General features: G+C 39.7%; 2 protein-coding genes and 2 pseudogenes across 12 annotated transcripts; 3 read left to right on the forward strand and 1 right to left on the reverse strand.

Moving 5' to 3' along the window:
- Positions 1 to 3,481: 3,481 nt before the first annotated feature.
- Positions 3,482 to 68,690, forward strand: PCNX4 (pecanex 4). 11 transcript variants are annotated; one of them, XR_011488332.1, is made up of 13 exons: positions 3,482 to 3,571; positions 14,195 to 14,938; positions 20,358 to 20,537; positions 20,635 to 21,149; positions 21,381 to 21,481; positions 21,595 to 21,717; positions 24,034 to 24,394; positions 27,125 to 27,228; positions 30,165 to 31,198; positions 31,538 to 31,724; positions 38,920 to 38,998; positions 53,702 to 53,844; positions 65,144 to 68,690. XR_011488332.1 is itself a non-coding variant. In XM_070469433.1 (13 exons), the coding sequence occupies exons 2-12, from the start codon at positions 14,250 to 14,252 to the stop codon at positions 39,839 to 39,841; spliced, it is 3,426 nt and encodes a 1,141-aa protein (XP_070325534.1). In that variant the 5' UTR covers positions 3,482 to 3,571; positions 14,195 to 14,249; the 3' UTR covers positions 39,842 to 39,868; positions 45,140 to 45,218. The 11 variants fall into 11 exon arrangements, 9 of the variants coding, with proteins under 9 accessions (XP_070325534.1, XP_070325535.1, XP_070325532.1 ...); XR_011488331.1 differs by lacking the exon at positions 65,144 to 68,690 and adding an exon at positions 60,887 to 60,976; XM_070469433.1 differs by lacking the exons at positions 53,702 to 53,844; positions 65,144 to 68,690 and adding exons at positions 39,789 to 39,868; positions 45,140 to 45,218.
- LOC139035654 (NADH dehydrogenase [ubiquinone] 1 beta subcomplex subunit 2, mitochondrial pseudogene) lies at positions 40,434 to 45,024 on the forward strand (annotated as a pseudogene).
- Positions 46,248 to 49,037, forward strand: LOC110130735 (mediator of RNA polymerase II transcription subunit 4 pseudogene; annotated as a pseudogene).
- Positions 48,961 to 68,847, reverse strand: DHRS7 (dehydrogenase/reductase 7). The gene is made up of 7 exons (XM_020882905.2): positions 68,684 to 68,847; positions 60,918 to 61,070; positions 59,078 to 59,184; positions 58,367 to 58,606; positions 55,907 to 56,029; positions 54,270 to 54,485; positions 48,961 to 49,157 (listed from the first exon to the last, which is right to left on the reverse strand). The coding sequence occupies exons 1-7, from the start codon at positions 68,814 to 68,816 to the stop codon at positions 49,110 to 49,112; spliced, it is 1,020 nt and encodes a 339-aa protein (XP_020738564.1). The 5' UTR covers positions 68,817 to 68,847; the 3' UTR covers positions 48,961 to 49,109.
- Between the last annotated feature and the right edge of the window lie 75,332 nt (positions 68,848 to 144,179).

The following is a 144,179-nucleotide window of genomic DNA, read 5'->3' on the forward strand; positions in this document are numbered from 1 at the left end:
TGGTTTTCCCTCTTTCTTCAGTTTAAGTCTGAATTTGGCAATAAGGAGTTCATGATCTGAGCCACAGTCAGCTCTGGGTTCAAGGTAGGTAGTAAATTAAATAACAAGTTTTGTTTATATAGATTTCTCTGCCTGTCTCTAGTGATAAGGATGTGTTTCTACTTTCTAGTACAGGGAGCGTACCTTTCACATGGGAGCTTTAGTTCCTGGTTTCAGGGACACTGAGAGGAGGTTCAAAGGTCCCTCTGGCACCCACCACTCCTTTAGTAACTTTAATTCAAAATAATCAATATGACTCTGAGGCATATTTTGAGGCAGCCTGCCCAAGGTCCAAGTAGTTTTAACTCAGGTTTCTGGATCCCAGAGCATCTACTCTTTACCACTCTATACTGACTTCCTAGGAGTAGCTGATGTGCTTCAAATATGCTTAATGTGGTACTGTTACCCATGATGACTGAGGTTATATCTTCCCCAAAGGATTGGAAAAGATTAGGGATGAACCTAATACACACTTTCTCTTCACAACAAACTAGGAAAAGTTCTATTTGCAAATTATATCCTTGAAAGCAAGTATGTATGTATGTTATTGAAATGGGAATCCGAGTTCTTGCCCTCAGATCTGAAGAATGGAATCCACAAACACTCACAGTAGCAAGTGAATAGGATTTTTTAAAGAGAAAGAAAGTACAAAGCTCTCAGCATAGACACTGAGAGGGGGTAGAGTCCCCCACAAGGCCAGACTTAACAGTAGTTTTTACATCCTTCCTTAAATCATTTTATTTCCAACCAATCAATTTAAAGGTCAAGATACTTAACAACTTTGTGACTTCTCTTTATCCTTCAATGGAAAAACAATGGAAACAGTGACAGACTTTATTTTGGGGGGCTCCAAAATCACTGCAGATGGTGACTGCAGCCATGAAATTAAAAGATGTTTACTTCTTGGAAGAAAAGTTATGACTAACCTAGGCAGCATATTAAAAAACAGAGACATTACTTTATCTACAAAGGTCCTATAGTCAAAGCTATGGTTTTTCCAGTAGTCATGTATGGATATATAAGTTGGACCATAAAGAAAGCTGAGCGCCAAAGAACTGATGCTTTTGAGCTGTGGTGTTGGAGAAGACTCTTGAGAGTCCCTTGGACTGCAAGGAGATCCAACCAGTCAGTCCTAAAGGAAATCAGTCCTGAATAATCATTGGAAGGGCTGATGCTGAAGCTGCAACTCCAATACTGTGGCCACCTGATGAGAAGAACTGACTCATTGGAAAAGACCCTGATGCTGGGAAAGATTTAAGGCAGGAGGGGAAAGATACAACAGAGGATGAGATGGTTGATGACATCACCGACTCAATGGACAAGAGTTTGAGCAAGCTCTGGAAGTTTGTGAGAGACCGGGAAGCCTGGTGTGCTGCAATCCACAGAGTGGCAAAGAGTCATACAGGACTGAGAAACTGAACTGATCCTTGGATTAAGTCACCACTCTTTTTCATGCCCCCTGGCCATTTTACAATGGACCAGATGTATGGGTTTAAGATTAATAATCACCAGTTGTCTTTCCCTCAGGCATATGTAAGAGAAGTTAATTACTGCCCTCCCCTGTGACTTAGCTAGTAAAGAATCGGCCTGCAATGGTTCCGATCCCTGGGTTGGGAAGGTTCCCTGGAGAAGGGAACTGGCTACCCACTGCAGTATTCTGGCCTGGAGAATTCCATGGAGGGTATAGTCCATGGGGTCGCAAAGAGTCCAACAGGACTGCGTGGCTTTCACTTTCACTTTCCCTGGATCTTGATCAGACCAAGGACACATTCCAGAAATTCAGGGCAATGGAGGGGATGTTTACTGATAAAAAGTCCAGAGGTCTCAGAGTTCTCCACTGACTGCCTAGAAATTTCTACCTCATTATCACTGTCGATGGTGCAAAGGGTTTTCTTCCACATGCTTTCAATAAACTTCACTTTCCTCTGGATAGATTTGTATCTTCTTTTTTAATTAGCCTTGGCTTTCTTTTCAGCTCAGTTCAGTCGCTCAGTCCTGTCCGACTTTGCCACTCCATGGACTGTAGCACGCCAGGCTTCCCCATCCATCACCAACTCCTGAGCTTGTTCAAACTCATGTCCGTGGAGTTGGTGATGCCACCCAAACATCTCGTCTTCTGTCCTCTCCTCCTCCTGCCTTCAATCTTTCCCAGCATCAGGGTGTTTTCCAATGAGTCAGGAGGCTTTCTTTTAATTAACACCAAAAGGTTTCCCCCATTATGGTCCGAAATCCTAAGTACTTAAGAACTAAGCCATTACTTTCAGTAAAACCAGGAAAGAAATAAAAAAGGATGCATTCATAGTTCTGAGATAAGGAGATCCAAACAGACAGTCCTTAAGCCAATCAGGAGTCTCTGTGTATGCAAAACTGATTATCAGTGCGGGCGGGGGAGGAAGGAGAGGAGACACGGCTACCTAGATACCTACATATTGGCTTTAAGTTCACCTCTAAATCCTTAAGAGACCAATTTAAAGCGCTCTTAACTTGCAACTTGGAAGGTGTCCAAAACTTAGGGAAGCAATGAAACTTGGTGGAACATGTAGGCAGTCGTGATAGGCAGGCATGTTTTAACTTTCAAACTACCAAAACTGGGGACTTCAAGGCCACCTGTAAAGACTCCCGGACCAAAAATTACTGCCACTAATAATAGTCCGCCATTATTTAAAAAATAGCTTTTTTAAAAAAGATGGAAGACGGTAACTTTGACTAACTTTATTAAGAGATACCTTGGTGGCATGTTTCACTTATGGGTATTTTGGTTCCTAGTATTTAAAATGCAGTCACAAATCCACTCTTGGGGGGGAAATGCAATAAAGGGGCAACAGCGAACACGTATATGTATGAAAAAACGCATTTATTACCGTCGGTGTATTGGGTGGCGACGGCCAAAGTGCAGCTGTGGTTAACGTAGGTCGCGGGACCCTGAGCGGTTGGAGTCTCATTACACTCAAACTCGTCAGTCAGATCACAGCGCTACAAGCTCTCAAAATGGCGCCGGCTCTCAAAATCTCTCTACTCTCCGGAGGAACATCGCGTCACCAGGGCAACGACGCTCTTGCGTAGAGGCGCGACGCGGGTGAAAGTTCAGGGCTAGAGCGCGGATCCGCCACCGCCGCTTCTGGGCCTTAGGCGAGGCCCAAGCCCACGCAAGTCTCACAGTCCCAGGTCACGCGAGCGTTGGCCCAGCCCTGGAGCGATCCGAGCGCGCCTCTCCCCGCACTCGGCCTTGCCTGGTCACGCTGAGGCCCAGACGTAACCTCAGGGCGAGGGGCGGGACTAGCCTAGCGCGCGGCCCGCCCCCGAGGTCAGTTCTGCGCCCTGAGGCGCCTGCTGGAGTTGATGTTAGCCATGGAAACGAGGTGCCGGTCGCGATGCCACCGCGGTGAGCTGGTTGCCGTGGCCGCCACAGTTCCTCTGCCTCGGCGTTCGGACCGCAGGCAGCCTTTCGGCGGGAGCGCGCACCCTGAGTATACCTGCAAAAGTGCCGTCACCGGGATGCTTTCGCTTCGCCTCTTCCCTCAGGTGACTACAGGTACGTTAGATCCCTGATACCCACCTGGGCACTACTTGGCCGCCTTAATTCCCAGGCCTGTGCAGAGTGATTTAAGACATGCGATGAGCTCTGTCTCTAAAGTTCATCAGTCTGGTGTGCTTTTAACTTTATTTCGTAAGGCTTCTTTAGACTGTTGAATTTTAGTTATTTTATTTCTAAGAGACACTTGCGAAAGGGAAAATGGCCCCTTAAGTCTTGGTTTAGGAGTGGGCTTGTTATCCAAACAAAGATTATGAACTATGGCCCTTACTACTGTATCAGTTTTCTCCTTTTCTCCACCTTTGCCCTAAATCAGTCAAATCATGGACTCCTGAACAGGAACAACTGTTTCCCCACCGATCTGCACTCTCTCTCCACAATCCTGTGTTTATTAAGGACCAGCATTTACTTCAGTGAAGTCTACTCCACCAGAAGTTGCCAATCAGGCCTCTGAATTGCTTTTTTCTCTTATTCAGATGTATAATCTTAGATGGATTTTTTTCTCATTCCCGCCGTTAGGGCAGACCCCATCCTTTATATTATTGGATGTCTACCATCACCCATGCCAAATCTCCGCATCTTTATCATAGCATCCAAAGCCAGTTCAGATGTTGCCATTTTAGTCGTTTAATTGTTTGGACACCTGACCATCACTTTATTTAATTTCCGAATTAAAGAACTGCCTACTAGTTATTAGCTGCCACAGAAAGTACCAGGTGGGGGACCTTTTCTGTTTCTTTTTCTTTTGTGAGAACTTTATTGAGATTAAAATTCAACATTCCATACAATTCAAATTTAAAACATTTTCATCACGCCCCCAAAAGCTCTGTATCCTTTAGCAGCCATTCTCCCTGCCCTCCAATCTTCACTGTTCCCACCAGCCCTAGGCAAACCCTAATCTGTTTTCTCTCCTTATAGATTCGATCATCCTGGACGTTTCATATAAATGGAATTGTACAGTATGTGGCCTTTTGTGATTGGCTTCTTCCACTTAGCATTCTGTTTTCAGGGTTCATTCATGTTGTATTAATAGCGTGCATCAGTATTTCACTGTTGTTTGTAGTCTATTAATATTCCAGTGTATGGATATATCTGGAGAAGGAAATGGCAACCCACTCCAGTGTTCTTGCCTGGAGAATCCCATGGACAGAGGAGCCTGGCAGCCTGCAGTCCATGGGGTCGCAGGGAGTTGGACATGACTGAAGCGACTGGGCATGCACCTATGGATATATCACGTTTTATTTCATCTGTTGATGGCCATTTATGTTGTTTCCATTTGGGGTAATTAATAATATTTCTTCTATGAATGTTCATGTACAAATACTTGTGTAGACTAATGTTTTCGTTTCTCATGGGTAAGTACCTGGGAATGAAACTGCTAGGTCGTATGTTGTGTTTGTGTGTGTTAGTCACTCAGTTGTGTCCGACTCATTGAGACCTCATGGACTGTGGCCTGCCAGGCTTCTCTGTCCATGGAATTCTCCAGGCAAGAATACTGGAGTGGAATATGATAACTCTATGTTTAGCCTTTTAAGGAACTGCCAGACTGTTTCCAAAGCAGCTGCACCATATTACATTATCACTTGAGGGTTCTGATTTCTCTATAACTTTGGCAGTACTTGTTATTGTCTGTTTTTTAGATAGCCAGTTAAGTGGATTTGAAGATATCCCATTGTGGTTTTGGTTTGCACTTCCACAATGAGTAATGTTGTTGAACATCATTTCGTATGCTTATGTTGGCCATTTGTGTATTATCTTTGGAGAAATGTCTATTCAGATCTTTTGCCTAGTTTTAAATTATTTGTATTTTTATTAAGTTGTAAGACATTTTTCTATATTGTCATTACAAGTCCCATAATGAATATATAATTTGCAGAAATTTTCTCCCATTCTGTGAATGGTTTTTGCATTTTTTCCATTACCTTTTACTTTTTATTTTATTTTACTTTTTTTTTATAGGGTTATAGTTGGTTTATACTGCTGTGTCAATTTCTGCTGTATAGCAGAGTGCATCTTCCATACATATACATATGCCTCCTCTTTTTTGGATTTCCTTCCCATTTAGGTCACCACAGAGCACAGAGCAGAGTTCCCTGTGTCATACAGTAGGTTCTCATTTGTTACCTACTTTATATATAGTAGTGTATATATATGAATCACAGTCTCCCAATTCATCCTACCCCCACCCCTGCCGCCTTTTCACTTTCTTGATGGTGAGAACCATTTCTTTTAGACACCTTCCCCTCTTGTGTGTGTTTGTCTTATCAAGTAGTCCTACCTGCCATTGCCATGCTGGCTTAGGTAACAAAAGCTTCCTGTTTTGACATTTGTTGATTTCTCTCAGGCCCACCCTTCTCTGAAAACCCCTTTTCCAAATTTGTCCTTCTGTTTCTCAATTCACACACAAAAACCCCCAAAACTTCCATTTCATATGTCAGTAGCTTGGTGTGATTGAAAAAACTCGTAGATATGGGCCATTTTGTTTCTTTTCCTAACATGAAGTGTTTTTTTTTTTTTTTTTTGAAGGATAATTGCTTTCCAGAATTTTGTTGTTTTCTGTCAAACCTCAACATGAATCAGCCATGGGTATACATATATCCCCTCCCTTTTCAACTTCCCTCCCATCTCCCTCCCCATTAAATTCTAAGACATTTTTTTGTCTTACAGCTCCCTCCCTCCCCCTCACCAGGTTGATACAGAGCCCCTGAGCCCCTGTTTGAGTTTCCTGAGCCATACAGCAAATTCCCGTTGGTTGTCTATTTTACATATGGTAAAGTAAGTTTCCATGTTACTCTTTCCATACATCTCACCCTCTCCTCATGTCCATAAGTCTATTCTCTATGTCTGTTTCTCCATTGTTGCCCTGTAAATAAATTCTTCAGAACCATTTTTCTATATGCTGTATATGTGTGTTAGAATACAATATTTATCTTTCTCTTTCTGACTCACTTCACTCTGTATAATAGGTTCTAGGTTCATCCACCTCATCAGAATTGACTCAAATGTGTTCCTTTTTATGGCTGAGTAATATTCCATTGTGTGTTTGTACCACAACTTCTTCATCCATTCATCTGTCAATAGGCATCTAGGTTGCTTCCATGTTCTAGCTGTTGTAAATAGTGCTGCAGTGAACAATGGGATACATATTACATGTTTCTTTTTCAGTTTTGGTTTCTTCAGATTATATGCCTAAAAGTGGGATTGCTGGGTCATATGGTGATTTTATTCCTAGTTTTTAAGGAATCTCCATGCTGTCTTCCATAGTTGCTGTATCAGTTTATATTCCAACCAACAGTGCAAGAGCATTCCCTTTTCTCCACACCCTCTCTAGCATTTATTGTTTGTAGACTTTTTGATGATGGCCATTCTGACTGGTGTGAGATGATATCTCATTGTGGTTTTGATTTGCTTTTCTCTAATAATGAGTGATGCTGAGCATCTTTTCATGTGTTTGTTAGCCATCTGTATGTCTTCTTTGGAGAAATGTCTATTTAGGTCTTTTTCCCACTTATTGATTGGCTTGTTTGCTTTTCTGGTGTTGACTTATATGAGCTTCTTGTATATTTTGGAAATTAATCCTTTGTCAGTTGTTTCATTTGCTATTATTTTATCCCATTCCAAGGGTTGTCTTTTCACCTTGCTTATAGTTTCCTTTGCTGTGCAAAAGCCTTTTATGTTTAATCAGGTCCCACTTGTTTACTTTTGTTTTTATTTCCATTACTTTAGGAGGTGGGTCATAGAGAATCTTGCTTTGATTTATGTCATCAAGTGTTCTGCCTATGTTTTCCTCTTAAGAGTTTTATAGTTTCTGGCCTTACATTTAGGTCATTAATCCATTTTGAGTTTATGTTTGTGTATGGTGTTAGGAAGTGTTCTAATTTCATTCTTTTACATGTAGCTGTCCGGTTTTTCCAGCACCATTTACTTAAGAGGCTGTCTTCACCCCATTGTATCTTCTTGCCTCCTTTGTCAAAAATAAGGTACCCATGAGTGTATATGTTTATTTCTGGGCTTTCTATCTTGTTCCATTTGTCTATATTTCTGTTTTTGTGCCAGTACTATACTGTCTTGATGACTGTAGCTTTGTAGTATAATCTGAAGTCAGGAAGGTGGATTCCTCAAGCTGCATTCTTCTTTCTCAAGACTTCTTTGGCTATTTGGGGTCTTTTGTGTTTCCATATGAATTGTGATATTTTTTGTTCTAGTTCTGTGAAAAATAACATTGGTAATTTGATAGGGATCGCATTGACTCTGTAGATTGAGTTTGGTAGTATAGTCATTTTCATAAAATTGATTTTTTGTACCCAGGAACATGAAATACCTCTCCATCTGTTTATGTTGTCTTTGGTTTCTTTCATTAGTGTCTTATAATTTTCTGTGTACAGTTCTTCCTAACATGAAGTTTTTTGTTTTCCGAATTAGTAAAGGTGATTATGCTTAGAAAAGTAGAACTTCTGTATATTTCCTTTCATATTTTAAAAATAATTTATTTATTTTGGCTGTGAGGGGGTCTTTCTTGCTGCCCAGGCTTTTCTCTAGTTGCAGAGAGCTCAGGCAGCTCTCAAATTGTGCACAGGCTTCTCATTGCAGTGACTTCTCTTGTTGTGGAGCACAAGCTCTAGGGTGCCCAGGTTTTAGTAGTTGCCACATATGGGCTTAGTAGTTGCGGCTTCTGGGCTTTGGAGCACAGGCCGAATAGTTGAGGCATACAGGTTTAGTTGCTTCGCAGCATATGGGATCTTTCCAGACCAGATTTGAACCTTTGTCTCCTTCACTGGCAGGTGGATTCTTCATTACTGAGTCACTAGGGAAGCCCCTCCTTTCAAATTTCAAAAAAAATACTTTTTTGGAACGTGGATGTGCACATTCTGTTCATTACTGACAAAGTTTGTGTTGGCGTTTTTAAATACAGTAGGAATTTCTTCTTCTTGACAAATTTAACTTTGCTTAATAATTTTAACTTGTAAACTAACTTTCTGTTCCTTGCTTACTCTGTGTTCTTGATAATGAAAATTAAAATAATTCCAGAGTTGCTTTTAACAGTAACAATTATTTGGGAGGAAAATTATCTCTCTTCTACTTGGTTGTAAACTCCTTTGAGTCAGAGGCAGTCTTTCTACCATCACCTAACACATTGTAGATCATCAAAAGTTATTCCAATGTTTACATTTGTGGAAAGTACTAATTTATCATTTAACTGTTTCTCTGTGAAAGGAAGAATTTAGTCTGTTTTAACAACTATTAAAATGTAATGGTTAATCCTTGCAGCATCTTCTAACAGTGCTTCAAGAGCAAGTTAACATAGTGGAGGGAAAGGGTTGTAACATAAGTCACAGTTGATATCCTTCATATATAAAAAGTTTTTTAAAATAAGAAAAGTGAATACTTCAGTAGAAAAGAGGCCAAGGACATGAGGCAATTACAAAAAATAAATGACATTTATCTACACACACAACACTTATACATATATGTAATGGATATTCTCAGAGAGATAGAGCATATTCATAAAATAATGATAGGACTCTATAAAAAAGCAACATTTAGGGATGAAAAAGTGCTTTTAGAAGTTAAAAATAGGAGAGCAAAGATTTACTGAAACTTGATGTTCCTCAAAGTACAATAAAACTTTAGTAGAGGTACAGTGCACAAGTGCTCCTTGGATATCACCTCATACCTGTTAGGATAGCTGTTAGAAAAAAAAGATAGCAAGTGTTGGGGGATGTGGAGAAATTGGAACCTTCCCACTGTTAGTGGGAATACAAAATAGCACATTGCACAAAAGTAGTACAGTGCTACTGAAAACATTATGAAGAGTCCTCAAAAAATTAAAAATGGACCTGCCATGTGATTGAGCAGTTCCATTTCTGGGTGTGTATCCAAATGAATTGAAAGCAGGGTCTTTCAATATATTTGTACTTTCATGTACTGAAGCATTATTCATAATAGCCAAAAAGCGGAGGCAAACCAAGTGTCCCATCATCTGAGGAATGGATAAAGAGCATATGGTATGTACATAAAATGGAGTATTGATAAGCCCTCAAAAAGAAATCCTGCCAGATGTGACAACATGGATGAGCCTTGAAGACATGATAAATTAAATAAGCAAATCACAGAAAGGCAAATACTACATGATGCCACTTACATAAGGTATCTAAAATCATCAAAGTCCTAGAAACAGGGAGTAGAATGATGTGCCAGGCACTTGGGGGAGGAATAAATGGAAAGTTACTATTTAGCAAGTTTTAGTTACACAAGATGAATAAGTTCTAGAAACTTACTGTACAGCATTATGTTGCTAGTTAGCAATGCTGCATTGTACACTTAAAAATCTGAGAGGGTAGATCTTATGTTAGTATCTTTTTCATTGAAAAAATTCTAATCTAATAGAAAATAAATGTGTGGATTCAGTGAATGAAACCAACAATAAAAACAGTATGCTAGATTTTTTTTTAAAGTAACCTTTGCTTACCAAAATCAGGCAATTGCTAAAACTTATTTCTAGGAATTCTTTTTGCCAAATATAGAGAACTATAAATTCAGAATAATCCCCCCAAACTGCCACTTTTTGTTGTCTCTTTCTTTGTTTTAAGGGATTTCCAGGCTGATATCTTGCATGATTATGGAAGTAAAGATTTTGGAAATTAAGTACTTCCATCTGTATCATTGCCAAATTGATCTGTGTTTCCTATTGGATAACGGGTAAAAAATGCACTCAGATTCCAAATAAAGCAACCTATTTATGGTTGTTTTGTCAGCCTGCTTTCACAGTAGCATATGAAGAAAGCCTACGGCTTAAATCATTGTTGTGGCAACCATCTTTATTCCTTAACTTCTTTTTTCACAGCTTTTACATTTTTTTCCCGAAGCCTTGAGCCATTATTCATTTTAACATGTTGTAAGTAGCAGCCATATAAATACATCAGTCTGTCTTTAACAGTCTCTCAGAATGTGCCAAATTTTCATTCAGGGAGTTAGTTTGAATCTGATTTTATTTTTCATGCTAATAATCCAGATTAGGATTTAGAAAATCTGTCTATATAAATGTAACTGTCGTTTCATACAAAGAAGATGTTTTTAAAGTATTCCAGGATCTGTAATAAAGTAAAAGCCAAACAGTACTAATTTATCATAACTTTTGCCTAAATGAATTTACAGCATTTGTCATGTAATCCTCTTTTATCCTTACAGTATGAGAAAAAAACAACCTGATGTACTTGCTGCCTATGAAATTTCTATTTATTTATTTTTTTTGTGTACCTTCATTCATGACATTCTCCTTTAAATGCTATATCTTTTTTTAACTCCCCAGGCTAAATATTTAAGGTTCCAACTGAAGCCCAGGCCAGTATTTCTGAAAACAGTGTTTTCATAAAACACTGCGCACATGATCTGTTATTAGATTTCGAGGGGAAAATAGGTTCCAAGGTCAAATAAGTTTGGAAAATTTAAATGATATATTTTAAGCAGATTTGAAATGGTGTTTTGTTTTGTTTTGTTTTTAACTTGATGTCTCAGAATCTTTGGTCTGCTTATATCCATTGTGACTCTTCAAGATGACAGTCTGGTATATAGTTTCTCAAACTTCTTTAACCATAGATATCTGTTTAAGAAATATTCTGTAGGGCAAATAGTCCTGTATCTTTCAGCCTTTCTTTTTATATATCCCTTTAAAATAAATCACCATCCCAGTGTCCTCCCCTATGCTTCTAAGTCTTCTTGAGGGAACTTGTACTCTTCATACTTTTTGGTCTGTCCTCACTTCAACATCACTCCTACCTTATTTTGTCTCTTGTGCCTGCTGTTCTTCCTCCATTTTTCTCTCTCAGTAAGAACTAACTCCTCTTTCCTGATAATGAAGGAGATTAAAATTGAACTTCTGATATGTTAAAATTGAATTAAAATTGAACTTCTGATATGTTAAAATTCTCTGGCCATTCCCTTCTCCATGGAAGGAAACCCAGCCATATTTCCTCCTCAGGCTCATTCTGCTCCAATATTACTGGGATACTATACTGCTTTAGGCAAGATCTTCTCTGAGCTGGTAGTACTGTCACTAGATGCCATTATTTAGTCCATAAGAGAAGTAAATGAAGATACTTTGCAAACACTTAAAAACCGGAAATAAAGAGTTTATGGGTTTACTATTTTGAATGAGGCAGGATATGCTGGAAGAAGTTTTCAGAAACAATAAAAAACATCCAACTTCCCTTTCGAACAGCAATATTTAATTTTCTTCAACTTTAATCATCTTAGTTAAGCTACGCCATTAATGTAGTACATGCCTTTCTGTGCCAGAGTATTTTACTAAATATTAAAGAGAATCAGAAGTATCTCAAGATTTGGCCCTTACCCACAAATAATTTATTAGTAGAGAAAAAAAAATTTGAAAAGATAACATGTAAAGAGGTGAATAATACAAGAAATGCCCCCAGTTGATACATGTTACAAGATGAGTATATTATAAATAAGCAATGTTTTGCGTATACAGAGAGGAGAGAGGCACAGTTTGGTCTAAGTGCTCTGCAGAATTTCTGAAAGGATTAGACAGAATCTTGAAAGTTGACTAAGATTACTATGAAAGGTAGGGGAAGATAACCTGCGCAAAGGAGAGGGTATGAGCATGGCCACTTAGAGGCCACAGGATGTGTTTGCAGAGCATGGGTTGAGAGTCCTACAGGATATTTGCTAATTTGAAGAGGTGTCAAAATGTTATATGTGAAATACAAACGAAGCCTAGTGTTTGTATACTTACACATGTGGAATAACCCTGTATACCTGAAAGTATGCATACTTTTTTTTTCTAATACAAATGGGAACATCAATGTGTTTATTTTACTTTGCAATATATTGTAGGCATCTTTCCAAGTTTCTAAATCAACAGTATATCTACTTTAGACTATTCCACTCTTTGGAATATAATAACAGAATATTAAATCAAATGGGCAAGAACATTTAAACTAAATTTACAGAAGACTCAAAAGTACTAAAAGGTAATTGAATATGGGCAGTAACATGCAGCTAGATAATCTAATTTATAAGGTATTTTCAATTTCTGGCTTCCTTCCCCAGCAAGTCATCTCACATTGTTCTTGACTTGCCTTAGTGGAAAAGGAGGGGTCAGCTTTTAAATGCCCAAGCCAGTCACCCAAGCTCGTTTTCCTATCTGAGAGCATCATCCATAGGTAATTGAAATTAGAATCTTTACCCACCTACCCGTGCTTCTACTGAGCAAGCATATCAGAACACAGTACACTGACATCAGTATATAGGAGATACGCTCATTCAGAGGAAAAGGAGGCAATCTTCATTTTCTGAGGTTAAACTATCAACCAGTAAGATTCCATCTGGCCCTCCGGTTCGTGAGTACCTGCAGGGCTGTGATGTGATTAAAAGCTATGACTTTCAGTGCAGAACTAAGACCAGTAGCTGGAAGATATAAAATGATAAGTGTTTATAAGATAAAGAACTTACCAACTTCCCAAGATGTGCTATAAGGTAGTAATTCTTAATGGTGACCCAAAAGCTTTCTCCAGGGCTGATACTGGTCGGGTAGGAGTAACTTTCAGAAAGAATCTCTTAAACTGATGGGAAGAAAAGTTACTTTAAGATGGCTTTAAGTTTTTTGTGTGTGGTAAAATACATAGAACATAAAATTTACCATCTTTACCATTTCTAAGTGTACAGTTCAGTGGTACTCAGTACGTTCACATTGTTGTGCCATGAATTGGGTCATGAAGTGGTTTGCATGTGGTAACCTAGTTAATAATAAGCATGTAATCTGACTCTTAAGAGTCTTTGGTTTCCAGTTGTTCTTCCTACTACATGTTGAGTTGCCAATGGCTTTTTATTGAAATGCTACTATTTTAGTAGAATTTGAGTTTTTAAATTAGCAGAAAACCTAAATTTACTGTAATTGTTAGGAGATGTGACTACTAACACTTAGTATCTCTCTTTTCCACCTCTGTTTCCATTTCAGTTCAAGGGAATTACAGAGAATATCCTTATTTTATAGAGCAGAGGTTGACAAACTGTGGCCCACAGGCTCATCTGGCCCACAGCCTGTTTGGGTAAAGACTGTAAAGTTATATTGAAACATGACTACTAATATCTACTTATGTATATATTATCTATGGTTGCTTTTCTGCAACAACAGCCTGGTTGAGTCGCTGAAACAGAGATCATATGGTCCACAAAGCCTAAAATCTTTACTATTTGACCCTATTATAGAAAAACTTTGCTCACCCTTGTAATAGAAAAGTTTAAAAGAACAAACAACAGAAACACTCAGGGAAATGATCAGTTAAACCACTAGCAGATTTGAGTTGAGAGTACTGGCTTTTTGAACTTTCCTTTGACCTTAGAATCTGAAAATGTGAGTTACTCAAGAAATTCTGAGTTTGTCTAAGTTCTGTTTAAATTAATAGTGAACTTTTTTTTTCATATTCACTTAAAAAGCACTTGGCAACTATTTGTTTTGTGCCAAGTATGTGTCAGGCAATGGAAATGAGGTAAAGTGAAGATACAAATCCTGCCCTAAGGAACTAACTAATGGAAATATGGATTTTTTTTCCCTCATGTTTTAAGTATGACGTTTTCAAATAGTGATTTTTTTCTTTTTCTTAGTGACTGCTGTGTTACAGAAAAGAAAGTGACTTTCAGAATAATCTGAGTGAGAAGGATGAGTCCAGATGTGCCTCTGCTGAACGATTACAAACAGGACTTCTTCCTGAAGCGCTTTCCACAGACTGTTCTTGGAGGCCCTCGACTCAAATTGGGCTATTGTGCCCCTCCTTACATATATGTTAATCAGATTGTCCTTTTTTTGATGCCATGGGTTTTAGGTGGAATAGGAACACTTTTGTACCAATTAGGCATCCTGGAAGACTATTACGCAGCAGCACTTTCAGGTGGACTAATGCTTTTCACCGCATTTGTCATCCAGTTCACAAGTTCATATGCCAGAAACAAATCGGTAACGGTGGAGAGAATGCTGACCACAGACATCTTAGCAGAGGAAGATGAGCATGAGTTTACAGATTGTGCTGGTGCTGAGACCATCAAATTTCTAATTCCTGGCAAAAAACATACAGCCAACGTAGTTTTTCATTCTGTTCTTGCTGGATTACTGTGTGGTCTTGGAACATGGTATTTGCTCCCGAATAGAATAACCCTGCTATATGGCAGTGTAGGAGGCACTGTTGTGCTCTTTGTCTTTGGATGGATGACGCTGTGTATAGGAGAATATTCATTAATTGTAAACACACCTACAGAGTCTGCAACTTTCCAAACCCAGGATGCTTATGAAATCACTCCTCTTATGAGACCTGTTTATATTTTTTTCTTTGTTTCTGTAGATCTTGCACACAGGTAATAAACTGTCAAATACTTTATAACGTTCTTTATTTTTAAGCAATCTCCTTAGTATTAAAAAAAAAAAGAATATGAATTAAGTCACCAAACCATTGAGTGATGTTGTATTTTTTTTTGATAAGTTTTGATAATTAATCTCATAGGACTAATCTTTGTTAAACATTCATTCTAAAGCAGTAATTAAATCTTATTGAAGAGTAAGAAGAAAATCCTTTATAAGTAAAATTTCATTCCTGTGTTTTACTTTAAATAAGAAGCCATGAATCTGTAACATAGCCTGGCTAAAACCTGTGAAAAGAGACAGAACTTTCCTGTGAGGGGAAAACAGAAATTTAAAATTGATACTGATAAATATTATACATAGATTGAGTGGATTTAAGGTGGATAGAATAACTTACTTAATTTTGTTGTAGTAACTATAGAAAATAATTGATTGTTTAAAATCAATTTACTGTAGAAGAAACAGAAAATAGCAATTTTAAACACAATTATTTGACCTCTTTTGCTTGCCTTTTCTAAATCTGATATTTCTTTCTATAGTTTGCAGTTTTCTCTTTCACCAGTAGAAATGTAGAGGCACCTCTTAGGGCATCACTTCATGTTTGTGCCCCTCCATTCATATGTTGGAGAAGGAAATGGCAACTGACTCCAGTATTCTTGTCTGGAAAATGCTATGGACAGAGGAGCCTTGTGGGCTACAGTTCATGGGGTCGCAGAGTCAGACACAACTGAGTGACTGAGCACATTCCTCTGTTAAATCCCTAACCCCCATTGTGGTGGTATGTGGAGATGGAGTCTTTGGGAGCTGATTAGGACAATAAGGGTGGGGCCCTAGTGGGATGGGATTAGTACCCTTATAGGAAGAGACACCAGAGTCTGATTTCTCTCTTTAACATATGAAGGTAAAGGGAGAAGGCAGCTGCCTGCAAACCAGAAAGAGTTTTCACCATACCTTGATCATGGTGGCAATCTGATCTCAGACTTTCAGATCTGTGAGAAATAAATTTCAGTTGTTTAAACCACTCAGACTATAGTATTTCTTAGGAGCTGGCTAAGATTTTGATACCAAGAAGCTGGGGTGAAAGTGAAAGTGTTAGTTGCTCAGTCATGTCCGACTCTTTGTGATCTCATGGGCTGTAGCCTGACAGACTCCTCTGTCCGTGGAATTCTCCAGGCAAGAATACTGGAGTGAATTGTCATTTCCTTCTCCAGGGACCTTTCCGACCCAGGGATTGAACCCGGGTTCCCTGCAATGTGGGCAGATTCTTTACCATCTGAGCCACCAGGGATTCTTTTAGAAAATGGGGTACTCCCGTCACAAATACCTAAAAGTATAGAAGCAGCTTTGGAACTGGGTAATGGGTAGAGGCTGGAAGAGTTTTGAAGTGAGTGCTAGGAATATGGACGTTAGAGGCAATTCTGGTGAGCTCTTAAGACAGAAGTGAGAACAGGTTATTGGAAACTAGAGGAAAGGGCAATCCTTGTTAGAAAGTCGCGAAGAACTTATAAAGTGGTAAATAACTTAACCATTTTCTGAAGTTTTGTGGAAGGTAGAACTTGAGCGTAATAAATTAGGACATATAGCCGAGGAGATTTCTAAGCAAAGTGTTGAATGAACAGCTTGATTTCTCTTGACTGCTTATAGTAAAATACAAAGGAGAGAGATGAATTGAAGTAGGAATTGCTCAGCAAAATGGAACCAGAGGTTGAAGATTTACAAAACTGTCAGTCTATCCATATTGCAAAAAATGAGAAAGCATATTCTGAAGGGAACACCAAAGGTGTGGCCGGACTGTCACTCATTGAATTTAATGAGTTTCTGGAATTATATAAGTAGAAACACTTATAGTTTGAAATAAAGATGTAATGAATGAAGGCTGTTCAGCTTCTTAAATTTGACAGGACAGGGATATTAGAGTTATTTGGCTGTGAACATGTGTTTATCTTTAAGAAGAGAGAATAGTGACCTCAAAAGTGATTCTGAGATTATCAGGCTTCAGCAGGCTAGAAGGTCTCTGCTGAAAGCGTTGGGTCTGGTACTGCTCTGTAGAGCTATGGTGTGTAGGACCCACGCCTAGGGCTCTTTGGGTCACATGCCACTCTGGGGACCTGGAGAGCAGAGTATGAAACCAAGGAGGATTATTTTCCAGCGTTTAAATCTAATGAAATTTGCCTTGCCAGATGTTGGACTTCTTTGGGACCTAACACCCCTTCTTTCTTTCCTGTTTCTCCCTTTTGGATGGGAATGTCCATCTTTTGCCTGTCCCACCACTCGGTTTTGGAAGCACATGACTTGTCTGGTTTCATAGGTTCACAGCTGGAGAGGATTTTGCCTCAGGATAAGTCATACCTCAGGTCTTACCTGGGTATGATGTAGATGATATTTATATATATAACTTTGGACTTTAGAGTTGATGCTGGAATGAGTTAAGAATTTTGTGGCTGTCGGGAAGGAATGAATGTATTTTTCAGATGAGAAGAACATGAATTTGGGAGTCTATGGTGGAATGTTATGGACTAAATGTATATGTCTCTTCAAAACTCAAATGTTGAAGCCCTAACCCCCACAGTGTAGTGATTTTTTGTGAGGGTCTTTGGGAGGTAATTAGGTCGTTGGGGTAGCCCTAGTCCCTAATGGAATTGGTGCCCCTGTGGAGACACTAGAGAGTTTCATCTCTCTCCACCACCTGAAGATGCAGTGAGAAATTGGCTTCCTGCAAGCCAGAGAGAGAGTTCTCATTAGAACCCAATCATAATGGCATTCTGATCTCAGACTGTGATAAATACATTTCTATTGTTTGAGCTACCTTGTCTTAGGATACTATGTTATGTACCAGAACTGTGAGAAATAAGTTTCTATTGTTTGAGCCATCTAGTCTATCCTGCTTTGTTATGGTAGTCTAAAAGAAAACAAGGCATTTAAAAATGTGTAGCCACTTTGTGTACTGAAACTGATTTTTAGATGTCTGATGTTCCTTAGCTCTTAATCTTTTCTAATTGTGATACATTTATGGACCAGAGGACACTATAACACCTTTGTAGTTATTCAGCTAATCAGATATGTAAAGAGAGAATCTATGGAAATTCTGTTGAAATTGATTTCTTAGTACCACTAGAATTTCTAACTATAAAACATGTTAAATGCTTGATTTTGAGAAGTTAACAAAATCAAGTTTAAATGTATGTTTATACATTTGACCCTTTTTGAAAGATTTAAGTTTATAAGATTATTATTTTCAGAATGTAAATTATTGAGTTACTTTCTCACTGTAGATGAAATAACTGCAGATAAATATGAAATGTGTATTCAAATTTGGAGAGTTGTCAGATATGTCAAGTTGTATCTTAATTTCCTTTCAGAGAATATTAAAGTTTAAGAGATAAGCCATACAGTGTAGTAAATTTCTCTTTCTTCATCCTTTATTCTACCTAGTATAGTTGTATATTAATAATTTTTAAATGATTTTTTGTGTACATTTTTATTAAAGACAAGTGTTAAACCTATAATTCTTAATTCATAGACTCAGGAACGTTATGAATGAATGATGCATATTTATATCATCTTATTTACTGTGTATTAAGAACATCTTTTTCTAGGTATGTGGATTGTGAATGAGTGTACAGAACTTGAAATATTTTTATGGTCGTTAGAAAAACAGGTTTTTTCTTGCAGGCTTGGATTTCTTTTTTTTTTTTTTTTTGCTCTAGAAAATTCCTGTACGTTATCAGAAACTTTAAGATTTAAACATTTTTCTGTATAAAAGAACCACAGTAATCAATCATCTGTTTGATTATCCTGAATCATACACATAGGAAAGTAATCACAATGTTTGGTTACTTCAATTATGTGTTCTTATTTATTTGTGATATATTTATACTTTTCTATACTATTGCTTGTTGTTTACTTTAAGGACAAAAACAGATTGGAAGGGCAGGAATAGAACTTAGGTAAATATTTCCTGAGTATACATTATTTTTACACAAATTATCCTTTCTTTGAATATGTTAGCAAGGGAACTGTTGTATTTTTGAAAAAAAGAACAAAAATAGCTGTACAAATCTACACATTTTCCTTGACCTTCTACAGCATATTGTGTGTAGTTTGATTTTCTTTTTTGTTACTGGAGTGTTTTCTTCTCAGAATGAAATGAATTTTATTTTAAAACTACACTACAGCAAGTATTATCCTCTAATGTAGCATCACATTGTTAATTAATTGTGTTCATTAATTCTCTCTGCTTATAAAAGTTTGAAGGACATACATTATGAAGCAGAGTATATTAGCTTGCATCATCCTGGTATCAGTGTGAGGAAGCACATTTATACCATTATTATATTCGTAGTTGCTATGCATTTGCTTCTGGGCTGTTAATTTACACTAAAGTGGATAATTACTGAAGTTGCCTTTCTGCTTGACTTTGATTCCTAGCAGCTCAGATATTCAAGTACAATTACTGTGCTATAAGTTTTGAGATTTAATTTTCTTTTCTGAAAATTGTCTTTGGAACTCTGTAAGTACTACAGCATTGTTGGTTTCCAAGCAAGGTGTTTGGTTAACCTTATTCCAAAAACTTAGCAACATATAGAAAATGTTTATTCTTCTGTGCTGTAAAGTTTTTATCAAATTATTTGAAGCAATTTGATGATGTTTAACTGGTAAGTGCTGTACCAAAAACCAGTTTCTCCACTTAAGATAGAAGACTTCACTCATTAATGAGATTGTGCTGTACAAGTTTCTGTTCCCAAATCTGTACCACTGTTTATTCAAAATAGAAATAGTATATGCTGGTTAGGTTCCCAGGCTAAACCACAGAGATGTGTTCATAACCTCAGGTTGCTGACCTCTGATATTGAATGTACTGACTTGAAATTCTAGGACCTGGGAACAATACAGTACAGGAGAGAGTAGGAGGAAAAGAAGAGCTTTCTCTTGTTGCTAGCTGCTAATTTATGAACCCTAGGAAGTCTTTGGCTTTTCTAGAGTTGCCTGCAATTTTAAATTAAAAAATTTTAAACTTTATAAAACTGGAATTAGTGGAATTGTAACCAATGTAATTGGAGCCATGTTTAAACATTTAAGGGAGAGGTGTTTTTGCCATGGGCTTAGTTTCATTTTACAAATCCCTAAACTCAGTTTTATTTAGTTGATTACTTAGTCCTTCTTTTCACACTTGAATACATCTATCTTCTAAGTACTACACTTGTATACAATTGACTGCTTGCTGGTATAGGAGGAGGACAGTGATCACAGTTTTGTGTTTTTGATCTTTTGCAGTTTGGGACTAGGACCTTTTTTTAAATGTATTTCTTGTTTCAGGGTGGAGGTGGGGTGTACAGAAAAATGTATATATTTTGTTTTTCCTGGAAAGATCTATTTATTGTTTTGTATGATTTAAATACTTTCTTTTTATTGTAGGTTTATGGTAAATATACCAGCTCTAGAACAGATGAACCAGATTTTACACATCTTGTTTATATTTTTACCCTTTTTCTGGGCACTCGGGACCCTACCCCCACCTGATGCACTTTTCTTATGGGCAGTGGAGCAGGTTTTAGAGTTCGGCCTTGGAGGCTCATCTATGTCAACTCACCTACGGTAATTATTTTTAGTATTAAAGTGATAGTGTAATTTATTCTCAAGGAACATTTTTTTTCTTTTCAAGCAGATCTTTTTTTCTTCCCCCCCTCTGCAGGTTGTTAATAATGTTCATCATTTCTGCTGGAACAGCTGTAGCATCTTATTTCATTCCCAGCACTGTTGGTGTGGTTCTTTTCATGACTGGACTTGGGTTCTTACTGAGTCTTAACCTAAGTGAGATGGTTCTTGTCTTCAAACACGGTGTGACCAGACACAGAGTTGGAACCAAATCTAATGCTTTATCCAGTGGTTCAGAAATCCTGTTTACTTGGAGGGAATACCTTTTCTACAGCATTGTATTAGTCTTGGCCCTCTTAGAAACTGGTTTGTTGCATCACTTTGCTAGTTTCTCACAGATTTCCAAAAACAGTCCTCAGGCTGTTGTTGGCTATACTTTGATGATATTATTTATAATACTGTGGATACTTAAAGAAATTCAAAGTGTCTATATCTTTGGAATTTTCCGGAACCCTTTCTATCCAAAGGATGTGCAAACTGTGACTTTATTCCTAGAGAAGCAGACAAAGCTTATGAAGATTGGTGTTGTCAGACGGATTTTAATAAATCTAGGTAGGCAGATAAAACATAATAAACTTGCATTATATCTAGGAAATATATAAAAATATTACAAAATTCCTGTCATTTGTATAATGTTATATTGCTGTAGATATTATGTTATGTTTTGGTTTGTTTGCTTATTCTTTCTTAATTGCTTGAATGTGCTCATAAAAATACAGGCCAAAATTAAATATGATAAAAGATTATTTTGCCTTCATTAAATTTATCTCTTTTTTGTCTTAGTGTCACCTTTTGCTATGATAGCATTTCTTTCATTGGACAGTTCCTTACAAAGGCTTCACTCTGTATCTGTCTCCATTGGATTCACAAGAGCTTTTAGAATGGTAATACTAATATGCACTTAATAGTATGTTCCTGTTCCCAAATTATGATTTTGTTTAGCAGCTTACTTAAATGACCAGATTCTGCCTAGTAATGGTTAATTTGTGTGCTGCAGGTGTGGCAGAATACAGAGACTGCTTTATTGGAGACAGTCATTGTAGCAGCAGTACACTTGCTGAGCTCCAGTGCAGACATGTGGTGGAGCAGAAGCCTGGACACAGGCATCAAACTCTTACTGGTGAATATGTTTTTTTAATATCTTGAATGAGATGTATTTCATATACCATAAAATCATTCACTTAAAAGTCTGAAGTTCTGTGGTATATACTCAGAACTTTGCAGCCATCACCACAATCTAATTTTAGATCATTTTCAACATCCCAGAAAGAAACCTCATACACATTAATAGTCATTTCCATTCCACTCTCCATCCATTCTACTACTCCAGCCCCAGAAACTATTAATCTACTTTCTGTCTCCAAGGACTTTACAGTTCTGGACATTTCACATGATCAAAATTATCTAGTATGTTGTCTTTTGCATTTGGCAAAAGACACCAACAGTTGTCTTACTTTTTCATTATAGGATTTTCATGAATGTGAACTCTCTTTTTGTGATTTTAATAGTGCATTTCTCTGAATGCTAATGGTTTATCTTTATGTATATTTATTGGCCATTTATGTATGTTTTTGAAGGAAATGCCTATTCAAATTCTTTGCCCATTTTTACCCAGGTTATTTGCCTTTTTACTGTTAAGTTTAATAAGAGTTCTTCATATATTCTGCATAAGTTTCTTGACAGATATATGATCAGAAAAAATTTTCTCCCATCCCCTAGGTTTTCTTAAGCTTACTTGATAATGTCCTTTGAAGCAAAAAAGTTAATTTTTATGAAGTTCTGTTTATTTCTTTTGTTGCTTGTATTCTCTGGTGTCATATCTAATAAACACTGCTTTCAAGATCACAAAGATTTACTGTGTCTTCTAGTTCTTAACACTTGATTCTGTGATCTACTTGGAATTAATTTTTGTATATGTTATGAGGTAAATTTCCAAATCCATTCTTTTGTATATGGATGTACAGTAGTTTCAGTATCATTTATTCAAAAAGCTATTTTTCCCTTTTCTTGACACCTTGTCGAAAGTCAAGCAACAAATATAAGGGTTCATTTCTGGACACTCATTCTCTTTTCCATTCGTCTATATATCTGTCCTTATGCCAGTACAACACTGTCTTGATTACAATACTAGCTTTGTAGTAGTTTTAAAATTGGGAACTGTGAATCTTATGACTTTGTTGTTTTTTTTTCAAGATTGTTTGACTATATTAATAATTCTAAAATGTTTATAGTATTCAGTTTGTATCTTAATATATTTTGTATTATGTAGTATTTTGTAGTATTGAAGCTATCAGCTTTTCTCTTTGGGAAGCTTTTAAATTACTAATTCAGTTTCTCTACTTGTTATATGTGTATTCAGATTTTCTGTTTCTTCTTGAATCAGTTTTGGTAATTTATGTCTTTTTCTTAGAAGTTGTCAGTTTCATATAAGTGACCTAATTTGTTGGCATGCAGTTTTTCATAATAGTCTTTTATAATTCTTTATGTTTTTTTCTGTAAGGTTGCTGGTAATGTTATCTGTTTCTTTCCTGATTTTAGTAATTTACATCTTCTATGTATTTTTCTTGGTTAGTCTGGCTAAAGGTTTGTCAGTTTTGTTGATCTCAAAAAAAAAAAAAAAGCTTTTGGTTTCACTGATTTTATCTATTATTTTTCTATCCTCTATTAACTTCTACTCTAATCTTTATTATTTCTTTACCTCTGCTTACTTGAGATTTAGTTGCTCTTTGTTCTGTAGTTTCCTAAAATGGAAGATTAGGTTACTGGTTTAAGATACTTCTGTTCTTTTAATATATACAGTTGTAACTATAAATTTCTCTCTGAGGATTGTTTTTGCTGTGTCACAAGTTTTGATTTGTGTTTCATTCATCTGAAAATGTTTTCTTATTTATCTTGTGATTTTTCCTTTGACCTGTTGGTTATTTAGGAATATGTCTTTTAATTTCCACATTTCATTCTGTTGTTGATTTAATTCAGTTTTGATTGAAGAACATACTTTTCATGATTGTATAAATATATTTAAAATGATTTCAGTCAGTTGAGATTTGTCTTATGGCATGATGTATAGTTAAGATTAAGATTTCTTAATCTGTAAAGTATTCTCTAAAATAAGGATAAATCAAGTATAGTTGCTTAGCTATTACTTCTAGTTCTTATGACTTAACAAGCATGTAACGCAGAGCTTAATCAACATAAGACATAGCACTCTGTCATTTCTCTTTAGTACTTCTTGTTTTTAAGAGAGCCTAAACTTTTAAAAACATAGTCTCATTTGCTAATTGTGGGAATCGAGAAAATTATAACAGAGAATCTTACATAAGGGCAATGTCCTCAAAAATCTTGGGGCAATGATAAAATTACATTGTTTTTCTTTTTTGATCTTGAAAATTCATGAAAAGTATTTAAGAATAAAAAAGTCATTTTTATGTCTCTCCAGGTTGGTATCATGCGTGATCGTCTCATTCAGTTCATCGCTAAATTGCAGTTTGCTGTGACTGTGCTTGTGGCATCATGGACAGAGAAAAAACGTAGAAAATCAACCACCACTTTGGGTGTACTCAACATTGTCTTCTCTCCATTCGTGTTGGTCGTCATAGTTTTTTCTACACTACTCTCTTCTCCCTTACTCCCCCTCTTTACCCTTCCTTTGTTCTTGGTGGGGTTTCCTCGACCTGTTCAGAGTTGGCCAGGAGTGGTGGGCACCACAGCCTGTGTGTGTGCAGATACAGTGTACTATTGCCAGATGGTCCCAGGTTTAATCACTGCGCTGCAGTCTGCAATGGCAGCTGGGAGTTTAGGTAAGTGAATGGGTTGTGTATACAACATCCTCACTAATATATTTGAAGTATAGGAAAATGAACACACAGAAAAACAGTGTTTTGATCCAGCTATTATACAGATTCTAATACTTTGATGTGCAGGGAGACAGACTAAATATGAAGAAGTATATCTTCTTGTTTTGAGGTAAATAAAGTCGTAAAAATACTGAGTGAAAATTGCATTAACACCTTAATTTTGACAATTTTTAAGAAACATTTTCTTGATTCAAATTGGGTTATAGTCCCACCATGAAGCATGAAAACACCTTATTTTCCAAAATTTTCATGAATTTATGATGAGTTCTTGTCAGGTAGAAGTAACAGCTTAAGCCCATAGAGTGAAAACCAGTATTATATATCAAAGTGAAGAACTTAAAGAAGTATGCTTGTGTCTTACTAGTTATTATCTACCAGCTTCAGCAATCTGACAAGGCTGGAGGCAAGGGAACATAAAAGCTTTGGTCTGTGATCCATAGCCTTCCAAAATGAAGTGCTGTCTGAATATTAGCTAGATTTTTTATGAGAATGGACTAATATTATAGTCATAATTTTGTGATAGCTTTCTAATTTCATCATACATTATGTAAGTTCAACTATTTTATATTTCTAAAGGTTGGCTTTAGAGAAGGTACAAACTGATGACAATAGTTCGTTGTCTTCTGCTGTATACTTTAGCCCCATATTTGGTTTAGATATGGCCAGTGACTTCCTAGCACACTGACTCCACTGGCAGAGAATAGTGATTTAAAATTGGAATTTTAATGTTTATTTGGATTGAGTTTTTAAATTATCTATTAAGTGAGATAATTTAGTAAAAACTTTTTGTAATGCAGATTTTTCATGAGTAGTCATTTTCCTTTCTTATAGAAAATATTCTATACTTTTAATACTTTTATCCAGTTCCAATTAATTTTTATTATTTAGTGCAGTGCCACTTTTTAAAATACCTGTAAGGTTAAACTCACATCTGAAATAATAAATACCTTATTATCAAATCAGTTACATTCATCCAGTGTGTTTTAAGTATTTCTTGGAGAAAAAGCAAACAAACAACAGTGAGGTAACATTTCACACACATCTGATTGGCAAAATGTAAAAAAAAAATCTGATATTAACAAGTGTTAGGTAGGGAATGGAAATAGGAACTCTCAAACCTTGCTGGAAGGGACTGTGTCAATTCATACAGCCACCTTGAAGAGTAAATTTAATAGTCTGTAGTAATGATGTACATATCTCATGACCTAAGGATTCCAGTTTTAGATTTTATGGTCCAGTGATTCCAGTTCTAGAGAAACTCTTGCATATGTGTTTTGGGGGTCCCAGGTTTAATGATTTTTTAGGACACATGGGACTCAGCATACAGTTGTGCTCATAGCTAAGATTTAATATAGCAAAAGCATGCTAAACAAATACAGCAAAGGAAACTCACATGGGGTGAAAAGACTGGGTGAAAGCTTACAGGCATGCTCTCCCAGGGGGGTTACACAGAACATGTTTAATTTCCCAGCAACTTCTTGTGACAGTATGTGTGGTATGTTGACTACTGGAAGCTTATTTGAGACTCAGTGCCTAAACCTTATATTGAGGGCTGGTCATGTAGGCCCCTCTGCCTACCACATGCCAAAATTCCAGCCTCCCAAAAGGAAAGCAAGTATTCAGTAAAAACTGTATTCTTTGCACAAACAGTTTAGGCGCAAAGAGAGACTGTTTATCAGTTAGGGTAATGAAATACAAGTTTCCAGCCAAGGGCCAACTTTGTAAGCAGACATTTTATGGGATAGCAGTACAAACAGATTTGCACAAAGTAACTTATACAGCATTATTTATAATAGTGAAAAATTGGAAAACGTGAAGTGTTTATTAATAGGGAAATGAACATTTAAATTTAGCTACATTCATACAGCCAGTCCATCCTAAAGGAGATCAGTCCTGGGTGTTCATTGGAAGGACTGATGCTGAAGCTGAAACTCCAGAACTTTGGCCACCTGATGCAAAGAGTTGACTCATTGGAAAAGACCATGATGCTGGGAGGGATTGGGGGCAGGAGGAGAAGGGGACAACAGATGATGAGATGGTTGGATGGCATCACCGACTCGATGAACATGTGTTTGAGTAGACTCCGGGAGTTTGTGATGGACAGGGAGGCCTGTTGTGCTGTGATTCATGGGGTCACAAAGAGTCGGACACGACTGAGTGACTGAACTGAAGTGAACTAATACAATGAATTCTCAGTGCAGTTACAGTGAATGAGCTTTGTAGTCAATAAAATATCTCAGAGATAAAACGTTAAGAGAAAAACTAAGTTTTAAGAGTATTTGTATTATAGTCTGGTAGGTAGCATTTTATGTAAGTTTTTAACAGCACAAATCATTTTTATAGGCATGTATATAAAAATGTCCAAAATATATTTGTTTCCCTAATATATTTAGCATGTATTTAGAATTTTATGTAATAGGTTCTCATTTGTTGTTATGGAAAATATATTCTTAAATTCTTATTATCACCTATAGTTTTCTTTTCCAACTGTTCCTGTAAAAAGCTTAATTTCTCCTGATACGCAATGGATAGTCGTTTGTATTTGTGACATAAAAAGAGGATAGAAAGAGTTATGAATTAGTTCCAAGTGTTTTATTGATTTTTTTAAGATTCACATGGCAAAATAAAATAAGCTTGGACAATTACTTACTTTTTTTTTCTAATTTGTTTTAGGTCTCCTCTTACCTGGGTCTCATTACTTGGGCCGTTTTCAGGATCGTTTAATATGGATAATGATTCTAGAATGTGGCTATACTTATTGCTGTGTTAACATTAAGGTCATTGTGCATTTGAAATCTCTCTTGTACAAGTTAAAATTTTGTTAAGCACACATCAGAGACTTAATAGCTCACTTTGAAAGAGTATCTTTTAATTACTTGTGAAAACACCTAGGATTTTTAAAGTATATTTCAATATGCACATATTGATAGACTAGTGTTGACTTTATGATAGAGCATAATAACAAAGTACACTTGCCCCTTTTTTATCTTTTTATCCTTATCTGGTTGAGCATCTCAAAAAGGTGACTGAGTAATATTTTCTTCACTCCTATATCATGTAAGCATTCTCAACTTAATAAAAACCTTCTTTTGACCCCACTTCCCTTACCTGCTAACACTCTTGTTTTTCTCCTTTCAGAGCAAAATGCTTTATTAGAATTGCTTATCATCATGTCTCCAATTTTCATTTCTCCCATTTTATCTTCAACTTACCCTAGTTTTTGACCCTTTCTATTATGCTACTGAAAAACCATTAATGTCAAGGTCTCCAATGACTGACGATTGCTTAATCCAATGATCAGTTCTTACACCTGGTCTTATTTGACCTGTCAGAAGCATTTGACACAGTTGATCTCTTCACTTATTTCACGGATTAATCCTTGAGAGTCTGCTCAGATGGTTCCTTCTCTCTGCCTTAACCTCTTAATATCAGACTGGCCCAGTTCTTGCTGGCAACTTCATCCTTCTGGTAGCTCAGCTCAAAAACATTTGGGCTTTAGTCTAGTGATATTTGATTCCTTGTTTACTTCTATACCCCACATCCAATCCAGTAAGAAATCTTATTGGCTCTACCTTTGTCATCCTGTATCCCACCACTTCTCACCACCCTGCCCTCAGCCCCTTTCATCCTTTTTATGGGTAACTGCAATTGCTTCCTAATTGGTCTCTGCTTCTACTTCTGATCCCACAACTAGCCTATTACTACCCAGAATGATCTTTAAAATCTAAGTCAGATCATGCCACTTCTCTACTCAAAATTCTACAGAGGATTTCTTCTTTTGTTCAGAGTAAAAGCCAAGGCCGTAAATGGTCAAGCTCCCAGTTTTCTGTTTTGTCTCATCTGCTGCTTTAACTGTTTCACTCCACTCCAGCATACTGGCTGTTCCTTCTGCTGGAACAGCCTTCTTTTCAGGTAACCACACAGCTAACTCTCTCACCAGCTTTAAGGCTTTGCTCAAATGTCACCTCAGTAAGGTCTACTATGACTATTCTATTTAAAATTGCATACCCACTCCCATCCTGACTGTACTTCCAATCCTCCTGGCTTGCTTTACTTTTTCTCTGTTTTTATAGCTCTTATATCTTCTAACAAACTATGTAATTTACTTATAATTTTATTGCTGATTACCTGTGTCCCCCCACTTTTCTAATATAAAAGTCACAAGAGCAAGTATCTTTGTTTTTATTTAGAGACTATAATCCTAACCCCCTGGAACAGTGCCTGGCACATAGTAGACCCTTACTAAGTATTTGTTGCATGAATAGTGAATGAATGAATTTTTTTGTCTTAGTGCAGATTGGATAAAATTTTTATGATAAGAAAGCTGTTCCTTTAGTCCAGTGGTTCTCACAATCCAGTTCTTCAGATTAGTAATTTTAACATCTCCTGGGAATTTATTAGAAATGAGATTTTGAGGCCTCAACCCAGACCTACTGAGTCAGAAACTCTGGGGCAGTGTCCAGCAGTCTGTTTTAACAAGCCTCCCAGTGTTTCTGACTCACCTAAAGTTTGAGAACTAGTGTTCTAGTCTAACATGTACAAGTAGAAGAAGGCAAAAAATCATGCAAAATATGAAGGATATTTTCATTGCTTAATTTAGTTCTATTTTTTAAATGGTATGGTTTTAAAATACCTAATAATGCAGGTCCTTTTATAATCTTTTGTGCTCTGTGTAACACTTTAAAAATTTGACAAATCACTTTCATTACTTATTTTAATCCTCACAGTCCTATATGCCAGAGCTATTTTTCTTTGAAAGAGAAGCAAAAGGAATCTTAGAGGGTTAGTGACCTACTCAGGATTGTGTACTAGGATCTGAGCAGAGCCATTGTTTAAAAGCAGTTTCTAATGTCACATTCCATGTTCTTTCCCTGGATCACAGTACAACCTAACAGCATTGCCTTTTATTAAAAACACTGGTAGTTTTGAGAAAATGTATGAATAAGTAAGCAATAATTACAATGATAATAATAGTAAACAGTGAGCTGATGTATCCTTTTCAGGTGATTCATTTTAGGGAAGTAATCAAAATGTGCTTAAAATTTATATAGGAATATATTCAAAGTATTCATTCTTTCAGTATATATTTGTTGCATACCTACTGTGTGTCAGACACTGCTTTAGGCACTGAGGATATAGGAGTAACTGAAAGAGAGCTGATTGATGGAGTTTATATTGTAGTTGGAGGAGGTAGAAAATAATCAAATACATAAACCTATATTATTATTTTTGTGTTATTATAATTTTTAAAAACTTGAACAGGTTACTGGTTAAGTAAATTATGACATGTATACAGTAGAATAATGCTAGTATATAAAGTAGAATGGAAAGGATACAAAATTATGTGCATACTGTATATTTCCAATTTTACTCCTTCCCAAATTTTTATAATTTAAAAAAGTTTTTAATAAGTGTGATTTAATCTTGACCTACAGTCTTAAAATTATGATCATACTCATTAAAATTGTTCGGCCAATTTCTATTGGAATTTCTATAATGTCTTTAAAAATGCAGCATTATTTTTCATTTCCATATCCAACATAAAAATGTATCATTAAATTTGAATTAAGATTTGCTCCCAGGTTAAATAATTTTTGTTTCATTTCACATATTTTTATTATGAGAATGCAATCCATGAACAGTTACAAAACTGGTTACTTTTCTTTTTGTAATAAGTGATCATAAGCTCAAGTACTTTTAATTTCCTCTTTAGGGGTTAGAATTGCAAGAGACATCCTGTCACACTGCTGAAGCTCGAAGAGTTGATGAAGTTTTTGAAAGTGCCTTTGAACAAGAAGAATATGTAAAATTATGTTCCATTAATGAACACTTTGGAAATGTTTTGACACCCTGTACTGTTTTACCTGTGAAACTCTATTCTGATGCCAGGAATGTCCTGTCTGGCATAATTGATTCTCATGATAACTTAAAAGAATTTAAAGGTGATCTTGTTAAAGTACTTCTGTGGATACTTGTTCAGTACTGTTCTAGAAGGTCTGGCATGCTGGAGAATGCTCACAAAACTGAAAATAAAGGGAAATCATCTCTAATAATCCTGCCTGCTTTGAATACTGAACCACAAACTGAATCCCCAGAAGACACAGACAGTTTAAATTCAGAAAATTTGGATGACTGGTCTGATGATGTTTTTGATGAAGAGCCAACTATCAAAAAAGGAAAAGATGAAAAAGATCAGTTGAAAGTATTGCCAGGTATAAATTTGCCTATTCCCGGATCAGTAGAATCACAGGACATTGGTAGTCATTCTACAAACACAGTTACTGAAGAGAGTCTTTACCAAGCAGTTGCACTTGGATACCCTGCCATTGACAAAGGAAAACAAGAAGCCATGGCATATATCCCTCTCATGGAGTTCAGTTGTTCTCATTCTCACTTATTAAGCTTACCTGAAGAGTGGATGTCTAACTGTTTACCTAAGTCCAAAGTGAAAGAGATGAGTTCATTATTTCCAGAAGACTGGTACCAGTTTATTTTAAGGCAGTTGGAATGTTTTCCTTCAAAAGAAAATGCCTCAAATGTGGAAGAAATTGCAAAGGACAGAGTTCTGAAAGACTTGTATGTTCATACAGTAATGACTTGTTACTTTAGTTTGTTTGGGGTAGACAATATGATTCCTAGTCCTGGTCATATATTGAGAGTTTACAGTGGTGTTTTGCCTTGGTCTCTTGCCTTGGATTGGCTCACAGAAAAACCAGACCTGTTCCAACTAGCCCTAAAAGCTTTCAGGTAATTTATTTTGATTACATACAAGTTTTAATATTGGCAGGAAAATGTTGATTTAAAAAAAAAAAAAACTTAGAAGGAGATGCTCTTCCATTTTTAATTTTAAAAAATGATCACTTTCCTAAAATTGAAAAAATTCTTGGTATGTACTATGATTATATCTGGAATACACTTAAATTTGTACTCCTTTTTTTATGTGGAGTATCTATTTTATATGGCTTTCTGGATTTTTTTCTTTTAACCCTTATCATTTCTCTTTTTCTCTGAAATATGTATGATTTTAATTTAATGTCTTAAAAATATTGATCGAACTTAAAATTCATTATTTCTCCATTTTTAAAGGTACACTCTGAAACTAATGATCGATAAAGCAAGCTTAGGTCCAGTAGAAGACTTTAAAGAGTTGATTAACTGCCTTGAAGAATATGAAAGTGACTGGTACATTGGTTTGGTATCTGATGAAAAGTGGAAGGAAGCAGTTTTACAAGAAAAACCATACTTGTTTTCTCTGGGATATGATCCTAATATGGTAAGATTAAAAATGTGTTCCTAAACATTTTTTTATATAAACCTTAAAGAATAGAAATCAGTTATAAAGTATTTAACCTCAGTAATAGAGATAACATTCTAGGTATAAATATATCAATTATATTGGGACTTCCCTGGTGGTCCAGTGGTTAAACCTGCATGATTCCAATGCAGACAACACAGGTTTGACTCTGGTTGGGGAACTAAAATCCCACATGCCACACAGTACAGCCAAAAATTTAAAAAGTAAATAATGAACAGCCTAGAAGAAAGGGCAGATTCTTAGAAAGGTACAGTCTCCCAAGACTGAACCAGAAATACAAACTATGAACTGAGATTGAAACTGTGATTTTAAAATGCCCAAGAAACAAAAGTCCAAGACCGGATAGCTTCACAGGTAAATTCTGTCAAACATGTAGAGAAGAGGTCACACCTCTGCATCTAAAACTCTTCCAGAAAATTGCAGAGGAAAGAACACTGCTAAGCTCATTCTATGAAACCACCACCTGATACCAAAACCAGACAAAGATACCATAAAAGAAAACAGACCAGAATAAAAACTCTAGATTCCTGGTTGGTGACCTTGTCAATGCACTGGAAGGATAAGACACCCTGACTCCATAGGGATAGGGCTCGGAAGCTCTGCAGAACCTCCCAGGCCTCACCCAGAAGTACAAGTGTCTTCAACAAGATTCTCCCTCTTCCAGTGATTAATGACTAGGATACCTTAACAGGGAGGAACCTCCACAATAAAGAGGAACCACAAACTTCCAGCATACAGAAAGGCCACCCCAAACACAGCAACCTAAAGATGAAAAGGCAGAGAAATATTCAGCAGGTAAAGGAACATGATAAAATCCCACCAAACCAAATAAAAGAGGCAGAGATAGGGAGTCTAACTGAAAAAGAATTTCAGAATAATGATAGGAAAAAGATCCAAAATTTTGAAAACAAAATGGAGTTACAGATAAATAGTCTGGAGACAAGGATTGAGAAGATGCAAGAAAAGTTTAACAAGAACCTAGAAGAAATAAAAAATAGTTGATCAATAATGAATACAGTAACTGAGATCAAAAGCACTCTGGAGGGAACCAACAGTAGAATAACTGAGGCAGAAGATAGGATAAGTGAGGTGGAAGATAGAATGGTGGAAATAAATGAAGCAGAGAGGAAAAAAGAAAAAAAAAGTGAGGACAACTTCAGAGACCTCTGGGACAATATTAAACACCCCAACATTCAAATCATAGGAATCCCAGAAGAAGACAAAAAAGCCATGAGAAAATACTTGAGGAGAGAATAGTTGAAAATGTCCCTAAAATGGGGAAGGAAATAACCACCCAAGTCCAAGAAACCCAGAGAGTCCCAAACAGGATAAACCTAAGGCAGAACACCCCAAGACACATATTAATCAGATTAATGAAGATCAAACACAACAAATATTAAAAGCAGCAAGGGAAAAACAACAACCCGCAAGGGGACCACCATAAGGATAACAGCTGATCGTTCAATAGAAACTCTTCAAGCCTGAAGGGAATGGCAGGACATACTTAAAGTGATGAAAGAGAAAAACCTACAACCCAGATTACTGTACCCAGCAAGGATATCATTCAAATATGAAGGAGAAATCAAAAGCTTTACAGACAAGCAAAAGCTCAGAGAATTCAGCACCACCAAACCAGCTCTTCAACAAATGCTAACGATCTTCTCTAGACAGGAAACACAGAAAAGGTTTATAAACTCGAAACCAAGACAACAAAGTAAATGACAACAGGATCATACTTTCAATAATTACCTCAAATGTAAATGGGTTGAATGCACCAATTAAAAGACAAAGTCTGGCTGAATGGATACAAAAACAAGACCCCTTATATATGCTGTCTACAAGAGACCTACCTCGAACCTAGGGATACATACAGACTGAAATGAAGGGCTGGAAAAAGATATCTCATGCAAATGGAGACCAAAAGAAAGCAGCAGTAGCAATACTCATATCAGATAAAATAGACTTTGAAATAAAGGCCGTGAAAAGAGTCAAAGAAGGACACTACATAATGATCAAAAGATCAATCCCAGAAGAAGATATAACAATTATAAATATATATGCACCCAACATAGAGCACTGCAGTATGTAAGGCAAATGCTAACAAACATGAACAGGAAAATTAACAGTAACACAATAATAGTGGGAGACTTTAATACCGCACTCACACCTATGGATAGATCAACTAAACAGAAAATTAGCAAGGAAACACAAACTTTAAATGATACAGTGGACTGACCAGTTAGACCTAATTGATACCTATAGGACATTTCACCCTAAAACAATGAATTTCACCTTTTTTCCCAAGTGCACACGGAACCTTCTCCAGGATAGATCACATCCTGGGCCATAAATCTAGTCTTGGTAAATTCAAAAAAATTGAAACCATCTCATACATCTTTTCTGATCACAATGCAGTAAGATTAGATGTCAGCTACAGGAAAAAGAAAACTATTAAAAATACAAACATATAGAGGCTAAACACACTTCTGAATAACCAACAAATCAAAGAAGAAACCAAAAAAGAAATCAAAATATGCATATAAATGAATGAAAATGTAAACACAACAACCCAAAACCTATAGGATTCAGTAAAAGCAGTGCTAAGGGGAATGTTCATAGCAGTACAAGCCCACCTCAAGAAACAGGCAAGCAATCAAATAGATAACCTAACTCTACACCTAAAGCAACTAGAAAAGGAAGAAATGAAGAACCCCAGGGTTAGTAGAAGGAAAGAAATCACAAAAATTAGGGCAGAAATAAATGCAAAAGAAACAAAAGGGACCATAGCAAAAATCAACAAAGCTAAAAGCTTGTTCTTTGAGAAGATAAATAGACCGTTAGCCAGACTTGTCAAGAAACAAAGGGAGAAGAATCAAATTAACAAAATTAGAAATGAAAATAGAGAAATCACAACAGACAACACAGAAATACAAAGGATCTTAAGAGACTACTATCAGCAACTATATGCCAATAAAATGGACAACTTGGAAGAAATGGACAAATTCTTAGAAAAGTATAACTTTCCAAAACTGAACCAGGAAGAAATAGAAAATCTTAACAGACCCATCACAAGCATGGAAATTGAAACAGTAATCAGAAATCTTCCAACAAACAAAAGCCCAGGACCAGATGACTTCACAGCTGAATTTTACCAAAAATTTAGAGAAGAGCTAACACATATCTTACTCAAATTCTTCCAGCAAATTGCAGAGGAATGTAAACTTCCAAATTCATTCTGTGAGGCCACCATCACCCTAATGCCAAAACCAGACAAAGATGCCACAAAGAAAGAAAAAACTACAGGCCAATATCACTGATGAACATAGATGCAAAAATCCTTAACAAAATTCTAGCAAACAGAATCCAACAGCATATTAAAAAGATCATACACCATGACCAAGTGGGCTTTATCCCAGGGATGCAAGGATTCTTCAATGTTCACAAATCAATCAATGTGATACACCACATTAACAAAAGATAAAAACCATATGATTATCTCAATAGATGCAGAAAAAGCCTTTGACAAAATTCAACATACATTTATGATTTAAAAAAACCCTCCAGGAAGCAGGCATGGAAGGAACATACCTCAACATAATAGAAGCCATATATGATAAACCCACAGCAAATATTATCCTCAATGGTGAAAAATTGAAAGCTTTTTCCCCTAAAGTCAGGAGCAAGACAAGGATGCCCACTCTCACCACTATTATTCAACATAGTTGTGGAAGTTCTGGCCACAGCAATCAGAGAAGAAAAAGAAAAGGAAACCAGATTGGAAAAGAAGAAGGAAGAAGTAAAACTGTCACTGTTTGCAGATGACATGATCCTCTACATAGAAAACCCTAAAGACTCCACCAGAAAATTACTAGAGCTAATCAATGAATACAGTAAAGTTGCAGGATATAAAATTAACACACAGAAATCCCTTGCATTCCTATACACTAACTATGAGAAAACAGAGAAATTAAGGAAGCAATTCCATTCACCATTGCAATGAAAAGAATAAAATACTTAGGAATAAATCTATCTAAAGAAACAAAAGACCTATATATATAAAACTATAAAACACTGATGAAAGAAATCAAAGATGACACAAATAGATGGAGAAACATACCATGTTCATGAATCAAAAGAATCAATATAGTGAAAATGAGTATACTACCCAAAGCAATCTATAGATTCAATGCAATCCCTATCAAGCTGCCAACAGGATTTTTCAGAGAATTAGAACAAATAATTTCACAATTTCTATGGAATTACAAAAAACCTGAAATAGCCAAAGCAATCTTGAGCATGAAGAATGGAACTGGAGGGATCAATCTGCCTGACTTCAGACTATTACTACAAAGCTGCAGTCATCAAGACAGTATGGTACTGGCACAAAGACAGAAACATAGATCAGTGGAACAAAATAGAAAGCCCAGAGATAAATCCATGCACCTATGGACACCTTATCTTTGACAAAGGAGATGAGAATATACAATGGAGAAAAGACAATCTCTGTAACAAGTGGTGCTGGGAAAACTGGTCAACCACTTGTAAAAGAATGAAACTAGAACACTTTCTAACACCATACACAAAAATAAAATGGATTAAAGATCTAAACGTAAGACCAGAAACTATAAAACTCCTAGAGGAAAACATAGGCAAAACACTCTCTGACATAAATCACAGCAGGATTCTATATGACCCACCTCCCAGAGTAATGGAAATAAAAGCAAAAATAAGTAAATGGAACTAATTAAACTTAAAAACTTCTGCACAACAAAGGAAACTATAAGCAAGGTGAAAAGACAGCCTTCAGAATGGAAGAAAATAATAGCAAATGAAGCAACTGACAAGGAATTAATCTCAAAAATATACAAGCAACTCCTGCAGCTCAATTCCAGAAAAATAAGCGACCCAATCAAAAAATGGGCTGAAGAACTAAACAGATATTTCTCCAAAGGAGACACACAGATGGCTAACAAACACATGAAAACATGCTAAACATCAATCATTATCAGAGAAATGCAAATCAAAACCACAGTGAGGTATCATCTCACGCCGGACAGAATGGCTGCTGTCAAAAAGTCTACAAACAATAAATGCTGGAGAGGGTGCAGAGAAAAAGAACCCTCTTACATTGTTGGTGGGAATGCAAACTAGAACAGCCACTATGGAGAACAGTGCGGAGATTCCTTAAAAAAATGGAAATAGAACTGCCATACGACCCAGAAATCCCACTGCTGGGCACACACAGTGAGGAAACCAGCATTGAAAGAGACCTATGTACCCCAATGTTCATCACAGCACTGTTTACAATAGCCAGGACATGGAAGCAACCTAGATGTCCATCAGCAGATGAATGGATAAGAAAGTTGTAGTACCAAAAAAGAAAACGGTACATATACACAATGGAATATTACTCAACTATTAAAAAGAATGCATTTGAATCAGTTCTAATGAGGTGGATGAAACTGGAGCCTATTAAACAGAACAAACTAAGAAAGAAAAACACCAATACAGTATATTAACGCATACATGTGGAATTTAGAAAGATGGTAACGATGACCCTATATGCGAGATACAGATGTAAAGAACAGACTGTTGGACTCTGTGGGAGAAGGCAAGGGTGGGATGATTTGAGAGACTAGCATTGAAACATGTATATTATTATATGTGAGATAGATCGCCAGTCCAGCTTCGATGCATGAGGCAGGGTGCTCAGGGCTGGTGCATTGGGATGACCCTCAGAGATGGGATGGGGAAGGAGGTGTGAGGGAGGGTCAGGATGGGAACACAGGTACACCCATGGCTGATTCATGTGAATGTATGGCAAAAACCACCACAATATTGTAAAGTACTTAGCCTCCAAATAAATTAATTAAAAAAAACAGGCCAGTATCAATGATGAATATAGATGTACAATTTTTCATTGAAATATTAGCCCACTTATCCCAGCAATACATTTAGAAGATCATATACCATAATCAAGTGGGGTTTTTCTGAGTAATGCAAGGATTCTTTAATATCCACAAAAAATAAATGTGATACACCACAGTAACAAATTAAAATATATGATCATCTCAATAAATGCAGAAAAGGCTTTTGACAAAATTCACCATCCATTTATGATAAATAAAATACTTTCCAGAAGGTAGGGGTATAGAGGGAACATACCTCAACATAATAAAGGTCACATATTGACACCTACAGCTAACATTATACTCATGGTATCAAGGAACATGAAAAATGTTCAGTATTGCCAGTTATTAGAGAAACACAAATCAAAACTACGGTGAAATATCACCTCAAACCAGTCAAAATAGCTAATATAAAAAAAACCCACAAACAATAAATGCTGGAGAGAGTGTGGAGAGTTCAAGGAACCCTCTTATACGGTTGGTGGGGAGGTAAATAGGTACAGCCACTATGGAGAGCAATACAAAATTTCCCTAAAAAGCTAAAAATAGTTACCATATGATCCAACAGTCCCACTCCTGGACATATATCTGAAAGAAGACAAAAACTCTAATCAAGAAGATCCATGCACCCTAGTGTTCATAACAGCACTGTTTACTAATAGCCAAGACATGGAAGCAACCTAAATATCCATTGACGGCTGAATGGGTAAAGATGTACACACACACACACACACACACACACGAATACTACTCAGCCATTAGTTGTTGCTTGTGACTGGGGGGATTAGGGATAGGAGGGTGATAGCTAAAGAGTACAGAGTTTCTTTTTGAGGTGCTGAAAATACCCCAAAATTGTGGAGATAGTTATACATATCTGAATATACTAAAAAGCCATTAAATTATTTGGAATATGAAATATACCTCAATAATTGGATGATTGTTCACTGACTAATATTTATGACTTACATTTTGCTGAGGCCAGATGGAGTGAGGGAATAGAGAAGAAAGAAAGAAGAAGTGAGTACAGTGTCTGTCAGGAAATTTTCTTATTTCACGCTTAGTCGGAGAGCAACCAAATAGAAGTGATTCTTGATTTTGAAGACAAGCAACTTATGTACATTTTGATATATTACTTTCTGTTTAAGTTTGCTTAGCTACAGTGGAGTTTTTCTCTAAGTTTATAAATAAAGGCCTGAATATAATCTCTCTTTTTCTTTCCCTCCAACCTCCTTTCTTCTTTACAGGGAGTTTACACTGGGAGAGTACTTACCCTTCAAGAATTATTGATCCATGTTGGGAAGTTAAATGCTGAAGCTGTTAGAGGTCAGTGGGCCAATCTTTCATGGGAATTGCTTTATGCCACAAACGATGATGAGGAACGTTATAGTATACAAGCTCATCCACTACTTTTAAGAAACCTTACAGTACAAGCAGCTGATCCTCCCCTGGGATATCCAATTTATTCTTCAAAACCTCTCCATATACATTTGGTGTAGAGGGCATTTTGACTTGTAAATGTATTGTGAGCAAATGAGATGTGTTTATTTTTTCATTCTAGAAAAGTTAACATTGTGATTCCTTATAACTTCACTGGATTTACCTCTCTCCTCCCACAAGTCAGATGCCTGAGAAAAGCTAAGCTCTATAAAGTTGATTTTCTTAGATATCCTAATGGTATAAAACAACAACTTTATGTATAATATAAAAGTTAGAATTAGCTGGCCAATATTTGTGCCCTATGGATTGTGGTAGGCTTTGGTAAATATAAAACACTTGTATAAGATTATAAAATGAATTTTTTAATGCTTTCTTTAATGTGTGATAAGTGATTTTCCTTAGAGAAGTCAACAACTATGTAAATTTTACATGCTTAAAAGATATACATATCAATGTTTTTTAAGTAATAATGGATCCTACTGAAGGTTGCAAAATGTATATATATTTATTTGAAATATAATTAAATTTTATAGTATTTTCAAACTTTCTGCTGTTTAACATTTAACATCCTCTGAATGTTTTCATATAATCTATTCAGTTTCTTTTCATATACTTCAATTCAGAAAGCTTAAAAACTTTTAATAAAATCTCTTCCAAAATAAATTTTTTTCCCCAGATAGCCTTTTGATATATTTAAAAGGAAAAGGGTTCATCCCATTCATCATGTGAATACTCAGCAGGATTAGCAACATTAAGGTAATCTGATTATGACTGTTAGAGTCCAGTCTGTAGATCTGGCTCATTGTGCATTTCTTTTCCACTGAATATACTGATTCTGAAGAATGACTTGCCCAATAGGACTACCAGTTACTATTGTCTTAAGTTGTTTGAACTCAAGCCAAAAAAGATAGGAAACAAATTTTCATAATGTGATCAGGGTTTTATTTTCATTCTTCTGCTGCTTAGGAACTTTTTACAGGAACTTATAAGGAGGATAAATAATGAATCTGCATCATTTGAGAGGAGTTTTCTCCACACCTTACTTTGTTTTCATCTATGTTGTTGTTGTTGTTCAGTCTCTCAGTTGTGTTCAACTCTTTGTGACCCCATGGACTGCAGCATACCAGGCTTCCCTGTCCTTTACAATCTCCCAGAACTTGCTCAAACTCATGTCCATTGAGCTGGTGATGCCATCCAACCATCTCATTCTGTCATCCCCTCTCCTCCTGCCTTCAGTCTTTCCCAGCATCAGGGTCTTTTCTCATGAGTCGGCTTCTTCTCCAGCTGCTGTGGCGGTGCGACCTGGGCAACGGCCGGTCTAATGATGGCTGGCATGTCGGCTCTGAAGCGACTGTCACCTTTCGCTCACATTGATGGCCACCTCTTAAGAGGCCGCTGCCCATGGGTGGCTGAACCCTGTGGCATCCGTTGGGCTGGCGGAGGTGCACACATCGAGCCCCGGTACAGACAGTTCCCACAGCTGACCAGATCCCAGGTGATCCAGGCCGAGTTCTTCAGTGCGACCATGTGGTTCTGGATTCTCTGGCGCTTCTGACACGACCTCAGATGCTGTGCTGGGTCACTTTCCTTATCCCGACCCTTCCCAGTGGCCAGATGAGGAATTGGGTATCCCTCCAGATGATGGAGACTGAAAACAGAGGCTCAGCTCTTGCCAAATGGGTGCACCCCATGTTTCTTGTTATGTTTTGCATTTGTCTGTAAATTTGACTTTGCACCTATGAAGGTTCTGAAGAAACAGTGCATTTTATAATAGCATAAAGAATAACACATCAAAAAAAAAAAAAAAGCGTCTTCTCCAACACCACAGTTCAAAAGCATCAATTCTTTGGCACTCAGCCTTCTTTATGGTCCAACTCACAGTAGCTTTCACTATATGGACCTTTGTTGACAAAGTAATGTCTCTGCTTTTTAATATGCCATCATATTTTTAATGTTAGTCATAGCTTTTCTTCCAAGGAGCAAGCGTTTCTTAATTTCATGGCTGCAGTCACCATCTACAGTGATTTTGGAGCCCACAAAAATGAAGTCTCTCACTGTTTCAGTTGTTTCCCCATCTATTTGCCATGAAGTGGTGGGACTGGATGCCATGATCTTAGTTTTCTGAATGTTGAGTTTTAAGCCAACTTTTTCCCTGTCATCTTTCACCTTCATCAAGAGGCTGTTTAGTTCCTTTTTGCTTTCTGCCATAAGAGTGGTGTCATCTGTATATCTGAGATTATTGATATTTCTCCTGGCAATCTAGATTCCAGCTGTGCTTCATCCAGCCCAGCATTTTGCATGATGTACTCTGCATGTAAGTTGAATAAGCAGGGTGACAATATACAGTCTTGATGTATTCCTTTCCCAATTTGGAACCAGTCCATTGTTCCCTGTCTGGATTCTAGCTCTTGATTCTTGACCTGTATACAGATTTCTCAGGATGCAAGTAAGGCAGTCTGGTATTCCCATCTCTTTCAGAATTTTCCACAGTTTGTTGAGATCCACACAGTCAAAGGCTTTAGTATAATCAAAGATGCAGATGTTTTTCTGAAATTCTCTTGCTTTTTCTATAATCCAATGGATGTGGCAATTTGATCTCTGGTTCCTCTGCCATTTCTAAATGCAGCTTGAACATCAGGAAGTTCTTGGTTCATGTACTGTTGAAGCTTAGCTTGGAGAACTTTGAGCATTACTTTGCTAGTGTGTGAAATGAATGCAATTGTACAGGAGTTTGAACATTCTTTAGCATTGCCTTTCTTTGAGATTGGAATGAAAACTGACCTTTTCCAGTCCTGTGGCCGCTGCTGAGCTTTCCAAATTTGCTGGCATATTCAGTGCAGCACTTTCATAGTATCATCTTTTAGGATTTGAAATAGCTCAGCTGGAATTCCATCATCTCTACTAGCTTTGTTTGTAGTGATGCTTCCTAAGGCCCACTTGACTTTGCATTCCAGAATGTCTGGCTCTAGGTGACTGATCACACTATTGTGGTTATCTGGGTCATTAAATTATCTTTTGCATAGTTCATCTGTGTATTCTTGCCACCTCTTCTTACTATCTTCTGCTTCTATTAGGTCCATACCGTTTCTGTCCTTTATTGTGCCTTTATTCTACCTTTACTATTTTCATCTATAGAACCCTTTATTTAGTCTGTAGTAGCCTCCTGGGTTGGTAGTACAATAATACATTCTCTATAGTAATGACTGAAATTATTTTAAATGTACCAATTAGGTTTTTATTACTATTATTCCTTTATTATGTGGAACAGTTCAGTACAGCAATGTTGAAGGATACTTTTTTGGACTAATTTCAGTTAATGAATTCACGAGATTTGTGTGTTAGTCATTTTGGGGGAAGCAATATAGTATAATTATTAAAATGGGATTTGGTGTTACATCTGAGTTTGGATCTCAGGCTTATGATTTATGTAATTGAGATGTATTAGCTGGAAATATATATATATACACACACATATAGACAGAGAAGTTTGGCGGGCTACTTTCCATGGAGTCGCAAGAGTTGAACACGACTTAGTAACTAAACAGCAACAGTACATACATACACAGACACATATATATTATGTATATATCTTTTTTGTCACCGACGGAAATTTTCTCATATCATTCAGTTCAGTTCAGTTCAGTCGCTCAGTCGTGTCCGACTCTGCGCGCTAATTATCCGTTTTAGTGATTATATAACTTTAATAGATATAAATAACAGAGTATTAGACTATCCCTCAAATAATGGGCATTTTAAGTTGTTTAAAGATTTACACTATTATAATAGTGCCATGCCATGCTTTCCCTTTGCCATGGATTCTTCTCAGACTGCCTCAATGTCTTGCCATTCATTCATGGCCAAGTTTTCTCATCTTTATTCACTTGTCAAAATGTTCCTGTTTGGATTCCATTTCTACTGTTGCCCCAAAATAAAGTTTTTATTAAAGTCATTATTTACTTGTATATTATCAAACCAACTACAGTTGACCCTTGAACAACGTAGATTTGAACTGTGCAGGTTCACTTGTACGTGGATTTTTTTCATTAGTAAATGCTAAGCTACTACGCGGTCTGAAATTGTTTCCATGGAAACATAGGGCCTACTATAGATTATATACAGATTAAAACCCCAGCACTGTTCAAGGGTCCACTACAGTGACTTTTATATTCCTGTCTTATTTGGCAACCCACTCCAGTATTCTTGCCTGGAAAATCCCACGGACAGAGGATCCTGGTAGGCTACAGTCCATGGGGTCGCAAAGAGTCAGACACGACTGAGCAACTTCACTTTCTTAAGCAGCACTTGACACTTTTGACAACTGCTTGAGTCACCTTTTTTTTCTTTTGAACTTCCCTAATACCACATGATCTTCATTTTCTTCTTGTCTCCCTAACTACTCCTCAGTTGCCTTTACCGCTTTTCCTTTTCTGCCTGACCTCTGAATTTTGGAATTTCTTAATAAGTGGTTCAGGCCACCTCTTCTTACTCTACATTTCATCATAGACAATCGCATTCACTCCCAAAACCTTACATATCATCAATAAATTAATGATGTTCAAATACATGTACTTAACCTCTCTTAGCACTGCACCTGTATATGTAACCATTGATCTCCATCTGATACAATCAAAATAGCTTGACCTTATTGAACTTGCCCTAAAACCAGCTTCTCTGACTTCCACTTTTAGTAGTACACATGTAATTCACATCAGACATCTCACAGAGAACTAGGGAAGCTGTGCAAAAGATTTTAAAATCTGTGTCAAAAGTATCAGTGAGTCAAGAAGACAGTGAAGGATTATATCACCAAGACCCAAGGCAGAATGAAACTTCGAGACCTGAGCTCAGCATTTGAGCTGCTTTTCTTCTAGGAACATTGGTCGATTCAGGAGGAGGTGGCTGGGAAGACAACTAACACTTTTGGCAGACTTCCTACTAAGTTAAAGTGTTAAAGATTGAGTCTATCTAGGGCTCTCCAAAGAAGGAGGGTAAAAAAAAATTGATCAATTTTGAATCTTTTCAATCTTTTCGAGGGGCTTCCCTGGTAACTCACCTGTTAAAGAATCTGCCTGCAATGCAGGAGACCCTGGTTCGATTCAGGATCGGGAAGATCTCCTAGAGAAGGAAATGGCAGCCCACTCCAGTATTCTTGCCTGGAAAATCCCAAAGTGGGATTTTCCAAGGCTCCCAAGAGGAGCCTGGTGGGCTGCAGTCCATGGGGTCGCAAAGAGTCAGACACAACTGAACAACTAAGCCCAAATCTTTTCAAAATTGGATTAAGGTGATCCTAGATTTGTAGTGTACCTAACTGCTACCCTGAGAAAATATTAATCTTCTCTGGACTTTTTAATTATTTTTATAATTTTTCATATTTATGTTGGAAAATCTAAAACACCTGAGGAGATAAGACAACATGATCAAAATCCAGGAAAAGCAAGACAATAGGAACAAACCCACAGGGGTTTATAATTAGAGGTTTGTACCTCTGAATCCCCTTCACCTATTTTGCCCCCACCCATCAGTCTCCTGTTTCTTGTCCATGGCTATGTGTCTGGGTTTTTTTTTGTTTTGTTTTTTAGATTACACATTTAAGTGAGATTATGTGGTATTTTTCTTTGTCTGACACATTTCACTCAGCATAATACCCCTCTAGATCCATCCATGTTGTCTCAAGTGGCTAGATTTTTTTTAATGGCTGAGTTATTGCATTGTATCAATATCTATATACCACATTTTCTTTATCCATCAATGGACACAGGTTGCTGCTGAAATTCTCCATTTTGTGTTTCAAAATCTTCAAATATACCAAACATAATTTCCCAGCCTGTGTCTAATCCCATTATCTGGGATCCCCTGTGGGCAAAATGAGCACTATCTTCTATGTACATAAATTTAAGTGTATCTAAACAGAATTGTGTTCTAGTTTATCATTTGCTTTCTTTACTCATCACTATGCTCTAGGATAGATAGGGAAACAGTGGAAACAGTGTCAGACTTTATTTTTTTGGGTTCCAAAAATCACTGCAGATGGTGATTGCAGCCATGAAATTAAAAGACGCCTACTCCTTGGAAGGAAAGTTACGACCAACCTAGACCGCATATTAGAAAGCAGAGACATTACTGTGCCAACAAAGGAAGGTCCATCTAGTCAAGGCTATGGTTTTTCCAGTGGACACGTATGGATGTGAGAGTTGGACTGTGAAGAGAGCTGAGCACCAAAGAATTGATGCTTTTGAACTGTGGTGTTGGAGAAGACTCCTAAGAGTCCCTTGGGCTGCAAGGACATCCAGCCAGTCCATCCTAAAGGAGATCAGTCCTGGGTATTCATTGGACTGATGCTGAAGCTGAAACTTTAGTACTTTGGCCTCTTGATGCAAAGAACTGACTCATTGGAAAAGACCCTGATGCTGGGAGGGATTGGGGGCAGGAGCAGAAGGGGACTACAGAGGATCAAATGGCTGGATGGCATCACCAACTCGATGGACATGAGTTTGGGTAAACTCCAGGAGGTGGTGATGGACAGGGAGGCCTGGCGTGCTGCGATTCATGGGGTCCCAAAGAGTCAGACACGACTGAGCAACTGAACTGAACTGATGCTCTAAGCTGTTGCCATGTGTGCATTTATTCCATTGCTTTTACTTGCTTTATGTTGTACCCCATGCTGTACCCCATGGTGTCACTCTACCCTTTACACCTTCCACATTTCCCAAGGGAAGCCACCAGGGTGGCCTCCAGCCTCTCCAACAACTATTCCAGTTAATTTTATGCGTACTAATCAAGATTGCCGAGAGAAATATCAATAACCTTAGATATGCAGATGACACCACCCTTATGACAGAAAGTGAAGAACTAAAGAGCCTCTTGATGAAAGTGAAAGAGAAGAGTGAAAAATTTGGCTTAAAGCTCAACATTCGGAAAACTAAGATCATGGCATCTGGTCCCATCACTTCATGGCAAATAGATGGGAAAACAATTGAAACAGTGACAGACTTTACATTCTTGGGCTCCAAAATCACTGCAGATGGTGACTGCAGCCATGAAATTAAAAAACGCTTGCTCCTTGGAAGAAAAGCTATGACCAACCTAGTGGTGGTGGTGGTGAAGTCACTAAGTCGTGTCCTACTCTTGCAAACCCATGGATTGTAGCCTGCCAGGCTCCTCTGTCCTTGGGATTCTCCAGGCAAGAATATTGGAGTGGGCTGCTATTTCCTTCTCCAGGGGATCTTCCCATCCCAGGGATTGGGTCTCCTGCATTGCAGGCAGATTCTTTACCAACCTAGACAGCATATTAAAAAGCAGAGACATGGCCAGTGCACAGCTGTGCGCACGCTGGTCTGTAGGCAGCATGGTGGTGGCGTCGAGCGGCGAGAGGGAGAAGGAGCAGCCAGGCGGCGGCTTAGGAGCTGCCGGCGGTAACAGCATGCAAGAGCGGCTGCTGTCAGCTCTGAAAGATCTGGAGGTCTTGCCGAGAGAACTTATAGAAATGCTGGCAATTTCAAGAAACCAAAAGTTGCTACAGTCTGGAGAGGAGAACCAGGTCCTGGAGTTGTTAATTCACAGAGATGGGGAATTTCAGGAACTAATGAAATTGGCACTTAATCAGGGAAAAATCCATCATGAAATGCAAGTTTTAGAAAAAGAAATAGAAAAGAGAGACAGTGATATTCAGCAACTACAAAAACAGCTACAGGAAGCAGAACAGATACTGGCAACAGCTGTTTACCAAGCAAAATAAAAACTCAAGTCAATAGAAAAAGCAAGAAAAGGTGCTATTTCCTCTGAAGAAATAATTAAGTATGCACATAGGATTAGTGCAAGTAATGCTGTGTGTGCCCCACTGACCTGGGTCCCAGGGGACCCACAGAGACCATACCCAACTGATTTGGAGATGAGAAGTGGATTACTGGATCAGTGTGAACAATCTTTCCACTAATGGAGTAAATGGTCATCTCCCAGGGGACGCACTTGGCAGCGGGCAGACTGCCAGATGGCAGTATCCCTGGCAGTAAAATGACATGGCGATGAACATGTTGCCACCAAACCACAGTCATGACTTTCTGTTGGAACCTCCAGGGCACAACAAAGAAAACGAGGACGATGTAGAGGTTATGTCAACGGACTCCTCAAGCAGCGGCAGTTACTCTGATTAGAAACCGTAAGACGAAAAGCATACAGAATTGAGTACTATAGAAATCTGTTTCTTAAATGGCGAATGTGGAAAGCTAGCCAGGTGATGTTGGCTGTAGAATTGTTCTGCCCATTAAAAATCATAGTGGATTTTTTTTTAAAGCCAAAAATTAGGTGTCAGTTCTAAACCACTAGGTTAATACTTAAAGAAAAATCACACTTTACTGTTGTGGTAAAGCTTTTTCAGTTCAATGCTGTCTTACCTTGTTCTGTTCCAATTGTGTTGGACTTGTGCATAGTACTGAAAATAAGATTTGAGGAAAATGACCCATGTACATATCATTAGTAGGCCTCCTGCACTTATTTAGAAAAGCATAAACAAGAGCAGCGGGATCACTCAGTGTGCATTATATAACAGAAACCCTCATCTGAAAGTAAAGGCTATTACTTTTTGTCATAGGAAGAGGAGAAATCATCTCAATTTATACTCTTTGTAATTATTGTATTTTTTGTAAATAAACTTATTTTTGTTTGTAAAAAAAATAAAAAAAAAAATAAAAAGCAGAGACATTACTTTGCCAACAAAGGTCCAACTAGTCAAAGCTATGGTTTTTCCAGTAGTCATGTATGGATGTGAGAGTTGGACCGTAAAGAAACCTGGGTGCCGAAGAATTGATGCTTTTGAAGTGTGGTATTGGAGAAGACTCTTGAGAGTCCCTTGGACTGCAAGGCGATCCAACCAGTCCATCCTAAAGGAAATCAGTCCTGAATATTCACTGGAAAGACTGATGGCTCCAGTACTTTGGCCACCTGATGCGAAGAACTGACTAATTGGAAAAGACCCTGATGCTGGGAAAGATTGAAGGCAGGAGGAGAAGGCGTGACAGGATGAAATCGTTGGATGGCATCACCAACTTGATGGACATGAGTTTGAACAAGCTCCAGGAATTGGTGATGGACAGGAAAGCCTGGCATGCTGCAGTTTGTGGGGTCGCAAAGAGTCAGACATGACTGAGTGAGTGAACTGAACTGAACCTTGTCTATAACTAAAATGTGAACCACTTATCAATGAGAACCATGTTTTTCTTCCCCTGTTCTCCCTTGATAGTAAATAGTCAAGGAACATTTGTTGGTTTTCTCTTGTAGCCTATGCATGTTTTCTACTGTAAGACACTAAAGGTTAAAGTAAAATTGACAATAATAACTAAAGTAAGAAGTCACCAATGGAATCTTCCTGAGCTGAGTTTAACCCAGGCTTTACCCATTACTAGCTCTGTGACCTTGGGAAAGTAACATCTACTTGCTTTGGGCATTTCTTTCTTCATCTACAAAGGTGGATAATACCACCTACCTTAGAGGGCTGTTATGAGGAATAAGTTAATTAACTAATTACAAACCACCTCAGTACAGCAAATGACATATAACAGGTTTTTAAAAATAATGGCTGCTATGAGTCCTACCTATGGCGTCAATTCCAGTCATATGTACCTGTGAACTCTTCCAAGAGAATGTAAGCACCTTGGAGGCAGGACCGTTTCAGACACTTCTTTGTATCTGCCCGCTGTCCAGTACTCTGCTTCATGTAATAGCCCGTGCATTTATGGTAAATGGATTACTGTAATTCTTTGGTTAGCATTGTGCTAACCTAAATTTTAAGCATATATACTAGAGTACCTTACCCAGGAATGTAATAGGTATTAACATAATTATGGCAAGACTCCTGTCATTCTTGTTATTTATTACATATTGAAAAGAAAGTTATATCTATTAAGAAATAAAATGACAAATTATTCTTCAATGTGTAAGAAGATCGCTGTTTTTTGTGTTTTCCATTTCTCTTTCCAGTGGCTTGAAAAATGCAAGTACTCCTTCAGTCATGTTTTTTTTTCACACTTCTAAAATAAGAGGAATCTGCATCCTATAACAGAATAACAGAAACATGAATCAGTTTCTTCTACCCCAGTTTTTGACAATTAATTCCTTCTGTTTTGAGAAGCTAAATCATTATGATTCACTGTTGAGAATCCTTATAAATCCTTGGAAAAATACTTAAATAGGAATAAAAATCATAGCCAAAATTGTAGAGCTAAACAAAATAGCTCTAAGGAGCTTAGCAACATTATTTCCCTGTCATTTGTTAACATCTGAGTATGCCATTTCATAAATGCTGAAATTTCTATTATTCTTCTGATCAGCATGTCATACCTACACTGGCTTGCTTTAATAAATACAAAGAGTCTTTAGAATTAAAATACTTGAAAGATAACTCCAAAATCATTTGTGAACTTTTAGTATATTGCTTAAAGAGTAAAACAAGGCAATTCAGTAATTTCTAAGAGGTGACATTTCATTTGGGGAGATACCCATTTACCACTTTCAAGAATTTACACTAAATAAGACAAAACCAAATTATAACATAAAATTCAATGATGTTATTGTTTTTGATGCCTAAAATTAATAACAATACATCAAAACAAAGTTCCAGACATACTGTTCCTAGCCTAAAGAACAGAAACAAATTCTTGCCTAGAGAACCTCATGGACAGTATGAAAAGACAAAAAGACAGGACACCAGAAAATGGGCCCCCTAAGGTCAGAGGGTGTCCAATATACTACTGAGGAAGAGCAAAGGGCAATTACTACTAGCTCCGTAAAGAATTAAGTGGCTGGACTATGGAAAACAGTGTGGAGATTCCTTAAAAAACTGGAAATAGAACTGCCATATGACCCAACAATCCCACTCCTGGGCATACCCACCGAGGAAACCAGAACTGAAAGAGACACGTGTACCCCAATGTTCATCGCAGCACTGTTTATAATAACCAGGACATGAAAGCAACCTAGATGTCCATCAGCAGACGAATGGATAAGAAAGCTATGGTACATATACACAGTGGAATATTGCTCAGTTACTAAAAAGAATACATTTGAATCAGTTCTAATGAGATGGATGAAACTGGAGCCCATTATACAGAGTGAAGTAAGCCAGAAAGATAAACACCAATACAGTATACTAATGCATATATATGGAATTTAGAAAGATGGTAATGATAACCCTATATACAGGACAGAAAAAGACACCAATATATAGAACAGACTTTTGGACTCTGTGGGAGAAGGCGAGGGTGGGATGATCTGAGAGAAGAGCATTGAAACATGTATATTATCAATTGTGAAACAGATCGCCAGTCCAGGTTTGATGCATGAGACAAGTGCTCAGGGCTGGTGCACTGGGATGACCCAGAGGGATGGGATGGGGAGGGAGGAGGGAGGGGGGGTTCAGGATGAGGAACACATGTAAATCCATGGCTGATTCATGTCAATGTATGGCAAAAACCACTACAACACTGTAAAGTAATTAGCCTCCAACTAATAAAAATAAAGGAAAAAAAAAAGAATTAAGTGGCTGGGCCAAAGCGGAAACAACATTCAGTTGTGGATGTGTCTGGTGGTGAAAGTAAAGTCTAATGCTGTAAAGAACAATATTGCATAGGAACCTGGAATGTTAGATCCATGAATCAAGGTAAATTGAATGTGGTCAAGCAGGAGATAAATGACAGAATGATCTTGGTTCATTTGGCGATGCCAAAGAATATTCAAACTACTGTACAACTGTGCTCATTTCATGTGCCAGCAAGGGTATGCTGAAAATCCTTCAAGCTAGGCTTCAGCAGTACACAAACCAAGAACTTCCAGATGTACAAGCTGGGTTTCCAAGAGGCAGAGGAACCAGAGGTCAAATTGCCAACATCTGTTGGATCACTCAGAAAGCAAGGGAATTCCAGAAAAAAACATCTATTTCTGCTTCACTGACTACACTAAAGCCTTTGTGTGGATCACAGCAAACTGCAGAAAATTCTTTAAGAGACCACCTTACCTGTCTCCTGAGAAACCTGAATATGGGTCAAGAAGAAACAGTTAGAACTAGATGTTGAACAATTGGTTCCAAATTGGGAAAGGAGTACAACACGGCTATATATTGTCACCCTGCTTATTTAACATCTATGCAAAGTACATCATGCAAAATGCTGGGATGGATGAATCACCAGCTGAAATCAAGACTGCTGGGAGAAATATCAACAACCTCAGATCTGCAGATGATACCACTCTAATAGCAGAAAATAAAAAGGAACTAAAGAGCCTCTTGGTAAAGGTGAAAGAGAAGAGTGAAGAAGCTGGCTTAAAACTCAACATTCAAAGAACTAAGATCATGGGATCTGGTTCCATCACTTCATGGAAGGGGAATAGAAGTGGAAGCACTGACAGAGTTTCTTTTCTTGGGCTCCAAAATCACTGTGGATAGTGACTGCAGTCATGCAATTAAGAGACTTGCTCCTTGGAAGGAAAGCTATGACGAACCTAGACGTATTAAAAAGCAGAGACATCACTTTGCCAACAAAGGTCTGCATAATCAAAGTCATAGTTTTTCCAGTAGTCATGTATGGATTTGAGAGGTGGATCATGAAGAAGGCTGAGCACCAAAGAATTGATGCTTTCAAATTGTGCTGGAGAGGACTTTCAAGAGTCCTGTGGACTGCAAGGAGATCAATCCAATCAATCCTAACGGAAAGCAACCCTTAATATTCATTGGGAGGACTGATGTTAAGGCTGCAGTTCCAATACTTTGGCCACCTGATGAGAAGAGCTGACTCACTGGGAAAGACCCTGATGCTGGGAAATATTGAAGGCAAAAGGAAAAAGGGGCAACAGATGATGAGATGGTTAGAGAGCACCACCGACTCAATGAACATGGATATGAGCAAACTCCAGGAGACAGTGAAGGACAGAAGAGCTTGGGGTGCTATAATCCATGAGATTGTAGAGTCAGACACAACTTAGTGACTGAATAACAACAACAACATTTAGTTTTGGAATAATAGTGGCATTCTCTTAACTGAGATTCTTACAAACAAATTTCAATAAGGAGATGAATATACACAATACAAAATAACAGGGAGGAAAGAGCAATGAGGAGAGAAGTAAAAAAAAGTGAACAACTTCTTAAAGTTTCTAGGGTTTTGTGTAAAGAATAAGATATATCTCAAAATGATTTGGGGAAATGAAAGGATGCCTAGTTTATCATAAAGTGATAAAGCAGTCAGACCACCTAATAAGCAATAATTCAAATATGTTGGTAGGAAGAGAGAAGTCATGATTTTTAGCAAATGTTAGATGTAATGCAATGCCTATATTTACACTGCTGTTGTTTAGTTGCTAAGTCGTGTCCGACATTTTTGCTACCCATGGTGTATAGCACATCAGGCTCCTCTGTCCCTGGGATTTCCCAGGCAAGGATACTGGAGTGGGTTGCCGTTCCCTTCTCCAGGGGATCTTCCTGACCCAGGTATTGAACTTGCATCTCCCGAGTTGGCAGGTGGATTCTTTACTGAGGCACTAGGGAAGCCCAAGATTTATGTTAAGTATTCTGTTGATATTCTGTAAACAAAACAAACTAACCTTCTTATGAACAACTGCTATAATGGGACTGAAACTCTAGCCTCTAGTCTTTCTTTCCCCTCTGAAACAGTGATTTCTATAATGCATTCTCCCTCTGCCATATTATTTAATTCTTTAATCTTTACTGTCTGTTTGCTAAATATCCTCCTGCCATCAAAACAAAAGCAGTAACAGCTAATACTTAATGACTGTAACACACCATGGTATGTTTTAAGAGTGTTCCACATACTAACTCATTTAATCCCCATAACAATCCTATGACTAGGTGCTACTATCAACAGTAATCTTCATTTTGTAGATGGTTCGGTTCAGTTCAGTTCACTCAGTTGTGTCCAACTCTTCACAACCCCATGGACTGCAGCACACCAGGCTTCCCTGTCTATCACCAATTCCCGGAGCTTGCTCAAACTCAGGTCCATCAAGTCGGTGATGCCATCCAACCATCTCATCCTCTGTCATCCCCTTCTCCTCCTGCCTTCAATCTTTCCCAGCATCAGGGTCTTTTCCAATGAGTCGGTTCTTCTTATCAGGTGGCCAAAGTATTGTAGATGGGGAGGTTGAGATATAGAGAAATAACTTGCCTGGGGCTGTAGGATGAGTATGAGGTATAGCTAGGATTTCAGCCTAGGTAGCCCAGCACCTTGTTCCATGCTTTTAACCAGAATGTTGGTTCACCTCTTTAGTAAGGTGAACTTACTTTCCCCCTCAACTCTTATCTATCACTGGGCACAATGCCACTTTATCTGCTGTCCTCTAAATTTCAGACTCTGATGCAATATTTGATGAAGCTCTACCTTTAGAACCACCCCCACAGTACCAAGTTCCAACATTATGAAATTACTTATAAATGTTTTGACCCACACAAACTGGTTAGTATAAAATGAATAGCCCTCTTTGTGATTTCTCAAGTTCTAAACATGTTAGTGCATATTGAAAGTTTTAGAACCTTTAAGTCTCTTTAGGTATTTTGGTTGGTATTTCGTTTTTTGTTTCATTTTTCACCAGTTCATTTAACATTCCTCACTTTTCTGGAAAAATGAGTGCTGAAGGAATAAGTTATCAGCAAGTTTTCCTAAACATGGACATAGGCACATTTCAGATGTGCAAACCAACCTTCTGGAACAAAGTTAAAGGAACCAGTACTACAGGTGAGTGCTTTGACAGAGGGCTGACGTGCACCTAGTCCTGGGGAGAAATGGGATGGGAGGCCAGGTATCAACCCAAGGAGGTGACACTTACAGAATGTAGAGACTCGTAGGATGGGTTGGAGTTTGTGGGGAGACATGGTGGAGAAAAAGCATTTTGGCACATACACTGGCCAAAGAGCAACGTAGAAGAAAAAAATGGCAATCTTTGATTTGATTTTTACCTTGTAGAAAGCTTTCTCCAAGACCAGTAGTAATTTACAGTAAACTGACAGATATGCATTGGGGATGGGAAACTTTATATATCTTTTGTATTTATTAATATATCATGAGATTGGCAGACAGTAAGAAAAGTTTTTAAGCATTGGAAAATTTCATGCTTTCCTACAAGACTGATATGAATTCAGAAATGTATAAATTGGACTTACCACACCACTCTTGAAGTTCTCAATCCTTCTCTTTGCTGCTTTGTTGGTTAACCACCAGGCCAAGGTTGGCATATATTGCCACAAATAGAACATTAGCAAAAAAGGGTGATCAGCAATCCAAACTTCCTTCAAATCATTGGCCATGGTGACTAACATCAGCCGCACACAACGACTGGTTGCCATCTTGTAGGACTCATCTGCAGTGCTGCCTGTAGTCTAAGAAAATTTTGAAAAATTCATGAGTGATGACTATTTATCTAGGGTATCTCAGAGAACTTTTAGTAGACATCCAGTTGAGTGATTCCTTTACTGTGGCCTCATGCCCCTCAGGAGTCCACATAGGCACTAAGGGGTGCCTGTAAGCTATTTGTGGGCTTCCCAGGAGGCACAGGGCTCTCCTGCCATTGAAAGAGATGCGGGTTTGATCCCTAGGTCTGATCCCTAGGTCTGGAAGATACCCTAAAGGAGGAAATGACAACCCACTTCAGTAATCTTGCCTGGAAAATTCCATGAACAGAGGAGCCTAGTGAGCTGCAGTCCATGGGGTCGCAGAGTCAGACCTGATTAAACATGCACACATAAGCTATATATTTCAGAAAACCTAATAGAACTCATATACTTAACCAGATAAGTGTGCCGGCTAACTAAAAGATAACAGTTATTCACTTTTAGTTAGAATTGTACCATCTTAAAGAACTTAATGATAAGTCTATGTCATTTTAATAATTTTAAACAAATTATTAATACATACATTTAGCAAATGAAGTTCTATAAAACATGGAGTCCATGAGGATGAAATAGAGAAAGAAGATAAAAGTGGTTTCTTGATATTGAAAAAATTTGGAACTACTACTCTAGTTAACCCATTACTGTTTTACAAATAAACTGAAGCCCAGAAAGGCAGTAACTTTTATCTGTGCTCACACAGACCATTTGGTAGTAACCAGTTCTATATTCCAGGTCCCCTGATTCCTGTAACATTGTGCTTATTCTATTTTACTATAGTGCCTCCATAGAAAATGCAAAATATAAATTGTATAGATAAACATTTACATGGATACATATAGATTTATATCTCAGTAGAAATATTAGTGGAGAAGAAGGAAAATTTCATGGTCTTTAGAGAGTTTTTTGTATTATGGAGTGATACTGGATTCTTCATGAGACATTTATTGTTCATTTGATAGATTAATTACGTGTAATCTATGAGCTGAGGAAAGCACAAGCCTGGGTGAGGTCAACCTAAAACTACTACATCTCAACAAGGGGGGTTTTGCTAAGTTCCTTCACCATAATCCCTTTTAAAATCCCAGTAAGATTTAATTTACTAAAATTCAGCCACACAGAACTTTGAACATTACTATGATTTGTGAATTGATTAAAACTGGGTTTTAAAAATATTGATAGCCCACATAATAGTGGATCACTTATAAGCAGTATCTTAGTAATTTCTTTAGCTGTTACTAAAGCTGGATGCCAAAGCACTATCAGCTAACCATAACAACTTTCCTAATGTTGAGTTAAGTTATGTAAATAATTCATAAGGGATTCTAACATGAAAACCCTGAGGCATAGTGATGTAAGGCCAGGGTATGACTACTAAAGCATTCAAATTATTCACCAACTAGAAATTTTACCTTTGTGACTTCTTCAGTTAGGGCATTTTTCACAATATTTGATTGCACAGGTCCCGGGCAAATGTTAGAAATTGTTATACCTGGGTAGGTGGTAAGTTCAGTTCGGAGGGTATTAAAAAATCCCTAAAAGACAAAAACAAAAAACAAATAAATACAGACACATATATCATGTTTACTAATAGTACAAAATTACTTTTCTTCAACTTTTTATGAAGGACAATAGCAGCACATTATCAAAATGTGTTCTGAAAAATGCCCGAGTAAAGGACAGGGAATGTAATTACACAAGATGAGGCATTTTTAAAGATAAGACCGCAGGCAATCTAGAACAGGCATTCGTAACTCTTTTCAGGTATGAGTGGTTCATCCCCCTGATGGCACTGGTTTAGCTTGTGCCATCAGTGATTTTGCACTGAATAAGTGAGAGACTACCCTTTAAGAGTCTGATACCCAGTTGCCAGCTCCCCACTCCAAAAGGGTTGCATGTTCACAGAGCATCATTGAGGCTGGACTTCTTTTGATGATCCCTAAAAATGGCCTAAAGTACAGATGATAGGGCAACAGGAAGCAAGTTGGAATTAGTACTTAAGGGAAACTATCATAGAGGAACAGTTCCATTTTTTCAGTTACTATCTGAAGAGGCTATTAGTTTCAGCAAAAATTTTTATTTTAGGTGTAGTAAGAGTACATGGCTAGTTAAAAATGTAATATGATTACTTACTCAATGATTTTTGTAAAAACAAGGTAGACCCTCCAGACTTAAAAGATACTGCCCATTTATAAACCAAATAGGAAGTAAACATCTACTTCTCCTCATCTCTTCTCCTAAATCAGGAAATATTCCAAGACTACATTGTGATAAACTGAGTTAACTTTGAAAAGCCTAAGCAGCCAACATAGGTACATTCATTTATGATCCAATAACATTAAACAGTTACCAACCTTTAATGCTGATGCCTAACAAACACAAGGCCTTTGAAGGTTTGTGCTGTCCAAGACTAATACAGTGCCTGACTCAAATGGACAGGAAAAAAGGCTTTGTAAATGAATGAATGAACTTTAACCTTCTGCCCCTCTATAGCAAAAGAGGGGAGAGGACACCATGAAAGCCAATACTCCAGACACTAAAACTCCTCCTTGCTTGAAATCACATCTAGTATAGTGTGTGAACTTTTCAACAAGTAAGTTCACTCTCTAGCTTGCTGAGTATCAGGGAAGGAAATGTGCCCTTCAAAAAGAGACTCCTGGTTTCAGTGTTCGGCTACTGGTATAACTAGATCTTAACTTGACACATGGTATCAGACAATCAAATCCAGTACAAAACAGTTTGGAGGGCAGGCCAGACAGCTTCTACTGTGTTTGATTGAAAGCATCCTGCATGTCTTTTGGGATACTGGGTACCAAACAGATGGGGTGGCCACCTTCCCTTGTGTGCCTGCCTGAGAGTTGCCCAACTGCCCTGCTGGAAGTAACTGACACCCTATTACCAAATATGAGGAAATCATCAGTGCAGTATTTCATTTCATCACTCTCTGCAATTGTCTGCTCTTCACAGCAGAAAGAGGATCCTATGGAACCAAAGCTTCAAATTTTCATGAAACTGATGACCATTCAACTGTTGCATCTTATTATTCCAACAGTGAAACATTCTATGTAAACTGACCTTCAACAGCATTAATTATATATCACATGTCTCTATTAATCATTTTCCTCCTATTGGCCTTACAACTTAATTTGCTCCATGTTATGGTGTATATAGTTACAGTTTCTTCTTATCCATTCTTAAGCCAACATTAAAAATTTATTCATTTCTAGTACTCATATTTCATAAGTTACACAAGCCAAATTAAACTTTCTCCTAGACTCTGCCTCAACTAGATTTTCTTCTTCTAATGAAGTCATAGTAAACAGAGTCAAGGCTAGACCCAGTAGGGATTTGACGCGTAGGGCTAATTCACCCAGTGGGAAGTTTCTATTTCTGATAGGCATGTACATTTAGAAATTCAGGTAAAATAAACACCAACAACAAAGGGGAAGGAAACAAAGTCACAGAAATGAGGACAAGTAAATGCATGTAGAATCCTGAAATGTGTGTAGAAAAAACAGGGGTAGACCCCAAATTTGCCATGAAGATGCGGTAGAAATAAGGACAAGGTAAAGGGTGACATGTCAACTAGACTAAACAAGTTTGTAAGGGCAGGGATCATATAATCTTTATATTCCCAGGATATGTTGCAGTGTATGACACAGTGTAGGTACTCATTGGATGTTTGCAGAATTAGGAAGAGGCATGTGAGGCTCAAGTCTTTTTAGCATCTTCTGGGTAAGTCTTCTACTCAAGATCTTCTTGGGTCTCTCTGTCTCCAAACATCACTACCTAGTCCCAGTGATCTCTTACAATAAATGTTCCATACACACGTTCAGGTCAGTTCTATCAGAGGTGAGTTTTAACAGCCTTACCCGAAGAGCATGTTTGCTGGCACAGTATCCAGTAGAAAGGGGTGCAGCTATAATTCCCACAATGCTATTCACAGTAACAATTTTTCCTTGCTTCCTCTCAATCATGTGAGGCAGAACACACTTTGTCAAGGACACCGTCCCTAAGTAGTTAAGCTCTATTAGCTCCTTGAAGACATCCAGGCTGGTGTCCACACACAAAGCACGCTGGGATACTCCACTATTGTTGACCAGAATGTCGATCTAAGTAAAGAAAATCAGAAAGGGGGTACTTTAGGGATGACTTAGATGGATTGTTGGAATTCCTAGGGATGGTTAGTTAATATTGTTAACTTGATAAATCAATGGAACAGGACAGTATATTTCCAGAGGTCAGCAACAGAAAAGATAAAAGCAAAATTCACCTATGGAATTAAATTCCCACCTTAAGTGGCTTTTTATGGAAAATAATGTAACAGAAATAATAGGCACAGTGAATCTTTAGCTTCTTTTGTTCTACATGGAGGAGTTAATTTATTAAGGTAGGAAAAGTTCCAATTATTAATACATAAAGCCACAGATTCAGAGATTAAGAGACCCGGCTGGGCCCTTGAGCTGAAGTGAGATGCTTCATGAACCCATTAGCCTACAGCCCTTTGAATGATAGCACCACAGATAGGAATCTCTTTTGCAGCTACTTCAAAGCAAGATTCATGCACTCAAAATGCTACTTACTCTGCCAAACTCCTGGAGAACTGCTTTGGTAGCCATTTCATGAGAACTTCTGTTAGTCAGGTCAAGGGGCAAAATGAGTATATCTTTTTCTTTCAAATTACCATTCTCTAAATAAAGACACTTAAAATTATATGGCAGTCATGTGCTAATCACATTACATTTAACATTCACCCTACAACCACACTTAGCAATGAACTCATTTCTGGGTGAAGCCCTGTGGATGAGGTTCTCTTTAAGGACCAAGAAGCGGATTGACAGGGATATGGGCAACATCTTATCGAACAAAAAGCTGGCTGGGTACACAGGAAACAGAATTCCTCTCTTCTACTTAAATATATACAGCCTAACATTGGACCAGGCTTCCCTGACAGCTCAGTTGGTATTTCTGTACATCTGTTATAGGATAGGTCACTGCTTGATTTTTAAACACAATTTTTAAAAATTTATGCTAAAAATCAGTGAGAATTTGGGTCTTCCAGTCCTGTGACACAGAAAAGCTTCCTTTCAGAGGCTAAGGATTCCAGGAGGTGAATAAGGAAAAGGACATAATCCTGAAATTCCCAACCAAGAAACACGTTGGGCTGTAACGGCCCTCTCTATTTCTGTTATCAAAAGAACAGTTCAAACTAATTTCCTTGAATTCTAGCCCCGAAATACAACAAAGTTGTGTTTTGATAAGAAAAACAAGTAAGTAGAGAAGAGGTGAAATTGCTTTATGGGCACAGGATTAAATTATGAAATATTAACTTTTTAAAAAGCAATAGAAAAGTCTGCACCCATGATATGACAGATAAAAGGAAAATAATCTTACTCAAGCTAAGAAACACTGTTATGGTTCATTTCTTCCCATGCAAGTCTCAACAGCAGAGGAGCAACTGTCAAAAAAAGTGGCCCAGTGCAAAAACACAAGAGGCCTTTAAGAGCAATATCATGAAAGAGGGCTTGTGGCCTTAGCAGCTAACTCCATATCTGGGTGATTAGTTCCATCACCAAAGTGAAAGAAAGATTTGTAAAGAATGACAAGTAGATGACAAAACAAAACAAAACAAAACAACAACAACGATCTTCTGGAAAATTCAAAATTATTTCAGTATAGATATTAAATTTCCTATGAGAAATAATAACTGTATTACTTGAGACTGCTTTTACTGTGAACTACACCAAAACCCAAACAGATAAACAAAAACACCATTGTCCTGTATATATGAAAAATATTATATCAAGTTGCACTTCTCAAACTTAATTCTACTCTGGGATTTCCCTGGTGGTCCAGGGGTTAAGACTCCACACTTCCATTGCAGGAGCACTGGTTCAATCCCTGGTCAGGGAACTAAGATCCCACATGCTGCACAGCATGGCTGGAAAAAAAATTTAATTCCACTCCTGTTTTTTTGTCCTTTACAACAAAAAATCTTATATTATTTCATATGACTTTAAAATCGGATATTTTAACAAAATATCAATTAAATTTCTATAGTAACGTATATGTATGTCATTCATAAGAACCAAATTGTTCCTTGTCTAAGATAAAAATGTAAGACATTTATGTGGTTACTAAAAATCCAAACCAGCATTTGAGAGAACTGATGATCAATCCCTAATGCTAAGAATTAGTGTAAAAAAAAAAAAAGGTAGAAAGGTGGCAGAAAAAGAAGAAAAAGGTCAGGCCAGCTAACTAAGAAGTGACAAAAGGAAAAGGAGTTGGATCAAAGCATTCAGCATTTGGAACCAGAGTCTACTGCCCATGAAAATCCCCCACTTCCCCCTAAAATTCCCAAGTTTTGACTCTGGGCTCTGATTTACTTCTAGGAAGCACTGCTGCGATTTCAGATTTACTCACCAAGGCACTTTCTTTTCACCCTTTCCAACTCATGTACTCTTCTGGCTGACAGCACGAGAGAAACTCCTAGTTTGGACAGCTGGTAAGCCAGTTCCTCTCCAATCCCACTGGATGCTCCAGTCACCCACACCACCATATCAGTCAGCTCCCATTCTATTGAAAAGCAGGTCGGGATTGAGGGAGAAAATAAGCTATGGGTTACATCCATAAATCAAAGATTGACCAAAGGAAAAAAATAGTTTTAAACAATATCATTGAATATGAAGACATAATGTGTGGAACTTAAAATTTTAAGTATCCTATGTTTACAGCCCTGATTGTGGTGATGATCTCACAGGTGTATACTTACCCCAGACTCATCCAGTTGTGTGCACTAAATATGGACGGTTTCTTATATGACAATCATACCTCAATAAAGTGGTTTAAAAATTTTTTTAATTAAATATCTTAAGGAAACACTTCCTACCTAGTGTTAGAAATCATATTAGTAACAGTTTATTACTAACTGTATTATTTTGTGTATTCTAGACTCTTTGAGAGTTTTCTAGACTTTACTTCAAGGTAAGCCTTACAACTCCATGGTCTGACTCTAAGGCTCTATTTATCTGAATATTTGATCATGAAAAGTAAGAGTAAGTAGATAGAAGGTACCTGGACTCATTTTCTCACCTTCCTTATTCATAAATGAGGGCTTCAGATAAGATAATCACTAATAGTTCCATCCAGTTTTCTATCCCATTATTCTAATTTCTCACATTGGTGGTATTGATGATAAATCTGAGTATACCAAGTTCTACTCTATGGTATGGTAGAATCATCCTGAATTTTTAAAGTCATGTTTGCCCCACTTGTCAATCATAATCTGATGCCAGCACCTAAAGGTCATTTCATAAAAGAGCTTTCCAAATGCCTGAGCCTTCATCTTAGAAGAATCTAGTAGTTCACCCAAGATGAAATACATATGAGAGCGAGATGAAATGTTATACTCTGCTTGCCAGGTATCACCTTGTTAAATATTGTAAAAATGTAAAATAAAGCACTGACAAGTGGTTTATTCTCCAACGAAAAGCTTCCTTGTACTGCAGCACACAATAGCCACTGTCCATCTGAATCCATCAAGTCAGGGTAGTGCAATGCTCCTGTGTACCTTATTAAAATGTGTTATTTGTCAAAAATCAGGAACAAGGTATTATTTAAGATACACATTGCTGATTTTGGATCAGAAAAGTTAAAATCAGGAAGCCAGTTTACTATTTTAGTCAAATAATTCTGAAGTGTAAGTGTTGGTGAATCAGTATGTGCTCTGGTTGCACTTTAGCTCCCAGGGTTCAAGTACTGTGTCACACACAGCTGTGAAATGCTCCCACGTGGAAACTCAGTGCCTTCATTTCCCAAAAGTGGAAAATTGAATTAATAATAAAACCTCGTTCATAGAATTGTTGAGAGAGATGAGTTAAAACATGTAAAGCGCTCAGAACAGTGACTGACACACGTGTGAGCGTGTGGACTAAGTAGCTTCAGTCATGTCCAACTCTGCCATCCATGGACTGTAGCCCGCCAGGCTCCTCTGTCTGTGGGATTTTCAAGATAAGAATACTGGGATGGGTTGCCATGCCCTCCTCCAGGGGACTCAGTGCTTAATAAAATGTCAACTCTAATTGTTGCAAAATTGTTTAACAAAATGGATTTTGGCAGCAAAACACTGAATGTTCTAATTTCTCCAGCCAGGGGAAATGGGATTACTAACTTCAACGGCTTAACATTTTTCCATTGCTTCCTATGTGCTTAAACATATTACCTTATTAAAATCTTCACAAGAACGTTATGAAATAGGAATGATCTCAGTTTTACAAGAAAGGAAACTGAGGTTTACAGAGATTAATTTACACCACTAGACTGTAAATTTCCTTGAGGCTGGGACCCTGTCTCCTTTATTCATCACTATGTCCTCAGAGCCTGGCACAGAAGCTCGCTTAGAGAAAGGACTCCACAAGTCATTGTTGAATAAACACCCAAGAATCCTGGCAGAGCTAGGATATTTGTCGAGGTATGTCTGACCTCTAGCCTAAGCTGCCACATTTTAATATGATCAATATTGTAGACCCAACTATCTTAGCCATTCGAGAAAATATCTTCAGGAAAGTGATTTCATGTAAATATCTAAACAAAGGACAGAAACATCCCAAGTACTATGTCTGGGTTACAGTGCTTTCCTATCATCTATTGCACTATGTTTTTTGGCTTCCGAGATTTCAGTTCCCTGACCAGAAATTGAACCCAGGTCACGGCAGTCAAAACTCCAAGTCCTAACCACTAGACCACCAGGGAACTCCTAAATCTAATGCACTTTTATGGAAAGGCTCAACTGAGCAACCTTGCAAATTTGGGGGGAAATTGTTGTTCAGTAGCTAAGTTAAGTTATCTCTGACTCTTTGCAACCCCATGGACTGCAGCACACCAAGTGTCCCTGTCCGTAACTATCTCACTGAGTTTGCTCAAACTCATGTCCGTTGAGTCAGTGATGCCATCCAACCATCTCATCCTCTGTCACCCCCTCTCCTCTTGCCGTCAATCTTTCCCAGCTTCAGGGTCTTTTCCAACGAGTTGGCTCTTTGCATCAGGTGGCCAAAAATATTGGAACTTCAACATCAGTCTTTCCAGTGACTATTCAGCGTTGATTTTCTTCAGGATTGACTTGTTTGATCTCCTACTCATTGTTCCAAAGTTCTGCAGTATACAAGACTCCAAGGTGAATATAATTTGTAACTGTTTACTAGCTAGCGTAGCAGTAACAAGGATTTCATTTTTGCATGCACGCATGCATGCTCAGTCACTTCAGTCATGTCTGACTCTTTGTGACTCTATGGACCACAGCCCACCAGGCTCCTCTGTCTATGGGATTCTCCAGGCAAGAATACTGGAGTGAGTTGCCATGCCCTCCTTCACAGAATCTTCCCAACCGAGGGACTGAACCTGAGTCTACCACACTGCAGGCAGACTCTTTATCCACTGAACCATCTGGGAAGCCCTCTTCATTTGTATACCAGTATGCAAATATTAATAAAACAATGAAAACTATCAGGCTCACATTTACCTTAGTACATCTGCAGTTTTGATACCCTTCCTCCCACTCTGGAGAAGAAAACTTTTTAACTTAGCACCAATTATTTACAATTCTGCAGGAACTTCCCTGGCAGTCCAGGGGTTCAGACTTCACCTTCCAATGCAGAGGGGTGTGGATTTGATCCCTGGTCAGGAAGCAATGTTCCCACATGCCTCCAGGCCAGAAAAAAACAAAAAAATAAAACAAAGCAATATTTGCAACAAAATCGATAAAGACTTTAAAAAAATAATAAAATAAATAAATAAAATGTCAAAAAAAAAAAAAAACCAATTCAACAGAATCTGGCATACATCATGGACTCCCCTAAAGAGTCTCTGAAAGCAGATTCTCAGAGTTGAAAGGAAACTTAAGAGTTCAACCCCCAACCCAGGTTAAAAATTCTCCCCTCAAGCTGTTGACCATTTAATTCCCTCACAGGATGAGTATCTAGTTACCTCTGAGGCACCGGCTCATTTGGGAGGGGTAAGTCTGATCATTCAAGATGGGTTTCCCGGGTGGCTCAGGGTAAAGAATCCACCTGTGATGCAGAAGACACAGGAGACCCATGTCCTATCCCTGGGTTGGGGAGATCCTCTGGAGGAGGGTATGACCACCCACTCCAGCATTCTTGCCTGGAAAATCCCACGGACAGAGGAGCCTGGCAGGCTACAGTCCATAGGGTCACAGAGTCAGGCATGACTGAAGCAACTGAGCGCTGAGCATGGTCATTCAGGGCTTCAGGAATTTTCTTATACGGATACCTTTAACTTCTACAGACCAGCAGCAGCTGGCGGCAGGTCTGCCTTGTGGTGTCAGGAAGGATAAATCAGGCCTGTCTGGCACACGACAGTGTCTCATCTGTCTGAAGACGGCTGCTGTGTCCTCTCTAAGTCCTTTCGTCTCTTGTTTCTCTAAGGCTAAATAAACGCCCCCAATTTCCGCTACTTGCCCTCAGATGACATGGCATCTGGTTTCCTCACCCTTCTCTTCACACCCTCTGTACAAGCTCCAACTGGCCAATGTTCTATTGAAAGGAGCTGGCCAGGGCAGGATACAGGATTCCCAGGGGTCTGAACAGCTCCAAGTGGCGTGATTTGACTAAACCACTTCCCATGTCTTTCAGACGGGACATGCCGTGAAGACCCAGACAGTGGCTGGCTCAGTCACTGCTGCGTCCCCAGTGCCCAGCACAGAGGCCAACACAAGCAGATATTCAGAAAACATCTTTTGTTGTTTGCAGTCTGTTGCATAACACATGAAACAGCTCCACAAGGTTGCCTAATCTTTTCTGGCACTGCACAGCTGACTCTCACTGAGGTCACTGTCAAATAGGGGCTGTTTTCCTCACATATGTTCTGCTGTTGAGACTTTTCCTACTCTGGACTGGTGCCATGGATTTTTCTGGATCTATGTGCAGTACCTAAAAGTAGTCACTCTGTAATTTTACCATGTGAGATACATGCTTAGAGACACAGAAGGTATCGCTAGACGGATACATAAAATGCAGGAAATGGTGGTTGCCTCCAAAGAGGCACACTGGCGAGACAAGGGTGAGAGACAAGGGTGAGACAGAGCTTTACTTGTCACCATGTGTCCTTTTATATTTTTAAAAGTTGCCTTATGTGAGTATATTGTCAACTTTTTTAAGTGACACTTCATGGCAAATAGATTATTTTCTTGGGCTCCAAAATCACTGTGGACGGTGACTACAGCCATGAAATTAAGATGTTTGCTCCTTGGAAGAAAAGCTCTGACAAACCTAGACAGCATATTAAAAAGCAGAGACATTACTTTGCCAGTTGAGGTCCACAGAGTCAAAGCTATGTTTTTCCCAGTAGTCATGCTTGGGTGTGAGAGCTGGACCATAAAGAAGGCTGAGTGCTATAGAATTAATGCTTTCGAACTGTGGTGCTGCAGAAGACTCTTGAGAGTCCCTTGGACTGCAAAGAGACCAAACCAGTCAATCCTACAGGATATCAACCCTGAATATTCATTGGAAGAACTGATGCTGAAGCTGAAGCTCCAATACTTTGGCCACCTGATGCGAAGAGCTGATTCATTGGAAAAGACCCTGATGCTGGGAAAGATTGAGGGCAAGAGGAGAAGGGGGTGACAGAAGATGAGATGGTTGGATGGATCACTGATTCAATGGACATGAATTTAAGCAAACCCAGGGAAACAGTGAAAGGCAGGGAAGCCTAGCGTGCTGCAGTCCAGGGGTTGTAGAGAGTTGGACATGACTTTGCAGCTGAACAACAACAACATAAAGATGAAAAAAAGGATAATTTTTTTTAAACCTTAATAGAGTCTGCCCATCTTTCCAATTTGAGCTGTTTATGGAACTTGAATCTATCTTCATGTTCCTTTAAGTCTTTTTCACTATCGCCCTCACCTCCCTTCCAACTCTCTCACTCCCTAATCCTCCCCTGCCAAGTCTTTTTAGTCATTTTTCCTAATAACGTCCCTATAACAATTTCACAAATATACTGCATATCTGTTTATGTATCTTCATATATCTTCGTGCCAAGTCATTTCAGTCATGTCCAACTCTGCGACCCTATGGACCGTAGCCTGCCAGGCTCCTTTGTCCATGGGATTCTCCAGGCAAGAATATTGGAGTGGGTTGCCATACCATCCTCCAACGGATCTTGCCCATCCAGGGATAGAACCTGCATCTCTTGTGTCTCTTGCATTGACAGGCAGGTTCTTTACCACTAGTGCCACCTGGGAAGCCCTTACATATATGTATCTATGCTTTAGATATAAAAGGAGTTCTATAAAGTTTATTCTTCAGTAAGTGCAGGTTTAAGCATGGTGAAATTGAAAAGTTAAAAGTTAATTTAAAAGCTATTAACATTTAACTTTACAACTGTAAATTTACAAAAGTTATTTTGCTGAATAACATGTATTTACATAAATTGCAATGTATCATATGACATTTGTAAATCAGCAAATTATATAACTACATGATGAAAATAATAACAAAGTAATTAAATGTGTTTAAAAATCCTTCAAAACTGATATTTTTCCAGCAAAAGTAAAACACTGAAAAAACCAAATGAATTTCTTAAAAGTTATCTTTAGTCACCTTAACTTTTGCTTGATCTGTGAAAATAACTTTTCATTTCACTAGCGGCTAAATATTGTCAACGTTTTTCCTCTTCAGCACTTACATTATCAGTTGAGTAACTTGTAGAACAGTAAAATATAAACTATTTTTATGTAATTCTCAAAGTCCAAGTTAACACTAAGCACAAATAGAATCAAACACTGAAGTCCACAAAGCAGCTAATAGGCACATGCATTCCGTCTGCTGAGATGGGCCAATGACCAAGAGAAAGTCTGCCAATCACAGCCATCTATTTGCCATAGTTATGTAACCCTGATCTTGCACATGTTTTACGTATTTTCCGTGAACTCAATGTAAGTGCTTCACATGCTATACCCACCCCCCTCCAAAAAAAGAAGCAAGAAAAATGAAATACTAAGGAATAATACTTTGTCAGTTAGGGTTGAGCTTTGGAGGGACATAAAATATTGTACCATCTAAGATTTTTTTTCAGTCCCCAAGAACCAATTTTCACCCCCATGTAAGTGACCGGGCTCCCCTTCTCTCTCTGGCTCCATTTTTAAAGTTATCACTTCCAGGGCTTCTCTGGTGGCTCAGACAGTAAAGAATCTGCCTGCAGTGTAGATCAGGAGTTTGATCCGGGGTTGGGAAGATACTCTGGAGAAGGGAAGGGCAACCCACTCCAGGATTCTTGCCTGGAGAATTCCATGGGCAGAGGAGCCTGACAGACTATAGTCCATGAGGTCCCAAAGAGTTGGAAGCGACTGAGCAACTAACAATTTCACTTTTTCACTTAATCACTTCCAAGTAAACCTCCTCACATGATTTAGAAATTTTCATGCAGGAAACTAGATCCAGGGAAACCCCACTTCCCGCCTGCCCTTGTAGACATAAAGCCTAGCCCTGGACAGCCCACTGAACTTCTCTGAGCATTATGAAAATAAGACTAATAATGCCTACTTTATAACAGTCATTGTAAAGGTGAACAGTCACAAATGAAAAGGGTCTGGTGCACTGCTTAGCACATAGAATGCGTTTAGTAAACGACCATCAAATATTAAGCTGGGCATAGAAAAAAGACGGGCGGAATGTCTTTTAGTATGCCAATAATGGTCTTCCTTCAGGCAAAACACCCAATCCAGTTCTCTACCTTTATCCCAATGGGTAGGCAGTTTTGTAGGTGGCTGTATTATCTCAAATTCTGTTTCACTGCTCTTATGTAGAGTGAGAGATGGCATATAAACAACTTCAGGAAGTAGCTCCAAAAGGACATGCCTTTACAAGCGCACTGTTTCTCCAAGTACTGTCCTCCCACGCTGCTTCAGCATCCCTGGGAGCCAGGCGGAGAACTCAGAGACCTGAAGGCGCCCCGCCGATTCCAAGGCTCTTTTACTTCAGCAAGTAAAAGGCAAAGTCCGTAGGGACCAGGGCAGAAGACAAAAGGCGCCGGCCCCTTCCACCCCGAACCAGAGCCCTTGAGAAAGGCGCAGCCTCGCCGCCCGGAAGCTCCACGCCACCCGGAGGGGCAGCGGAAATCCGATCGCACCACGGAACCCGGGCTCCCAGTGCAGAGAGGTGGCAGCGCGTCCTCACCTGGGCGTCGCCCCTGCCACTCGGCCCACAGCAAGGTCAGGTCCGCGTCGGCCCGCACGAAGCGCAGCAGCTGCACCACGAGCGCCAGCAGCGCGCACAGCGCCAGCAACCAGAGGAGCAGCCCCCAGCTCATCGCGCCCTGCTCCGCGGGAGGAAGATAGACTGACCGCCGCCACCTAAACTGCGCCAAGGCCGCCTGGCAGCTAGCCCGCGTCCGCGCCGCCGCCCTCCCCGCGGCCCCGGCCCGCCCAGAGAGCCGGCAGGAGGGAGGAGCCGCAAGGCGCGCCCCAACCCTCCCGCTGGGAGCCCGCCCAGGTTCTGCCGGCGACGGGCGCGAGGCGCCCAGCCCAGAGATCGCTGCCCAGGTTTTGTCCGCCTGGGCGCCCAGTAAGGGGTTGCAGTGGGAACAAACGGCGTAGGTCACTTAAGCACTTGGATATATTCCTGTTAGTAAGATAGTCACAGCATTTGTAATCTCAAGACCGATTCTTTTACAGTTGTTTTGAGATGCAAATAGTTTTCAAAGCTCAAGAATAGTACAAATATTCCAGCCTATGAATTCGGCCTCCTCCTCTTCCTTCTTATCTTTCTTTAACTACACGGACCTAACAGCTCATCCGTTTTGATTTTTTGTCCACCCCGCGCTAATGCCACTCCCTCACCAAATTAACCCAGTATATGAGTAGGATTGGCCCTGTGTCCACCTACATTTGGAAAGCACCTTGCAAGTGATTCTAGTGTGATTGTTGAATGGCAAAGTGCAGCTTGGGCAAACTTGCCCTTGAGCTTAGTGCCAGGAGCATTTTCTGAGGACTTCAGCCAGCTCCAACTCGGCTGGAGTCCAGGTAGCTCAGCCCTCGGTGACCCTAATGTTTTCCTTATCTGTAACCACGAAGAATATAAAACTTAAATGAAAAAACAAAAAAAGCCTGTGAAGGGCACAGTGGCTCATACACAGTAATATTTGTTCTTTCTCTTGTAGCTCTTAGAATTAGTTTAGTTCATAAAGACGTTTCTCCAAAGAAGACATACAGATGGCTAACAAACACATGAAAAGATGGTCAACATCACTCATTATTTGAGAAATGCAAATCAAAACCACAATGAGGTACCATTACACGCCAGTCAGGATGGCTGCTATCCAAAAGTCTACAAGCAATAAATGCTGGAGAGGGTGTGAAGAAAAGGGAACCCTCTTACACTGCTGGTAGGAATGCAAACTAGTACAGCCACTATGGAGAACAGTGTGGAGATTCCTTAAAAAACTGGAAATAGAACTGCCATATGACCCAGCAATCCCACTCCTGGGCATACACACCGAGGAAACCAGAACTGAAAGAGACACGTGCACCCCAATGTTCATCGCAGCACTGTTTATAATAGCCAGGACATGGAAGCAACCTAGATGCCCATCAGCAGACGAATGGATAAGAAAGCTGTGGTACATATACACAATGGAATATTACTCAGCTATTAAAAAGAATATGTTTGAATCAGTTCTAATGAGGTGGATGAAACTGGAGCCCATTATACAGAGTGAAGTAAGCTAGAAAGAAAAACACCAGTACAGTATACTAACACATATATATATGAAATTTAGAAGGATGGTAATGATAACCCTATATGCAAGATAGAAAGAGACACAGATGTATTGAATAGACTTTTGGACTCTGTGGGAGAAGGCGAGGCTGGGATGATCTGAGAGAATAGCATTTCACAATATCAATTGTGAAACAGATTGCCAGTCCAGGTTTGATGCATGAGACAAGTGCTCAGGGCTGGTGCACTGGGAAGACCCAGAGGGATGGGATGGGGAGGGAGGTGGGAGGGGGGCTCAGGATGGGGAACACATGTAAATCCATGGCTGATTCATATCAATGTATGGCAAAAAACCACTACAATATTGTAAAGTAATTAGCCTCCAACTAATATAAATAAATGAAAAAAAAATTTTTTAAATTAATTAATTCAGTTAAGTTTGCTCAGTTGTGTCTCTTTGCAGCCCCATGAACTGCCACACGCCAGGCCTCCCTGTCCATCTCCAACTCCCAGAGCCCACCCAAACCCATGTCCATTGAGTTGGTGATGCCATCCAACCATCTCATCCTCTGTCATCCCCTTCTCCTCCTGCCCCCAATCCTTCCCAGAATCAGGGTCTTTTCTAATGAGTCAGCTCTTTGCATCAGGTGGCCAAAGTACTGGAGTTTCAGCTTCAACATCAGTCCTTCCAATGAACACCCAGGACTGATTTCCTATAGGATGGACTGGTTGGATCTCCTTGCAGTCCAAGAGACTCTCAAGCGTCTTCTCCAACACCACAGTTCAAAAGCATCAATTCTTCAGCACTCAGCTTTCTTTATAGTCCAACTCTCACATCCATACATGACTACTGGAAAAACCATAGCCTTGACTAGACACACCTTTACTGACAAAGCAATGTCTCTGCTTTTTAATATGCTGTCTAGGTTGGTCATAACTTTCCTTCCAAGGAGTAAGCGTCTTTTAATTTCACAACTACAATCACCATCTGAAGTGATTTTAGAGCCCAGAAAAATAAAGTCAGACACTGTTTCCTATTTATTATTTCTATTATAAATATCATTTTGAGAGAGTCAATTCTTAGGTAGGTTGTTAAGAAGTCCAGGGCTCCGAGGAGGAGAAAGGGGTTTGGGGCTCTTGAGGAGGAGAAAAAGACAAATATTTTTTCTACATTGCTTTCTTTTAGTCACATAAAACATTTTTTTTTCTTTTAATCCCAGAGCTAATGATTACACAACAAAACAACTCATTTTAAACTCTGTTCAATTCAGTTCAGTTGTTCAGCTGTCTGACTCTTTGCGACCCCATGCACTGCAGCACGCCAGGCTTCTCTGTCCATCACCAACTCCCAGAGCTTGCTCAAGCTCATGTCCATCAAGTTGGTGATGCCATCCAACCATCTCATCCTCTGTCATCCCCCTCTTCTTCTGCCTTCAATCCTCCCCAGAATCAGGGTCTTTTCCAATGAGTCAGTTCTTTGCATGAAGAGGCCAAAGTATTGGAGTTTCAGCTTCCGCATCAGTCCTTCCAATGATTATTCAGGACTGATTTCCTATAGGATGGACTGGTTGGATCTCCTTGCTGTCCAAGGGACTATCAAGAGTCTTCTTAACACCACAGTTCAAAAGCATCAGTTCTTTGGCTCTCAGATTTCTTTATGGTCCAGCTCTCACATCCATACATGACTACTGGGAAAACCATAGCTTTAACTAGATGGACCTTTGTCGGCAAAGTAATGTCTCTGCTTTTTAATATGCTTTCTAGGTTGGTCATAGCTTTTCTTCCAAGGAGCAAGCCTCTTTTAATTTCATGGCTGCAGTCACCATCTACAGTGATTTTGGAGCCCCAAAAAATAAAATCTCATTGTTCCCATTGTTTCCCTTATCTATTTGTCATGAACTGATGGGACCAGATGCTATGATCTTAGTTTTCTGAATGTTGAGCTTAAGCCAACTTTTTCACTCTCCTCTTTCACTTTCATCAAGAGGTTCTTTAATTCTTCTTTGCTTTCTGCCATAAGTGTGGTGTCATCTGCATATCTAAGGTTATTGATATTTCTCCCGGCAATCTTGATTCCAGCTTGTGCTTCTTCCAGCCTGGCATTTCGCATGATGTAATCTGCATATAAGTTAAAAAAGCAGGGTGACAATATACAGCCTTGGCCTACTCCTTTCCTGATTTGGAACCAGTCTGTTGTTCTATGTCCAGTTCTAACTGTTGCTTCTTGACCTGCATACAGATTTCTCAGGAGGCAGGTCTGATGGTCTGGTATTCCCATCTCTTTCAGAATTTTCCACAGTTTGTTGTGATCCACACAATCAAAGCCTTTAGCATAGTCAATAAAGCAGAACTAGACATTTTTCTGGAACTCTCTTGCTTTTTCTGTGATCCAATGGATGATCCAGTGGATCTCCTGATTGACCACTTCCAATTTACCTTGATTTATGGACTTAACATTCCAGGTTCCTATGCAACCATTTTTTTCCATTTATTTTTATTAGTTGGAGGCTAATTACTTTACATCATTGCAGTGGTTTTTGTCATACACTGAAATGAATTAGCCATGGATTTACATGTATTCCCCATCCCGGTCCCCCCTCCCACCTCCCTCTCCACCCGATCCCTCTGGGTCTTCCCAGTGTACCAGGCACGAGCACTTGTCTCATGCACCCAACCTGGGCTGGTGATCTGTTTCACCCTAGATAATATACATGTTTCGATGCTGTTCTCTTGAAACATCCCACCCTCGCCTTCTCCCAGAGTCCACAAATCTGTTCTATACATCTGAGTCTCTTTTTCTGTTTGCAACACTGTTCTTTACAGCATCTTACTTTGCTTCCATCACCAGGCACATCCACAACTGGGTGTTGTTTTCACTTTGGCTCAGCCTCTTCATTCTTTCCTGAACTATTTCTCTGCTCTTGTCCAGTAGCATACTGGGCACCTACTGAACTGGGGAGTTCATCTTTCAGTGTCATATATTTTTGCCTTTTCATACTATTCATGGGGATCTCATGGCAAGAATACTGAAGTGGTTTGCCATTCCCTTCTCCACTGTAAACTCTGTACTAAGATGTATATAACAACAAAGTATCCTGCTTGAGAACTTGTTTCTCCTTCTTAAGAACCTTCTGACTAATCTGTTATCTTAAAATGTATATTATGGGAGTGGGTGTAGTAAGATCTTTCTATTGTTAGTTCTAATCCTATTATCTTAAAGTGTAAATTGTGGGAGTGGTTCTGGTAAGACCTTTACAACCTTGAGACATTCTTTTGATTTACTGTAATAACCAATTGAAAAACTAGGACTAGCAAGTTGGGCCCTCTCCGTCCGCCATCTGATGTCCATGTCAGAAGCTTTCTCTGTCCGTTTTCACTGTAATAAAACTTCTGCTACTCAAGAGACCTGAGCCTGGTCCCTGACCCTGAAGCTAAATCTTCTTTAGAGATTATGAATCATTCACTGTAAGCTATCAATTTCTTAGACTCCAAAATGAAAGGCAGGGGCTTTGTTTATAAACTCTATATCCTGCACCTATAGAGTTACACCCTTACACCTGAAAGCCATAAAAATGTTTACACTGTGTGAATCAGAAATTGTAATATTGTTCTGTGTTCCTGGAGGAAGCTGTGCCCTACTTAGCTAAACCTTGACCCTAACTGATAGTTATCCCAGTCACAACGTGGAATAATGTTGCTCAAGAGTTACCCTTATTGCCTTGTCACCTTTGCAATATAGGTGTTCTTTTCCTTATGATAAATGAAAATGACTTTTCAAATAAGGTGCTTAAAAATACTATTGCCAGCTGGAGCTGGAACCAAACTCAGGTTCAACTACTCTTGCTCAATGTTGGTGGAAATAGGTGCTTTATTCAGGAAGCCAACAACCTGGGGATACGGTAGACTAGTGCCCCCCAAACCATCTCCCAGTTGTCAGTTAGAGGGAAAGAGTTTTAAAGGGAAAAGAGGGAAGTTTCAGCAGTGTGCAGAACAGCCGTCAACTCCAACAGTTCTCTTGAAACTGGTCATGTGATAGTCTGGTCAGTGTCATTTTGATTGTTGTAAGTGCAGTTAATCTTCAGTTCCAGAGTTGGTTTGTCCCCTTTTCCTTGAAGTCCATTCTTGAAATTGTGCAAGATGGATAAGCTTATGTCACAGCTATAGTCCAGTCATCATGCAGTTAGCTTTTTCTATGTGGTGGTGGTTTTACTATGCTGCAAAAAAACAACTCAGGAATGGACATCAGGCACTATTATCTATGTCCTTCAGAGAGGAACTAAAGATTCTGAGACACTATTGCCCTAACCACGAACTGCTTGAGCCTGCTTTTTTGTGACTCAGTGAGGCTGGGGAGACTACAACTTTTCCACAAGAAATGGGGAACATGGAGGCTTTATTGTACCTAGGAGGGCCCCACAGAGTCCTGTTCTGTTTCAGTACTATATTGAGTCTCACTACTGTGAACAAATTCTATTCAAGTTTCCTCTGTGACTTTTCCCCTTCTGTAAAATGAAAGGCTTGAGTTAGACTTAGTGTCCCCAGCTAGATCATCCCATGGATGGGTACGCTCTATTCTTCATCCCAAACTCCAGCTGTGGGGGTGGTTGTGAAAGGGGATAGATCTGCAAATGGCAATTGGATTAGGAGCTGGGACAGCAGGCCCAGGATTGGAAACACTGACCCAAAGAACATAATCTCTACCCATTCCTGGAGAATAAGTAAGTCTACATGAGCTTTGAACATCTAAGTCTCAAAAAATATGTCTTTGTCTTTTTTCATGGAAGAGCATTTTACTTTAAATATAGCAATGTGTGCATGTTAATCCTAAACTCCCAATCTATCCCTATATCTTTGTTTTTAATTTGATGATTTGGTCTAATGTGATTATCTTGTTCATTCCAGGGTATGTACTTGTAAACTTATGTACATTTATTATCTGACAAGATATAATGGTTAACTCTATGTGTTGACTTGGCTAGGCCATGGTGCCCAGTTTCTGGTTAAGCATTCAGCTAGATGTTGCTATGAAGGGATTTTTTTGTTGGTACATTTTATATAAAGCAGACTAGCCTCCATAACATGGCTGGGTCTCATCCAATAAGCTAAAGACCTTAAGTGAAAAAAGAAAGAGGTCTGGAGAAGAGAGAGTTCTAACTCCAGACTGCCTTTGAACTTGGGTTGCAATGTCAACTCTTCCCTGAGTCTCCAGCCTGCCAGTCTGCCCTGCAAATTTCATACTTGCTAGTCCCCAAAATTGTGAGTTATTTCCTTAAAATAAATCTCTCTCTGTCTGTCTCTCTGCATATGCATAGGTATGTGTATATGTACTAGGTTGGCCAAAAAGTTCATTTGGGTTTTTACATAACCATTTACCAAAAAAAAGCAAACAAAATTTTTGGCCAAACCAATGTGTGTGTGTGTATCTCCTATTGGTTCTGTTTCTATGGAGAACCCTAACTAACACACAGGTATAATAAAACCACATAGTCATGTCATCTCACCAGCAGTTCTTGCACTGGAAAATGAAAACAACAAATTAATGTAAAAATTTCCATATCAGAAATTTTATTTTACCTAAACAGAAGTATTTTTGGAATTCAAGTATATGTATAAAGATTCAGTTAACCATCATCAGAAAAAATAATTATTATAACTAACATCTTTGCAGGATAAAATGTCTTCATCTGTTCTATTCTCCAGTGAGAAACATCCACTTTTAGAATCTTCTGCCTAAGTAAAGATACTCAGCAAGTTCTTCTTATAAATAATATCCATTCCAGTTGCCTCTTCCCATTGCACAGAATTTACCTTAAAACTTGGAGCCAAAGCATTCAAAGCAAATGAAAGACAGATAGATGAACAAATGAAGGCATTCATCTGAGGCCCGTGGGGGATAGAGTCAGAGCAGTGGAAATCTGGCCTCTCCTGAAGCAGCCCATCCATGAGCTGACCAAATTTCAACCATTGAAATATAACATTCCAATAGTGTTTTTAAAAAATATTATTTAAATATAGGCTGATAAAGCACAAGCTGGAATCAAGATTGCTGGGAGAAATATCAATAACCTCTGATACACAGATGACTCCACCCTTCTGGCAGAAAGTGAAGAAATAAAGAACCTCTTGATGAAAGTAAAAGAGGAGAGTGAAAAAGTTGGCTTAAAACTCAACATTCAGAAACTAAGATTATGGCATCTGGTCCCATCACTTCATGGCAAATAGATCCCTTCCACTTCATGGAAACAGTAGTTGACTTTATTTTTCTGGGCTCCAAAATCACTGCATATGGTGACTGCATCCATGAAATTAAAAGATGCTTACTCCTTGGAAGAAAAGCTATGACCAAACTAGAAGCATATTAAAAAGCAGAGATGTTACTTTGCCGACAAAGTTCCGTCTAGTCAAATCTATGGTTTTTCCAATATTTGTGTATGGATGTGAGAGTTGGATTATAAAGAAAGCTAAGCACTGAAGAATTGATGCTTTTGAAGTGTGGTGTTGGAGAAGACTCTTGAGAGTCCCTTGGACTGCAAGGAGATCCAACCAGTCCATCCTAAAGGAGATCAGTCCTGGATGTTCATTGGAAGGACTGATGCTGAAGCTGAAACTCCAATAATTTGACCACCTAATGCAAAGAATTGTCTCATTGGAAAAACCCTGCTGCTGGGAAAGATTGAAGGTGGGAAGAGAAGGGGATGACAGAGGATGAGATGGTTGGATGGCATCACCGACTCGATGGACTTGAGTTTGAGCAAGCTCTGGGAGTTGGTGATGGACAGGGAAGCCTGGTGTGTTGCAGTGCATGGGGTCACAAGGAGTCAGACATGACTGAGCAACTGAACTGGAACATAAACTGCATTATTTCCTCTATGAACAGAGCACCTTAAACAATTGTCAAGAGACAAAGAGAGTATTACTGTCACTTCAGACCCCTTTCCATCCCCCTTTGGGAAGAGCAGAGGCTGCTCCTTTTCTCAAGTCTCAGTATAGGCTTAGGAGGCCAGGACAGTGCTGCTGAGCGTGAAGCACAAGCCAAGGCAATGGTCCCTCAAGTAGGTCAGGAGCCTTTCATGATTAAAGAAAAACAGAGTGAAGCCATATACTATATTTCAGCACCTTACAACATGATTCTGCAAACACTAACTTGCTCTCAGCCAAAGTATCTGTTTCAGCAAATAAATTCTATTTGGTACTAAATCATCCCCTACTTCAGCCATGATTCACGTCCTAGAGTACACAGTGCAGTGAGAACAGAAAATAATCAAAATACCACTGTCTAATTCACAAAACATAAAAACACTGTTCTTGATTAATTTGCACTAGGAGTATGTGTCAAAGCATTTAATTGTTTCTTCCTAAACACCTACATAGGTCTTCCCAGGTGGCTCAAGTGGTAAAGAATCCATCTGTCAATGCAGGAGATGCAAGAGACTTGGGTTTGATCCCTGTGTTGGGAAAATCCCCTGGAGGAGGAAATGGCAACCCACTCCAGTATTCTTGCCTGGGAAATCACATGGACTGAGGAGCCTGGTGGGCTTCAGTCCATGCGGTTCCAAAGAGTTGGACAGGACTCAGCATGCAAGCATGCACACACCCAGAAACCTACAAGTGTTGGACAAGCAACAGCAGCAACTTTCTTATTCTTATGCATTTAAAAGCAAAAGAGTTTTCAATTGACAAGCCTCATGAAGACCCAGTTCTAGTGCACAGAAACAAGGTTATAGGTGATGATAATAGTCAAATGGAGAATATTCTAGGCATGGATACAATAGAACTTCCATTCTCTCTAACTTCTGCAATGCATTGCATTCTCTGACATCAAAGACTGTTCCTTGGTAGGAGCCAAATATAACTTTAGAAGAACCACAAAAATGAGATTGTGGCTTCACTCCTCAAGGTTTCATTTTCCAATTACAAAACTTCCTTTTCTTTCCTCTTGAAATATTTTTAAGAATGTTGCTTGTAATAATTAAATTTCCTTAAACAGCTCTTTCTTCTCACTTTCCAGTCCCATCGCAAACCTCTTGCACCAATCCCTCCCACTTCAGTCTTCCTCTCGAAAGTTTTTTCTGGTTATCTGGAGCCACATCACCTCCTCCCTAGTCTTACTTCTTTTTACAATTACTTCTGATGGGGACTATGTCTGATAGCTCAAGTTATTTGGAGGGTTAATATAGTATTGCCTCAACGAAACTTTAAGCTCCTTGAGATAAAGTAACAAAGCCAATGTTTCTTTTGAAGGATCTATGATATTTACCTTAGTGTAAATATAACAGATGATAAACCCAAATTGAATTAAAATTTCCTTTCTTTGAAAGTTAAACCTCCATGAAATTCTCAGCTCAGGTCCCTGAGTATCATTAAAATGCTTTGAATAAAGGTTGAAACCAGGCCTTTTGTATAATCTGTAACCTTAGTTTTTACTCCAGCTTGGTAGAATGATACACAACCTTCCCTCCTCTTAGTATTCAATTTGATGGTATGTGGTCAGGACCAATCAACATAGATCAGCCAAGAAGGAAGCAGTGGCATATAAGAAAATTGTCTCCTTTCATAATAAAAGCAGATATTAAAAATAACTTAGAAAATCCAGTTCATCCAAGATTGGCAGTCTCTGGGGGCATAGAAAAGAAAGGTAGACAGTATGAGTGAAAACAGACACTGAGGAAGTCTAGGGAGAGAATATTCTTCCTCAAGAACAAGAAGGGATTTGTGGCTTTTGATTAACGACATGATAATCCCCTGGATACTTTCGGAAATTTGCTGGATATGCTTTGCTTTCATACTGCCTGGTGGCCACGGGTCAGGTGTGCTAAAATCCAGGCAGCATGTAAAGGCAAACCTAACAAAGAATTGTCTGGACCCAAATGCCTACAGTGCCTGTCCAGAAATACTACAGTCTGACTGTGGTGGAGAGAGGTTTCATGGTCTATTCCCTGCTTAAGGGAAGGATTCCTCCACACTCTCCGCATCTGCGGGGCCATATTGCATGTACAGTTCAGTTCTGTCGCTCAGTCATATCTGACTCTTTGTGACCCCATGGACTGCAGCACAGCTGTCCATCAGGGAAGCACACCTGGCTTCCCTGTCCATCACCAACTCCCAGAGCTTACTCAAACTCATGTCCATTGAGTCAGTGATGCCAGCCAACCATCTCATCCTCTGTCATTCCCTTCTCCTCCCGCCTTCAATCTTTTCCAGCATCAGAGTCTTTTCCAATGAAACTGTTCTTCCCATCAGTTGGCCAAAGTATTGGAGTTTCAGCTTCAGCATCAGTCCTTCCAATGATTATTCAGGACTGATTTCCTTTAGAATGGACTGATTGGATCTCCTTGCAGTCCAAAGGACTCTCAAGAGTCTTCTCCAACACCACAGTTCAAAAGCATCAATTCTTTGGCACTCGGCTTTCTTTATAGTCCAACTCTCACATCCATACATGACTACTGGAAAAACCATAGCTTTGACTAGATGCGCCTTTGTTGGCAAAGTGATGTCTCTGCTTTTTAACATGCTGTCTAGGTTGCTCATAACTTTTCTTCCAAGGAGCAAGTGTCTTTTAATTTCATGGCTACAGTCACCATCTGCAATGATTCTGAAGCCCCAAAAAATAAAGTCTCTCACTGTTTCCCCATCTATTTGCCATGAAGTGATGGGACCAGATGCCATGATCTTAGTTTTCTGAATGTTGAGTTTTAAACCAACTTTTTCACTCTCCTCTTTCACTTTCATCAAGAGGCTCTTTAGTTCTTTGCTTTCTGCCATAGTGTGGTACCATCTACGTATCTAAGGTTATTGATATTTCTCCCATCAATCTTGATTCCAGCTTGTGCTTCATCCAGCCTGGCATTTCGCATGATATACTCTGCATATAAGTTAAATAAGCAGGGTGACAATATACAGCCTTGACCTACTCCTTTTCCTACTTGGAACCAGTCTGTTGTTCCATGTCCAGTTCTAACTGTTGCTTCTTGACCTGAATACAGATTTCTCAGGAGGCAGGTCAGGTGGTCTGGTATTCCAATCTCTTTCAGAATTTCTCACAGTTTGTTGTGATCCACACAGTCAAAAGCTTTGGTGTAGTCAATAAAGCAGAAGTAGATGTTTTTCTGGAACTCTCTTGCTTTTTTTGATGATCCAATGGATGTTGGCAATTTGATCTCTGGTTCCTCTGCCTTTTCTAAATCCAGCTTGAACATCTAGAAGTTCATAGTTCACATTCTGTTGAAGCCTGGCTTGGAGAATTTTGAGCATTACTTTGGTAGCGTGTGAGATGAGTGCAATTTTGTGTGGTAGTTTGAGCATTCTTTGGCATTGCCTTTCTTAGGGATTGGAATGAAAACTGACCTTTTCCAGTCCTATGGCTGCTGCTGATTTTTCCAAATTTGCTATCATATTGAGGGCAGCACTTTCACAGCATCATCTTTTAGGGTTTGAGATAGCTCAACTGGAATTCCATCACCTCCACTAGCTTTGTTCATAGTGATGCTTCCTAAGGCCCACTTGACTTTGCATTCCAGGATGACGGGCTCTAGGTGAGTGATCATACTGTTATGATTATCTGGGTCATGAAGATCCTTTTTGTACAGTTCTGTGTATTCTTACCACCTTTTCTTAATATCTTCTGCTTCTGTTAGTTCCATACCATTTCTGTCCTTTACTGTGCCCATCTTTGCATGAAATGTTCCCCTGGTTTCTCTAATTTTCTTGAAGATACCCCATGTCCAAGGGCAAAGAAGAAGCCCCAGCAAGATGGTAGGAGGGACAAAATTGGTTTTAGATTCAAATCCCAAACCTACCAGAGACACTCGGAGGGCTCAAACAAACCTGTGCACACCAGGACCTAGAGACCCCACAGAGACTTAGACAGAGTTATGTTTGAGTGTCTCCTGTGGAGGTATGGGTCAGCAGTGGACTGCTGCAGGGGCAGGGGCTCTGGGTGCAGTAAACCTGGATATGGCATAAGCCCTTTTGGAGGAGGTTGCCATTAATACCACAATAGAGCTGCCAAAGCTTACACAGGACTGGGGAAACAGACTCTTGGAGGGCACAAATAAAACCTTGTGCACACCAGGATCCAGGAGAAAGGAGCAGTGACCCCACAAGAGACTGACCCAGACTTCCCTGTGAGTGTCCAGGAGTCTCTGGTGGAGGTGTGGGTTGGTGGTTGCCTGCTGCAGGATTGGGGGCACTGAGTGAGGCAGTGTGTGCATGGACGTTGTGAAGGAAGTTGCCATTATCTTCATTATCTCTACCATAGTTTGGCCTCAGGTCAAATAACAGGGAGGGAAAACAGCCCTGCCCATCAACAGAAAATTGGATTAAAGATTGCATGTACAAGCATTGGGTACTGTTCAGGATCCTTATATTCTACAGGCAGACAACATCTTACCTGAAGAGTCTTGCATCTCTTATATAAGTTGCCTCCTTCTCTTTAATAATCTCATGGGATTCCTCAATAAGAACTTCTCACTGCATTGCTGGCCACATGTTGTTCTGCATATCAGTGCACTAACTGTTTCTTTAGGTTAGCTGATTTCAACATTATCGTGAGTCTCTGAAACATGAAAAGTTCATCATATGGTTGGTTCCCTCTCTCTCTGTTTCTCTTTCTCTTTCACTCTCTCTCTCTCATTGAATGCCTCATTTCAAACTTCTTTTTACATATCTCAGTAAATGATTTAGTCAGTGGTGCTGGTTACTCAAATATACACATGTAGTAAAATTGTATAGAACTACATATGCATGCCTGAACACACATACACACTTGCATACATGTTAAGCTGGTGAAATCTGAATAAGGTCCCTGGATTGTACAAATATCAGTTTGCTGGCTCAGTTATTGTTCTGAAATTACGTAAAATGTTACTAGTAGGGAAAAACGTCTTGATAAAGGGTTATATACAGAACCTGTGTGTTTCATTTTTTTCAACTTCCTATGAATCTATAATCATTTTAAAGCAAAGTAGGAATATTTTGTAGTTATAAGGTGTTTGCCCTACAGTACAGTGTTATTTGAAAGCAGAGTTGGATTGATTATAAATGTGTATTGCAAATTCTACGGCAACTACTTTAAAAAGTTTTTTTTTTAAAGTCATATAATTGACATGCTAATAAAGGAGAGGGAATTAGGCAGTTCTCCAGAGAAACAGAGCCAACGAGATGTGTGTATGTAACAGGAAATTTATTATGAGAGTTGGCTCATGTAAATGGAAACCAAGAATTCCCATGATCTGCCAGCTGCAAACTGGAGAACCATGAAAGCCAGTGGTATAATTCAGTCTTCGCCAGAGGCCTGAAAACCAGAGGAGCAGATGGTGTAAGTCCACATCCAAGTCCAAATGCCCAAGAGCACTGAAATCTGAGAACAGGAGAAGATGGATTCTCAGCTCAAGCAGAGAGCAAATTCACCCTTCCTCTACTTCTTTGTTCTGTTTAGGCCTTCAATGGATTGGATGATGCCTACTCATATTGGAGAGAGTGATCCTTACTAAGTCTACTCATTCAAATGCAATCTCTTCCAGAAACACCCTTACAGACACACCTAGAAATAATGTTTTATGAGCTATGTGGACATCCCCTTTATCCCAGTAAAGTTGATACATAAAATTAACTGTCATGGAGGGAAAAAAGTCTCATAAAATGTTTAGTTAAAAAAGGCAGAAATGGTGTGGAAGACAAAATTAGGGGAAAAGTACAAGTTTTTGTTACTTACTAACAATAAGTAAGGCAATAAACAGGAACAGATATGGTGGATATTAATCCAATTGTATCAGTAAGCACTTTCAGTGGTCTAAAAACAAAAATTAAAAGTCACAGATTGAGGATATTTGCATCTATGTTTTTTAATGATACTGCCCTGTAATTCTCTTTCTTTGTGGCATCTGTATCTGCTTTTGGTATACACTTCCATGTGTAAAATAGATAGCTAGGGGGAATTTGCTGTATGATGCAGGGAGCTCAAATCGGGTGCCCTGTGACTACTTAGAGGGGTAGGATGGTGTGGAAGATGAGAGGGAGGCTTACAGGGAGGGACATATGTATGCCTACGGCTGATTCATGTTGATGCATGGCAGAAACCAACACAATATTATAAAGCAATTATCCTCCAATTAAAAATAAATTTTTTAAAAGTCACAGATTGTCAGAGGAGACCAAAAAACAAGAATCAGTTAAATGTTATCTATAAGAAACCCACTAAATTTAAAGATACAGTAGATTAAAAGTAAAAGGATGGATTTGACAAGTTTTTTTTTAGATATGACACCAAAAGTACAGGAAACAAAAGCAACTATAGACAAATGAGATGGCATCAAACTAAAAGGCTATATGGCAAAGGAAACCATTGAAAAAATAAAAAGTCAACCTATGGAATATTTACAAACCCCATCTCTGATAAGAGGTTAAAATATACAAAACAAATCCAAACCAGTTAAAAATTTGTATATCAAAACTATACAAAATAAACCCAAAACAATTAAGAAAATGACAATAGAACCATGCATAATGATAGTTACCTTAAGTGTAAATGGATTAAATTCTCCAACTAAACAACATAGACTATCTGAATGGATACAAAAGCAAGACCTGTATGTATAATGTCTACAGAAAACCCACTTCAAACCTAGGGACACATACAAACTGAAAGTGAGGGGATGGAAAAGGGTATTCCACAGAACTAGAGATCAAAAGAAAGTGGATCTTTTTCAATCTGTCTCCCAGAGTAATGGAAATAAAAGCAAAGGTAAACAAATGGGACCTAATTAAACTCAAAAACTTTTGCACAGCCAAGAAAACCATAAACACAACAAAAAGACAGTCCATAGAATGGGAGAAAATATTTGCAAAAGATGTGACTGACAAAAGATTAGTCTCCAAAATTTACAAAAAGTCATGTGGCTTAATATCATCAAAACAAGCAACCCAATCCAAAAAATGGACAGAAGACCTAAATGGACCTTTCTCCAAAGAAAACATGCAGATGGCCAAGAGTCACATGAAAAAATGTTCAACATCACTAATTATTAGAGGAATGCAAATCAAAACTATAATATCACCTCCCACCAGTCAGAATAGCTATCATCAAACAATTCATAAACAATAAATTCTGGAGAAGATTCAGAGAAAAGGGAACCTTCATACACAGTTCACAGGAATGTAAATTGATACAGCCACTGTGGAGAACACTTTGGATGTTCCTAAAAAAAAACTAAAAATAAAGTTGCCATATGATCCAGCGTATCCACTCCTGGACATATACCCAGACAAAACTATAATTGGAAAGGTACATGCACCCCTATGTTCATTGCAGTACTACTTGCAATAGCCACGACAAGGGAACAACCTGAATGTCCATCTACAGATGAATGAATAAAGAATACGGTGTGTATATATATATATATATATATATATATATATATGCCACATCTTCTTTATTCAATGAAACATTACTCAGCCATTAAAAAGAATGGAAGCAACAACATGAATGGACCTAGAGATAATCAAACTCAGTGAAGTAAATCAGAAAGAGAAAGACAAATACCATATGATATCACTTACATGTGGACTCTAAACTACAAAACAAATGAACATATCTATGAAACAGAAACAGATTCACAGACACAGAGAGCAGACTTGTGGTTGCCAAGGACAGGGCAGGGAAAGTATGGGAGTTTGGGATTGGCAGTTGCAAACTATTATATACAGCAGCAGTCCTGTCCCACCAGTTTCCCTGGAGCACAGACTGCCTCACTCTCCACCCCAAATTCCCCTCAGTGGCTGAAGGTCAGCAGCTGCAGCAACACAGGATTAAATCTCTGAGAAGGCAGATGGCAAATGCCCTTGTTGTTGTTTAGCTGGCAATGCTCTTGGCAAGTGAAATTTGTAGCTGAATATATATATATATATATATATATATATATATATATATATATATATATCAGAGAAGGCAATGGCAGCCCAGTACTCTTGCCTGGAGAATCCCATGGACGGAGGAGCCTGGTAGGCTGCAGTCTCACACAGGGTCAGACATGTCTGGGCGACTTCACTTTCACTTTTAACTTTCATGCATTGGAGAAGGAAATGGCAACTCACTCCAGTGTTCTTGCCTGGGGAATCCCAGGGACAGCAGAGACTGGTCGGCTGCTGTCTACAGGGTCACACAGAGTCAGACACGTCTGAAGCAACCTAGCAGCAGCAGTATATATATATATATATATATATATATATATATATATATGTGTGTGTGTGTGTGTGTGTGTGTGTGTAAAAGATGGAATGCAATTGAACATTATTCAGCCATACAAAAGAAGGAAATCCTGCCATTTGCAATAATATGGATGGAACTTAAGGGTGTTATGATAAGTGAAACCAATCAGATAAAGAAAGACAAATACTCTATGATCTCACTTATACGTGGAATCTAAAATAAAAAGAAAACAAAAAGCAAACTCAGATACAGAGAACTGGTTGGTAGTCACCAGAAGCAGGCAGTAGATAGTCAAAAATAGAAGCTTCCACTTATAAAATAAATAAGTCATGAAGATGGAGTGTACTGTATGGAGATTATAGTTAGTAATACTGCTATATTTGTATATTTATAAGTTGCTAAGACCATTGATCTTTAAAGTTCTTGTCATAAGAAGAAAAATTGTAATTGTGTGGTGATAGATGTATATAGATTTATTGTGGTGATCATTTTGCAATATATACAAATATTAACTTATAGAAGTGGACCATAAAGAAGGCTGAGTGCTGAAGAATTGATGCTTTTGAGTTGCAGTCCTGGAGAAGACCCTTGAGAGTCCGTTGGACAGCAAGGAGATCAAACCAGTCAATCCTAAAGGAAACCAACCCTGAATATTTATTGGAAGGACTGATGCTGAAGCTGAAGCTCCAATACTTTGGCCACTTGATGCAAACAGCTGACTCATTGGAAAAGACCGTGATGCAGGAAAGACTGAAAGTAAAAGAAGAGGGGGGCAGAGTATGAGATGTTTAGATAGCATCACTGACTCAATAGACGTGAATTTGAGCAAACTCCAGGAGATAGTGAAGGACAGGGAAGCCCATTATCTTGCAGTCCATGGGGTCACAAAGAGTTGCACACGACTTAGCGTCTGAACAACAACATCTGAAACTAATATATCTCAACTTGTTAAAAATATGATGACATACTAATCCCCCAAAAGAAGATATCTCTCACCTATAGTTGGGTGTCCCAAAGAAAGAGATTCACATGGACCCACAAAGCAGAGTGTCAGCACAACCACCACTAATCTGCCCGAATCTTTTACCTCTATTCCCACTTGTCCTTAAATGATGCTTGCAGGATGAATTGTGGAAACTTCAGTGCTTCCACTCACCATTACAAGAACATCAAGTTTGGTATCCAGGCTTCTGTTTCCAAGGTTTCTATCTGTAGGTTGCAAGACTGTCCCTGGTTTCCTGAAGAAGGAAGGAAAACATTTCCTCCCTCCCCCATGCCTTATGTACTGTTCTCTGGACTCAGTCTCACAAAGCTAGCCTTTAAGTCTGCCAGATCCTGTCAGCCTCAAATCCTTCTCTCCATAGAAACTGGAGCCTAGCCTGAGGACCAGTTGAAGACAGCAGGTACCATTGCTTCCCTGAATCATCTTCCCCAGCACAGGTCCCCAGCCAAAGTCTATGAAGGGACACTATTGGGGGCTGGGACTGGGGTGGGGTCAGGCATGAGGAAACATGGTGTCTACACCACATTGGTCTAGGCTCAACAGTCAAAATGTACCTTTTCATTAGTACCTGGGCTGAGTTCAGTTCAATTCAGTCACTCAGCTGTGTCCAGCTCTTTGTGACCCCGTGGACTGCAGCATGCCAGGCTTCCCTGTTCATACTCAAACTCACGTCCATCGAGTCAGTGATGCCAGCCAACCATCTCATCCTCTGTCATCCCCTTCTCCTCCGGCCTTCAATCTGTCCCAACATCAGGGTCTTTTTCAATGAGTCAACTCTTTGCATCAGGTGGCCAAAGTATTGGAGTTTCAGCTTCAGCATCAGTCCTTCCAATGATTATTCAGGACTGATTTCCTTTAGGATGGACTGGATGGATCTCCTTGCAGTCTAAGGGACTCTCAAGAGTCTTCTCCAACACCACAGTTCAAAAACATCTGTTCTTTGGTGCTCAGATTTCTTTATAGTCCAACTCTCACATCCATACATGACTACTGGGAAAACCATAACTTTGACTAGATGCGCCTTTGTGGCAAAGTGATGTCTCTGCTTTTTAATATGCTGACTAGGTTGGTCATAGCTTTTTTTCCAAGGAGCAAGCGTCTTTTAATTTCATGGCTGCAATCACCATCTGCAGTGATTTTGGAGCCCCCCAAAATAAAGTCTCTCACTGTTTCCATTGTTTCCCCATCTATTTGTCATGAAGTGATGGGACCAGATGCCATGATCTTAGTTTTCTGAATGTTGAGTTTTAAACCAACTGGTTCACTCTCCTCTTTCACTTTCATCAAGAGGCTCTTTAGTTCTTTGCTTTCTGCCATAGTGTGGTGTCATCTGCATATCTATTTCTCCCAGCAATCTTGATTCCAGCTTGTGCTTCATCCAGCCTGGCATTTCGCATAATGTACTCTGCATATAAGTTAAATAAGCAGGGTGACAATATACAGCCTTGACCTACTCCTTTTCCTATTTGGAACCAGTCTGTTGTTCCATGTCCAGTTCTAACTGTTGCTTCTTGACCTGAATACAGATTTCTCAGGAGGCAGGTCTGGTGGCCTTGTATTCCCATCTCTTTCAGAATTTTCCACAGTTTGTTGTGATCCACACAGTCAAAGGCTTTGGTGTAGTCAGTAAAGCAGAAGTAGATGTTTTTCTGGAACTCTCTTGCTCTTTCAATGATCCAACAGATGTTGGCAATTTGATCTCTGGTTCCTCTGCCTTTTCTAAATCCAATTTGAACATCTGGAAGTTCACAGTTCACATTCTGTTGAAGCCTGGCTTGAATTTTGAGCATTACTTTGGTAGCGTGTGAGATGAGTGCAATTTTGTGGGTAGTTTGAATATTCTTTGGCATTGCCTTTCTTAGGGATTGGAATGAAAACTGACCTTTTCCAGTCCTATGGCTGCTGCTGATTTTTCCAAATTTGCTGTCATATTGAGGGCAGCACTTTCACAGCATCATCTTTCAGGATTTGAAATTCAGGAAACTGGAATTCCATCACCTCCACTAGCTTTGTTCATAGTGAACAAAGTGGGCCTAAGGCCCACTTGACTTTGCATTCCAGGATGACGGGCTCTAGGTGATTGATCACACCATCATGGTTATCTGGGTCGTGAAGGTACTTTTTGTATAGTTCTTCTGTGTATTCTTGCCACCTTTTCTTAATATCTTCTGCTTCTGTTAGGTCCATACCATTTCTGTCCTTTATTGTGCCCATCTTAGTGTGAAATGTTCCCTTGGTATCTCTAATTTTCATGAATAGATCTCTAATCTTTCCCATTCTATTGGTTTCCTCCATTTCTTTGCATTAATCACTGAGGAAGGTTTTCTTATCTCTCCTGCTAGTCTTTGGAACTCTGCATTCAGATGGATATACCTTTTCCTTTTCTTCTTTGCCTTTAGCTTCTCTTCTTTTCACAGCTATTTGTAATGCCTCCTCAGACAACCATTTTGCCTTTTTGCATTTCCTTTTCTTGGGGATGTTCTTGATCACTGCCTCCTGTACAGTGTCATGAACCTTCATCCATAGTTCTTCAGGCACTCTGTCTATCAGATCTAATTTCTTGAATCTACTTGTCACTTCCACTGCATAATCATAAGGGATTTGATTTAGGTCATACCTGAATGGTCTAGCGGTTTTCCCTACTTTCTTCAATTTAAGTCTGAATTTGGCAATAAGGAGTTCATGAACTGAGCCACACTCAGCTCCTGGTCTTGTTTTTGCTGACTGTATAGAGCTTCTCCATCTTTGGCTGCAAAGAGTATGATCAGTCTGATTTCAGTATTGACCACCTGGTCATGTCCGTGTGTAGAGTCTTCTTTTGTGTTGTTGAAAGAGGGTGTTCATGGGCAGGAGTGATCCTCCATGCTAGGGTATTGGCAAGCCATCCTGTGTCCGTATATATTAGGCATGATTCTTAAAACACAATGTGGCTGGAATTTTTTAAAAAGTCATTTAAAAATGCATGTAAATGTACGCTGGATGAGGATGGTGGTATAGAAGAACGTGTGTTCATGTTCTCCTGTGAGAACTCCAAAATTACAACTCGCTGCTGAACAACCATAACAGGAGAATGTTGGATCCCACCAAAAAAGATACCCCACATCCAAGGGCAAAGAAGAAGCCCCAGCAAGATGGTAGGAGGGGTGAAATCACGTTTAGAATCAATATCTGTACCCGCCAGAGGCTCTTGGAGGGCTCAAGGAAGCCTTGTGCACACCAGGACCCAGAGACCCCACAGAGACTAAGCCAGAACTGTATCTGAGTATCTCCAGTGGAGGTGCAGGTCAGCAGTGGTCTGCCGCAGGAGCAGGGGCTCTGGGTGCAGTAGACCCGGATATGACACAAGCCCTTTTGGAGGAGGTTGCCATTAACCCCACAATAGAGCTGCCAGATCTTACACAGGACTGGGGAAACACACTCTTGGAGGGCACAAACAAAACCTTGTGCACACCAGGACCCAGGAGAAAGGAGCAGTGACCCCACAAGAGACTGACCCAGACTTGCCCCTGAATGTCCAGGAGTCCCCAGCAGAGGCGTGGGTCAGCAGTAGCCTCCTGCAGGGTTGGGGGCACTCAGTGCAGTAGTGCATGGGATCTTCTGAAGGAGGTTGCCATTATCTTTATTACCTCCACCATAATTTGGCCTGAGTCAAACAACAGGGAAGGAACACAGCCCCACCCATCAACAGAAAATTGGATTAAACATTTGCTGAGCATGGCCCAGCCCATCAGAATAAGACCCAGTTTCCCCCTCAGGCAGTCTCTCCCATCAGGAAGCTTCCATAAGCTTCTTATCCTTATCCATGGAGGGCCAAAAGAATGAAAACTACAGTCACAGAAAACTAATCAAACTGATCACATGGACGACAGCCTTGCCTAACTCAATGAAACTATGAGCCATGTCATGTAGGGTCACCCAAGACAGATGAGTCACGGTGGAGAGTTCTGACAAAATGTGGTCCAGTGAAGAAGGGAATGGCAAACCACTTCAGTATTCTTGCCTTGAGAACCCCATGAAAAGGCAAACAGATTAGACACTGAAAGATGAACTCCCCAGGTTGGTAGGTGCCCAATATGCTACTGGAGATCAGTGGAGAAATAACTCCAGAAAGAATGAAGAGATGGATCCAAAGCAAAAACAATACCCAGTTGTGGATGTGACTGGTGATGGTAGTAAAGCCCAATGCTGTGAAGAATAGTATTGCATAGGAAACTGGATGTTAAGTCCATGAATCAAGGCAAATTGGAAGTGGTAAAATAGGAGATGGCAAGAATGAACATTGACATTTTAGGAATCAGGGAACTATAATGAACTGAAATGGGTGAATTTAACTCAGATGATCATTATATCTACTACTGTGGGCAAAAACCCCTTAGAAGAAATGGAGTAGCCATCATAGTCAACAAAAGAGTCTGAAATGCAGTACCAGGATGCAACCTCAAAAACGACAGAATGATCTCTGTTCATTTCCAAAGCAAACCATTCAATATCACAGTAATCCAAGTCTATGCCCCAACCAGTAATGCTGCAGAAGCTGAATTTCAACAGTTCTATGAAGACCTACAAGACCTTCTAGAACTAACACCAAAAAAAGATATCCTTTTCTTTAGAGGGGACTGGAATGCAAAAGTAGGAGGTCAAGAGATACCTGGAGTAACAGGCAAATTTGGCCTTGGACTACAAAACGAAGTAGGGCAAAGGCTAACAGAGTTTTGCCAAGAGAATGCACTGGTCATAGCAAACCTGGGCTGAGGTAGCCCAGAAACCACGGTATTCAGAGGGTAAAGCTGATGACCACACTTTTTCTTTCCAACAGAAGCATTTTTGCTGAATTCAATGCATTGAGAGAGTCATTTCCTAGGCAGGTTGATAAGAAATCTAGGGGTGCCCAAGGAGAGAATACTTGGAATACTCAAGGAGGAAGGAAGGACAAACTTTATTTTTCTTTCCTCTATATTCCTTAGGATTATATAACAATAGTGTATCCTGCCTGAGGACAGTCTCTGGATTAAACCTTCTGGCTAATCCTGTTATGTTAAAATGTAAATTATGGGAGTAGGTCTGGTGAGGTCTTTACAACCTCCAGACATTCTTTGAATTCATTGGAGAGTATATAACTCCATTGCTAACACTAGCAAGGGGATACTCTTTCTACCCTCTTCTGATGTCTATGTCAGAAGCTTTCTCTATCTCCTTTATACTTTAATAAGACTGTATTACACAAAAACTCTGAGAGATCAAGCCTCGTCTCTGGCCCCAGATTGAATTCTTCTCCTCCAGAGGCCAAGAATCACGGCGTCTTTGTGTGATTCAGCAACAACCTTTCAGCATCTAAGGTAAAATTACCTATAGTCTATCAGGGAATTCCTTTTAAAAAAAAAAAAAAAAAGGCTTTCATTATTACGTTTAGTGTCTTCTGTTGAAGGTATCCATGAATAAGTCGGCACCGCCCTCTACTGGATAATCTGTGTTTACTACTTAACTGTATCCTCTGCTTACTTGCTCAGTCGTGTCTGACTCTGCGACCCCGTGGACTGTAGCTCACCAGGCTCTTCTGTCCATGGAGATTCTTCACGCAAGAACACTGGAGTGGGTTGCCATGCCCTCCTCCAGCAGATATTCCCAATCCCAGATCTCCCGCATTGCAGGTGGATTGGCTTAAATAGAATCTTTTGATTTCTTTCCCCCGCCCACCCACCGTCCCCCACCACTGAATTTCAGAGAAAGATGCATGGAAACCAAGATGTTCAGGCTGTCTGGATATTCCTCCATGCTTATTAATATGGTCAGATAATATGTTTCTCAAAAGGGGGGCTTCCTTTTCTAATTTCGAGAATTGAAAGTTTAAAAAATGAATTCCAATGCATTAACATCAAAGAGAAAGAGTCAGACAGAAAGACAGAGGTAGAGATGAGGGAGAGAAACAGAGAGAGACAGGGAGACAGAGACAGATAGAGTGCCAGAGAATGAAAGCCAGTTCTCATCAGAGTAAACGAGTACTGGTTTCCTACTTTCAGTTCAGTTCAGTTCAGTTGCTCAGTCGTGTCCTACTCTTTGCGACCCCATGAATTGCAGCACGCCAGGCCTCCCTGTCCATCACCAACTCCCAGAGTTGACTCAAACTCATGCCCATCGAGTCGGTGATGCCATCCAGCCATCTCATCCTCTGTGGTCCTCTCCTCCTCCTGCCCCCAATCCCTCCCAGCATCAGGGTCTTTTCCAATGAGTCAACTCTTCGCATGAGGTGGTCAAAGTACTGGAGTTTCAGCTTCAGCATCAGTCTTTCCAGTGAACATCCAGGACTGATCTCCTTTAGGATGGACTGGTTGGATCTCCTTGCAGTCCAAGGGACTCTCAAGAGTCTTCTCCAACACCACAGTTCAAAAGCATCAACTTTTCGGGGCTCAGCTTTCTTCACAGTCCAACTCTAACATTCTAACATGACCACGGGAAAAACCATAGCCTTGACTAGACAGACCTTTGTTGGCAAAGTAATGTCTCTGCTTTTTAATATGCTGTCTAGGTTGGTCATAACTTTCCTTCCAAGGAGTAAGCATATTTTAATTTCATGGCTGCAATCACCATCTGCAGTGATTTTGGAGCCCCAAAAAATAAAGTCTGATGCTGTTTCCACTGTCTCCCCATCTATTTCTCAAAAATAAACTCAAGTAAATGCTTTCTTTGTGACATCACCAGCTGCAATTCTTATAATGTGTACACTAATTCTAGCTCATGAGATTAACTTTGTATTTCTTGAGACAAAATTTAAGTTGTGAGCTTGGTCAACTATAATGATCAGTTTTCCTGCTGTGAAAATGTTACGCTTCTACCAAAACAGGTTAAATTATGGTTGATTGGGAGTCAGCCAGTAAACTGCTGTATCCAACATAGTAACAGCATGAAAAACAACTGGTACCAAGTCCAAAGTCAGACTCGTAAAAAAAATAGTAATTAAAAGATGCTACTGCATGAATAGTTCTTATAAGGGGGAAAAAAGGAAAAAGAAAAGAATACCTAATGTAAATTACAATATATGCCTAAGTTATCCCAACAAGAACATCTGGATACAGCCTTAATAAGACAAATGGAAACCAGAATAAGCTATTATTTCTGGGTTAAAAATCCCAAACGAGACCCTCCAACCCTGACCCCCATCATCTCTCCCAGAAGCAGTCTTAAATCCTGGAAGGATCATCGCTTTAGCCTAAAAAACCTGGATTCAAATTCCAGCTCTGCCATTATGTGGCTTTGAGAAAGACCTTGTTTTCCTTATCTGCAAGGTGGAGATAATAAGACATAAATCATAGAGTGTGAGGCTATTTAAATGAAATAAAGCATGTAAATCACTTAGTATCTGGCATATATTTGGTTTTCAATAAAACTATGGTTTTCCCTTGTCCCTCTTCCTCCAAATTCTTTTAGCAACCAGGTTACTAGACAACTCTGGGTGACACACAGGTCATCACTTCAAAGCAAAATGTCTAAAATTCTTCTCCCTCTATGTCTTCTTCCCTAATTGCTGCTACTGCTATTCACCTAGTTGTCCAAATCAAACACCTGAACATCACCCTAGGTGCTATATTCTTGCTCACTTCCACGTGCATATTATAAAACTCCTCTGTCAGCTTCTCTGGAGGCTCAGTGGTAAAGAATCTGCCTACCAATGCAGGAGACACAAATTCCATCCCTGGTCCAGGAATATTCCACATGCCACTGAACAACTAGGCCCACATGCTACAAGCATTGAGCCTGTGCTCTAGACCCCGGAAGCCATGTGCCACAACTACTGAAGCCCACGTGCCTTAGAGCCCACTGCAGTGAGAGAAGCTGCCGCAGTGAGAAGCCTGAACACCACAATTAAAGTATCCCAGGCTCTCTGCAACTAGAGACAAACCCATGCAACAATGAAGACTCCGCGCACAGCCAAAAATACACAAATAAATATATATTAAAAAAATATCCTCTGCCTTCAAGACTCAGTAGATGTTACCTCTCCTGGGAAAAGCCTGGATTTCTCTGATCCACTCAAGCTAAGTTAAGTTCTTGATCTGGTCCCATGTTCTCATAGATATGTCTATTAGAGAATAGATTTTAATATGCTGTGACTTATTTCTCTTTTCCACTGGGATGTGAGTACTCTTAGAGTAGACGCTGTGTCTTTCAAAGTTTTACTCCCAGGTACTGACATTGTACTTGCCACGTGAATATGCCAAAAAACGTTTGTGGAATAAATGAATAGAGGTAAGGATTAATGAATATGTTCTTGGAGCTGCCAGAAGGGTACCTCTTTCCCTTATGGGCAACAGAGTTAGGAGTCAGGTGGAGAATGTCACGGGAACCCACAAGCCAGGATCAGGCTTCCTATTCCTCCCCCAAGTTTAGATTTCTAGACCCTGGAAGTCAGACAAGAGCAGACATCATCCCACAGGGGAAGTGGTCATCTGTCTCATGTCTATCATGTGCAGAGTAGAGGGAGTCTGCTTCCGGAAGCTTGTCCATCGGCCTAGACCCAGGTGCTTTCCCATAGAATCCAGGGCAGAGGGAAATGTATGCTTTTTGCAGGGAGACCAGTTCTAAAACTGAGAATGCATGTATTAGTGCAAGTTGTTGGTGCCAGCTGAGGAAGGCAGTGATGCTGAAATCCAGCTCACATTCTGCTAGCTAAGCTGGGCATGCTAGCTTGAATCTGTGTTGAATAAAGATGCCATCTGCTTGGTGAGCCCTTTGTTTAGATGGCTGTGTCCATCCAGAGTGGGACCTTGGTCTCATTTGCACAAAAGCTCCATGTGGACTCATGGGACCTATTATATATCCTTTCCTCAAATCTCGCTAATCAGATGCATCTTTTCCCCTCCCTTGGAGAAGATGTTAACAGATGGAAGAAAGGCTGGAAACTCCCTTCTCAGTGCTTCCAAAAGCATGGATGTCTCATTTTTTTACTAGTGAGGAGAGGAAGGGAAGAGTTCTCCCTAAGAAAAATAGGTGGGGAGAAGAGAATTAGCGTTAAATGAACATCTACTATGTGCCAGATATTGGAGCGCATGATTTGGATAAATCATTTCATATTCAAGCAAGTCTGTAAAGGACTTCCCTGGTGGTCCAGTGGCTAAGACTCCATCTTCCCGATGCAGGGGGCCCAGGTTCCATCCCTGGTCAGGAAACTAGATCCCCCATGCCTCAAGTAAGAGTTCACATGCCACAACTAAGACCCAGTGCAGCCAAATAAACAATAAAGAGGAAAAACAAAAAAGCAAGTCTATAAAAATTGGTACCTTCAGATGAGTATCCTGAGGATTAGAGCCAGGAAGACCACATATCCCAAAGTGATGACACTGGTTCCAAAGGCCACCATCTAACACCCCCCCACCCCCCATGATTCTTCACCTTCAGAGATCTTACTAGCAGAGACTCATTCCTAGTAGTTCCAGGAGCTAAAGCGCATGAAGCTAAACAATGCAGACACTTCTATTTTCCCAACGACCTGAGCCAAGGAATGCCATTGAGGCAGCACCCAGTTTTCAAACAGGTACCTTCTAAAAGTTCATTTCAAGACTAGGACTTAACAAATACTTTTTCTAAGTTATAAATGAAGGTTAGATTCTTGGACTAGCTTACAGAACTGTTTTTAATCTTATTTGGAAACTGAAGCCCTGAAATAAACCTTCTCTGATCCTCTGTGAACACAGAGGTCTGTGGGCACGCTTATGAGCTGATAAGCTCCAGGATGGACTGACTGTTTATGTATAAAGGAGGTTTGTAAGGCAAGCAGCATAGAATGGAAGGCTTATGTAAAAAGTCCTACAAATAATGTTTTGAACATCTTTATTGCAGGGTTTCTTCATCCCTGCACGATCAACATTTGGGTCCGTATAATTCTTTTTGTAGGGGAGCTTCTCAGGGCATTCCTCAGCTGTTCAGGGAACTGTTCATATTTAGCAGCATCTCTGGCCTTAGCCCACTAGATGCCGGTAACAGCATCCGAGCATCAGGTTTCTGTTTACAGCCACGGAAATGTCCCCTGAGGGACCAAAACCACTCTTCACTGAGGCTTTGGAATTCAATTGTCTCTGAATGATGGTTGACAACCACTTCGACCCTCTGCAGCTCTCAAATGCTAGAAACCCAGGCTTCTGTGGATAAACCACTAATATGCAAAAGCACATAACATTATTAAAGGAAAACACAATTTTGAGGGTAGTGGAGGATTATTTGCAATATCTTTAAAGCTTGAATACCTTTAAAGATCTAGGTATTTTAATACCCTGGAAAGATTTAACACCATTTTCTTAAATAAGGGATGATTGAAAATGGCTTTTCAGTTTCAAATAAAATATACTGTTCCACGGAAGAGTCTAAGAGGTTTTAGGCGAATTATGATACATTTGTTTTCAGGTGCTGATTTGGCATCAACAATGGGCCTTTTCTTTGGCTGTAAACAGAAAACGTGGGTGTGGGCATAATGAAGCAATTGTACCGTTGGAAATAGTGAATAACCCACATCCTTCATAGCGAGAGGATCATGCTACCTTTACAGCACAGGCCAAGAAAATTCCCATGATGCCCTGTCCCAGAGAAGAGTTTCAGATTCCGCAAAATACTCTTGAGTCCTGTATTCCACTATTCTCTGCTTTCAAAGGAATGAAAAGTGAAGTTTCCTTCACAGGTCCTTATGCTAATGCCCAACTGCCCCCTGGGGAAGGTTCACCCTCTCCTTTATATGAAAATTAAAATTCTTATCCAATCAACGTCAAAATCTCCATTCACAGATGAATACAGAGACAGTGAGTTGCTCTCAAAACGTTACACAAAGCAGAGGAAGGAATCAAATTCCAGGACTTAGATCTCCCGAGTCCTCTGTAGACATTATTATATAGTCTCCACCTGGACATTATTGTATTTCCTCCACCTGGGAGCAGAATTCTGGGAGTTAGCTGTCACCATTAACCTGACCTCTCTCCTCATTTGCATCCCTTCCCAAGTTGAAACCATTCATAATTTGTATACGAGCAGAGTGGAACAGTCTAGGGCAGGGATGCTGGAGCCGGATCTGGACCTGGATCCAGAAGCTCAGTTCTGCCACTTCCTGGCTCTGGAAGACCCTTGTACCCTCACCTCAGCCTACGTGTGTCTGTTTCCTCATCTCTCCAACTGAGATCATAAAAATGCCTATTTCCTAAAGTGGTTATGAGAAATAAATGAGCAAACATTTGTAAAGTGCATAGTGTCTTACACTGTCTTACATGGCTTACATGTCTTACATCTGCAAGTGCTATGAAAATATTTGTTAGAAAAAATTATAAAGTAAACAGCAACATGAGACTTTGGTTCCATTATTACAATCAGGCAATGCCCTACAAGAAAAATTCAGAAATAGGCTTTTTGTCTCTCCTACTGCACTTCCTTCTTTCAATCCCTTCTTCCTTTTTCTATGTTCATCTTGAGCCCCCTTTCCAGCTTCCTACCAGGGTGTTAGCAGATGACAACTGGTAATATTCGAAGGTGCCAGTCTAAGCTTCTTCTCAGAGAGATCTTTGAATTCTACAGAGATTATGAGAGGCTAAGAAGTTATCGGAGCTTAAAGAAATGAAGCTCCAACACTGACATATCAGTGAGGAGTTGTATTTTCAGTACAGGAGATACTTCCTGTCTCTGGTCTGTGCACTCCTGAGGCTGGCCCTGGGGCAAATGGTAATGTAAGTTAATAGTTCTGTGCTTAAAAATTAAGTTTAAAAAATAAGCAGCCTCAAATTTCTGTATTCCAGCATATGGCAATTGTGGTACTGTCTGAAATGAGTCATCCTAAACCCAAGTTAGAAGCAAACATAAGTTTCCAGATGTTGAAAATGTTTTTTATTTTTTACTAAATAAAAAAGCAAGATGAGTGTTTTTTTCATACTGCTTGGTTTTGCTAGCAGTATGAAATGTTTATTCACTTCTGATTTTCCTAAGCTGATCCTCTTGTAAGCTGTGGCCTAAATGCGTTTAAATTGCCTTTGAATATTCTAAGCAACGCTTACTACCGTGGAAACAGAACCAAGGATATGCAAGATGTCTCCTTTGCAATGGAATTTGGTGCTTTAGATATTTGTGGTTGGTTGCTCGTCCCTCTACCACCCTCCTCTGAGATGCAGTCCCGTCGGCTGGATTTACTTTTATTATCCATGGGAGCACACAGTTCACCACATAGTGGAAAATGCCATTCATCCAACAAAGTCCTTCCAGAGACATTCCCAATCATGGGCAGCATTAGCAGGGCCAAGTCCACATGTGTCAGAAAATATGGGCAGGTCTAATCCAGAAAGATTTAGGCATTTGCCCAGTGGTCTATGAGGTAACCTGCACCTTTTGGACTTCTATTAGTAGAGGAGAAAAGATAATGTTCCAGGGCCCCAAAGAATGCTGTGTAATGCCCTGGCTCTTGAGGATGTGATTTGGCTGTTGTATAATTCTGTATAAAGGTCATATGAGATAGTAATAGTAAGGGATCAAAATTGAGAAAGAGACAATTTCTGCCTCTGTTGATAAATTTGCCCAGTGGTCTATGAGGTAACCTGCACCTTTTGGACTTTTATTGGTAGAGGAGAAAAGATAATGTTCCAGGGCCCCAAAGAATGCTGTGTGATGCCCTGGCTCTTGAGGATGTGATTTGGCTGTTGTATAATTCTGTATAAAGGTCATATGAGATAGTAATAGTAAGGGATCAAAATTGAGAAAGAGACAATTTCTGCCTCTGTTGATAAAGTGTTTATAAGCTTAATAAAATTATTTAGCTGCTCCTCCCATACGTAAAATGATTACTTATAGAGGGTAGAATTAGAGCTTGGGTTCAACTTGAGGTCAATGTTTGTAAACTAATGATCCTTTGGATGAAAGATGAGACATAAAGAACAAATATAAATATAATTTCCTTTGTTTCCTCAATCCGTGATGAAGATGGGAGAAAAATGTCAAGGTAAAGTCTGTTTTGTTCAAAAAATACCACCTGAGACATGATTAGAATCCATCTCAGTTACTTAAACGCACAGTGTTCTCATCCCTCCTAGAATAGCTAGATCCATGAAATGTGCAAAGACTTAAAACAAATACTTGTGATTTTTTAAATTCATTTTTCTTCTCTTTCTAGAGTTACTTGGAATTCTCTGGACATGTATCAAGAGACTAGCTGTTTATCAGACTAAATATCATGGCAATAAAAAGGCACAGAGGCCAAACAAGCTGAGTCTACCTGCCCTTTGCCCTGCATAGAAGTGATTGAGATATTTAGATGTTGAAAGATGAAAACATTGACAAGAAGGGTTAATCACTATTGCGTATAAAAGTTCCTACACATCCATGAGAAATATATTAATAAATATATTCACAGTTTCTAAAAGATGAAGGTGCATAGATAGTTTATGTGAATGGATAAAAAATTGGTACATAGAAACTTGAAAGGAAATTTAATAAGTAATCCAATAAATGAAAAAAGAACTATTTTATAACTGATTACCAAAAGCAATTTAATTATCTAATGCTGGTAGTTACGGAAGGTGAGACATATTTTGTCTGTGGCCCCCAGCATCTTTCCTCTTTGTACATTAGAGGAAGTTGTCAAGTTCTAAGTCCTACCTCTTAAGGAAAAATACAGAACTCATTCCCCAAGCTCCTTTGCAACAAGGATATAGACATGTAACTTACAAATACATCCACTTAAGAATTTGATATAGAAGAGCAAACGTGTATTCATATATTCATCAATCCATGATGGAGATGGGAGAAAAATGTCAAGGTAAAGTCTGTCTCGTTCAAAAAACACCACCTGAGACATGATTCATTTTCACAGAACTCACTTTCTGATGGAGATGACAGCAGAGTTTCTATCATCAACCAGTACTCCGACTCAGCAGGTGGGCCGCAGCGATGTCTCCTGATGACAACAGATCCTTCTCTGGAACTGAGGCATAGTGTGGTATAGGCATCCTTTATGGCTCTGGAGTCTCCAAGACATATTCACTGAACCTATGGAAGGGCCAGTAAGTTCTTTAGTTTGCAACAAAAGACCTTGGTTAACAGAGCGTGCACATTCATACATCCTTCATGCAAATGTGAATTGCAATGCTCCTTTTGTAAAGTGCTGTAGTATTGAATATCAGGTATCAAGATCCATTAAAAACACTCATCTCGGACTCATTAACCCTCTTCTAAGACGTATGGTGAGGAAATAGCCCAAAAGAAGGAAAATGGCCCTGTGAATGGACATGATTTAAAATTTCAAAGGATTAGGAACAATCTGAATGCTCAGCAACAGGGACAACTGAGTTACAGCATACCCTTGGTAGTCAATAGAATCACAGCATTGCTGCATTGGAAGGGCTTGCGATACACAATTTTGTTGGCAGGAGGTCAGAGGACTCAAAGCTGCGTTTAGATAGAGTGTGCACTCTTTTTCCTTTGACTGAATATTTATTTGAGGCTTTCTGTGGGAAATGAAGAATGAGATTGTGCTTTTTGTGCTTAGTTGCTCAGTCGTGTCCGACTCTTTGCAATCTCATGGACTGTAGCCTGCCAGGCTCCTCTGTCCACAGGGATTCTCCAGGCAAGAATACTGGAGTGGGTAGCACTAAAACCTACCTCAATTATCTCCTCCAGAGCTGCCATTATTGGCAGATATTGCACAGTAAATAAAATAATTGTTAGGAAGCTTATGTAGCAAGGTATGAAAAAATGCTCATGGTATCTTGTTAAGAGAATAAAGCAAAGCACAAAATTATATCTATGTTGTGACTACAGTTATGTAAAAAAATGATAATAGTATTTTGAGCCAGGTCTGCAAGGAAGCACAGAAAGACAGTATGATTCATTGAGTGATAGAATTGTCAATAAATATTTTGTTCTTCTTTTCTGTGAAGACCATTTAATGCAACAAATATTTTTATGCTTTACAAAATTATCTTCTAAGTGTTAAAATAACACCTTTTCTTTGAGCATGTGTCCATGATATTGTGGCAGTACCATCACCTGTTCAGTGAGGATGATTTTTTTGACACCTATTGTCTTTTGGCACCGTTAGATTCAATCTGGGCTCTGGGGAACCTGGCTACATTTGATGTTCATGGATCCATAGGAGCAAAGAAAAAAGGCATCACTCTAGAAAATCACTAGCCACATAGGCTTTTCCATCAGAGCTCTAAAAATATAACTACTCACATAAAATTATGGGGACTGCTGATGAGAGAGAAAACTGGCAAACCTCTTTGGCATTATCTGCTAAAGTCGGAGCTATCCTTACACTGTGACCCAGAAATTTTGCTCCTAGGTATTTACCTTGGAGAAACTATTGGCACATTTGCAGCAGTAAATGTGTACAGTAATCTTTATAGTTTATATTCCTATTCACTAAAACTGAAAAAAATGCCAGTGTTCATCAACGGTAGAATGGGTAAAAAATGAGTAAACGCATGGTGTCATCACATGATACTATATAGCAATGAATGTATACAAACTACATTTAGACTCAACAAAATGAATGAAGCTCATAAACAAACAAGATACGTGGTATGACTGTTCATAAAAAGTTTAAAAGTAGGCAAAATTACACTATGCTATTTAGGGATGCATACAAAATTGGTAAAACTCTAAAGTAAAGTAAGGGAATGATGGACTCAAATGTCAAGATAGTGGTTCCCTCTGGGGAGGGCAAGGAGTTGTGTTTGGAAAGAGGCATAGTGGGGCTTCTGGCCTAGCAGTGTTCTTCCTTGATTAGCGGTGTTTTGCAGATTTTTCACTCCTTAATTTCACATTAAACAGTGGTACATTTGTGTTTTGCACTCCTTTCTTTGTGTACAGGATAGTTTATATTTTGAAAAAAGAAAGGAGACACTCATGTATCAGTGAGGCGGTTAAGAAGACATTTCTTCTAGAAACAGAAACCACTTTCAGTTCTTCTAAGTAGAAGTTGGAGGGTGGAGAAGTTTGTTGAGACCTTGATTAACAAAATGGAGCCACCCCCAGGATCTGTTTATCTAGGAGTAAGGTTCAGAAACACTACTTAATGAATAAATGTAAGTTTTTGAATTCCCCAAAGCAGAGTATTAGATGGACCACCAGGAACCGTGCCTTTGAAAAGCTCCAGGCAGTGGAAATGAGAGCCCTCGGCAGGTCCTGGAGGCTGGTGCCCCAGGAGAAGGACACCTCTTTTAGTTCCGGCCACGGCCTTCTCTGGACAACAGAGACGTTGAGCTTGCAGCCTCTGGATCCGAGTTAGGGTTGGGTTGTCCATCACTGTCATGGATGCAGGCATGTGTGTTAACTGAACAATCCCTGTAGGGCTTGGTGGCCCATGAAATTGATCTGAGATGAAGGAAAAAAAGGTCTCAGGGACTGCTAGCCTGAAGGCAGGACACCAACAATTTTAAATGGAACCTAGAATGACAGAATAGTGAGGAGAAGAGAGTTGTCACTACATCTCGCCATGACTAATGAGGGTACCTGACTCACTGCCCTGCTTATAAATTTATGCCCCAGGAAACGTAAGGGAAATCTATTGAATCCTCCTCAAACTGACTTGGAAAGCAAATATTTAGCAATTTGCTCGTTGATAGGTCAACATCAAGTGGACAGTCTACCCTAAACTAAACAAATCTACTAAGAACCCTAAATTTGTATTGGTTACCTGTGCATTTGAAATCTGTTGTCTGGGTTACCTACAAAACTATAGGAGTGGAGGTGAATTTATACATTCTTATCTGGTGGAGATGCAAATAAGTTCCATCTGGTGGAAAAGATAATCCCAAAGGTTATGGTATGGCCTTTTGGACATTAACTAGTTTTATATATAACCCGGCAATTTTACACTAGCATTGTCAAAAAATACCTAGTTTCTTAAATGCTTTTTGTGCTCAGTTGCTCAGTCATGTTCGACTCTTTGCAACTCCCTGGACTGTAGCCTGCCAGGCTCCTCTGTCCATGGAATTTTCCAGGCAAGAATACTGGAATGGGTTGCCATTTCCTCCTCCAGGGGATCTTCCTAACCTGGGAATTGAACCTGTGTCACTTGTGTCTCCTGCATTGGCAGGCTGATTCTTTAACACTGCCCCACCTGGAAAGTCTCAAATGCTCTTTGGACAAGTTTTAAAATAAATTGGAAATGAAAGTGAAAGTCACTCAGTCGTGTCCCACTCTGCGACTCCCTGACCTATACAGTCGATGGGCTTCTCCAGACCATAATCCTGAACTGAGTAGCCCTTCCCTTCTCCAGGGGATCTTCCCATCCCAAGGATCGAACCCAGGTCTCCCACACTGCAGGTCAATTCTTTACCAGCTGAGCCAGGAGAGAAGTCCAAGAGTACTGGAGTGGGTAGCCTATCCCTTCTCCAGCAGATCTTCCTGACCCAGGAATCGAACCAGGGTCTCCTGTACTGCAGGCAGATTCGTTACCAACTGAGCTATCAAATTCCTATGGAAAAATAAAAGGAAGCTTCATGACAGGCCATGTGAATCGGTTAAACAAGCTACAAATTGAGAGAGAATATTAATATTAGCAAACCACATATCCAGCAAAGACTCATATCTTAAATACATATAAAAATGCAAATTCAACACAAAAATGTCCCCCAAAAAATCCAACTAGAAAATAGGTCAAAGTCATAAACATATATTTCACTGAAGATGGTAAATAAGGACATCAAAAGATGTTCAGCATCATTAGCTACTGGAGAAATTAAAATAAATCACAATAAGATATTACTATACACCCATCAGAATGGTGAAAATAAAAATTAGTGACAATACTAAATGCTGGTGAGGAATGCAGAGAAGTTGAGTTACTCTTACATTGGTGGTGAGAAAGTAAAATGGCACAGCCCCCTGGAAAACAGGTTAGTAGATTTTCAGAAAACTAAACACACAAATTCATAAGATGTAGCAATTCTATTCTTGGGCATTTACCCCAGAGAAATGAAAACTTATGTCTAAACGAAAACCCATACACAAATGTTCACAGGGGTTCATAGCATTTGTGTACCCATAACATTTGAGTTCATAATAGCCCCAAACTGGAAACAGTCCAGAGGTCCTTCAACAGCTGATAATTCAACAAACTGACACAGCCTTACCATGAAATACTGCTCAGTCAAAAAGAACGAGAAAGCTGCTGATACATGTGACAATTTGGATTAATCTCTAGGGAAGTATGCTGAGTGGGAAAGAAAAAAACCAGCCCTAAATGATTACATACAGTGTGATTCTATTTATTTAACATTTAAATGTTAGCATTTAACATGTTGATATTTAATATATATATTTTAACATTATGAACTTTTGACATTCCATTTATTTAACCTTCCATGTTTTACATTCTTTAACAAACCTTAACATTTATTTAACTTATTTAATATAACATTTTAGGAATAGAGAACAGATGAGTGATTTTCAGGGTTAGAGATCAGGAGGGTGGGTGGTAACACTCAGCAACTAGAGAGGAGCTCCCTCTTATTGTAACTAGAGAAAAGCCAGAGAGGCAAAGAAGACTCAGCAGAGCCAAAAATAAAAACAAACAAATAAAAAAGACAGGAGGGATATTTCTTACAGTAAAGAAACTGTTCTGTATTTTGCTTGTGATGGTGGATGCATGAAATTACAAATGTGATAAATTATATAGAACTAAACACAACATGGAGGAGGATATGGCAATCCACTCTTGTCTGGAGAATCCCATGGACAGAGGAGCCCGGCGGGCTGCAGTCCATAGAGTTGCAAAGAGTCAGATATGACTTAGCACAAAACACATACATGCAAATGAGTACAACATAATAAGAATTCCTGGTGGTCCAGTGGCTAGGACTTGGTGCTTTCACTACCAGAGACTAGATTTGCTCACTGGTTGGGAAACCAAGATGCTGCAGGAATACAATTATCTCAACTAACATTTCAGCCAAAATAACACCACTGAAGTGACTTAGCACACATCCATGTCCTTTAACCATTTTGTTTTTTGTTTCATTGTGCATTGACTATGCCAAAGCCTTTGACTGTGTGGATAACAATAAACTGTGGAAAATTCTGAAAGAGATGGGAATACCAGACCACCTGACCCACCTCTTGAGAAACCTGTATGCAGGTCAGGAAGCAACAGTTAGAACTGGACATGGAACAACAGACTGGTTCCAAATAGGAAAAGGAGTAGGTCAAGGCTGTATATTGTCACCCTGCTTATTTAACTTATATGCAGAGAACATCATGAGAAATGCTGGGCTGGATGAAGCACAAGCTGGAACCAAGATTGCCAGGAGAAATATCAATAACCTCAGGTATGCAGATGACACCACCCTTAAGCAAAGAGTGAAGAGGAACTAAAAAGCCTCTTGATGAAAGTGAAAGAGGAGAGTGAAAAAGTTGGCTTAAAGCTCAACATTTGGAAAACTAAGATCATGGCATCTGGTCCCATCACTTCACGGGAAATAGATGGGGAAACAGTGGAAACAGTGTCAGACTTTATTTTTTTGGGTTCCAAAATCACTGCAGATGGTGATTCCAGCCATGAATTAAAAGACGCTTACTCCTTGGAAGGAAAGTTATGACCAACCTAGACATCATATTAAAAAGCAGAGACATTACTTTGTCAACAAAGGTCCATCTAGTCAAGGCTATGATTTTTCCAGTAGTCATGTATGGATGTGAGAGTTAGACTATAAAGAAAGCTGAGCACTGAAGAATTGATGCTTTTGAGCTGTGGTGTTGGAGAAGACTCTTGAGAGTCCCCTGGACTGCAAGGTGATCCAACCAGTCCATCCTAAAGGAGATCAGTCCTGGGTGTTCATTGGAAGGACTGATGCTGAAACTGAAACTCCAATATTTTGACCACCTGATGCAAAGAGCTGACTCATTTGAAAAGACCCTGATGCTGGGAAAGATTGAAGGCAGGAGGAGAAGGCAACGACAGAAGATGAGATGGTTGGATGGCATCACCGACTCAATGGACATGAGTTTGGGTAAACTCTGGGAGTTGGTGATGGACAGGGAGGCCTGGCATGCTGCAGTTCATGGGGTTGCAAAGAGTCGGACACGACTGAGTGACAGAACTGAACTGTGCACTGTCTTTTCCTATTGATTTGTAAATGAGCTTTATGTATTAAGGCTCTTAATCCCATGTGCAACATTTTTTCCAAATCTTTATTTTTTTCATTTTAACTTAAAATATTTTGTGAAAGATCTTTATTTTTTTTATACAACTGTAAAAATTATATATTATACACTGCATGCCTGCTCAGTCCATGGGATTTCCCTGGCAAGAATACTGGAATGAGTTGCCATTTCCTACTTCAGGGTAAATCTTTATTTTAATTAAAAAATTTGAATGTATAAATATATCTTTGTGTATTCAAATTAAATTATTTTTTTGTAGCTTCTTCCTTTTGTTTCAAGGTTATTAAGTCCTTTCTCATCCCAATGGCTGAATAATAGTTAACTTTGTCATTCATATTTGTTTTTCATAATTTTATACTTTTATTTTTTTACATTTAGCTCTCTAATCCATCTGGATTTGGTGTAAATTGTAAAGAATAGATCTGACAACTTTTCTTATTGTTTACTATTTGTCTCACCACTATTCTGGGGGAAGCTAAGTGTTTCTTACCAAACTTTAAATGTTGATTTTCTCAGACACTAAATTCTTGTGTGTTTGGGGATTGCTTTCAAAGATCTCTATTCTGTTCCATTGTTCTGTTTACTGTTGCAGTGGTCTCTCTTTCATCGACTGTATTGATGAATTTATTTGTATATTATAATATATAATTATAGATAGTATATCCTACATTGCCTGGAAATTGAATCCTTCTTTTTTTTAAGGTTCATTTAAAAGTTCTCCTGACTATTTTTGCCATTTATATATTAAATGTATTTGCCAATATATTTCACAGATTTTTTTTTTTTTGCTAACTCAAGCATCCAACTAAATGCATATGTAGATATAATCTATGCTTCAATTTCTTTCAGTTCAGTTCAGTCACTCAGTCATGTCCGACTCTTTGCAACCCCATGAACTGCAGCATGCCAGGCCTCCCTGTCCATCACCAACTCCCAGAGTTTACCCAAACTCATGTCCATTGAGTCGGTGATGCCATCCAACCATCTCATCTTCTGTCGTTGCCTTCTCCTCCTGCCTTCAATCTTTCCCAGCATCAGGGTCTTTTCAAATGAGTCAGCTCTTTGCATCAGGTGGTCAAAATATTGGAGTTTCAGTTTCAGCATCAGTCCTTCCAATGAACACCCAGGACTGATCTCCTTTAGGATGGACTGGTTGGATCACCTTGCAGTCCAGGGGACTCTCAAGAGTCTTTTCCAACACCACACTTCAAAAGGATCAATTCTTCGGTGCTCAGCTTTCTTTATAGTCTAACTCTCACATCCATACATGACTACTGGAAAAATCATAGCCTTGACTAGATGGACCTTTGTTGACAAAGTAATGTCTCTGCTTTTTAATATGATGTCTAGGTTGGTCATAACTTTCCTTCCAAGGAGTAAGCGTCTCTTAATTCATGGCTGCAATCACCATCTGCAGTGATTTTGGAACCCAAAAAAATAAAGTCTGACACTGTTTCCACTGTTTCCCCATCTATTTCCCGTGAAGTGATGGGACCAGATGCCATGATCTTAGTTTTCCAAATGTTGAGCTTTAAGCCAACTTTTTCACTCTCCTCTTTCACTTTCATCAAGAGGCTTTTTAGTTCCTCTTCACTCTTTGCCATAAGGGTGGTGTCATCTGCATACCTGAGGTTATTGATATTTCTCCTGGCAATCTTGGTTCCAGCTTGTGCTTCATCCAGCCCAGCATTTCTCATGATGTTCTCTGCATATAAGTTAAATAAGCAGGGTGACAATATACAGCCTTGACCTACTCCTTTTCCTATTTGGAACCAGTCTGTTGTTCCATGTCCAGTTCTAACTGTTGCTTCCTGACCTGCATACAGGTTTCTCAAGAGGTGGGTCAGGTGGTCTGGTATTCCCATCTCTTTCAGAATTTTCCACAGTTTATTGTGATCCACACAGTCAAAGGCTTTGGCACAGTCAATAAAGCAGAAAAAGATGTTTTTCTGGAATTCTCTTGCTTTTTTGATGATCCTGTGAATGTTGGCAATTTGATCCCTGGTTCCTCTGCCTTTTCTAAAACCAGCTTGAACATCTGGAAGTTCACAGTTCACATATTGCTGAAGCCTGGCTTGGAGAATTTTGAGCATTACTTTACTAGCGTGTGAGATGAGTGCAATCGTGCGGTAGTTTGAGCACTATTTCTTCAGCTGCTGATTATATAGGGAATATCTACTGAGTGCTTTGTGCCAGGCACCGTTCTAAGTGTTTTTATTGCACCAGATCATTCCGTGCTTAGCAGTGACCCTGGTACTCTTACTGTCTGTGTTTAATGGAAGAGGAAATAGAAGCATACAGTGGTGAAGTAAACTTGCCCAAGGTCACAAAGCTGGCCTGTGGCTCAGCTACCTGTCACTCAACCAAATCTAGGCATTTTGGCTCCAGAGCGCACTATCTTTCACTTTAGCAGGGATTAACATTATCTAGAATTTTTTTGCTTTAAATTGGAGATACTAGTATAATGTGATGAAACTTTGAGACACCACGATGACTAAAAACACTGTTCAAATCAGCTTTATATGCATATTCTATGACAATATATTGTCTCCCTTTAAAGTGATGAAAGATGCAATTTTCTTTAAATTATAAAATAGTGCTAAGAGTGCTGAATCTTAACAAATGAGAAAACAAGAGGCAGTGAAATATTACTGGGAGGGGGGTCTTGGACTGGGCAACAGGGAAACAAGGCTTCTAATCCTTGTTTTGTTGCTAACTAGCTTCCCCCCCACCCCCACCACCTAAAAAAATATCTTTTCAATTAGTCTGTAACTCTGGTTAAAATTTCACTATTAGAGATTGATTACTCCAGGTTAACTCCCTAATCGAAACTAAACCTAGTGACATAATACTTGCCAGGGTATTGATTATCCACACTAGTGTGACTTCAGTTCTTCCTAACCAGGAAACTAGCCCTGAGATAATAGGAGGTGCTTTTGTCCCACAGGGAGATAGGAATAGAAGACGCTGGTACTTTGGAGCCTGGAGAGAAGGTGGGGCTCTTAGAGGAACGTACGTGGGGTGGGAGACCACAGCTGGCAGAAGCAGGCAATTTGACCATAGCCTTAGGTGACAGAGGGTGGTGAGAGAGGAGATTGGGAGGAAGCCGGTCTGTGGAGAGGATGTGGGGAGGGCCCCCTCTACTCCAGCTTTTCCCAGGACTAATGCTGAGTGTAGCTGAGTATCCTAAAAGGAGGACCTCCTCTGGGATCAGGGAGGGAGGGAGGGAATGTGAAAAGAGTCCACACCCTTGACTTCACCCAGAGGCTTTGAGGTTCACTGGAAAACATGCGTGAGAACCTATGTCTAAGGGCATGCAAACATACACACATAGCACCATAAAAGGCGACAGCATTTTAGACTTTCCTTAGAATCTCAGGAGTGTGAATTTCTTAAACAAATTTCTCGGAACGTCATGTCTTTACCAAGCCTTCCCCCATTTGTCACTGCCACAGTGGTACAGACCTTGGATTCCAATATCAGGGATAAAAGGCATAACTCAATTTTCATGTAAATGCTTACTAACTCACACAGACCCTTTTTATTTCTTTTATGTTATGGGGGTTGTGAGTGGAAAAATTTAAGTGGTTCTGCTGACTGCTTATTATTATGAATGCTTATTGTAAAAAAATCAATGACATAGAAAAGAGGAAAGTGAAGTTCTCTTCTTATCCTACCACATTGTCGTGGGTCTCTTCTAGATTTTTCAAAACTGTATCACACTATTCTTTCATCAGCATTTTTACTTAACATAATACTGTGGACACCTCTTTGTCTCAATAAATGTGGCACTCATCATCTTTATTAGTGGTTCCATAGTATTCCACTATATTCGCTGTACCATAATTTATTCAACAGACCCAGTTGATGGATATTTAGGTCATTACAATTTCTTTCTATTATACATTATTCTTGAACTGATTGCTCCCAAAACATTAATTTCCTACACTTGATCTTAGCCAAAAGGCCGAGAAGCGATTCTTAATTTCCTTAGAAAATACTTGCTAAGCCAAATCATACACATATTAAATTTTACTATATGTTTTTATATCTCCCATTCTTATTTATATCCTTTGCCATGACTTTTGGTGGTGGTCAGCTTTTATCAGGAAGCATTTTAAACTTCTCCTATTGTTCTTGATTGCATCACTCAATGTGTGGAACATTTGTTAAGTTAATAGGGAACTCAAGAGATTTTCAAATTTTCTTTATCTCTTAAGGAAGTGTTTCTAGGAGATCAGATAACAAGTTCTGGCACATGAGAAGTGTACATGAAAGGACTACCACAACAAAGGAGTGAAGCTCTAGGTGTTTGGAGTTTGTTGTCATATAATTAAATCTTTCTCAAGAATGTTTCCAGCAGTCATCTATGGATGTGAGAGTTGGACCATAAAGTAAGCGGAGAGCCAAAGAATTGATGTTTTTGAACTGTGGTGTTGGAGAAGACTCTTGAGAGTCCCTTGGACTGCAAGGAGATCAAACCAGTCCATCCTAAAGGAAATCAGTCCTGAATATTCATTGGAAGGACTGATGCTGAAGCTGAAGCTCCAATACTTTGGCCCCCTGATGTGAAGAACTGGCTCATTGGAAAAGACCCTGAAGCTGGGAAAGATTGAAGGCAGGAGGAGAAGGGGACAACAGAAGATGAGATGGTTGACTCGCATCACCAACTCAATGGACTTAAGTTTGAGCAAGCTCTGGGAGTTGATGATGGTCAGGGAGGCCTGGCGTGCTGCAGTCCATGGGGTCTCAAAGAGTCGGACATGACTGAGTGACTGAACTGAACTGAACTAAGACTGTTTTGGTGAAAATGAATTAGGAGAAAAGTATCCCTCTTTTAGGCTTGATTATTTTGAAACACATAATTGAATCTGGTTCAGAGCTTCTGAGACCCTTTGCGCTGCACCCAAAGTCTTGAGTGTAATCTTTTCCCAGACTACTTAGGTGAATTTTCTTCCTCAGTTCCTATTATACCTTTAAACCCCACTAAACTTAATAAATGAAAGCTGGAGACTAGGAGAAGCTCAACCAAGATCATATGGGTGGCACCTGGCGAGATCTTCTGACCCCACTCAAAGAGTAGCAGCATAAGGTCAGAGCAAATCAGAACTCGTTAGGCTCAGTTCATGGACTGCCCATTGAGCTGGCCTAGACTGAGAATCAGGCCATGGTACTTATTGTAAAACCAATAGGAGAAGGGGAAAAAAAGGACTTGAAGATGTGTTGAGTCAGGGGAGGAGAATCTTCAAAATCCCAACCAAAAGCTTGATCATACTTGAGAGTGTTGAGGTGTGGCTGCTGAAATTCACAAATTCAGCTGATGGGAATCCAACAAATATGTACTTAACATCAACTGCATCTTCTTTCCTCCCAAGCAGACTTCATAAGTCTATGTATCTTTGTTTCTTACGGCCCTCTTTCTTTCTCTTCTTGTTCTTCCTCCCTCCCTCATTCTTCCTGTTCTGTATGTGTGCTTAGCTGCTCGGTCATGTTGTGAACTATAGCCTGCCAGGCTCCTTTGTCCATGGGATCGCCCAGGCAAGAATATTGGAGTAGGTTGCAATTTCCTACTCCAGAGGATCTTTCTGACCCAATGATTGAACCCATGTCTCTTGCATCTCCTGCATTGGCAGGCAGATTCTTTACCACTAATGCCACCTGGGAAGCCCTCTTCCTATTCTAAGTGCTGCAAATCCAGGGGCAAATGAGACCTGCATCACTTCTTTCTCTCTGTAAATACCTTCTCCCTTGCATACAAACTGTCTCAGGCTTTCACCATTCTAAAGAATTTCTTCTTTCCACTTTGTCCTCCCTTTTGGGGGATAGTTTATGCCAAGGTAAAGAATTCCTTAGTATGCATTCACTCTTTAAACAGACTTTGTCACTAGAGCCTTTTCCAAAATCATAGTTTCAAATGTCCCAAGTGATATGATGGCCATTCCAGTATATTCAGCACAGAAACAGCTTCATGTGTGAGAACTCTCCCATTCATGTGGATTGGTGGGTGTGGATGTGGATGGACTTCTTTGGCCTTTTATGAAAGTTGAAGAGGACCACACTTTTCTTTATCCCTGTTAGAGTGTAAGTACATGATCTAGGTTTGGCCAATAGGATTGGCAAAAAAATGCAAAAGGAACTTTGCTTTTGGAGAACAGGAGGCAAGAACACAAGCTCAGTTAGAGATTAGTCATGGCAGCAGGGGTGCCCTGAAGTTTCTGGTGAATGCAGTGACTCCCCCAGAGTGGGGAGCCAGTGGTGATATCTTCACCAGACAATTTCTTGGGCAAGACTTTAGCCATGTTTCATGATTCCAAGTTTCTTCGGTTCCTACCAGGTTCTCAGCCTAGTTCTCCACTCTTCCTGTCTTGAGTTATTCAATATTCTTCCAATATACCTTTTTCTGCTGAAGTTAGCCAGAGTTGGCTAACACTGTTTGCCATTAAGAACACTGCCCTCGTCACTTGGCAAGGCCCTTTCTCTGTGGTACCCTCCCTTAGCTCTTTGCCAATGTTTAACTGTGGTGTTGGAGAAGACTCCTGAGAGTCCTTTGGACTGCTAGGAGATCAAACCAGTCCATCCTAAAGGAGATCAGCCCTGGGTGTTCATTGGAAGGACTGATGTTGAAGCTGAAACTCCAATACTTTGGCCACCTCATGTGAAGAGTTGACTCACTGGAAAAGACCCTGATGCTTGGAGGGATTGGGGACAGGAGGAGGAGGGGACGACAGAGGATGAGATGACTGGATGGCATCACCAACTTGATGGGCACGATTTTGAGTAAACTCCAGGAGTTTGTGATAGACAGGGAGCCCTGGCGTGCTGCAATTCATGGGGTCACAAAGAGTCGGATACGACTGAGCAGCTGAACTGAACTGAACTGAACTGAAAGTAAATCCTCTCCCTCCTGAAATGTCTCTTATATTGCCTTTAGTGGCCACACACTTTCTGAATATTCTCTTTTCTCTCTCACTGCTCCTTCTCTATCATTCTCCATCATTCTGCCCTGGCTCTTCATTTCTCTGTTTAAGGTGTCCCCAAAGATATCACATTTCCCCTGACTTCACTGAACCTTTAAACTTAGCCTGTAGTCCATGCCCCACAAAAAAGACCTAGTGCAAGCTCATAAATAAATAAAATATTAGAATATATGTATGTATATATCATTGACAACTGATTTGCTTAACACCCTCCAATGTCAGTGAATCCTGAATCATCTGTATAAAGACCACCTATTGTACCTGTGACAATGCAGATCTTTGACCCTGTCCCAGAGCTAATGAATCAGAATGGGAAGAGAGGGGAAGGCTCAGGAATCTGCATTCTATTGAGTCCCCCCAGAAGATTTCTACATTCATAATTGTCTGAACTCTGTACTCTTGCAATCATTTACACCAGTGAGGATCAGCAGCTTCCCATTATAAACCTTAGAAAGAAATGTGTCTAGCTCTGAGCAAAGTAAGAGGGCTCCCATGGCCTAAACAAACAGGCACCTCCTCCATCCAGCCCTTGCCACTAATCTGGACCTCACAGTTCATATGCCCTGTCTTCACCGTAGCCTGTGAAAAGACTCTGATGGCTTTTCACATGCTGAGAGTAACTGCTGTTGCTCATGGCACTTTTGTAATTGTAGCTCAAGAAAATCTGACGATGATAACACCTTGAGCTCTGCTCCTTGGATGCTAAACAATGAAATGGAAACCCTCAGCTTTGCACTCCACCTCCCTCCTGACCAAACATCAACCAAAACCACAAACAGTGGCTTCTCAGTGAGATTGCAGGATAGCAGGTGACTGAAGTGAGTGAGTGTGTGTGTGTGTGTGTGTGTGTGTGTGTGTGTGTTCAGGCACCATCTGCTGCATGCAATATAGATGAGAACTCCCCTGTGAGTTAGGCTGGAGCTTAGGGCAGGGGTTCTCTGCCTTAGATTCTCGTTAGAATCACTTGGGCAGTTTTAAAACGTCCTTATGCCCAGGCTGTATCCCAGACCAGTACAGTCAGAATCTCTTGAGATGAGACTTGGCATCCAAACTTTTTAACAGCTCCGTGGCCATTCCAATGTGTGGGCAAGTTGTAAAGCCTCTGCTCAAGGGAGAGCTAGTGTACTAGTTAACCCGTAGAAAATAACAATCTCCACTCACTGTTATCATTATCAGGTGGAAGCCTGGACGTCTTACAATGAAGCACCTACCTACTGAAAACTGCAGAATTCTGACACTATTGACTGCGAACCCATGGCTTTCTCAGTCCAGGTAAAGCTTTTAATCAGTAGAACCCTAATTCTGTTCAGTCAGTTCAGTTGCTCAGTCATGTCCAACTCTTTGCGACCCCATGAATTGCAGCACACCAGGCCTCCCTGTCCATCACCAACTCCCAGAGTCTACCCAAACCATGTCCATCGAGTCGGTGATGCCATCCAGCCATCTCATCCTCTGTCGTCCCCTTCTCCTCCTGTCCCCAATCCCTCCAAGCATCAGGGTCTTTTCCAGTGAGTCAACTCTTCGCATGAGGTGGCCAAAGTATTGGAGTTTCAGCTTCAGCATCAGTCCTTCCAGTGAACACCCAGGACTGATCTCCTTTAGGATGGACTGGTTGGATCTCCTTGAAGTCCAAGGGACTCTCAAGAGTCTTCTCCAACACCACAGTTCAAAAGCATCAATTCTTCAGCACTCAGCTTTCTTTACCGTCCAACTCTCACATCCATACATGACTAACAGAATTATACTACTGGTGCTCTGAACAGCTCATTCCTTAGTTAAATGGAAAAAGCCTTTTGTCAGAGAGGTTACATGAACCTGACTGGCTGTCAGGGCTCTCCATTTGACCCGTGGATTCACAAATTTGTGTGTATGTGTATGTGTGTGTTTTTATATGCTTTGTTTTCAAAGTGTTACTGAATTTGACAGTAAAGAAAGCAAGGAAGGAGTAATGGAGTGCTATCAGTCTTGTCTCTTTCTACTTTAATAATGATTTTTCCATGGCATCATGGTATTTAATAAGCACTTTTTGTTAAGTACTCTATGGATATTATCTCACTGAATTTCAACAGCTCTGAGACAGGTATTATTTTCAATCTACAGATGAGGAAATTGAAGAGCATAGAGATTAGATTTGCCTGAAGTCCATTTGAATCTAAATCTATTTGACTTCAAAGTCTAGGCTCTTAGCTATATTATACTGCCTCTGAGAGCATTTTTGTGATCATCCACCTGCTCCTTATCCAATGTCAAATATTAATAAAATGTGCTTTTTACCTAAGGAATACCAGAAATTATCTTTACAGATCAGACCCACAATGACAGTTTATAGAGCTCTGTTTATAGACAATGATCTCAGTTTTAGACTATGATCAAAGCTGCTAAGGTAGTCTGTGTCCAAATTGGATGCTTAATAAATGTTTGTTGATGAGTGATTAGTTAGTGTTAATTGCTCAGTCATGTCATGGACAGAGGAACCTAGCAGGCTACACAGTCCATGGGGTTGCAGTCATGCCATAAAAATCACGAAATCAGTCCAGATTGGTATCGCAGTAAAGTCTCCACTACAGACTTCAGAGGGTGGCCTACATGGCAGCAGTCTTACTTTTGTTCTCTAGTTGTAGTAGTGAAAGTTGTTCAGTCGTGTCTGACTCTTTGTGACCCCATGGACTGTACAGTCCATGGAATTCTTCAGGCCAGAATACTGGAGTGGGTGGCCGTTCCATTCTCCAGGGGATCTTCCCAACCCAGGGATCGAACCCAGGTCTCCTGCATTGCAGGTGGATTCTGTACCAGCTGAGCTACCTAGAAGGCTTGACAATTTATCTGACTCCTTACTCCTTACTCCCAGAGAACCACCTATTGTAAATATAGAAGGTTTGCCACTGTTCAGAGTCCTATAATTTTATTTCAGTGACAGGGAATCACATTTAGGCTAAGCCTATAGCTTTTAACCAGTATTATGTGAACTTTCAGGAGAACACAAGGACTTTCCAAGCGAATATCATCACAGATTGGGAACTACCTTTTGTAAATTTTCCTTAACTGATTCACCTGAAAAATGTTCTATTGGTCCTCTGTTTCTGCTTCCTGTCTCACGATTACCCTTCCTTAATTTTGCAGAAGAAATTAATACGTTTCACCTTTTAAAAATGGGAAATTATATAGTGATATAAGCTCTGATATGCTTAATTAAGGGATATTTCAAAATCTTGATATCAGAGAAGCTTTCCTTAATTAAGGCACCATAAACTCATAATAGGGATTCATATCTTTATAACATACTTCCAGTAAGAGTGAAGCATAGTTTTATTTTTTTGTGTTGCTTCAGTCATTTTACTTTGAATAGTAATAAAAGAGGCAAAATGATCAAAACTTTAATTATCTATAGCACCAGTCTCTAGAAATAGCAAAATATTTATCCTTCAACTTGATGTTTCATTTTTTTTTTTTAACTGGAGGATACTTTGCTACACAATAATGTGTTGGTTTCTGCCATATATCAGCATGTATCAGCCATAGTTATATGTGTGTTTGTTCCCTCTTGAACTTCCCTTCCACCTCCCATCCCATCCCACCCCTCTAGGTTGTTACAGAGCACTGGGTTTGAGCTCCCTGCATCATAGAGCAAATTTCCATGGGCTATCTATTTTACAAATGGTAAAGTACATGTTTTAAGAGAATGAAGCATCATTTTAGAAATAGGGCATTTGGCCTATATTGATGTGACTATGTGAATTCCAAGACAGAAATCCTGTAGTCTTGCCATGGACAAAATAAGGTATACCATCTGCAGTATTTCTTCCATATCATTAAATGACAAAGCCCCAGTATTCATGTCTCGGAATCCATGTAGTCAAGACTGCAAAGAGCATGCTAGCAGACACTAAGTTTCATCAGAACTAGTCTCTGAATCTTCACCATTCACACCAGTGAGAAACTGGTATTTCTCAGTGATCTGAGAAACCAGATCAACACTTCCCTTAATCTGTGTCTATGATTGTGTCTCAGTGGCATCTTTTGTTGGGTTTCAAAGAGGAAGAGGTGACAAGTTCCATGCTGACTTCCCACAGGTAAACAATACAGCTTAGAGTAAAAGGAATGTGGATCAAAGTTAATGTGTGTATTTTTTTTAATTCAGACTGGTAGGAAAAAATTTATACAGATTATTGGATATTTTAAATCCACATTCATTTTTCCTTAAATGAACATCTCCTACTGGCTGTCAGCAACAAACACTTCTTGCTAATTTATTTATACCTACTGTCCTCTTCCGTGGGTTGAACTATCTCCACAGGACTTTGTAGCTGATTCTACTATGCACCTAACAACTAATGCTGCAACACTACACAGCCTCCTAGGCAGCCATGTTAGCAACAATCATTAATGATTCTTTTGTAAGACTGAATTTACAAGAGCCCTCTATCTTCCACCCCTCTTTCTCTCTTACTTCTTGTAACTATTCACAAAGTACATTCAACTGCACTCTGAAAAGTAGAATTTCTACCTATATGCATGTATAGGACAATAAATTCAATAAATTCAGCCTAGGGTATAAAGCTGGCTGCATCATTTCAGATGAAGATACTCAATTCTAACAATTGTAGCAATTAAACTGCTCGGTACTGGACTTTATATTAAGGGAGAAAAATAAACCTTTGTGTTTCTTGGGCTGCTTTGGGTTGGATATTCTCTTTCTTGCAGCCAAACCATGCAAAACTGACTCACTTTGCATTCATCCGACAGTAACTGCCCACCATCAATTCCACAGAATTTCTTGGACCCACACACACTCTCTCTTTCCGTTTGCCACAATGGAGAAGAATATCCCTCCTCTGATCCAAAGCTATTCAGCCACCCATGTTTGCCTTCCATCTGAGGACGTTGCTGTGGTTTCTTCCTCTGTTTTGCATCTTTAGCTTCTTATTCTCCACCCAGACCTTCCAAAGAGCATTCAAACGTCCTCTTAGACCTTCCAACCTCAACCAACCAACCAACAAAAATACCTCCCTTGATTATATGTTCTTCTCTGCCAGTATTCCCATTGCTCTTCTCTCCTTCCCAGCCAATGTTCACAGGAGTTGTCTACACCCACTGTCTCTACTTCCTCTCCTTCCTTTCTTTCTTCTACCCCACCAATCTAGAAAAAACAGCTCTTGATAAGGTCACTGTGACATTTGTGTTACTAAATCTAACAGATGCTTCTCAGTTTCATCATATCTAACTTCTTAGCAACAATTGACAGTGTTGATTACCAACCAGTTCTTAAGTCATTCTCTTTATTTGTCTGCTATGAGACCACATACTCCTGGTTTATTATCTGTGGCCATGGTTCCACAGACTCCTTCTGATCCCTCCTTCTCAAGCTGGTTCTGAATATCAGGGCTCCTCATGGTTCCATCCTGGGCTCTCTTCCTGTGCTCTCCTCTGTCATCCCAGAATGATCTCGTCTGTACAGGCTGCTAACTCTCAAATGTATATGTCCAGTCTGATCTGCTTGCCAAGCTCTAGCTTTGCACGGATAATTACTAACTTGATTTTTCTATTTGGACAGCTCACAAGCATCTCAGACTTAAGATTTACAAAACCAAACTCTTCATTTTGACTCACTCAGATGTGCTCCCCCTTTGGTCTTCTATATCAGTAAGTTTCACCTTCATCTACTCAGATGTTCTTGCTAGAACAGTGGATGGGTCATACTTGACATAGCCCTTATCTTCAATCTCATCTCCCTCCTTCAACCTCAACTTAAATCCCAAATAAGGTATCCCTAAGTCCTATAGACTATACCTCTAAAATATTCCCTGTATCACTCTACTTCTCTCTGCTTCAATCTTACCACAGTCCAAACCACCAAAGGCTTTTACAACAGCTTCTTAACTGATCTTCCTCTATCCACTTTCTGATCTGTTCTTCACTAAAGAACTGGGTAATGGTTGTAAAGATAACTTGAGCATGCCATTTCCCAGTTTAAATGCGTCAGTGGCTACCCATTGCACTTGGATAAAAATCCACTATCTTTAAAATTGCCTTTGAAACATTGCATAATTTATCTCCAACCTACCATCCCAATCTCATCAGATGTCTCTTTCTTTGACCCAACCACATTAGCCTCCCTCCATTCCTTGAGGGTGCCAAGTTCTTTGCTTATTCTAGGCCTGATCAGTGTACAATACTCTTTGCCAAGCTTTGTCTTCTAGTCTGAATTTAAATGTCATTTCCTCAGAAAGCCCTTTCCTAATATCAACCCCTGCCAGTGCTCTATACACAATGTTGATTATTTGCCATATGCACTTTCCCACTTTTTTGTTTTTGCTTTTTCTAATAGTGTTGCTAAGAATGTTTTTATATATGTTACAAGAGTTTCTTTAAGGCAGTGTTTTTGAAACTGTGGGTCCCAAGTTGCCTGTGGTTAGTAATGTCAAATTTTTTTAAGAAAAATAATAAAGTAAAATAAATAGAAGTGAATATAATAGAAAATACTATAGTACACAACATGTAACAGGAATAAGCTTTGTTTTATGAAACTTTGATTTCAGGTGTGTTGGGGGGATCATAAAGTAAAATAGATTTATTACTACAGGTCAAAGTCAAAAAAGATTGGAAGTCTACTACTTCAGGGTATATTTTAGGAAGTGATATCTTGGGTCACAGTGTTCTATTGTAGTTTTAAGCACAAATCTAGGAAATCAAGAGCTTCAATGGGGAAAAAATGAAATAAATCTATACATATACTACACTTTGCCCTTAGTTTACTCATTAGTTTCCATAAACTTCAGTTCATATTAACAGTACCTTTTGAGAAAGGGGAAAATTCTTAGAGAAAAACATCTTACAAATATTGTATAAGAGGTCAGTTATTTATGTAGAAATCAGTGTTGTTTAAGTACACAGAGCAGTGACAGAAACCAGGAGGTCTGAAGTTTTAGCATGCCTTCTCTTTTCGTAACTTTCCACATCACCAATTTACATTATGGCTGGAAATAAATCCTCTATGTTTATTTAAACACTAAAAGTGTAGAACACATTTATTTTATTGTATAAAACTCTATTGGAAAAATTCTGGCTGCTTAGGATAGTAATCCCCAATCCATGGACAAAATACCATTTCCATGTGCTGTTTTCTATTCTCGTTGCCTTTGGCGCCCTGTTGCCCTTTAACCTACCTTTACGGCACAGCAAAGAGCTGAAGCTGAGCCAGTCCTACAAGCCAGAGCAGACAGCTGCTCTGGGTAGGGCCTGAGGGGTACTGAAGCACAGTCTGCTGTGAAGTATCTATTCTATTGCCTGACTTGCCTCTAGAGTGACTCGCCTGGTTTCAGCCAGAAGACTCTTGTTAAAATCCAAATATTTTACGGAGGAGAAAGTCACATGTTCGAACCACTAGTTTTAAAAGCAGTCAGGACCTTGAATGAAGGGGATGGAAAGAAGTTAGCTGCTAAGGCAGGCTAAGGTGGGAAACAGCTCCCACCTCTGAATGTGGAAAAGAGGCCCTGAAGACAGACTCTTCCTACTTGTCAGTTTTGTGCTGTCTGTAAACACTCTATTTTTAAACAGCTCCGTTCTATTTAACCTCATTTACAAGCTGCATCCATTGTGAGATCTCAGGCGTTGCCCCATGCTCACATTCAAACACAACTTCTCAGAAGCCAGTATCTGAAATACGGAAACCAATCAGGTTTTGGATACCCATCCAGTTTATGTGTCACCCTTTTGTTTCTACTGTAATTATCTCTAGGTCTGGCCTGACCCTTCTTTTAGCCAGTTTTGTTTTTTCAATCATCTCCAAATAGATATTCCACTTGAGCAAAACCAGTGTTGTCCTGTAGCCAGCAACAAGAAGAGGAATGCTGGATTTCCAAAGCAATAAAAGAAAACAAAACCAGACAGAGACCAGGTCTGTTTCTTTAGGACACATCAACCTTACACCATTGCCAGTGTCACTTTTTATTGAAGATGACAAACAGATAAAATCCCTTCATCGCTGATGTTAGACGTCTCTTGGTAAGAATAATAGTAAAGAGAACTAGGGTCCAGGTTGAGATTTACTGGGCCAAGATTCTGCTGTTGGGGGATTTGTGGGTGAGACGTGAACAGCCCACCTGATTCAGTTATATGAGACTTGACTTGATTTTGCTCCCAGGAGTCCAGGGGCTCCAGGGCAGGCTGGCGATGAGCAGAGTTCCTTACGATCGGAGCCCACAATCTCTATTACTCATTATTATTATCTCATTACTCTCTCTGGGTCAGGTTTTGATTAAACTCACTCCCAATGAGGCATAAGTGATAAACCTGGTTGCTTGTTGGGTTTTGACTGTCCTCCTGGAAATTCACAATCCGCATTAGCTATTGAGAAGCCCCACATAGAAGGAACCTGTCTAACTTTGTTTCACCCTTAGTGTATTACCCCAGCTTTGTGCCTTTAGAATAACTTAACATTTTCAGGGGGTGCTAGCTCTGTGGAAAACATGTTTCTTTAAGTAAAACAAATGTATCTCTTATTCATTCATTCTTTCAACACATGGCTACTGAGGCCTAGTATGTGCCAAGCACTGATGAGAAAAATAATCACCTTCATGAAGCTTATATTCTTTAATTAGCTTATCTCCCCTACATTTGTTGTATAGTTAATTACATAAGTCACTGATAAACATTAATAAAATAATCACACCAGCAAGGATATGGCTGAACCAGGGTGGCCCTGAGTCTCTTCCCGATGACTGAGGACACCTGAAGGCAGGTGTTAACCAAATGAATGGGGAGGAGGTTTGAAGAGAACAACGTTCTAGAAAGAGGGGCCACAGGGACAGATACTGAGCAAGAGGAGAAAGCATGGTGCTAATTCAAGAAAGCAGAGTGAGAGCCTTCTTCCTGGTGGAGGCTGAGGAGGTGGGTAGAGGCAGACCGTGTCAGGAAGCTGGCTGGGGAAGGGTTTGTTTTGGCCCCAGGGCCCCTCTCAGTGCTGCTGAAATCACACCACCTCCGCCTTGGGCGCTTGCCAGATCCCAGGCTGCATAGCAGGCCTTAGTGCCCCATTTTCCAGGAAAGGAAACAAAGGTCAGAGACGCAAGTGACCTTCCCAGGAGCCACTCGGGGGCAGAATCAGGATTTAAACTCAAAGTCTGTCTGAGTCCAAAACCATGCACCAAACTAACACAGTCCTGAAGACAGCTGCCTGCCCACAAAGCCTATGACACCAGACTCCTGAAGGTTTTGTGCCCTGGGGCAGGCGTGGCCGGAGGATGACCAACACAGATGCCACGCTCAGCGTCAGAAAGCTCGGGAGTAGGACCGCAAAAACCACCCTTCAGGACTCGACCTACAATTCTAAGTCCCCAAAAACAGACACAATTTTCCACTTCATGCTATAGATTAGGCTGTACTACCAACTGGAAAAGGGAGCCCAGTGCCCTTTTGAGGTCTTGATTTCCCTATGGTTCTGAGTCCTGAAAGGCTTTTAAACACCCCAGGAGTATAGGCCTGTGGCCTTCACGCCAGCATAGCAGACCCCAGACCCTCTCTGTGAGGCTCCACCGCCTACAGAGGCAGGGATTGGTGATACGGATGTAGCCTGAGGGGATTCTTAGCTGGAAGTGTAACTTGCTCCTGGAGGCTGAGAAGAGGGGTGTTGGTTTCCAGGCTTTTTAGAAGATCTCAGAGTCCTGCGGCCTGCTCATCTGGGGAGTAAAAGCAGGTCAAAGAGCCTTAATTCCTCTCTGGACTAAAACGTAGAGCGGTGGGCAGGGCCAGAACCCAGTGTGCTGACATCCTCTACCCTGTACAATTGTGTGCATGTGTGTGTGTGTGTGTGTGTGTACTCATACACACACACACACACACACACACACACTGCTTTCCATCTCGGCAGTGTATGTTATGCCTGCTGAAGCCTCAGTCAGTTGAGTTCCAGGAATCCTGGAGGCTTTTACATCTGGTTGGAGATGCCCCAATGAGATGTCATCTTTGGGGCTGAAACGGCCCTCAGGGTGCTCCCTTGGGCTAACCATGCAAATACCCACTAGCCTACACAGGGTGATGGTGGGAGACCTCAAGGGTGCAACTAATTCCTTTCCACCCTACCTGTCCTTTAGAGCATCATTGCCCCCAGAGGCAACTCTTCTGTAGGGTACAGCCTTTGAACGTACATACATCTGACTTTGATTCATGGCTTTGCTCTGTGACTCTGGATAAGATGTTCAGCCTCAGTTTCTATGTCTATAAAGTAGATCTAAAACAAACAAACAACAAAAAAAAAAAAACCCAAAATAAATAAATAAATAAAGTGGATCTAATACCTTCCTTCTGGCATTGTTGTAATGATTAAGTGACATCACATAAATCAGATCACAAAGCACATGGAAAGTAAGTCCTTAATAAACAACAGCGATCATTTTGTTAATGACTACCAAGAGGTGAAGGGCCTGAGGTAGGTAAGCAGGAAGGTCTAACAAAGAAAGTCTGCAGCAGTATCGCTGGTGACCCCAGCCCTTCACCCTCTGCCCTCCAATTAGACTTAAGGGTCTCTGAATAAACTGACAAGTGGCCTAGGCTGTCAGCCACCTTCCTGGGCCAGTGCATGTCTTCAGATTTGAGGCCACATGGAGTAGCAGATCAGGAATAATCCTTAGGTTAGTTAGTCCTGCCTTCATCTTTTCTGGTTATTTGATCTTAGGCAAATCATTTACACTCCCTGCATCTCATTTCTCTCATTTGCAAAATGAGAATAATAATGATATCTATCCCATAGGGCATGTGTGCAGATTAATGGGGAAATGTAGAAGATGTTTTAGGGTATAGTTATGTTTTATGATGAAGGAAAAGGAGTAACTCTTCATAAATGTGGCCTCTGCTGGAAAACTTCCAGTAACAATGAGTTCACAGACAGGATTACATTATTGATCAGTTATAATTGTTTGAAGTTTCTCTTTATATTAAGTGGATGCCTGTGCTTCATCTCAACTCTGACACATAGAGATTTTGCTGGACCAGCCTCAGACTCCTTAATCAGCAATTGCAGGGACAGCAACGGGGCTTGTACAGTTAAAACCCCCACTGGAGACTCCACCACTGATCTAGGGACCAAGACCAACCTGGAGATACAGCAGAGTACTCTGGGGCTAACATTGATGTGATCATGTTCTGTGGATGACAAGGACAGAAACCTACCCAAACCATACCTTTGGACAAGAGTTTGTCTGAAGTTGGAAAAGTTATATGAGGAAAGTCCCCAAATGGATTAGACCTTCTAGATTTAACTGCACTATCCTCCAAATGACCCAAAGTTAATTTATTCCCCAGGTATCTCTGAAGGGTGTTGGGGTGGGGGTGGGAGAGATCAAGGAGAATGGCCAAGCAGGTTTGGCTGATAGACTGGAGAGACTGAACAGCCCCAGGCTCAGGAACTGTCAAGCAGTCTATGCAGAGCAAAGTGAGAACTGAGTGAGGAGGCTTCTGTGCTGTGCCCGCCCTAACTGCGCCTGTATGTGCTTGAACTAAAATGGACACATGTTAAAGCAACAGGAAACTTTAGCCATGATTGGTTGTGGGTACATGAGAGACTCAGCTTATAGGTCAAGAAAGTGTCTTGCCACATAATGTGCCTTGTATAATAAGTTATTTGAGGTGTAGAATGTAAGCAATATACAGTCGTCCTTTGGTATTCTCAGAGCTTTGGTTTCAGGACCTCTGTGGATACTAAAATCTGTGAATGCTTAAGTCCCATATATAAACTGACATAATATTTGCAAATAACCTATAAATATCATCCTGTATACTTTAAATATCTCTAGTCTATTTATAATACTTAACATAACATAAATACTGTGTAAATAGTTCTAAATACAATATAAATGCTATGTAAACATAGTTGTAAATACAATGTATATTATGTAAATAGTTGCCAGTGTCACTTTTCAAAACTTTTTGGAATTTTTATTTCTGATTGTTCTGATGTGGAGCTGGCAATACAAAGGGCCTATTGTAATTATAAGAAAAATATACTATACTTTCCATGTTCTTTATCTTGGAAAATATTTACATACTTGAAGTTTCTTTTTCTTATAAAATTATGTTACTTTCCCAAGAAGATTAGGAACTCCTTGAGGAAAGGAATTCTGTCCTATACAGAATTCTGGGTATGTGGTAGGGGATCATCAAACACTTGATGAAATATTGAATAATGTGGTACCTTGTGCTTTATGCTGCTAGCCATGTGTCCACGATAGGGCTGCCTTGGAAAGTACCACCAGCACCTTACGTCAAACTATGACAAAATATCCCTGGGAAGCCCCCAGAAATTTCTCTGTTTGCTTTCTATTGAAGCCATCACCTAAGTGACAGGATATGTGGGTCTCTAGAGACCAGGCTGATGGGATTAATTTTCTCTTCCTCTTTCCTCACAGTGCAGCATGTACATTGTTGACTACTTTTTGTAGAAGGCAGGATAAGTTGCAGACAGACACTGTCTCCACTACTCAGTTCACTGGGTGTGGGTTTGGGGCCATAAGCAGCCTCCTGTCTGCTACCATGGGTGGGAATCATCTTAATCACCTGGCTCCAAACCCACTTTCCCCCCTTTCTTCTCTTGCTTTTTAATCGACATATAATTGACATACAACATTATATTGTTTCAGATATACAACCTAACAATTTAATATTTGCATATATTGTGAAATTGTAACAGGAGTTGAAAGGGGCAGGGCACAACTTTTAAAAGAATGACATAGCCCAAGGACACAAGCAATTAGAATCAAACAAATGGGACCAAGATGAGACAAGACTAGACCTTAATCCTCAATCAACAAGTGAAATGACACACCCAGAGGTGCCATGACAGTTCCAAAGTGAAAGTGGCTCAGTCGTGTCTGACTCTTTGAGACCCCATGTACTATACAGTCTGTGGAATTCTCCAGGCCAGAATACTGGAATATTCTAGAGTGGGTAGCTGTTCCCTTCTCCAGGGGATCTTCCCAACCCAGGGATCAAACCCAGGTCTCCCAGATTTCAGGCAAATTCTTTACCAGCTGAGCCATGAGGGAAGCCCTTGACAGTTCCAAGGCACTGTTAAAAGACCAAGGAGTAGGCAGTGGCCTAAATCCAGGAAATCTCCACCCCTTCCCCAAAATAGTTGGAATAATCCTCCCACTCACTAGCATATGAAATTACCCAGCCTATAAAAACTAACCACACCAAATTTCGAGGCTGCATGTGCCCTCTGTGATGGCCCACACTCTGTCTGTGGGGTTGCTTCTCTCTATCTGAATAAGTCCACTTCTTACCTATCACTTTGTCTCTCACTGAATTCTTTCTGCAATGAGATGTCAAGAATCTGAGCTTCATTAGGTCCTGAAACCAGGTACTGTGGGGTTTTGGCTGGGTTCGAGTCCCAGCCTCGTGTGTTCAAGTCCCAGGCAGGGTTTTGGTTGGGTTCAAGTCCTAGCCACCTGGGTTCAAGTCCCAAGAAGAGTTTTCGCTGGGTTTGAGTCCCAACCATGTGGGTTTAAGTCCCAAACTGGGTTTTGACTGGGTTCGAGCCCCAGCCATGTGGGTTCGAGTCCCAATCTGAGGTAAACAGATTCAAAAAGATCATCACATGAAGTCTACAGACAGCCTCTGAGTTATGATAGTTCAACTTACAATTTTTTGACTTTACAATGGTGAGAAAGTATCACAAATTCAATAGAAACTGTACTTTGAACAAGTCTTAGGGATGTAATGTACAGCATGGTGACTATCGTTAATAAAACTATATTGCATATTTGAAAGCTACTAAAGGAGTGGATCTTAAATCCATGGCTAATTCAATGTATGACAAAAACCACTGCAATGCTGTAAAGTAATTAGCCTCCAACTAATAAAAATAAATGGAAAAAAAAAAGTTCTCATAAAAAGAAAAAGAATTGTAACTATGTATAGTATGTAGGCATAGCTGGATGGATGGATAAGTGTAAACTTCAGATGTTCCTTGTCTTACAAGGGGTTATGTCCCAATATACCCACCATACATTGAAAATATCACAAGTCAAAAAATGCGTTTAATACACCTAACCTAAGAAACACCATAACTTAGCCTAGCCTAACTTAAATGTGCTCAGAACACTTAGCTTATAGTTGGGCAAAATCATCTAACACAAAGTCTGTTTCATAACAGAGTGTTAGATATCTCATGTAATTTATTGAATACAGAAAGCAGAATGGCTGCAGGGTATAGAATAGTTGTAGGCTGGTTGGTTGTTTACCTTTATGATCATGTGGCTGATTGGGACCTGAGGCTCAATGCCGCTGCCCAGCATCGAGAAGATTGTACTGTCTATCAGTAGTTCGAGAAAAGATCAAAGTTCAAAGTACAGTCTACCATTTTGTTTTGAGACCCCTGATTTCTGAAGGTATAAACTGACTTCTGGCCAGGACTCAAGTTTCTTGGAATTTTCTCTCCTTCTAACCACTGAAGCCCACCATTAACTAATGTCCTGAAGTGCTGTTGTGGTGTAAATCTTGAAATTAAGGCTCAATGTTATATGCTGCCTTGATATCTTGTAAAATCCAGGGGTTCTCAGATAGCTTAACTACAAGTTCCCCTCCCTATGCTAATCGTGAGGGCAAGGTCGCCTAGCCAAGCAACACTCCTTATCAAAGGCACCAAGCACAGTGCATGGTTATCCCTGGGTAGCAGGTTTCCGTTCCCGCCAGCTCACGGAATTATCCCAACAAGCCAATCACATCTTCCCGCGGCAATCCAGAGGCACCACACCCACTTGATACCTGTTTCTCACAGGCACTCTGTGGCTGTGTTCACATGTCCTCAAGTGCAATCCCCACGTGGCCCTACACAGCAAGCAATGTTCTTCTCCCCCAGGCTTTCAGTATACAGTAAGTCCCCTCTATGCGCACCTTCAAGTTGCAAACTTTCATCAAAGATGCCGACGTGTGTTCACATGTCCAATCACATCAGGAGTGAGTGAAATTGCAGCTTTCCCTGTCTCCTATTGCTAAAGATCCTTCAACCCTACCATCGCTCACCTCCTATCCCTCCTCCAGTCAGTAACTCGTCTTGCCTGTTCATTCAATGTCAGCTGCTATACTGTACTACTATACTTTTTGAGATACTGTACTATAAGATTAAATTTGTTTTCTTTATTTTTTGTTTTTTATGTATTATTTGTGTGAGAAGTATTATGAACCTATTACAATACGGTACTATATAACCAGTGTTATTTGGGCACCTAGGGTATCTTTGTTGGACTTACAAATACTTTGAATTTATAAGTGCGTGCTTGTAACAGAACTCTGAATGTAGGGGACTTACTGTAAATGACTAATGAACTGTGTTTGATCTCATCTGTACAGTGTGGGGTGTCAGGTGTTCAGCCACCTGCATGATCCCAGGGTGGGAATCCCTCCCTCACTGATGGGGTGAAAGGGGAGTGATTAAAACAGCTCTGCCCATACCACTCCTGAAATGGATCTTATAAAGTTGTTCTGTGCCCCTTTCTCAGCACTCTTAAACTGCAACTCTTCCTGCAGACTTTTCATTCCTTTTGTGGCCCCTCTGGAGGGCTATGGGCTGTGTTTTCCCCTATTTCCCCACCTTCATTTCTTCACACTAAGCACGTTACCAATTCTTACACCACCACCAATAACGTGGGCGAAATTCAGAAGCAACCTCTTCCAGGTCTACACAAAATAATATTTGAGTATTTGCCTTTCTTTCTCTGGCAACGTTAGTGTTCTCCAAACCCACTTTAATATTTCACTACAACCACTCCACCATCCTGAGGGTCACCTACACATCTCCTGAGAGTGAAGGGAATTTTTGCCATGGAGACTCAATTGTCAGACAGTTATATAGCAGTATGCCTTAAAAAAAAAAAAAAAAAAAAACTACTCTGAGTAAGAAGCCACTTATTTTTTCACTTTCTTGCAACACTTAAGTTGACTAAAGTATAGTCCTAATAGAATGCATTATCAACTTATCAATCTGCTTCTGGTGTGAGGTTTTTGCATGGGGTTTTGACAGCCATCAGGAGCAGCAAAGGAGAAAAGACATCCTCCCTGTGTTGCCTCTACTGAATTTTAGTGGATTCACATTCTAGGATTCTAGTGAAAACACTTTCTAAGATGTAGATCTCCCTTCTGCAGCTTCACCAATTCACCTGAAGATTTAGAAATTATATTTATTTGGATTAGCTAGAAAATGTAGATGAATATTTATTTGACACCTGATTAGGGAAGGCGTAAGTTTGAATATAAAGTAAGAAAACATAATGGGAAAAGGTTATAGACCTAACTTTATAAAATAGGTAAACTTCTGAAGGCTAAAATTTAAAAGTCCTAAACAAAGTTAAAGGTCAAATTGGAGAAAAGATGAAGCATATATGGCTGTCCACGAGTTTGACAGTCTTACTGCTAAGAGCCCCTCACAAAAAGGATATTTTTTCCCTAGTGGGCTTCCCTGGTGTCTCAGATGGTCAAGAATCAGCCTGCAATGCAAGAGACCCAGGTTTGATCCCTGGAGAAGGGAATGACTCTTCACTCCAATATTCTTGCCTGGAGAATTCCATGGACAGAGGAGACTGAAGGGCTTCAGCCCATGGGGTCACAAAGAGTTGGAAGAGACTTAACACTTTCACTTTCACTTTTATGCTCCAATTGAAAAGTCATCAAAGGATATGATTAAGTGGTCAATGAAAAAGGTATCACAGACTACCAATAGTTTGATCCAAAATGTCCATCCTCTCTAGCAAACAAATAAAATTAAAGTAGGACTAAGGTGCTAATTCTTGCCCATAAAGCTGGCAGTGAGTGGACTCACCTTGCAAATCCTGGTGGCAGACAAGGCTCATCTCTCTATGAAAGGTGCAAACACCAGATACTCTCATCCTCAGCCCCTAGGCTGGGGCACTCAGATGTGATGACCCAAGATTTTGTGTCACTTGCTTGTGATGCTGAGAACCTGGGTGAGAACAGAACTCCTCTGGCTGCAGCAGCAACGTTCAGTTTCCAGGAGCTGCTGGGGCAGAGGTGCCAGCGTGGTGTCTGATGTCCAGCGTCCTGTATCCTGGCCCGGTGCCAGCAGTGGCGGCAAAGCAAGTGTAGGCTCAATGATGACACCAGAGGAGTCCTGGCTCACTGGCTCTATGCGAAGGCTTTGCCGGGGCTCTGGGTGCACAGACTTCTTCCACTCCTGCCTGTTAGCTAAGCTTCACCGTGCAGCTTTCCTGACAAATCTGTGGGCTGACCAGCACCAAAATCCTGCAGTGCTTTCTGCTGCTTGACTTGTATAGTAATACGTAAAGAAAGCTCTCCAATCTAGTAATTTTACTTCTCAGGACATATCCCATAAATAACAAGAAATGTGAATATTTAGATAAAAGGATATTCTTCTAAGCCCTGTTCAGATTAGCAAAAACACAGATCCAAATGTTCTACCATAAGGAAGTAGTTAAATGGGTAATAACACATCTGAAGTATGGAATATTATGTAGTAATTAAAAATCATGTTCTTAAAGAATTTTACAAGATGTAAAAATAGTACTTATAATACTAGTTAAAAAGCAAAATGTTTGGTGAAAATCCAACTTTTCATAAATAATCAAAATGTAAACAGTCACTTTCTCTTGGAAATAAATATGGGATATGGATTTATTGTTGAGGTTTTTCTTTCTAATTATTGTATATCTTCTAATCCTTTATAATGAACATGTACTTTAGCCAACATCAGAAATTTAGACAAAAGCTAAATTATAAAAAAGATGTATGTAAAAATTTTATTTATTGTCCAGTGGGTTAATTGATCTTTTGTTTGGTTTCGTGTTTGCTTTTAGCAGCTTGGTAATAGATCTTCAACTTGCAAAGGACAGGAACATCTTTAACAAACTTCTAAAGAGAACTACACTTCATTTTCTGTTCACTATAGACAGAATGTTTGTGTCCCTTTAAAATTCATCTGGGGAAATCCTAAGCCTGAAAGTAGTGGTATTTGGAAGTGGGGTCTTTAGGAGGTGACTTGGTCATGAGAGTGAAACTTTTATGAATGGGTTTAGTGCCTTTATTTTTTTTAAAAAATTAAAGACACACTCAGAGCTCTCTTAATCTTTCTGCCATGTAGAACACAGTGGGAAGTCTGTCAGCCAGGAAGTAGGCCTTCACCAGACATCTAGTCTGCTGATGCCTTGATCTTAGACTTCCCAGGCTACAGAATGTTGAGAAATAAATGTCTGTTGTTTTAAGCCACCTTCCCTGATGGCTCAGATGGTAAAGAATCTGCCTGCAATGCAGGAGACTTGGATTTGATCCCTGGGTTGGGAAGATCCCCTGGAGAAAGGAACAACTACCCACTCCAGTATTCTGGCCTGGAGAATTCCGTGGACTGTATAGTTTAAGGGGTCCCAAAGAGTTGGACATGACTGAACGACATTCACTTAAGGTACTTACAGCAGCTTGAACTAAGATACTGTATTTTTTCACAATTGCCAGAAGAACTGTCTCAATAAAACACTAATTTTAACATAGGAAGCTTTTTTGTTTTAAGTATTCAGTTAAATACTGAATGGAATTCAGTTGCCTACTCAAGGCAAGAGTTCAATTCCTGGGTCAGGAAAATCCCCTGGAGAAGGGAATGACAACCCACTCCAGTATTCTTGCCCAAGAATTCCATGGACAGAGGAGACTGGTGGGTTACAGTCCACAGGGTCACAAAGAATCGGACATGAGTGAGCAACTAACCATCATCATCATCATCACTAAAGGCAGGAGGTCTGAACTGGTGGGGAGATCAGAAGATAGGTATATATGGATGGCTGGAGGGCCCGTGAAGGGAGAGTGGATAGTCATAAAATAAACATAAGCACTAAAAACCTAGGGAACATAAATATATCATCATTCTCCACTGAGAACATGTTAATTGTCTTTCTCTTATGCTGATGCTGCTCTTAATAACATTTATTACAGTGGCAGAATGCTCTACAGTTTATGAAGTACTTGTACTTGCCCAGATATTACTATTAGGCTCACTTTACTGGAAAGAAAACTAAGCCCTAGAGAAATTAAATGATTTATTGGCTGTCTCATGCTTATTATATGGCAGTGAATAAAGTGAAAGTCGCTCAGTTGTGTCGGACTCTTTGTGACCCCATGGACTGTAGTCTATGGAATTCTCCAGGCCAGAATACTGGAGTAGGTAACATTTTCCCTTCTTCAGGGGATCTTCCCAACCCAGGGTTGAACCCAGATCTCCTACATTGCAGGAGGATTCTTTACCAGCTGAGCCACAAGGGAAGACCAAGAATCCTGAAGTGGGTAGCCTATCCCTTCACCGGGGGATCTTCCCGAACCAGGAGTTGAACCGGGGTCTCCTGCGTGAGAGGAGGATTCTTTACCAACTGAGCTAACGGGAGCCACTGAGCCTAGAATCTGGCTCTTCTGACCTTTCAACTATTCTTGGAGATGGCAGAGCAAAGTGATGAAAAGCTTGGGCTTTGGAGCCCAACAAACCTGGGTACACACCCAGCTCTGGCCCTACCAACTGTGTGAACTCAGAGAAACTGCCTAGCCCCTCTCAGCCTGTTTCCTCATCTTTGAAGCTGAACCAGACACCAACCTTGGAGAGTACCTGTGAGAATGGAAAGTGTTAGTCACTTAGTTGTGTCCGACTCTTCGTGATCCCATGGACAGAGGCTCCCCTGTCCATGGGGATTCTCCAGGCAGGAATATGGAGTGGGTGGCCATCTGCTTCTCCAGGGGATCTTCCTAACCCAGGGATCGAACCCGGGTCTCCTGCCCTGCAGCAATTTCTAACCATCTGAGCCTCCTGAGAAGCTAGCTGTTATCACTGCTCTGCCCACCTCCTTGATAAGCCTTGTTTCCAGTCTTCCGGGACTAACATCCCTATTGTGGGTTGAATTTTGCCCTTTAGAAATTCGAAATTCATATGCTGAAGTCCTAACCTCCAGCTTCTCAGTGTGAGTGTCACGCTCAGTCACTTCACTCATGTCCAACCCTGTGCAACCCTATGGATTGTAGTCTGCCAGGCTCCTCTGTCCATGGGATTCTCCAGGCAAAAATACTGGGGTGGGTTGCGGTGCCCCCCTTCAGGGGATTTTCCCATCCCAGGGATCAAACCAGAGTCTCTTACATCTAACTTGCAATGGCAGGCAGATTCTTTACCACTAGTGCTACCTGGGAAGCCCTCCAGTAGCTCGGAATGAAGACTTACTAGGAAATATGCCAAATGTCATGAATTAAGGTGAGGTCACACTGAAGTAGAAAGGGCCCCTCAGCCAAAATGACTGGTATCTTCCTAAAGAGGGGAAGTTTGGAAACACACACACACAGGGAGAACACCCTGTAAAGATTGGAATGATGCTGCCGTAACAAGGAATTAGCAGATGCTGGAAGAGAGGCCTGGAAGAGATCCTTCCCTCCAGACTTCAGAGAGAGCATGCCCTTGATTTTGTACTTGAGGCCCCAAAGCTGTGAGACAATACATTTTGGTTGTTTCAGCCAGCCAGTTTGTGGTACTTTGTTATGGTAGCCCTGGGACAGTAATGCAATCCCCTCTCCACTGTGGCTCTGGTACCACTGTATCTATTCACTGTCCCCTTGAAGTATGTTTTCGCTGGATTGTAATCAGCTTCTCCTTGTGATTCTTCTTGCATCCAAGTTCACTCATCAGAGAAAGATGACGATAAGGAAAGTCTGTGACTGTTGGAGAATTTCAGATCCTAGTTTAAAAAATGTCTCACTAATTATAAAAGTCTTATGATTGTAAAAGTCTCATTAAAAATATACCCTGACCACTAATGAGCTTAAAGTTGCCATTCACACTTTTACTATGTAAAGTTCCTTTTACTATTTGCAATTTCCAAGGATTAGATGTGACCATTTTAGGAGGGCCATGACCCAGTTTACCAGAGTTTAAGAATGTTTTCTTTAAAAAAAAAAAATTGCATATTTATAAATATGTATTTTCTGAATTAAAGAATTATCCTGGTAAGATACTAAGAACACACACCCTCCTTATTTACAATTCTGAACTCTTTAGGTCTATGGTAACTTGTAGGAATGTCCTTACTACATTTTGATTTTCAATTAAGAACTAGCAATTTGCAAGTGTCAATTTTGGACTCAACGTTCTAGTTAGTTAGACATCTTTGAAAAAGAAGAGACAGTCTGTTTAGTCCATTTTAGTTTTCAAAATTACAGACCCTGGGTTTAAGATACTACAGAATTTCTCTAACTACTTCAAAAGATGTGGTTAAATTTCCAAAACTGCATCAAGATGAAATTATTTTTATTTATCTTAAAAAAAAAGAAAATATGTTGTATACATTTGGGGAGGTAGAAAGATCTGTGTTGCAAAAAAACAAAAGCTTTCAAGCATCAATACATTATAATACTGCTAGGAGAAGGGGTAGAAATTATGGGCTTAGATGCTATATGAGTTATCTATTGCTGTTTTAAATTGAGTCACAAATTTTTGTGACTTAAACCAATATCTGGGTCTTATCTCACAGTTTCTGGTCAGTTATCTGGTGAGGTTTAGCTGGGTGCTCTGGCTCTAGGGCTCTCAGTCTTTAGTCAAGGTGCTAGGTTATTTCAAAGCTCGTCTGGGGACAGATCTTGTAAGCTCATTCATGTGGCTGTTGGCTGGATTCAGTTTCTCACAGCTGTTGGACAGGCTTCGTTCCTTGCTTGCTATTGGCTGAAGGCTGTCCTTAGTTCCCTGCCAAATGGACCTCTTTATTTGGAGGATGGCTCACACCATGATGATTTCCTTCTTCAGTGCTAACATGCTAGGAGGCAAGAGAGAATTCCAGCAAGACAGAAACCACAGTCTTTTGTAACTTAATCTTAGAAGTGATATCTCATTGCTTTTGTCACATGCTGTTTGTTAGAAAGCAGTCATTAGGTCCAGCCTACTCTCAAGGGGAGGAGATTACACAAAGATGTGAATATCAGGATTTGAGGATTGCTGTGGCATCTTAGGAGGCTAACTTCTACAGATGTTAAGCATAAAGATAGTGATCTACTTCCAATGGCTTCTTGAACTCCTCCTGTTCATTTCTTTATGACTTTTTCCTTAATTGTGGTGACAGTCACACTGGGTTTGTCATTATCGCTACAGGAATGAATGCAACTTGCTTTTTGGCTCTGTCATTCCCAATATGTTTTCAGATGTTTATAGACTCCTCAGTGACTTCCAACTATGTGCATAATGTTAAACCTCCAGGATTGCTGCCTTAAAGTGAAAATTCCGTATTTCCATCTGTGTAATCTTTCCAAAATTCTTACTAAATACTTACATGGTTCATCAATGCCCTTCAGAAAAACCTGAACATAGAATGCAAGGACCTCAGTTAACAGCAAGCCCCAACTTTCCCCCACAATTTTTTACTGCTTTGCCCACCCTCCCACACAAAATTACCAGGCACTACTGAATTACTTAAAGTTGCTTGAGAACATGGTTTCTTACCCAAGACTTAGAACAAATGCTATTTCTGCTCAAAATCTTTATCCCCTTCCCTGCCAGACTCACACCTCCAACTTCTTTCTCCCTGTTAACATGATTCAGTCCACAGTTCATGTGCATATTTCTGTCAAGGGACTTTATATACTAATTGTATGCTTAAGTGTCTGACTTATTCTGATCTCAGAAGAGGCTGCATATTCATTTTACAATGTTCCTATGGTACTCAGTTTTCCCCCATTTTATCACAGTGCACATATTATAGTTGCTCATTTATTCATCAGTTACTCCTGTACAACAGTTTTTCAACCCATTAGTGGGTTGTAAAACCAAATTAGTAAATTATACCAAAAGTGTTTAAAATGATTTCTTATTGTTGTTGTGTCACTAAGAGATGTCTGATTCTTTTGCAACCTCATGGGCTGTAGCCTGCCCAGCTCCTCTGTCCGTGGGATTTCCCAGGTGAGAATACTGGAGGGAGTTGCCATTTCCTTCTCCAGGGGATCTTCCCAACCCAAGGATTGAACTCACATCTCTTGCCTTACAGTTGGATTCTTTACCACTGAGCAGCATGGCAGCCTTGTTTAAAAGAAAAAATAATACACACACACACACAAAAATCAGAGTTCTGCTTTGTATCAAATATAGTTTAATTTAAAAAAAGAAAAAAATTGAAGTTCTATCCATATAGGAAGGGTGTCTGTATGTTTCATTTTTCTTCTGTTTATTTAATATAAATGTATATATATATAATGTACAAATTGATAAACTTAAAATGTCATATATTATGTGAAAGTGAAGCAATTGTCTCTCTCTTTCTCTTTCTGTCTCTCTTGCTCCTCCCATACCTATATACACATATACACACATATTTGTGCTAAGTCACTGTCAAAAATGGTTTGAAAAACACTGCACTTAAGTATAAGCTTCATTAGACTGGGAACATGTCTTATTCTTGATTATTTCCTGGCCCTAGTAAATATTTGTTGCCAACTCTATGGACAAACAAATGAACAAAAATTAGCCATGGAATTCTGCATTTCCATGTGATTCTTAAAATTATGTCTAAGTCTAATACCCTGGACCAGCTACATAATTTGTTGGGCCCAAGACAAGATGAAAATGTGGGGCCCTTTTAAAAAGTTATTAAGAATTCCAAGATGATGACAGAATAGCATTACATCAAGCACAGGGCCTTTTAAAAAACTTTTCAATTTATTTGTTTTTAATTGAGGGATAATGGCTTTATAACATGGTACTGGTTTCTTCCATACATCAACATGAATCAGCCGTATGTATCCATATGTCCCCTCCCTCTTGACCCTCCCTCCCACCTCCCATCCCACCCCACCCCTCTAGGTCATCACAGAGCATGGGCTTGAGCCCCCTGAGTCACACGGAAAATTCCCACTGGCTGTCTAGTTTACACATGGTCCTGTATATGTTTCAATGCTACGCTCTCCATTCGTCCCACCCTCTTCTTCCTTGTGTATGTCCCCAGGTCTACTCTCTATTTCATCTTCATTGCTGCCTGAAAATAGATTCATCAGTAACATCTTTCCAGAGTCTACGTTTATGATATTTGTTTTTCTCTTTCTGACTTTCTTCACTCTGCATAGTAGGCTCTAGATTCATCCATCTCTTTAGAACTGACTCAAATGCATTCCTTTTTCAGGCAGAGTAATATTCCATTGTATAAATGTACCACAGCTTCTTTATCCATCTGTTGATGGACATCTAGGTTGCTTCCATGTCCTAGCTACTGTAAATACTGCTGCATTGAACATTGGGGTGCATGTGTCTTTTTCAGTTTTGGATTTCTCAGGGTATATGCCCAGTAGTGGGATTGTTGGCTTATATGGTAGTTTTATTCCAATTTTTTACTGTCCTCCATAGTGGATGTATCAATTTACATTCCCACCAACAATGCAAGACAGTTCCCTTTTCCTCACACCCTCTCCAGCATTTATTGTTCGTAGATTTTTTGATGGTGGCTATTATGGGCAGTGTGAGATGATATCTCATTGTAGTTTTGATTTGCATTTCTCTAATAATGAGTGAGGATCTTAGAAAAAGCAAGGGAATTCCAGAAAAACATCTACTTCTGCTTCATTGAATATGTTAAAACCTTTGACTGTGTGGATCACAACAAACTGTGGAAAATTCTTAAAGAAATGGGAATACCAGACCACCTTACCTGCCTCCTGAGAAACCTGTATGCAGGTCAAGAAGCAGCAGAAATGGACATGAAACAACAGACTGGTTCCAAATTGGGAAAGGAGTACTTCAAGGCTTGCATATTGTCACCCTGCTTATTTAACTTATATGCAGAGTACATCATGAGAAACGCTGGGCTGGATGAAGCTCAAGCTGGAATCAGCATTGCTGGGAAAAATGTCAACAACCTCAGATATGCAGATGATACCACCCTTATGGCAGAAAGTGAAGAGGAACTAAAGAGCCTGATGATGAAGGTGAAAGAGGAGAGGGAAAAAGCTGGCTTAAAACTCCACATTCAGAAAACTAAGATTATGGCATCTGGTCACATCACTTCATGGCAAATAGAATGGGGATAAAATGGAAACACTGACAGACTTTGTTTTCTTGGGTTCCAGAATCACTGAAGATGGTGACTGCAGCCACAAAATTAAAAGCCACTTGTCCTTTAGAAGAAAAGCTATGACAAACCTAGACAGCATATTAAAAAGCAGAAACAGCACTTTGCTGACAAAGGTCCACATAGTCGAAGCTATGGTTTTCCCAGTAGTCATGTACAGATGTGAGAGTTGGACCAAAGAGAAGGCTGAGTGCCGAAGAATCGATACTTTGAAACTGTGGTGCTGGAAAAGACTTTTGAGAGTCCCTTGGACAGCAAGAAGATCAAACCAGTCAATCCTTCCAATGAATATTCAGGAAATCAACCCTGAATATTCATTGGGAGGACTGATGCTGCAGTTGAAGCTCCAAAACTTTGGCCACTTGAGAAGAGCCGACTCATTGAAAAAGAGCCTGATGCTGGGAAAGATTGAAGGCAGGAGGAGACGGGGATGACAGAGGATGAGGTGGTTGGATGGCATCACTGGTTCAATGGTCATGAGTTTGAGCAACCTCTGGGAGATAGTGAAGGATAGGGAAGCCTGGCATGCTGTAGTCTATGGGGCTGCAAAGAGTCGTGCATGACTGAGCCACTGGAGAACAAAAACAACGTGGCAACTCTAGAAATCAGATTTGTCCCTCTTCCCAGGTTGTTTTTACAGCTAATTGTTGTTTGTTTAACAACTTTCTGAACTAGTTCTGTAAAGTCTAAATATATTATTTGTCATGTGTACTGAAGTCTCTGCTCAGCTAGCTTGCTGCTGCTGCTAAGTCACTTGAGTCATGTCCGCCTCTGTGTGACCCCATAGACGTCAGCCCACCAGGCTCCCCTGTCCCGGGGATTCTCCAGGCAAGAACACTGGAGTGGGTTGCCATTTCCTTCTCCAGTACGTGAAAGTGAAAAGTGAAAGTGAAGTCGCTCAGTCATGCCTGACTCTTAGCGACCCCATGGACTATAGCCCACCAGGCTCCTCCGTCCATGGGATTTTCCAGGCAAGAGTACTGGACTGTCAGCTAGCTTAGTAGTCAACTAATCATTGGACAGAAATTTCCTTAACTGCCTGGGACTGGTAAGTCTTCCAGTGTTTGCTAAGGGTCGGTAAGCATACTGGGGCACACTCAATCAGGCAGTAAACAGCCTTGCCTTTGGTTTTACTGCCTGCTTTTGAGGAGATTCAAAGTTAGCAAGAGGTGACAGTTTAGGGCTTTCTTGGATGTTTCCTGAGCATGCAGTTACCCCTTGGCAGATGCGTAATATGCAGTTATATATCTGGTTGGACGTCTAGAGTCTCAGGAGTAGGTTGGCACTTTTCAAAACCCCCTTTTGGGCATCTCACTCCCAAATTGTTGTTCCTTTTAATCTTTTTTTATTGGCCTAATGTTGATCCAGCTCTTACCAACTATTTCAGGTTACCATGATGTTAAAAAATTGTTGTTGAGGGGAGGGTGGTGGGAGGGGGTTCAGGATGGCGGGACACATGCACACCCATGAGTGATTCCTGTTGCTGTATGACAAAAACCACCACAATATTGTAAAGTAATTAGCCTCCAATTCAAATAAATACATTAATTTTAAAAATTGTTGTTGATTATTTTTGACAAAATTACAAAAAAATTATAAATTGACAAACAGAGAAAAAGCTGTTTGTGCTGAGCAAACTTTGAGTCAGGTCAAATAAAGGCAACCATGAGAATGAGGTCTTCTAGGGAAACAACATGCAGGTCATTGATGACAGTTCTCTGGGAATTGGGCTTTGAAGGAAGCCCAGCACTATTCTGACCCCTGTCAGTGGTTGTCAGGCTGCTAATTTTTACCTTAATTGCATGGTTGTTGGTTTTCAAGGCTACCATGGAGCTAGAGAGGAGAATATGGGAATACAGTGAGTTAAAACACCACAAAGCTCACGATTCTTACCAAGATTCAATAATTTTTATTGAGTAAATATTCCTAAGATCGTTGGCAAGCCTTTAGTTTACTTTCAGAGTCCTGAGAAAATCAGAGTCCTGATTCTGACAATTTTCTCCAGTGTTCTCATCGCTTTTATGGAGGAGGAGATTTTCAGAGGTCCTTACTCCATTTTCAGTGGCGTCTTGTAGCACTTTCTAAAACCTAAGGTCATCATTTTAATTGATAGACTTAGTATCACTTCTGCTGTATTCTCTTGCTAAGACTGTTACAAAAGCATTACCTATTTCAAGGAAAAACTCTACGGGGGAATGGTGGGGTTCCAAGGGAACATGGGACTGGAAATACTGTTTTGGTCATTTCAGGAAAATGCAATTTGCCACAGTCCATCCTCTAACCATAATAATTCACAGCTCTTCCCACATGCAAAATTACCTAACCCCTTCCCCAAGAATCCCTAAAATATTATACCATTAAGGCAGCAGCACCAGGTTCAAAGTTCAGAACTTCATGATCTAAATCAGCTCTAGGAATGAATGATGTTTCTTGTGTATTGTTCCTTGGGCATAGCTTCATGCGTACCTTTGATCCTTTGATCTAAAGACCTACAAACAGTCAAGTTATCTACCCTGAACATATCTCAAATACAAGGTTAAGATAATTGCCATAAATACTCCATTCAAAAAAGGAGAAATAAGAACAAAGTTGTCACTGGCCCATAGCAATACTAAAGTCCACTTGGGCACATGTTGCCAGTTCTTTTAATTATGGCTTAGTCATTGTACCTAGAAATGATGCTCCACAGCTCTTTGCTTTATTCCCTAAGCTCTCAATTCCACTCTCTGTATTATTCTTGCTTTTTCATAACTAACTTGGATTTGCAGATAAGTTATTTTCTCAGCTTGCTTCTGGCCCATGGTAGTTTGGGCATGCAGAGTTCTCTCAATTTTTTGCTTTCTCTGTATTTTTTTTTTAACAAGCTCATAAAATTCCATTAAAATTTTGTGGTTTCTATGTATCAGTTTGTACTGGAATCCATTCCATTGAGCTAAGTCTCCCTACATTGGGCTCCCAGTATGCCTGCTGTGGAAAACACCTTTAAGCTTCTAGGACACTGTTTTTTAATGGAGAGGATCTATGGGGCAGGCCATTAAGATTCTTAGAGGGACTCGTGATTATTTTAAATGGTCTATGAGGCACCACATTAGATCTTTCTGAATTCTTAAAAAAAGGTTTAAAGTTACACTTTTGACTTCTTTTGTAGACAATCTCTTCCTAAAAGAACCCTTGATTAGATTTCTTCCAAGAAACTTACTTTGGCAACATTTGCTGTCTGGAGAGACTAGGAATGAAAAACAGTTTTGTCTTTTTTTAATCCAGCAAGTCCTGGCTCTTCCTTTATGTTACAGATCTTTCTTTAGTTTCTCTCTCTCCTCTCACATTTTACTAAGGCACCTAGAAAAAGCGATGGGTCATATCTATCTTTCTGCCTGGAAATTTTCTTAGCTAGATAATCCAGTCAGTTATGTAAATTCCCTCTGTTCTACTTTACTCCAATCAACAGTGTTGCTAAATTTTTTACCTTCACATGAAAAGAGTCTATTTTCCTCTAACTTCCAATAACATTTTTCTCACTTTCTTTTAATCTTTATCAATAAGCTTCTTGAGCATCGTAAATTTCCACTAACAGTGTCTTCAAGACTCTTTAGACTTCAGCTCTCTTCATTGTCCTTTCACCTTCTGCCTGCTGTCACTTTGTGTTTTGAGTTTTGTTACAATCCCACTCCACTCACGGGTACAAAAATGTGTTCAGTTATCTTTTGCTCTGTAAGAAATTTCCCTAATATGTAGTGACATAAAACAATAATTTGTTATGCTGATAGGTTCTATGGGTCAGGAATTTGGGCAGGATACAGTTGAGATGTATCTGGTCTGTGTTGTCTAGGATATCAGCTGGAAGGCCTGAGGTCCTATTTTAGCTGGAAGGTCTGATGACCTACATCTGGTCTATGTAGGACATCTGGTCTATGTTTTCTGGTCTATGTTGTCTAGGACATCAGCTGTAAGGCCCAAAGGTTAGCAGTAACTTGATGACTAGGAAATTAGCTGAAAGCTTATTGACTCACACATCTGATGACTGATTCTCTTGATGTCAGCCTGCACTTTAGCCACAACTTACAAAGACTTCAGATACCAACTACTCAAAGTTGAACAAACCTTAGAGGTTAAGGGCATAGTCTTCCATAAGACTATACTCACTTCAGATACCAGTCATAAGCTTGGGACTCTCCAGGTCATCTTCACTTCTGACCAGCTGGCTACAAATTCATGGGTTCCAATTAACACCCCCAGAATGGACAATTCACTTGTATGACTCACAGAGCTCAGGAAAGTGCTATACTTATGATTAAATTAAAGGATACAAATCAGAACCAGCCAAAGCAAGAGACACATAGGTGAGGCTTAGGAGAGTCCCAGATGTGAACGTTTCATTGTTCTCTCCCTACGGAGTTAGGATATGTCACTCTGCCAGCACGTCCATGTGTGAAAACATGCAGAGTATTGCCAAGTGTAGAAGTTCACCCAAACTTCAGTGTCCAGAGTTTTTATTAGGATACCACTACAGAGGCATGAGTAATTAAATCATTGGCCATGTGACTCAAGCTCCAGCTCCCATCCACTCCCCATAAGTTGATGTTGTGTGTGTGTGCTTAATTGTTCAGCCGTGTCTGACTCTTTGTGACCCCCGTGGACTGTAGCCTACCAGGATCCTCTGTCCATGGGGATTCTCCAGGCAAGAATCTTGGACTTGGGTTGCCATGCCCTCATCCAGGGGATCTTCCCAACCCAGGGGTCGAACCCAGGTCTCCCACATTGCAGGCAGATTCTTTACTGTCTGAGCTACGAGGGAAGCCCGTAGGTTGGCATAATATCACCCAATTCAAAACTCCAACCCCCTTATCACATGGTTGGTTTTTCTGAAGGGGCAGCTTCCATCCTGAGTCATCTGATTTATTCAAACTATCTAAGAGCCCACCATTAGTCACTTCATTAGCATAAGATATCAAGGAACATGATGAATAACAAAAACTGTCCTATCACTTAAGAAATTTCAAGGTTTTAGAAACTGCTTCCTGGGAATGGGGAACAAAGGCCAAATTCTTTTTTATATAAGCCATCAGCTAGAACACCTACACGTGGCCTCTCCAGGTTACCTGGGCTCCTTTCATGGCCATGTGGTTCTAAGGGTAAACACGCTGAAAAAGAGAGAACTAAGTAGAAACTGTATTGCCTTTTATGACCTAGCCTTGGAAGCAATGCAGTGTCACTTCAATCACATCCCATTTGTTGGGGCAGGTGTAAAGACCACCCAAGATCTTGATGGGAGAACAGCAAGACTTGGAAGAGGAGAAATAGAACTTTTTTCAAACAAATAAATATAAGGGCCTTTTATGAAAAACAAGTCTGACATAACCATCAAGTCTAAAGTCCTCCTGAAAAGCAAAAGTGTTAGTCACTCAGTCATATCTGACTCTTTGCAACCCCATCCACTGTAGCCCACCAGGCTCGTCTATCCATGGAATTCTCCAGGCAAGAATCCTGGAAGGAGCAGCCATTCCCTTTTCCAGGGTATCTTCCTGACCCAAGGACTGAACCTGGGTCTCCTGCATTGCAGGCAGATTCTTTG

This window comes from Odocoileus virginianus, chromosome 6 (assembly GCF_023699985.2).
Source record: "Odocoileus virginianus isolate 20LAN1187 ecotype Illinois chromosome 6, Ovbor_1.2, whole genome shotgun sequence".
Taxonomy (NCBI): Eukaryota; Metazoa; Chordata; class Mammalia; order Artiodactyla; family Cervidae; genus Odocoileus; species Odocoileus virginianus.

What these genes read in the sequence shown, in the direction of transcription:
- PCNX4 (XM_070469428.1), top strand. Translation starts at nt 14,250, where the DNA reads ATGAGTCCAGATGTGCCTCTGCTGAACGATTACAAACAGGACTTCTTC. An exon ending in TCACAAGAGCTTTTAGAATG is followed by an intron (nt 21,482 to 21,594) that starts GTAATACTAATA and finishes TGTGTGCTGCAG; the next exon opens with GTGTGGCAGAATACAGAGAC. An exon ending in CAGGCATCAAACTCTTACTG is followed by an intron (nt 21,718 to 24,033) that starts GTGAATATGTTT and finishes ATGTCTCTCCAG; the next exon opens with GTTGGTATCATGCGTGATCG.
- DHRS7 (XM_020882905.2), bottom strand. Translation starts at nt 68,816, where the DNA reads ATGAGCTGGGGGCTGCTCCTCTGGTTGCTGGCGCTGTGCGCGCTGCTG. An exon ending in GGTGAAAAGAAAGTGCCTTG is followed by an intron (nt 59,185 to 60,917) that starts GTGAGTAAATCT and finishes GTCTTTATTTAG; the next exon opens with AGAATGGTAATTTGAAAGAA. An exon ending in TAACTGAAGAAGTCACAAAG is followed by an intron (nt 54,486 to 55,906) that starts GTAAAATTTCTA and finishes AAATTTTCTTAG; the next exon opens with ACTACAGGCAGCACTGCAGA.